General features: G+C 44.9%; 2 protein-coding genes across 5 annotated transcripts in view; both read right to left on the bottom strand.

Annotated features, from left to right (window-relative positions):
* Nucleotides 1–28565, bottom strand: part of Scube2 (signal peptide, CUB domain and EGF like domain containing 2) — a 71991-nt gene extending 43426 nt beyond the window's left edge. Inside the window, exons 1-8 of one of the 2 annotated variants that reach the window (XM_085692880.2) lie at nt 28353–28565; nt 27059–27181; nt 19178–19303; nt 13604–13738; nt 8082–8207; nt 6296–6412; nt 5399–5488; nt 541–657 (exon numbers count right to left, since the gene is read on the bottom strand). In XM_085692880.2, coding sequence (XP_085549006.2) covers nt 541–657; nt 5399–5488; nt 6296–6412; nt 8082–8207; nt 13604–13738; nt 19178–19303; nt 27059–27181; nt 28353–28479 — 961 coding nt within the window. In that variant the 5' untranslated portion in view covers nt 28480–28565. Of the gene's footprint in view, nt 1–540; nt 658–5398; nt 5489–6295; nt 6413–8081; nt 8208–13603; nt 13739–13829; nt 14012–19177; nt 19304–27058; nt 27182–28352 lie in introns of those variants that run through there. The other variant, XM_085692881.2, reaches the window with a different exon arrangement.
* Nucleotides 28566–57474: 28909 nt separating this feature from the next.
* Nucleotides 57475–133512, bottom strand: Dennd5a (DENN domain containing 5A). 3 transcript variants are annotated; one of them, XM_085692884.2, is made up of 23 exons: nt 133231–133512; nt 100772–100843; nt 99959–100068; nt 98869–99526; nt 93922–94109; nt 88110–88427; nt 86653–86868; nt 86074–86308; nt 84481–84631; nt 83781–83874; nt 79290–79421; nt 75538–75690; nt 73146–73230; nt 69229–69313; nt 68823–68951; nt 64949–65070; nt 63720–63865; nt 63056–63174; nt 62528–62709; nt 61937–62019; nt 61167–61290; nt 60486–60620; nt 57475–58531 (listed from the first exon to the last, which is right to left on the bottom strand). In XM_085692884.2, exons 1-23 carry the CDS (start codon nt 133334–133336, stop codon nt 58452–58454), a joined length of 3723 nt encoding a protein of 1240 aa, XP_085549010.2. In that variant the 5' UTR covers nt 133337–133512; the 3' UTR covers nt 57475–58451. The 3 variants fall into 3 exon arrangements, with proteins under 3 accessions (XP_085549010.2, XP_085549008.2, XP_085549009.2); XM_085692882.2 differs by having other exon boundaries at nt 60452–60620; nt 133231–133391; XM_085692883.2 differs by lacking the exon at nt 100772–100843 and having other exon boundaries at nt 60452–60620; nt 133231–133392.
* Nucleotides 133513–144179: the final 10667 nt, after the last annotated feature.

The raw sequence follows: 144179 nt of genomic DNA, 5'->3' as shown, positions 1-144179 counted from the left end.
TATCTTTCCCCAGTTTCAGCTCATAACCAGTTTATCTAACTTTTTATCATGCTAAAGAACTAAGAAACCCTTTGTACTCTTGCCCATGAAGGACCAGCAAGTCCTTAGGGTCTGTCTTCATTAGTAAAAGTTAATGGTACAGTTATTCGTTAAGTGCTCGGGATAATAATCTCAGCCGTTATTTACATAGTAATCTCGAGGCTATTATTTATGATAGGTTGATGTTATCTGCTGCCAATGAATGTTCTATGAACCGCCTTTTGCTAAGAAGGCCACTTGTCTGAAATGGATTATCTGATGCTTGCAGAGGCTGACCTTCTCAACAGTTAGTGTAATTAAGTCACTTCTAATTAAGCTTACTCAATTATAACCGTCCACTAGCCCAAGGAAGGAAAGCTCCCATCAATATGAATCATAAGCAAAGCTGGGGGCACAAATGGCGTGGAGGCCTCTCTATCCCACACATCAGCAGTGCAGGCTCCCTCGGCCCAGGCCCCGGGCCCACAACCCCCAGCTCCAGGACACGTGAAGGCTGGTTACCTTTACATGTCTTCCCATCCAACTGGAGGGTGAACCCAATGGGACAGCTGCAGTGAACCCCCGTCGATGTGTCCCTGCAGGTGCGATCACAGCCTCCGTTGTTGACGGCACATGTTTCTGACGAGAGGGGGAAGGGCGGTTAGCTTCCTAAAGGAGTGTGCTGATACAGATATTACTGTCTGGCACCCTGGAAAGCACTGAGGGGTGCTCACGGTCACACCCCAAGCCTCTGCCACCTACAGGTGTAATGGAGAGAGAGTTGCTACTGCATCTCCTGTCCCTTCAAGAAGGGCTGCTCCGAAAACTGGTGACCAGAGAGATAAAGATACCTTCCCACCTGGAGAAAGATTCTCCATCTACTACAGGTTCCTGATGACCCACAGACAACAGCCTGCTAAGTGTGACCACTAGACCTGGCAGGCTAGACCGAGTGCAGAACAGGGCAAAATAGGATGCCTTTCTTATTCCAGAGGCTTCTCTTTCATCTGCGTGATGGTGGGCTATCCCCGATCCCAATCATTCCCTTGCTACACGCTAATGGCTTTGTCTTTGCAAATACCAGCTTACTCAAAGTCTCTGTGATAACTAGTGAGAATGAGCTCCGGAAGGTCTTCGTTTCCCACGGTCATTCTCAGAGATAGGTAAGCACTAGCCAACATTCACTCAACGCTAGCACTCAGAAATCCAGGAACTTCCATAGCTACTTCATTTGAAAGCCTGAGGGGACAAGCTTAGTACTAATTAAACACAATAGCCATATATATATGTATATATGTGTGTGTGTGTGTGTGTATCTTTGCTTCCTCTCAAAATTTCACTACACTGAGATTAAATAAGTGTTTAAATGGATAGCACCTCAGGGACAAAGAAAATGAAAGAGAAGACAAAGAAGATGTCAGCTATTAGGAAGTGGGATGTCAATGGAGCAGAAAGTTAACCCCTCGCCTCTGCAGAGGGGCTGCAGGAAGGCCAGGAGTTAGTTCTTTTAGAAGCAGAAGTGAGGATGGAGTTAAAAAAAAAAAAAAAAAAAAAGAACGGGTTGCCTGGGAAACAGTACCCCTATGGCCGTTCCCATCCCCCACACCCCCCCCCCCCACACAACAATGCCTCACCACCACCACCACCAAGTTTTCATTTCCAGATAGCCAGGTGGCACCAGGTCCCAGCTCTGGTGCAGTTTCCACTCTGGGGAAGTCAGGGAGCACAGAGGAGGAAGGGGAAACAGTTGGTGAGATGAAAGCCTGTGCCTAGTCCACACCCCGACTCAGCCAGGGATGCTGGGAGCTAAGTTTCTATCCCCAAGCAAGAGGCTGAAGGATTCCTCAGAAACTTGATCAACTCGCCCAGATGAAAAGACTTCAGATGTGAAGTCACACAAATACAAAGCCTGCCAGTCAATATGAGATCCGACTGGCTTTTTAGTTTTTCACTGCTGATTATGAAAAATCAGTCAAGGATTACTGAATATTTAGGATATTTAGTATTTTAGATATACACCAAAAGGAACGACAAAAGAAAGAAACTTAAAGAAAACAAAGATAACAGAGGAAGGAACTGGAGAGACGGCTTAGTGTATAAAAGTGCATCAGACTCCTGCAGAGGACCTGAGTTCAATTCCCAGTACCCATGCTGAGTGGCTCACAACTGCCCATAACTCCAACCCAGGGCAATCTGAAGCCTCTGGCCTCCAGTCTCTGCAGGCATCTGTGCTCGCATGCGTACACACAATAACAACATCCATTTTTTTAAAAAAGAGTCTTGCAGGAAGATTAGAAGGTAGAAAAAGTGAAACAAAAGACACAGAAGAAAATGAGAGGATCCATGGACTTGCTACTGTCCGCAGGGAAAAGACACAGGGGACACGTGAAGCAGGTCAGAGGCCTAGTGAGCACGGAGCACATCAAACGGGACATTGCCTGAGATCTCAGACCACCAAGGACAACTCCCAGAGGGAAGCCTTTCGAGGTTTCCCACCCTGGATCAAGAATAAGAGCGAGAGGGTGGGCTGGGAATGTAGCTCAGCTGGGTGAGTGTTCCCTTAGCATGCATAGAGTCCTGGGCTCCATCCCAGCACCGCATAAACTGAACAGGGTGCCCCGTGAAATCCCAGCACCTGGGGGCGGACGCAGAAGATCAAGGTCATCCTTAGCACTAGTGAGTTCGAGGCTAGGAGGCTAGCCTGGGCTATATGAGATGAGAGAGGGAAGGAGGAAGGGATGAAGGGAGGATGGAGGCGCAAAGTGAGAACAATGAACACTGGTGTCAAAATTCTGATGGTAGAAAATTCCTTCCAACTCTGAATTCCATAGTGAGCCAAGTTCTCGATGAAGGCCAGAGGGAGAATGCATGCAAAGGCATTTCGAGGGACACGAGGTTTTTTTAGAATCCTTTATCTCATCCACGCTATAAAGTGCCAAAACAGGAGATCAGCGAAGGGGGTTCTTAGGTCCCTGGGAAAGGCACAGCTGACGGAGCTGCAGGCCAGGATTAGTCAGACCCTCCCACAGCAGTGGGACGCCTCAGAAGAGACCGACTGACTGACCGTCAGAGAAGAGAATAGAGCCGAAAAGTGCTGCTGCCTCTGAGCACGCTGAGAAGGGCTTTAGAAAACCCTGCCAAAGACTCCCAAAGGAAAAGGAACCGGTGGGTGGTTTTTAGAAAACAGCTCTCCTATTTGCAATCAAAGGAAGAATAAAAAGGCAGTTCGTCACAGAACGTGGGCGCATTTCATAGATGCTCACAGTAATGTAAACATTTAATATTGACTTAAATTTTGATAAGATATACTAAGGGCATGGGAGAAGTGTGTGTGTGTGTGTGTGTGTGTGTGTGTGTGTGTGTGTGTGTGCGTCTGAGTTTGAATCCCTAGCAGCCTTTATTTGGGAGACAAGAGGAGACAGGTGGCTCCAAGGAATCCAGTGGTCAGCCAGTTTAGTCAAATCTTGGCAAGCTCCTGGTTCGATGAGAGAATGCTGTCTTAAAATGTAAAGCAAACAGTGCCAGATGCAAACACACAAAATAGACTTCTGTCCTCCATGCTGTGTGCTTGGGTGAGCAGTGTGCACACACGCACACGCACGTACACACACAAAGGAAGAAAGAAAAGAAAATCAAGCAGCAAGAGATCAGAAAGGGCCCCTGCTTGGTAACCAACGGCTGGTCAATATCTTACCTGACTAGCAAACTCGGGAGCTATTAGATGAACAGTTTTATTTAAGTCAAACCAAATCTCCACAATAACATGCTGAAAGGTCTGTCTGGCCCCGTGCCCGCAGCTACTGCCTCTTCTCTCTCATCTCTAGCTTGACTGTCAGGGCTGTGGGCCAACGGTCCCATGCCCGACTGTCGGGGCTGTGGGCCAATGGTCCCACGCCCCCCAGCCAAGGACCACTCTTCTCCATTCAGCTCCTCCAGCACTAACATTGGCTGAGTCAGAGATGGAAGGCTGGTGGGCACAAAGACAGACAAACTGCCATGCGAAGCTGGAGGCTGCCCAGAACACTGCCACCACGGCTAATCAGAGGGAAGAGAGTTGGCGTTCCACGGCCACCCACCGCATCCCACAGCCTGGATGGACTCTGGGAACTTCTGCATATTATTATCTTTGTAAAAATCTATTATTCCTATTTATGTATATATGTAGGTAGGTAGGTGTGCATGTGCCAGAGCACATGTGTAGAGGTCAGAGGACAGTTTGTGGGAATGCTTCCTCTCCTTCCATGTAGGTCCCAGGATAGAGCTCAGGTCACCACGCTTGACAGCCGACATCCATACCTAGTGAGCCATCTTGAAGACCTCATATGATTATCTTAATTGAATTTCCTGATAACCCTAAAAGGTTTTACTACATTCTATTTATTTTTATTTATTTATTGTTCAGCTGGGGTCTCACTATGTATCCCTGACTAGCCTGGAACTCACTCTGTAGACCAGGGCGACCTCCATCTCACCAACATTTGCCTGCCTCTGCCTCCCAAGCGCCAGGGTGTGTGCTGAGGATGTGGGTTGTCCTTCTGTATATGTGTTGCTCCTATTGGTTAATAGATAAAGCTGCTTTGGCCTATGGCAGGGCAGAATATAGCCAGGCTGGAATAGATATATAAAGAGTAGGCAGAGTCAAAGAGACGCCAGGTAGACTCCAGCGGAGACAGACACTGGCTGAAACCTTACTGGTAAACCATGAGCCTTGCAGTAAAATATAAAATAAGAGAAATGGGTTATTTTAAGATGTAGGAGTTAGTTAATAAGAAGCCTAAGCTAATAGGTCAGGCAGTGTTGTAGTTAATACAGTTTCCATGTGATTATTTCGGGTCTGGGCGGCCAGGAAATGAATGGGCAGCCTTAGCTCTTCCTACCCACTCTTCCTACCTTACATTAATTTATTTTGAGACAAGGTTTCCTATATCCCATGCTGGCCCCTAATTTACTACATAAGCAAGGTGACCTTGAACTTCTTCTCCTCCTCCTCCTCCTCCACCTCCTGAGTGCTGTGGTTTTAGTCCTGTGACATCAAGCTCAGTTTATGTCGTGGTGGGGGTCGAGCCCAGGGGCTCTGTACATGCTAGGTAAAGACTCTGACCAGCTCCTACCCCTAGCGCTTCCATCTGCTTAAAGAGAGATCTACAGCCGGGGAGAGTCTCACTGAGGTTTGCCATGTCTCACAGCTGGTTGGGCAGCGCTAGGGCACTAACCTGATTATTTAATGACTTGGCACAGGGGGTTTGGAGTGTGATTAAAGGACAGTTTGGGGGAAGAGAACAAAGCCTAGCCTGGATTCAGAGAAGCTGCTCATCCCAATCCAGCTGGCCTTGAGAGGGACGGGGACAATGACAGGGCCAAGGAGGAGAGGATTCCGTACCCATGAGCAGCCGTCTCTTCACCCGTTTATCTCCGTCTGCCACTGATGTGGCGTTGCTCTCCGTCCCCTCCAGGGCGGTGCCCTCTTTCTCTACAGGAGAAACAAAGCCACACTCGTCAGGCTGAATGAGCAGATTACTCATTCTCCGAGCAACCATTCCTGCTGCAATCTCAGGCATGAAATGTGTGAGCAATGACACATGTGTGAGTGTTCACACCGTAAGAACAAGCCATTATATGGCTCTCTGGGAAACAGCATATCAAATGACCAAAGACCCTTACAAATCCTAAGTATAGAAAGGGGTTGAGAATATAATGCACTGGCCAAAAGAGACTCCAGGAAATACAAGCTTCAGAGTGACTGCAGAATTCTCGGTTCAGGATAAGAACTCCAAGCGAGCTGGGTTGTGGTGGCGCACACCTTTAATCCCAGCAACCAGGAGGCAGAGACAGACTTGTTTCTGTGAGTTCAAGGCCAGCCTGGTCTACAGAGTGAGTTGCAGGACAGGCTCCAAAGCTACAGAGAAACCTGTCTCAAAAGAAAAAAAAGAACTCCAAGAGAGCCAGCAAGGTTATGTCTGAAAGGCAGGGCAGATTTTGACTGTAAAGGTCACTGGGCATCACAGAAGACAGCTCTACCCTCTGTCACCCTTTTCCTTTGATCTCTAGAATACCAGCTTTCAGAACAGCCCAGCCCACGAGAGTAGGAAAAGCTTTGCAAAGAGAGAGGGACCCCCACCCAGAAGTAGGCCCCTCCTACTGTAGCATATGAAGGGGCTTTGGGTATAACGTGCATCTGTGGCTGAACACTGTTAAAGGTTAAGGTTAAGAAGAGGTTTGGGGTAGGGGTGGGCAGGCTGAAACAAACCTTCCGCTGGAGTGAGGGAACATCACTTACCAAGGCAGCTCCTCCCATCAGCATGCAACCTGTACCGTGGATGACAGCTACACACCGGGCCTTCAGCTGTATCTTCACAAAAGTGCTGACACCCACCGTTTCCATGGTTACAAGTCACTGAGATGGAAATGAATCAATACATAAAGCACTGAGGTTTCCACCACCAGGGCTAGGTTTGTTTCCAAAGAACTTTTCACTTTTAAAAACAGGGTCTCACTACGTAGCTGACTATGTAGCTCACTGTGTAGCCCAAGCTGCCCTTGAACTCACAAAGATCCACCTGCTTCTACTTCCCAAGAGTTGAGATTAAAGGTGTGTACCACCATGCTTCCCCCCCAAAATTGATTTTTGCTCTGCAAGTATCTGAGCACCTAGTGCCCATCTGACCTGACGTGAGAAAGATCTTCCACCAGACCCTGTCCATGCCTGTGTATACAATGTCACAGTGTCACAGAATAAACCACAGGAGTGCCAGAGACAAGACTTGAGCAAAGTATACGGAGTTGCAGATGGGAAGGCGGGGTGGGGAAGAGCTCACTAAGTGGGGGGAGTTAAACCAAAGACCCTGGCCTCTGCTTCCCTCTCTCTGCTGAGGTGTGCCTGCTATCCCTGTTATACTCAGGGCTTCTGAAAATTCTCAAGCACTTCGCGTCTGGAACAAACTGACAATATTTAATTGTCATGTCTAGACCAGGGCAGCTCGCATCAAAGTTCACCTGGTTTGGTTACAAGAGAAGGTAGCCAGAGGAGACGGAGACTCAGCACACAGTGATTGCAACATCAACCCAGAATTATGGAGACTGTGTCTGAAAGCACTGATGGTGGGCCAAAAAATAAAATTCAAAAAGTCAATTATAAAACTATGTGATTGCAACAGGGGAGGCAGCCCACCTTTAACCCCTCACTCAGGAAGCAGAGGCAGGTGGATTTCTCTGAGCTCCAGGCCAGCCACACAGTGAAAACTCTGGCAAAGGCAACAGGAGGGGGAGTGTGGGTTTTCACTACATGCCTCTGAGTGCTTTTTTACATGTGTAATATTTCTAATCTAAAAGAACTAATGATATATTTGTGCTATACTCACACCTATGTAAAATTTGGGCATGCATATGAATGATGACTAAACAGGAATATGGAAGAAAAGAACCATCTATGCTATGTGATTCTGGGTTATATTCCCCTCACTCTGCTTGGCATTTTGAGATAGGGTCTCATGTGGCCTAGGCTGCCATCTAACTCATTCTAAAGCAAGTATCCAAGGATGACCTTAAACTCCTGATCCTCCTGCCTCTACCTCCTTAGTGTTGGGATCACAGGAATGTGACTTTTTAAAAAGTTCTTCAAATGTTATAACAAACAGTACTTAAGCGTTGAAATCTTAAAAACATTTAATTTAAAGAAAAAAAAAGAGTTGAGTGGTAGTGGTGCACACCTTTGACCCTAGCACTTGGGAGGTAGAAGCTGGAGGAGCTCTGTGAGTTTGAGGCCAGCCTGGGCTACAGAGCTAGTTTCAGAACAACCCTGCCTCAAAAAGGAAAAAAACAAAACAAAGTAACAAAACCAAGTAAAAAAAAAAAAACAAAAAAAACAAAAAAACTCATTGGTCTGGTGAGAGCACAAAAGGCAAGGCAAGGGCACCTGTTATGAGTCTGATGGCCCGAGTTCAATCCCCAGGACTCCGGGTAGAAGGAAGAAGGACTCCGACAGGTTGCTCTTGTGTCCCTGACTTGTGGTTGCCTAATGGTTCTTTCTCTGACCCCACCTCAGCCGAGTGACAGTTTGTACTTACAGATGCAGTCCCTCTGGTTCTTAGCCAGCTCAAAACCAGGCCTGCATTCACAGGCACTGCTGCCCCTGGGGGCCTCCTTGCAGATGTGACTACAGCCATGATCCTTATTCATACAGCTCAGGCCCTCTGCAAGACAACAGCACGGATCAGGTGACACAGGAAAGAGAGCTGCAAGGGCGGACGCGGGGACGGCCACAGGCGTGCCCTCCTGGATCCCTCCCGGTCCCATATCTCATTCGTTTTTATTTTTGAGACAGGATCTTCCTTTGTAGCCCAGGCCAACCTTGAACTTTCATTCAGACGTAGCTACAACTCATTAAGCTCCTGCCTCTACCCCCCAAGTACTGGGCTAACAGGCATGTACCACCCAGATGACCCCAGTCACACTTTTTAAAGTCTGTCTGGCTGGTGAGATGGCTCAGTGGGTAAAGGACGCTTACCAACAAGCCTGACCAACTGAGTTTTATCCCTGAAACCTGCACGGTAGGAGAGAACCAATCCCCGCAAGCTGTCCTCTGACCTTCACACATATGCAATGGCCTGTGGGTATACACAGGAGTGCACACACACACAAACACACATGCACAATAAATAAATAAAAAGAATATATCAGGCTGGGACAATTAACAGAGACATGAAAGATTTCTTTTGTCACTTAAGAGATATAATGCCTCAAATTTTCCTAAAGAAGAGGAGCTGAGGCTAGAGAGATGGCTCAGCAGTTAAAAGCACTGGCTGACCTTCCGGAGGACCTGGGTTCAATTCCCAGCACCCACATGGTGACTCAGAGCCATCTATAACTCCAGTTCCAGAGGATGCAGCAGCATCTTCTGGCCTCTGTGGGCACCAGGCATACACGTGGTCACACACATACATGCAGGCAAAACTCTCATAGACGTAAAATAATCTCTTAAAAATAAAGAAAAGGAACCCTCCCAATAAACTGGTGACTTCATCCCAGAAAGCAGTACCCAAATTTATATATATATTTACATTCCTTCATCAGGAGCACACGGACACCTACCTAGCGGCCTCTCTTCAGAGACCCTCAGTCTTTCTCTCGCCCCCTCCCTCTGCATGCTTGGAGGCATTAACAGGGAGGGGAGACCTCATGCACGTGGGCTCCTTTAGCTGCTGTGTAATGATGCCAGCTGTTCTGTAAGATCTAACAGGCCCAATCTGTGCTAACAGTGGTGAGAAAGAGGATCTATCAGGGAACTGTGATCCTTGATGGTTAGCAAGCATCTAAATTAGCGGTTCTCAACCTTCCTAACGCTGAGACCCTTTAACAGTTCCTCATATTGTGGTGACCCCCAACTATAAAATTATTTTCATTGCTACTTCATAACTGTAATTTTGCTATTGTTAAGAATCATAACGTAAATATTTTCAGAGACAGAGGTTTCCCGAGGTGGTTGCAGACCACTGCTCAGAATGATGGTACAACAGCAGCAGAAGCGTCTGCGTGGGTTTTATCAGCAGCCTGTCTCATGAGGAGACCAGTTCACGGAGACCGTGCTGCCTAGGTCCCAGACCCAAGCATAAGCCTAAGATGTCCTCCCAGTCAGGACTGCATTAGTAAGGATGCGTGCACATGTTGTTCTTGACATTTGTATAATACAGCTCTGAAACAGCCCTGAAAGAGGGAGGGGCTTGATTCCAAATGGTTAGAAAGTCCACGAGACTTTCTAACTAGAATTAGGGCTGTCTTAAACTTGAGTTCTGGAAGGTCTTCAGCTTCACTAGGACTGAACACTATTCTGTATTCTATTCTAGTCCTCTCTGCCTGCGTGTCTGGGGGACAGTTGCTTCCAAAGACATTTCTGTCTCAAAAGACAAGGCCGCAGTGAAGGCATCCTCTACTCTCTTGGGTCTGCCCAAAGACCACCTTGTTTGACAGCTCTGAGCTGTGTGCCCCACACACAGTCTGCTTCACGCTGCTGGGATTCAAAGACCGCAGCCAAGGGCTGCTGTCAAGTAGCAGAGAAAGAGGTTTGCCCTCGGTTTGCACTCGGTTTCCGCAACGGTCTCTCCTCCGCTCTGGCTGGTCCTTTATGAAGATGTCATTCACGCCCCAGTACCGAAACGGCACAGGAGGTGAGAGCTGCCCACGGAGGGAGTGTCCTTCCCTCCCCCAAAAGACCCAGCAAGCCTTGCATTTGTCTTTGAGTCAGTGGAGCATTTGAAGTAACTGAGACAGGGTGATACTTGCAGGTAATTGTTAACAGTGCTTGAAATCCAGGGGTAGGAACCCACAGAAAGTCTCTCCCCAGAAAACTTCCCTTCCCCTTCTAGGTCTCTCACTCTGTTTATGGGCCTAAGGCATTTGCAGAGTGACCTTTGCTGTCCCAGAGCTGTTCATTTATACAAAAAATATTTCATACGAAAGACAAGAAGTCATCAGGATACACAAAGAGACTGCCCCTGATGTCCCCTTACAGCAAACTGGACCTGAAGTCACCAGGAGATGATGAGGATTGAGACAGCTCTAAAAGTGCAGGTGGCTTTTCAAGGTGACCCCCAAAGTCTTTCCCAGCACCCCAACTCAAAATATGGCTGTGGCTAGAGGAGGCAGATGGATCTGGTTCAAACCAGGAAGGCTAGCCAGGGCCCTAACTGCCCTAGGACCTGGTCTGGTAGGCATGTCTAAAGCTAAGGATTTACCAAAGGGGAAGATGCTCAGAAATTGTGGAGATGTCCCAAACTTTTGCTCCCTGGCCAGGCTTCCACTTTCGGATATTTCTGGGACACTTAAAACAGAATAAAGAGCCAGTCTGGTCTACAGAGTAAGCTCCAGGATAGCCAGGGCTATACAGAGAAACCATGCCTTGAAAAGCCAAATAATAATGATTATTATTATTATTATTATAAAAATAAGACTATTCCTTAAGAATGTGACAGAAAATATATAAAATGAGAAATATGCACTGCTGAATGCACAGTCTTCCCTGTGGCCCCGATGTCTCCCAGCAGCTTGGCCACAGCATCAGTACACTGTCCAAATACCCTCAGAGCAGACAAGACAAAGGAGAAATGCTCATTTTGAGAGCCTGAGCACCCCTGAATAGGAACAAAGGCGGGCTGAGGGGGATGCTTCTCCCCAGCCTACCCTCCATTACATGGGTGAAAACACACATTCTCTTTATCCCAGCTTTGGGCTTTCTAAAGATTTTTAACAAAAATTCTGTAGCTTGAGTTTCCATCAAAATCAGCTAGTAGTTCCCCTTATTGAAAAATACTTAGTAAATAATTATTTTTTTAAAAAAAAAGCAGTAGCAATAAAAAATGCTAGCCTGTGACATTAACTCCCTTTTACCCACTTTCCATTGTGGATTTTAAGCTCTATTTGAATACAGTCTCCAGAAGGATACTGTACACATGAAGAAGGAAGTCCTAAGGAACGATTGTTTAGAAGTCATTTGGTTGAAAGAATGAAATCCTAGGGTGAATGGGGTCCCCACTGCACACTGCTGTAACCTGCTGGCTCACACTGGCAGGAATCTGCTCAGCAGTCAGGTTGAAACACAACAGACAATCAGAGCACTTCCAGACCACAAAGGCAATTCTCAGATTTGGGTTTCAGTTCCAGACATCTATGTTCATGTTAAGTACTCATCAGGGGACCCAAGAATGTCTGAACTGTGGAAGAGCTAGAATTCTAATACAGCTCGCAGAAAGAACTGCACTGGATCTCAAATCAGTCTAGGGGTTTGTAGGAGGAGAGGAGACTGTGCCAAGGGTCTGGAACATAATGTAAGTAGGAGACCGGAAGTTCTGCAAGCTGCTGTGGGTGGGTAGAGTCTATCCTGGGGGTGTTGAGGCAATGGCTTTACCAGCAGGTCATTGCCTCCCTCCTCAGCCACCAGAAGAGAAAGTCAGAGCCAAGGAGAGGTGCTCTGAGATTGTCATTCTCTGCCTGCCTCCTTCAACGATTCCCATCTCCAGTTCTGACTTCCTGTGAGACTTCATTCAATGCCACCAGGATCCAGAGACCCCAGCAGGAAGAAAGAAGCCATCACTATCCTTCAAGGGTCACAGCTGACATGAGGAGAAATCAGAACCAGTGTGTCGGACTCCCCCACGTGAGTCAGTGTCAAACCCGCTGACCCACCCAGGCTTCTCTGACAAGCGCTCTAGTCGAGCGCAACCTAAGGCACACTCTTGGAAAATGGGGCAAAATCATCTCCATGAAGAAACCTGGAAAAGTCTACTAAAACCATGATAAACAATAAGTTTATAAGTTTGTAATTAAATAATGGAAGAACTTTTAAAGAGACTTCACTCTTAAGATGTGGGAATCCATAAACATCATATGCTAAAATGAATTGTCTAATATTTGGGCTCCCTAATCTAAAAACAGGCAGATGTAATACCAGAGAAATACAACCATTAAGATGTGCCTATGTGGCTTAAGAAGAAGCAGAGAATTAAACAGATGACATTCAGTTAAAAATAACTGATTAGAAGCCGGGCGGTGATGGCGCATGCCTTTAATCCCAGCATTTAGAATATAGAAACAAGCAGATCTCTGTGAGTTCAAGGCCAACCTGGTCTACAGAGCTAGCCTGGTCTACAGAGCGAGTTCCAGGACAGACTTCAAAGCTACACTGTCTCAAAAAACTAGAAGAAGCAAAAGAAGCAGAAGAAGAAAAGAAGGAAGAGAAGGAGGACGAGGAAAAGGAGGAGGAGGAGGAGGAGGAGGAGGAGGAGGAGGAGGAGGAGGAGGAGGAGGAGAAGAAGAAGAAGAAGAAGAAGAAGAAGAAGAAGAAGAAGAAGAAGAAGAAGAAGAAGAAGAAGAGAGGAGAGGAAAGGAAAGGAAAGGAAGGAAGGAAAAAGAATTGACTGATTAGTTACTTGCTCTTGCCTGTCCCTCTCAAGACTCTGTCAAAGTCATGGGGATTTAAAAATAATAATAATAAAAGACATAAACTCAAAGCAAAGAGTATGACAGAGAGACCATCAGAGAACGGTAATGGCTGAATGGGTGAGAGAGAAAGGGAACACAGAGAACCTTTAGTCCACAGAGGGGAATCTTACCCCCCCCCCCCCCCCGCCCAAACACACACAGAAACACAGAGCCCTAGAAGCATAGAGGCAAGAAATGCAAAACTCAGAGAAGGGCCTGCTGTGTCTTGAGGCTTCAAGAGGCTAGAGGAGGGTCCAGCTCCCACTCCCGGCCCCACCCCCAGCGCAGAGCAATGGGCAGGCTTCCAACGTCCTTTTGAAAAACTTGGCAAATAATACACCTAATTTCTCCAGAACCATGTTCTGGTGTCTGGAAAGTACTCTATTTCGAGATTAGGATCAGAGGGTGTGAAAGTTTGCGAGGACCTGAGATCCCACAGACTGTCACGTTGCTAGGTGATGAAGCCGAAGGTAACAGAGCTATGTCCTTCTACCAACACATCCTGGACTTGTCCCCAGCCTCCAAAACTAGCACTCTGCTTCCCTGATAAAGTCATTGTGTATGGGGGGGGGGGCTCTGATAACTCTGCCTCCCACCCTCAGCCAGGCCGAGGTACCTTCTGAGCGGTGAATGCAAGTGTGCTGGTTGTCACTCAGAAGGAAGCCTCCTTGGCAGCGGCACTCATAGCTCCCCATGACGTTGAGGCAGGTGTGTTGGCAGCCGCCGTTGTTCTCCGCGCACTCGTCCACGTCTGGAAGGAAAGATGGATCAAGATTCACTGCCGCAGCTGTTTCAAAGCCCCACCCAGCTAGGGCGCTCAGGGATTCCTGCTAAGAGACCACCTCGTGAGCCAAAGGTGGTTGGTTCGCCCCGTCCCCATGGGTCTGGGGCTCAGCTAGACAAGCCCCTGGGACAAACACAAAGTAATCGGTTCATAAAAGCCATGGAACACCTTCACTTTCTAAAGCACAGGGCTAGATGGGCAAGATAAGGCTTAGCTTCCTGAGAATGCCTTCAGGACAGAAAAAATGCTGTACAATGGGTCCTAAGATAAGAGGAAGGGTGGGGACAGGAGGGAGAAGGGAGGGGCACGTGATTGTGTGCTATCAACAAGGCCTTTGTGGGAAAAGCCGAAAAGGGCTGGGCCCTTAGGAGTCCTTCAGTTACAAACCTGAAGAAGAGAGGTTCCAGGCTGAAGGGCTGAGCCCTCCCCTTGCTTGGAGGCTGGGAAGTTTGGGCTTTGAGTGTATTGGATAGCAGTGAGTCATGCCATTTGGCTGGAGCCTGGGAGACGTGGAGGGAAGTCACAGGAGGTACATTCAGGAAGATAGATTAAGGTCACACAGCCAGGCCCCCTCTCTGGGAAATCTAAGGCAGCAGTAGAGATAGGAAAAAGAGGAAAGCCTAGGGTCTGGCACACGGTGCACCCAAGACAGTCCAAACCAGTGCCGTGGGAAGAAGCGGACAGAGCAGCTGCCCTTGGGGCAAGCTGGAGAGGCAGACGGAGAAAACTGCTGGGTAGACAAGATGCCCCAGGGATACTGTCACTTTTTCAGTGCTCCTTGGAGGACAGGAAGGAGGCTTTCTAGAAAGACACTGGTCTCAGAAACAGAAACGGAGATGTGGTTGTTCCCTTCCCCCAAGGCAGAGAGAGATCTCCTAACGTGGTGTAGTGCGAGGGCCCAGCACACATGAGGGAGCAGATGGATAGTATGGGCAGATAACACTGTGGGGTGGTGTGTGAACACTGTGGGGTGGTGTGAGCACCATGGGTGGTGTAAACACTGTGGGGTGGTGTGAGTACTGTGGGGTGGTGTGAGTACTGTGGGTGGTATGAACACTGTGGGGTGGTGTGAGCACTGTGGGGTGGTGTGAGCACTGTGGGGTGGTGTGAGCACTGTGTGGTGGTGTGAGTACTGTGGGTGGTGTGAGTACTGTGGGTGGTGTGAACACTGTGGGGTTGTGTGAGCACTGTGGGGTGGTATGAACACTGTGGGGTGGTGTGAGCACATCTTCGAACATCATTCACTTGCGGATGAGGAGAGGGCCAAAGTCAGAACTGTGGGAAAGCAGAATGGCACAAGCCAGGGAGAGAATTCTGGACAGCACCAGGGGCAGGGAAGATTCCTCAGAGGAGTCAACAGGAGTCCCCAGAACCTGGGAAGACACTGGCAGAAAGGAAGTACCGCTCATCCCTTGGGGAACCTTCCTTTCACTGTGGCCTGAGACCCTGGCCCAGCTGCACTCAGCCTTCTCGCTACTCTTTGTGGGTCCCCACTAAGTGTACACGCCTGGCAGATACATACAGGTTTTTGCTATATAATACAATATAAAATCGTATTAATTAGTAGAGCACTGGACAGGTTAGTGTTCATAACGTCAGTGCATGAGCCACCGACAACAGAGAGCCAAGGAGGAGACTTTCCTTAGTGCCTCAAATGGCACAAAGGCTCAAGGAAAAAGCTGATTTAAAAAAACAAAACAAAACAAAAAACCACTTCTCCAGCTTAATACGTCAAGTGCCTATCACTGAATCCTGGGTGTATCTGTAATCAGAAAACTCACATTTAAATGTCTATTATCTGGTTTCAAGCTTCAGATCTTACAGGCACAGGTCCTCCTACACTAGCAAGCGATGTTCTCCTAAACTGATGGGACTGCAGCCATCCCCTGAAGCCTAACAAACTTGCCCTGTCTATGCCAAAGGGTGAAGGAAGCCCATTCCAGAAGAGAAGCCCATGCTGAGACACCTGGCCTAGGCATTCTGCAGCGAGGGCGCGGTGAGCAGGAGAGATCCATCTCCCTGGTATGCCTGAGGGAAGCTCTCCCGGGTCACAACGGCCCCACTCTCTGTGTCACTTACTAAATCTCCTCTCCAAACAATCGACAACGTGTTATTATGTTGGTGACACACTGAGATGGAATAAATACAGTGTGTGCCCACATGACAAGCATGGGTCAGTAGCTAGTGGGTGTCTTCAGACTCCACCTTGTAGCAGTCCCCAGAGGCCTGGCTACATCCTCCAGAGACATCAGTGTAGCTGGACTGGGGTAAGGCCAGGCAGGCAGTGGTGCTGTTAAAGCTCTCAGAACTGAGGTCAGGTGGGTGGGCTGCAGGGGAGAGTTGTGTTGTGTCCCAGGATTTTGCTTCCCAGACTATTTGGCACTGGGGACCTTGGAGCTGAGAAGAGTCTGTACTCTACCGGGTATGTTTGTAGCTAATGTGTTTCGGGAGCTGGCCACAGGGAAGGAATGACCCCAGAAAACACAGGAACCTGCCACTCCAGAGGGATCTGGGCTTTGAGTTCTTTTTTGTCACAAGCATTTCATCACAAAGTGTGCAGGCCCAAAGAAGTCCCTCTGTGTGCTCCTCCTACTCCACCAAATGGACAGCTTTCCCTCGTGTCTTTCTTCTTCCCCCTTCCTCTCTTCTTGCTTCTCCTTCTCTTCTTTAAGACTGGGTCTCATGTAGCCCAGGCTGGCCTCAAACTTGCTATGTAGCTAAGGATAACCTTGAACTCCTGATCCTTCTGACTCTGCCTCCAGAATACTGAGATTACACATGTCCCCCTATGTCTGTTTTATGGGGTGCTGGGAATTGATTCTAGGGATTTGTGCAGGCTAATATAATTTTCTACCAATGGGCTAGAGAGATGGCTCAGAGGTTAAGAGCACTGGCTACTCTTCCAGAGGACCGTGGTTCAATTCCCAGCACCCAGATGGCAGCTCACAACTGTCTATAACTCCAGTTCTGACACCCTCACATAGACATACATGCAGACAAACACCAATGCACATAAAATTTTAGAAATTAAAAAAAAATATGTTCTCCCAACTGAGCTATACTTCCAGTCCTCTACTACCTTCCCTTAAGGATTCTTTAGCCCTTACATACATGCTCAGTGGACACCTAGGGTCTCCACAGAATTCATGTCCCATGTGGGTGACATTTGGCTGAGTCATCTGTTATTGCCTAAGGCAAGACTCTAGGCCTGGAAATCTGTGAGCATACTTATGTTCAGAAAGCCCCACTCCTGGAGAGATGGCTCAGAGGTTAAGAGCGCTGACTCCTCTTCCAGAGGTCCTGAGTTCAATTCCCAGCAACCACATGGTGTCTCACAACCATCAGTAATGAGATTTGTGCCCTCTTCTGGCATGAAGGCATATATGCAGGAAGAATCCTGTATACATAATTAATAAGTCTTTAAAAAAAAGAAAAGAAAGAAAAAAGAAAGCTCCACTCGACCTTGGTTGACATTGTTAGACCTTGGATTGTCCAGCCTGTTGCTGTCAGGGAGCTCACACCCCACAGCGATGGCCAGGTATCAGATATCAACCCTCAAAATGACACTTTCAGCAAACCAAAGAGTTTCCCTCTGAAGACGGAAAACCAACAATAACAACAAAGCCCTAGTGTGTATGCTGTCCCACAAACTGAAGCCTTGTCTGAATTTTCAACTCATTGCGGTTTATTTCTGCTCACAGGGTTCTCTCTCAATGTATCCTTTTGAGGAGCTGCCTGCTTAGGAGTTTTTACTCCCCCAGCCACCCATGATGTCTAACTGGCAGCTGCAGGCTGGGAAGCCCACAGGCCTGCGCACTCAAACCTGGCCTCTCTCATGGGCACAGACAAGGAAGGTTCACGCCAGGTAATACTGAAATGTCGTATCAAGGCTGAATCCCAAAGGGAAGTTCTCCTCCTCTGCCCCACTCCAGAGTCCAACCTTTCAAACACAAGTTCAGCCTGGACTTGGGGAGAGAGGAAGGGGTGTGTGTGTGTGTGTGTGTGTGTGGTCAGAGCTCAAGGTCAAGTGTCTTCCTCAGGTGCTCTCCAACTTTTATTTTCGAGTCAAGGTCCCCCCCTGGACACGGAGCTCATTAACTGGGCTAGGTCATCTGGGCAATGAACTTCAGGGATCTGACTGCCTCCGCCTCCCCAATGCTGGGGCTGCAAGTGCGTACCGCCATGCCCAACTTTTACATGGGTGCTGGGGATCTGAACCCAGGTCCTCAAACTCGCGCTGCAGGCACTTTACCAAGTGTGCCGCCTCTCTGGCACGGCTAGAGCTCGTCAGGCGGATCACGTGACCATTCCTACCACACCGTAAAGGAAGAGCTGTGTATCTGTCCCCCAGATACAGAGCCTGGCTCAGCCCCAGAAAGGGTCATCAGCATACCGCCCTCCTGCAGGGCTGAGAGTGTGAGCCGAGCAAAGCCGACCTCAGCACCAACCTCCCTGACTTCTAAGTTCTGACCTAGTGCTCTCATGAGGGACTGGCGGAGACACTCTGCAGTCTTCACTTCAGCGGGACGTGCCAGGGAAAATCCTGCCTTGTGGAAATCCTGGAGGATGCTCACAGAAAGCTTTCGTCTTTCATGGAAAAAGAAAAAGTCTGGGAATCTTCCTGACTGTGACCCAAAATACAACTGAGGCAAAAATAAAGACATAATACTTAAAGGATAGCTGGATTGTTTCATTTATATGGCAGTAAGTCAATGGCAGAAAAATCAATAAAGCCGGGCGGTGGTGGTACACGCCTTTAATCCCAGCATTCAGGAGACAGAGGCAGGCCGATATCTATGAGTTCGAGGCCAGTCTGGTCTACAAGAGCTTGTACCAGGACAGGCTCCAAAGCTACAAAGAAACCCTGTCTTGAAAAAAAAAAAAAGAAAGAAAGGAAGGGAGGAAGGAAGGAAGGAAGGAAGGAAGAAAGAAAGAAAGAAAGAAAGAAAGAAAGAAAGAAAGAAAGAAAGATCAATAAACAGTAATTAATGTCAATGGCTATCCGTCTCCCTGGATTAAAGCAATTTACCTACCTGGGTACAGTTTTCTGTCACATAGATTAACATCAAAGGGGCCAAAACCCACATTTCCCTGATCCTTTGATCTCTTTTTGTCTTTTTTAAAAATATGTATCCAGGGTCTCATGTAGCCCAGACTGGCCTCAAGTTTGTTATGTAGCTAAGGATGATCTTGAATTACTGATCATCCTGCCTCTGTCTCCTAAGTGCTGAGATTACAGACATACACCACCATGCCTGCTTTTGCAGCATTAGAGATGGAAGGCAGGGCTTGGTGCATGCTGGGCAAGTACCCTGATGACGGTAATGTACCAGGTAAGTTTTTAAAAAGAAAGAAGATGCTAGAGGGTGGGAAAGGAAAACAGCCGTGGTCAAATGTTTTTCTTACCGAGACAATTATGGCCGTCATGAGCCAACCTGAAGCCATCGAAACAGGTGCAGCGGTAGTTGCCTGGGATATTTAAACAGTTGTGGACACAGCCTCCATTTAGTTCATTGTCACACTCATCCACGTCTGGAAAGTAAGAGAGAGGTGATCCAGTAGCTACTGTTTCTTCAGGAGACGTATATAAGCTTTACCTGGTAGCCAGCCACCCCGCTTCTTAGAATCCACCCAAATAGAAAAATAAACAAGCGCTAATCATTCATTGTTGCATTATTTCAATTTACAAAATACTAGAAGCAACCTAACAGTTCACATTTAGGACAGCAGTTTAATGGCTGGGGTATGTGCTGACTGCCTTGTGCTAACTTGACACCCAAGCTAGAGTTATCTAGAAGGAGGGAATCTTAATTGAGAAAAATGCCTCTATAAGATCAGCTGCAAGGCATTTTCTTAATTAGTTATTGATAGGTGAGGGCCCAACCTATTGTAGGTAGTGCCAGTGCTGGGCAGTTGATCCTGGGTTCTATAAGAAAGCAGGCTGAGCAAGCCATGAAGAGCAAGCCAGGAAGCAGCACCTCTCCATGGCCTTGGTATCCACTCCAGACTCCAGGTTCCTGCCCTGCTTGAGTTCCTGTCCTGATTTCCTTCAGTGATGGACTATGATATGGAAGTATAAGCCAAATAAACTGTTTCCTCCCCAAATAGCTTTGGTCATGGTGTCCATCATAGCAACAGAAACCCTAAGTCGTGGTCCATCCACTTGATGTAGTACTATGTAGCTCTAAAAGAGAATGAAGATGGTCGCTATGAAATGATTTGAAATAATTAATAGAATATACTGTTAAATGAAAAAATCAAAATGCAAAAGAGTGCCTAGAATATGTTAAATTCAACACATCAAAAAAACACGCATGCATACAAAATTTCAACATACAAAATGTTTATGTGGGAATAAAGAGACTCAGAAGAGCCGACGCCATTCAGAAACATCCAGAGGAACTTACTGTAACGCTGTCCTTATTAGGACAGCAGCCTGAGGATAAGGAGACCATGGAACAGAACTAAGAGTGCAAAAATGAGACCAGAGACCCACAGGCAGACATGCAGAAAATGACAGACCTGAGAACATCCCTCCCCTCAGGGATTGGGGAACCCTGCAGAAGAGGAGGCAGAAAGAGATAGAGGGAACAGAGCCAGAGGGGCCAGAAGACACCAAGTAGACAAGACCCTCTAAATCAACAGGACCAACACACATACAATCTCACAGAGACTGAGATGGGTATGCACCGCATGGGGTCCTGGCGCTGAAAGGCGACGTGGACACATTTTCCATCCCTAATCCTGAATAATCTCCAATTGATAACCACTTGCAAATGAAATTTTCAGTTTGATCAAGGGAATCTCACGGGGGAAACAAACTCCTCTTAAGAGTAGGCTGCTGGCTTTGTTTGTCATAGCCAGAATGTGGAAACAACCTAAATGTCCCTCGATCGAAGACTGGATAAGAAAAATGTGGTACATTTACACTATGGAGTACTACACAGCAGAAAAAAATAACGACAGCTTGAATTTTGTAGGAAAATTGATGGAGCTAGAAAACATTATTTTGAGTGAGGTAACCCAGACACAGAAAGACAATTATCACATATACTCACTCATAAGTGGTTTTTAAACATAAAGCAAAGAAAGCCAGCCTACAAACCGCAACCCCAGAGAACTTAGACAACAATGCGGACACTAAGAGAGACTTACATAGCTCTAATCTACATGGGAAGTAGAAAGTAAAAAAACACAAGATCTCTTGAGTAAATGGGAGCATGAGGACCTTGGGGGAGGGCTGAAGGGGGGAGGAGAGAGGCAGGGAGGGGAGCAGAGAAAAATGTAGAGCTCAATAAAGATCAATTAAAAAAAAAGTAGGCAAGTGGCCTAGCAGTAGATGCCAACAGAAAAGGAACTCGATGGCATCTTTGGGGTTCCTTCTCTCTTATCTCCTCCCTCTCCTTGTCTCTCTCCCCTTTCACCCTAAAGGTTCTTTGAGTATATATTATGGCTTCCAGTTTTGTGTGTTTATGGGATTCCTGACTGTGTAAATGAGTGTGTCTCTGCATCTGTATCTGTTTCTTGTGCCTTCTCCTGGGCTCTTTTCCTTCTGATTGCTCTGTCCTATCCCAATGTGTTCATTTTTATTTTATTTTACTATTATCCTTTAAGAAGCCCGTTTGCTTTCTAATGAGAGACAGAAAGGGAGTGGATTCAGATGGGAGGAGAAGTGGGGAGGAACTGGGAGGGGTAGAGGGAGGGAAAACTGTAATCAGGATCTATTATGTGAGAAAAAATCCATTTTCAATAAAAGAGAGAGAAAAAGAGAGGAGGTCACAAGCCTGAAGCCGGTACAGGCTGCGTGATGAGTTTGGGGCAGCCTGGATCACATAGTAAGACTCTGTCTCAAGAACAAAGCCCATGGCAGCTCTGTAGCACAGACTACTTAATCACTGATAAAAATAACGGATACAGACTACAGCAAGAACTGCTTCAAAAGCAGCACTAAGAGCAATAATCCAAATACAAGGAGCTCATCTACACGAGGCATCCAGGAAGGGAACTAGAAATAGGTTGCTGGCTAGCTGCTGCTGAGACCAGGAAGGTATCAGAAGCAGATCACTAGTTAGCTGATGCTGGGGGAGGGCTGGGAATGAAGTGTGCATAGTAAATCTTACTGAGAAAGTACAATGTTTGAAAACTCTGGATGTATGGCTATACAACTCAGACAATTTATTACAAACCTTTGATTTGTATATAAAAAATCAGTGAAATGTATGGTATATACATGATGCATCTGAAAAACTGTTAATAAAAAGAAAATAGGCATCTGGGCAGCAGTGGTGCATGTCTTTAATCCTAGCTTTTGGGAAGCAGAGGCAGGTGTATCTCTGTGAGTTCGAGGCTAGCCTGGTCTACAGAGAAAGTTCCAAGACAGTCAAGGCTACACAGAAAACCCATCTCAGAAAAATAGAAAAGGAAGGAAGGAAGAAAAAAAGAAAGAAAGGAAGGAAGAAAGAAAGAAAGAAAGAAGGCATCTAATTGTTTATTCATATAAAAGACAAAGGAATAATAAACAGGATACCACAGATGTGAGGGAAGGGTAGAAAGAGGAACCACGGGGCAGGGTGAGGGGAACAAGAAGACACAGCACCTGTGTGAGGACAAATTTGTCACAGTCTTGACTCTTGGAAATGCAAGGACATTCCATTTATGTTCACAGTACAAACAAGTAACCAGGAGGTGTAGGGGTCAGGTGGGACGTAATGGATACGTGAGACACACAAGGAAACAAACTAAATATATTATGAATTAAAACAAAAGCAAGAATCGTCAGTAAAGTACTAATCCCTTCCCCTCCCCCATTCTCCATCCCCGCCCTCACCCCGTGCCTAGGATGAGCAAGGTGTCTGTCTGTCTCTCCATAGGGAATGGGCTCCACAAAGTCAGTTCATGCCTTAGAGTTAGATCCTGGTACCACTGCCAGTGGACCCATATACTGCCCAAGCCATACCATTGTCACCTGCATTCAGGGAAGGGCTGGTTTCTTACTGTTGGAAGAAAAAGCTGCTAGTGAAGAAGGCTGAAGTGACATGGTACTAATACAGAATTCAAAATGTCAGTGCAACCCACAGTTTTGAATATATATGCATAAGAACAAGAACAAAGAATAAATAAGTCAGGCAAGGTGATACACACCTGTAATCCCAGCACTCAGGAGGCAGACAAGTGGATCTCTGTAAATTTGAGGTCAGCCTGGTCTACACAGCAAGTTTCAGGACAACTGAGTTTATATACTAGAGAGACCCTGTCTCGGAAAAACGAACAGCAAAAATGAATAAACAGCATACATGCCTGGACATGCTAACTGTGTGCACAGAGGAACCCTCGGAGCAGTGGCAGCCCTGGGTTCTGTATACGCTGATCCTTTTCCACCAAAGGGACCAGAGCTCACTGTGGGAAGGGGCTGGTTCCAGGGCAAGCAGAAAACATGAAGAAGATGGGGAGGAGCTTATAAAAAACATTAGAAAATTCTCAAAAAAAAATATGTAAAAATGACATAGGCAACAGCAAGAAGGAGCTTCAACAGCTGGAGCTGGAACAATCTGAAAATAAATACTGTTATAAAACCAGTGAAGGAAGGGATAAGCGAGCAAGGGGCAGATCTTCCTTAAAGAACCCAGTAGAGGGGCTGGAGAGATGGCTCAGAGGTTAAGAGCACTGCCTGCTCTTCCAAAGGTCCTGAGTTCAATTCCCAGCAATCACATGGTGGCTCACAACCATCTATAATGAGGCCTGATGCCATCTTCTGGCCTGCAGGGATACATGCAGACAGAATATTGTATACACAATGAATAAATAAATATATTAAAAAAGAACCCAGTAGATTAGAGAAGCATAAGGGGGTCCAGTGCAAAGTCTCAAGGAGGTGCACACCACGGTGATACCTGCTACAGACAGTCAGAGGCTAACATCAGTGAACAAAGACTTGAGGGGCAAGAAGGATCCTGGCTCCCCCAAATATGCTTCCACTATATATGGGGGGAGGAAATAGTAACTTTACAGTAGAGAATCCAGTAGACACCATTTTGTTTGTTTGTTTGTTTGTTTCGTCTTGTTTTTGTTTTTCAAGACAGTGTTTCTCTGTGTTAGCCCTGGCTGTCCTGGAACTCACTCTATAGACGAGGCTGGCCTTGAACTCATGAGAGCCACCCACTTTTGCCTTCTGAGTGCTGTAATTAAAGGTATGCACCACCAGACACCATCTTAAACCAGGTGATGATTAGCATCATCTGAATGGCACATAGTGACCTCATATATCACTGAAGTGGTTTCCTGGAAAGATCACTGTGACAGCCTTCCTGCAATGCCACCAAATCATATCACGAGAAGTCATGGTACATTCTCTTCTGACTGGTTTTAAATTCAGTGTACAGCCAAGGCTGAACTCAACCATGGCAATCCTCCTGTCTCAGTCACCATGCCTAGCTCTGTTATTCTTTGCCTCTTCATACAAGGCAAATGAACAAAACAGTGTTCATCAGAAGTGTCAGTGTTGGCACTGGAGAGGCAGCTTAGCAGTTAGGTAGGGGCACTTGCAGCTCTTGCAGAGGACCCTGGTTCAGTTCTCAGCACCCACATCAGGCAGCTCACAGTCACCTATCACTCCAAGGGATCAGACACCCCTTTCAAGCCACCATGGGCACATGCATATGTATAGCATACGTACATATCCAATAAATCTTTTTAAAGTATTGATGTCATGGCTGGAGATGCTGGCCTAGCATGAATGAGACTCTGAGTTCAATCTTCAATATTACATAAGCCAGGGGTGGTGTCCGATGCCTGTAATCCCAGCCCTTGGGAGGTAGAGGCAGGATGATTGGGAATTTGAGGGCATCATCTCTTCAGCTACACAGAAAGTCTGAGGCCAGCCTGAGCTACATAAGACCCTATTGATGTGAGAGAATTCTGTCAATCATGTTTTAAATAAACGCTGATTGGCCTGGCAGGAAGTATTAGTGGGACAACCAGACAGGAAGTAAAGGTGAGACAATGAGAACAGGAGAATGCTGGGAAAGAGGAAGCCCATTCCTCCCCAGTCCTACCCAGAGCATAGAAGAAGCAGGATGTCACTCACCCCACTGAAAAAGGTACTGAGCCATGTGGCTAACATAGATAAGAATAATGGGTTAAAATAAGTTATAAGAGCTAATACAAAGCCTGAGCTAATAGACCAATAAGTTTATAACCTATGGAAACCTCTGTGTGATTTTCTTTGGAGCTAAATGGCTGTGGGAACTGGGCAGGACAGAAACCCCAACAAGCTGGCCTTCATGTTACACCCTATCTCAGAAAAAGTTTCTAAGTGAGACAAAGAAAGAGGAAACACGAGAGGAACAGACGCTGGCTCTGTGGGCTGGGACCTGGAACTGGATTCTGGAGCAGTGGCAGAGCATCAGGGAGAATCTGATGACGTTTGAATGATGTTTACAGTTGGTTTTTAAATGACATCGTGCCATTGCTAATTTCCTGGTTTGGGTGACTGCACTGTGCTCCTGTAAGCTGACAGCACTGGGTAAGATGAGTACAAAATATCCATGAGCTTTGCATGGTTTTATAAACTTTCTAGTCTAAAAGTATTTCTAAATGAAAAGTTCTCTCTCTCTCTCTCTCTCTCTCTCTTTTTTGAAAAGTTCTCTTAAAAAGAAAAAACCCCACAAGTTTTAGAAAAGTAAAAGAAAAATAGTCTAATCTCCAAGAACACCAGCCCTCACATGCACATACCTACATACCACATACGGACACAAGCAAACACATAATTAAAAATATACATAAATAGGGGGCTGGAGAGATGGCTCAGTGGTTAAGAGTACTGACTGTTCTCTCAGAGCTCCTGGGTTCAATTCCAGCACCCATATGGTGACTGAGGCCTGTCTAAAACTTTAATCCTATAGGACCCAATATCCTCTTCTGGTGTGCAGATATACATATAGACAAAACACACAATACATAAAATAAGTAAATCTTATATAAATAAATAGAAAGATACAGCTAGGTGTGAAGGTACACACCTACAATCCCAGCACTTAGAAGGCAGAAGCAAGAGGATCAGTCTTGGTTGTATGTCCAAGGCCACACTAGGCTACATGAGACCATGTCTCAAAAAACAAAACAAAAAAAAATAAAAATCCAAACAAGAGCAGCAAAACCCAAAAATGAGTGTATACCACGCACATCAGTTACATCTGGATGTTATATACTAATCCAACACCAAGAACTGGACTTCTCAGAGACAGGGTCATTTGAAACATGAAGACATGAATACTAAGTCAAGTCATCAAATCCCAGCCAAACAGACATGCATTAAGGTTTTCTCCTGCCTGAAGAAGTTAACGCTGTCTTTCAACAACTTAGACAGGACTTTCTCGCTCACTATGTAGATTTTGTTCCTGCAGGCGTTCAGATCAACTCACACCAGGAGTTGAGCCCAAATTGTAAAGATTTGAAACCTCTCATCAAGGTTGGGTCCAGAGGCAGGAGAAGCACCAGAGCTGAGCCCAAACACCTCTCATCATTTAATCAGGATGCCTTATCCAACCAGAGAGGCAGCTGCAGACTGGGACAGAAAGGGCATGAGGGTGTGACTTTTGCCCACAGGCTAATCATGTGTTTATGGTCCCAGGTCCTCAGTGTTTCCATCCATAAAAGGAGCAATGGAAATGACCCAGAGTTCCCTGAAGAGCCCTGCCATGGCTGATGCTCTGTTCCCTCTTGGGAGAGCACTTTCCATTCAGTGTGCGCTATGGTTCAGACACTGAACTAATCCCCAGTGGGCGGAGTCCAGACTTCAGGGCCTCAGGTCTAGAGCACCGAAGAGCTAAGTTCTCCCTCTGCACATATTTTCCCAGAGTGAATTTGTCACTCAAATAAGGCAGTGCCTGGGTATAATTCTAACGTCTAGTAGATCCCAATCAGCCCCAAACCACAGATAGGATGGATTCTCCAAAGACAACAGAAGGCAGGACTCCAGTCCCTGGTCTCCAGGGAAGCAGGATCCTCGCCGTTCTGAGATTCTGGCTCTCCCAGCGAGTAACCAAAAGATAGCCAAGCATCGCATATCCTTTTCCAGAAGCTGCACCAAAGAACCTTTTGGAGTCAGATAAAACTGTAATCAATTCTGGGGAGGAACGAATGCTCCAACCCTTTGAGGACCTGAAAATCATTTCCAAGAGCAGGTGGCAGTACTCTAGGTAGAGGTGCTCATTTAACCCGTGTGAGCTATGAGAGCTAAGGGGGGCAGCCTCCCTGCCGCCCACTCACCCAGGTACCTGAGACACTCACCATCACACTGCCTGCCCTCCCCTTTGTAGCCAGGCTTGCAAGAGCACTTGTAGGAGCTGGGTGTGTTCTGACACAGCGCATTAACATGGCAGTCATCTAGCCGTTGGGCGCACTCGTCCACATCTGCAAAGAAACACAGCAAGCACCTGGTATGGTTTCCAAGCTGTGAGCGATCTGGCTCTAGTGTCATCTCCCACCAGCCCGCCCACTCTACTCCTCCAAAGCCCATACTGCCAGATAAACCACACCAAGTCCAGGCCCATTTCCAAATGCCCTGTTCTAAGAGGAATCACCCAAGCATCCCTTACAGGTCTCCAAGATTCACTTCAGATCTGCCTCCTCTTGGAAGTGAGCCCTGATCCCCTAAAGCCGGGTAGACCTCCGCACCACGTGCTCCCATATATTTAGCTCATTCCTATCCTAGCAGAAAGTATGCAGGGTTGTCACTGTCCGCGCTCACCTGGCTCTCCACAGTGCCCTTACAACTGAGCCAGGTCCTTGATGCCAAGCCAGCACCGCGCATGCGCCTGGCACGTGAGTATATTGTAGACCGCCTGCCAGAGCAGGGGAGCAAAGAGCAGGACTGGCTAGGAAGTTCCAGAAGACTGCCAAGACAGCTGTCCCTCAGCCTTCTCCGAGTCTGGGATGTAGGTGGGGGTAAAGGTTGCCCTGGTCTCTGAGCCAACAGTATCTCTCAGGCTGTGCAATGTAGGAATGATGTTCCAGAGGCTCCAACCCCAACCCTGCCGGTCCTCTCAATCCATCATAACCAAAGCATTTCCGGGGTCGACACAGCTCCGGGATATGAAGATAAAAACGAAAGTTTTGAAAGTATTTTAAGTCCAGTTAGAGCAGACTATCCAACCGGTTTGGAGCGTGGCTGTTCCAAACCTGGAGGCTTAGGACAGTCGCGGTCTTGGGACAGCTATTTGGTGCTCACAGAACTCTCTGCAGCTTATCCTGGAGTTGGCAGAACTTAACAGCCCCAAAGGAGAAAAAAAAGCCAAATTGCCAGGAGCCCGACCTCAGTTTCCCTTCTTTACACAAGGGGGAACTGGACGCCAGACTTCAGTTCCCTCTACTGCACTCAGCCCCTGACAATCTGCAAGCAAGCACTCTCCGGGGACCCTGAAAGCGACAGGTACAAGAGCAGGAGAAGTCAACAACCTAGATCAGGAGCCTCCTCGACGGTGAGGACGGTGGGTGAGGACTCCCGGGGACGGAGGACCACGCAAGAGGACCCGGGGGACCCTGCCCTACGACCTGCCAGGTGCGCCCGCGCCTACTCACTCACCCTCCAGCGGCCGGTCGGCGCGGCCCCGGACGGCGGCGACCAGCGGCGGCGGCGGCAGCAGCAGCAGCAGCAGCAGCAGCAGCAGCGCTCGGGCCGCCCCAGGCCGACCGCGGCCCGCGACCCCCATAGCAGCTGCAGCGCGCGGAGCGGCGGCGAGCCGGCGGTCGAGGCACGGGGAGGCGTGTGCGGGCTCCCGGCCTCCGCGCCCGCCGACACCCCCCGGCCCCGCCCGCCCCCGAGCCCCGGCCTCAGTTTCACACGGTCCTCGGTGCCGCCCCGCCCGCCTGGCCCCTCCCCGGCTCGGGGCGGAGGGGGCGCGGCCGCCATGGCCCGAGCCGCTGTCAGCAGCGCCCCGCGCGCCCTGAGCCTTGGCTCCTCTCTGGGGAGCACCCTCCAACTTGACCGGGTCCTTCCAGCCTGAAATAGTCACGGACGCCCAGAAAGTGTCCCCGCTGAGTCCCAACACAATGGGACAATGGACCTCAGGCCCAGCACCCCTTCAACAACACCTTCTTGGGGTTCCACAGACCCTGCACGTAGAATTCAGGACAAGGCTATCTTAGTGGGGCGGTGAGTCCAGCTGCTTTGCCCAGTCCACCACACTCCGCTGCGCCTGGCTATAGCCAAGGCTCTCTGATACCCCAGCTGGTGGTGAGAACCTCGTTGTCTGTGTGTATGTCTGTCATCTTCTCTCTCTTTCTCTATATCTCTCTGTCTCTGTCTCTCTCTCTGTCTGTCTCTGAATGTTCTTCTAGTTAAGTGTATCTCAACAGCAAAGAGGTGAAAGAAAAAAGGATCCAGGGTGGGCCACCACAGGCAGCAGAACACCCAACTTTGTCCAGGGCGTAGGTGGCATCTATGACCACAGGAACCTTAAAACATCAGATTTGGGGAGCTGCAGACAGAAGCAATGCCTACCTACCACCTGTTCCTCCCAGCCAGGCCTTCCCATCTTTTTCCAGGCACAGGTCTTTTTCCAGTCAGCAACATTCCAGGAACAAATGTTTAATGAACTCCTAGATTAATGGTTCTCAACAGACCCCCTTGGGATTCAAATGACCCTTTCACAAGGATCGCCTAAGACCATCGGACGATGCAGTTATTTACATTATGATTCATAACAGCAGCAAAATTACAGTTATGAAATAGTAACGAAAATAATTTTATGGTTGGGGTCACCACAACATAAGGAGCCGTGTTAAAGGGCTGCAGCCTTAGGAAGGTTGAGAACCACTGCCCTAGATGAGACAGATGGCCATATACGGAGATATGAATGTTCTTGTCTGGGTTTCTCCTGTGAATATTTGTATACATCCTCATGCGTATGCGGACAAATGTCTAAATATACTTACTGCGTGTGTATATGTGTATATTTACACACACTAATTCCTTGACAGAAAAGAAACCTCATCAGAAGCCCCCACCTAGCTCAAACACAGGAGCACACAGGTCTTCTTGGGGCTCTGGCTATCAACAGCCTCCCCCTCTTAGCTCTAGGACTGCTACCCTGCCCTGGTGTCAGCTCAGGGCCCAGGCTCAGCCTGTCTCTCTGGGCGGGATTTTACATATTCTCCTGCTGCTGGATGGAGACTCTGAGAATTTCCCTTTAACCTTTCCTCTCCACTTCAGGCTGTCAGGTTCCAGCCCTTCCTCTGTCTCTGGCTCCTCCTCCCATTCCTTTTGTATTTGGCGCTGAGAGAGACACTGAGTATCCCTAGTTTGAAGGGTGGTGTTTTGTTTTGTTTTGTTTTAACACATTTGTAAATCTTCACTTAGTGAACCGTTCCCTTCAGCCTTTGTCTTTGTGTCTTTAACGGTAGCCATAAATTACTGCCTTCTTTTCTCCGGACGCATTAGGCTTCATTGCTTTTGAAACGATCAAAGTTATTTCTCCTGAAAATCCCACTCAGAGCTTCCCATTGTGTGGCACAGCACTCTGCAGCTCCAGTCAAAGCGCACCAACACATAAGGCTACCCATTAAACTCCGGAGCCTCTCCCGCCTCTGTGCCTGGCAAAGGACAGCGGCCATTGGTGCCCTGCTCAGTTACTCCACGTTTGCCAGCGGGAATGCAAATTCACAATGATCAGGCCTCCCTCGTGCTGTTGCCTCGGTGTCCTTTGTGCATGTTTGTTTGTTTGTTTGTTTGTTATGGTTCCTGCAAAAGCACACTACTGGCTCAGATGTCAAAAATGGCTCTGGATCTGGTTCTGTTTGCTCTGGCTTCCACACAAACCTGTTTTTAGTTGGTCAGCTCCCAGATTCCTGGGCAACCTTTCTGCACTTGAGATTAAAGTCAATATGGTTTATGGCTGTGGATTTCCAGAGTGGAAAGGGGGGAGGGCGGGCACGGGGGGGGGGGGTGTGAGGACGGGGACCGCTTTTAAATGTAAACTTGGTGGCTGTCTCCAGCGACCTGCACAGGCTGCTTTCTGCCACCTGTGGTTTAGCTGAGGTCCCCACAGGCTGTCACTGTGTCTGAACTGAGACTCTCCCTGGTCACCTCCCCTCCTGAAGCTACAGGCCATGAATCAGACCTGAAGGGATAGGTGGCCCAGCCAGTGTGTCGGATTCTGGCCTTTCTAGAAAGAGCATCAGTGTCCTATAACTAGGTCAAATGTGGCATCACTGGCAGCTTCAGCGCCCATTTTTTCCTGTTACAAAGTGCTTCTGAGGGGATGAGCCCTCCCAGGGCTTGCACCACCTGGACCCCTGACTTCCTCTCACCTAGTTGAGAAATCTTCCCTACTGTCTTCTTGGGATGCTCTTCCTACATCCTCTCTCTGGAACGTTCACTCATTCCCTCAATTCCATAACACCAATCTCCAGATTGAAGTATCCCTTAGCTGTCGGCCAAAATGGCGTCCTATCCCTGCCTCAGCTGCCTGTGATTCCCTCTGATCCAAAATCTTCAAAAGAGCTGGGCGGTGGTGGTGCACACCTTTAACCCCAGTACTGGGGGGGGGGGGCGCGGGGGCGGGCAGATACAGGCGGATCTCTGTGAGTTCAAGGCCAGCCTGGTCTACAAAGCTAATTCCAGGACAGGCTCCAAAGCTACAAAGAAACCCTGTCTCATAAAACAAAAAACAAGCAAACAAAAATCTTCAAAAGAGCTCATTGCTTTCTCAGTATGTTTTTCATGTTCAGTGACCTTTGTATTTCATCTCTTTAGAGCTATCTGTCCATTCATTGATCAACTTGTGTGATTTGTTTCACTTTTTTTTTTTTTAGTTCTTTTTAGTTTTTTTTGTTGTTGTTGTTAGAGGTTGAGCTTCTGATGAATAGCTAGCAAAGATTCTTCCCATTCTATAAGCTGGGTCCTCACTCGGTTAACTGTTTCCTTTGCTTTTACTCTCAGGGGTCCCAATGTGCTGTATGTTAATATGTAACACTTCTCATCCTTGTTTTCCAAGTGTGTGGATTTAGCTTGGCAGGGCTGTGGTAGCTGTAGACACCACCAGCTCTAAGCTTGGCCCTGAGTTTACTTTGTTCTGTAATGAGTTATTAGCAACATTTCTTGTCAAAGCGCCCACAGCATCCGTCTCAGGACTCAGAGAGAGCTAATATTAGTGCAGACATCGAGGGAAGGCTCCATGCCGCCCCCATTCAGGTTCCCTTTCTTCTGTGGCACTGCCTCTGTTTCCACAGCCTCTACCTCAGACAGCGTGGGCCCCACAGTTCTGTGCATTCATCCCAAGGCGTACGCAAGTGCCAGGCAATCGACAGAGCCCACAAGTGACGACCTCGTCCAAGTGTCTCAGACATCCATATCTGTGCACTCTTATTCCATCAGAGTTCACTTACAAAGCAGGAATCTGGCCAAGGGTCATGGTGTCCTCCTGTAATCCCAGTACTCAGGGAGATGAGGCGACAGGCTTGTGGTTTTGCAACCAGCCTGGGTTTCATAATGATACCCTATCTAAAACAAAACAAAACCCTCAGTTGTTGAAGATGAAATTATTAGCAATTCCAAGATGGCCAGAACAAGGCGTAACACCAAACGTGGGGCCTTTCTGTCTGACTCCCCAGGATGCACTCTTAGACCTATCCACATGAGTGCACACTCAGGTTCTATACTCTGACTTTAACAAGTGTATGTATGTGTATATATACATATATACATACACACAGAGATACATGGATATGTGTATATATAATATATTATATTAAATATATATATATATATATATATATATATATTAATCATTGGCTTTCGTGAAACAACACAAAAAGAAAAGGCCAAAATTTCTAAATAGCGAAAGAGTGACAAGCACAAAACTGTTCTCAGGGGAGAAGCGATGACGGCCCTGCTTGCAGGGAAGAAGCAGACCAGCTCCGAGAGTTCCTGTCCCCACCGGAAAAGCAACCACCCGGAGCTGCAGTGGAGAAGTTAACGAACCTTTATACAGCACATCAGAGCAGGAGTGGAATTCTTCCTATTTATACCAAAACTCAATGATACTATGCACAAAAAAGCAAGTCCTATCAATGTCACTGATGACCATTAATTAAAAATCCTTAATAAAAATTCACAACCAGGGGCAGGAGAGATGGCTCAGTGGTTATGAGCAGTTCCTGTTCTCGAAGAGAACCCAGATTCAGTTCCAAGTACACACATTAGGCAGCTCACAACTGTCTGTAACTTCAGTTCCAGAGAATCTGGCCACCTTCTTCTGGCTTCCTCTGGCACCTGAAAGCATACATTCATATGCTCAGGCACACACACACACACACACACACACACACACACACACACACATACACACATACACAAATAAAAATAATAAATCTTTTTTCAAAGCAACCATTCAGTCATGGTGGCACTTGCCTTTAATCCCAGGCAAGCAAGTCTCTGTAAATTGAAGGCCAACCTGGTCTACATAGAAAGTTCTAGGCTAGACCCTGTAAATAAGTAAGACCCTACAGGAAAAAAAAAAAAAAAAAGCACTCAGAATCCAGCGCCAAACCAGGTATATTGCTACACTCCTGTAATCACAGCCCCGGGGAGGAAGAGGTTGGAGGATCAGGAGAAGGACATCTCTGACTCTCAGGTCACACAATGAGCTTGAGACCAGGCTAGACCGCCTCAAAGACCAGAGGAAATCCAGCATCATGCTAAGTGGCATATTTCAGGGTGCAAGGGTGGTTCAGTATTATGAAATGTGCCTAATGTGCCTAGTTTTCAGTGGGAAAACTACAGAATCCTCTCCATAGATTTTAAAAAAAGAATAAAAGAATAAGAAATAATATTTAGTACCTGGAAATTAGCCAAGCAGATAATATTCAAGGCCTGTGTGAAGGAACTTTCTAAAGCAAAACCCCAATAGAACATGTTCTTAGATACAAAAGCTCGGCATCACGAAGATGCTGGTCCTCCATAACTTACCATTTGTTGTTAGTTCACCCCAGAGATTGCGCCCAGGGCCGTGTGTACGGGCGGTCCTCAGTCACAGGTAGCGGTGTCCGTTAACTTGGTACATAACGCCGGCAAATTGTCATGTGTGTCTCACTAACTAAGCTAGCTCTGGAAGAGAAGCCGTCCTCCCCCATTTCAGACACGCGTTTGTCTCAAAGTGTCCCCGAGGGTCCCTCATTTTGGATGAGGAGGGCAAGAGGCAAACATTCCAAGAGTAAAATCACTGTGCCCTTGGGAGCAGCTAGAAGGTGAACCGTCGTCAACAGAGGTTACAGTGGTTTATCCCGCGATCTGAAGGCTCCTGCTGTTGGGACGCTCAGCTGAATGCTCAGTCAAGGAATAAAAGAAAAGCTCAGTCAGGAATGCCAGCTGACTGCCTCAACTTCCCCAGATGGCAAGTCGAGCACCCAATTTGCTGGATATCTTGAGCATTTGATTTGATGGTATCCTTGCTTCCCAATTGATTTCTGCTGGATGTTTTGATTTCCCAATTTGATGGTATCTATGTATCTGTCTGTCTATCTATCTATTATCTATCTATCATCTATCTATCTATGGTTTGCTATTTATTCTTTTACTTTAGCTTGCTGTATGCCTATTAAATTCACTCATCCAAAGCTATCTATGGCTATCCTAGGTCATTTTCTGGACCACATATAACAAACATAAATGATAGGACACCCATAAAGCAGAGCATTGTGGCCTAAGGAGAAGGCTTAACTGCTGAGAGCACCTGCAGCCAAGTCTGGGGACCTGAGCTCCATCCTGAGATGCACAGCACAATGGAAAGAGATAGCCAGCTCTCACAGGCTGGCCTCTGACCTCCACACGTGCACCACGGCATGCACACTGCAGCACATGCGCCCTCCCGATCAATAATTAAATAGAAGAAACATGAAAAGTATAGAGCATTATACAGCTGTACAAATGGTAAGAGAAACGTTCTGTGTTCCAATATGGAGAGCTCTCTTGTCCATAAAAGGAAAAGATACAGAACGTTATATGCGTTTTGTTTCCTTCTGCAAACAGAAGGAGGTGGGAGAAGAGCCCGTGTTTGTACTTGTTTGCACATATCTGCATGAAGGCTCAAGGAAGATGGGTGAGCCGTAAAGAAGGCAATTAGCAGAGATGCAGGGGGCGGGGCTGGGGAAATGACCGGCAAGGATGGAAGGAACTGGGTGATTATCTTTCTCCACTTCTCAGTTGTTGGCTATATTAGCACAAAAGCAGAAGGAAATTTAACTGACACAGCCCCCCCCCCCCGGTCACTATCTGTGAGGGTGCAGGACTTTGTGGCAATGCAGCAGTTTTGGGGTCACCCATCTTTTTTTAAGCAATCTCTTATCCATGTTCCTGAAGTAACCCCGGTAAACTCATTGGTTCACAAAAAAGTAAAATAAAGATGAGGAGGAGGAGAAAGGGCAGGGAGGACAGAACTGGTAGTGTTTTTCAGTCCATAAGCCCCGAAGCAACTTGGGGTGAGTGGGGCCCTGCTCCCAGCCCAAGAGTCACAGTGCTTTTCCCAACAGACTTTTCTTTTTAAAAAGTATTTATTTTGTGTGGGGGTTGGTGCCAGCACACGGCAGTCAGAGGGCTACCTGCAGGAGTCCACTCTCCTTCCAACGTGTAAGTCCCAGGAACTGAACTCGGGTCAGACTTGGTGACAGGCATCTTACCAAATCAGCCATGATTCACTTACGGCCATAGAGTCCCATACTGACTTTCTCCTGTAGTCTTAGAATTATTGACGAAGCCGTGGTGAATTATCCTCCTGGACCAATTAAGGCTGAATGGAAAATATTGCCTGCAACTTGTGGGAAAATATTAAACATCAAAACTCACTCTCTCTCTTTCTCCTGGTCAGTGTGATTTTTATGAGATAAAAATCATCACATAAGATTACTGGTAACAGAAATGGTGCAATCTTTTTTTAATTACCTCCCAGAGCCAATTAATAAGATAACAAGGAAAGGCGTGAGCTGCCGTTCCTCACAATTATCCGTCGGTCTGTTTTGCAATTTCTTTACAGGTCGTTGGCAGTGCCTTTCATTTATTAATAGGTGAATGCGATGCCAGTTTGTCGATTATTTATCTCAGTGTTCAAGGAAAAGGATCCTGGACAGCGACCCCAGGACACGGACTCCACGCCTCTCTCTGATGGCAAAGCTGACCTCCCACCTCCCACACACCCTCAGCTTCCAGCGTTCCAGGCACCTCTGATGTACCAGCTCCTGGACGGTGGCACCCCAATCCGTCTGGGGAGTGTGGGGGCTGCAGTTCTCCTAATGGTAATCATGGAAGGGGCTCCTTTGGTACCTGGGTGGGAGGCCTTAGACATGAGCCCTCCACCAGCAGCTCCTCATGGCTTCCTCACCATCCCAGGAGATCCCAGCCTCCACAGTGGTGGTCAGTCTCTAGTGACGACCCGGATCCTCAAGAAAAGAGCCGAAACTGTGTTCTTCGCTCTAAAGACCCGCAGCCCAGACCATATATTTATTTGACTCACTATAGACAGTACAGTTTTGTAATGGGTGGTTCCTGTCTCCACTTCACGTGAGAGTAAAATAAGAAATGAGAAGCTTCTCTTCCACTTTGCAGTCCTGACAGCAAAGGCAGGTTATCAGCACTTCCCTAATGAATACGCATCGCCTCCATAACGAAAGTGAGAAGACTTTTTTAAATGTAAATGAGTTTAGGCTAAGGACGCAGACAGACCTGGATGTTAACTCTAATCCTGTGTTCATTATCTGGGACAGCTTGGGGAGGTTGCTTTAACCTCTCTGAGGCTTAGTTTCTCCAGACGTAGACTGAGGATAAGCGTCCTTGTCTGCTTGTTTGCAGTGAGCTGGAGCTGAGGTGGACGCGGGCTTTGGCGCTGAGAAGGCTACAGTCAAAGGAATCTCCACCTCAGTGGATCCACGACCCGCAGAAGCCAGCTCAGTCTGCACCACATCGCTGTCCTCCATCACACTGTGCCAGAGAGCAGACACTTGCCCTGACCTGTTGGGAAGAAATGATTATTAATCTCCCTATGGCACAGTGTAATTAGGAAACGTAGGGCTTGGGGAGCTAGCCAGCTCTGACCAGATCCCAGAAGGCATCTGCCCATGGGGTCTCTCAGCACAGGAGACCAAAAGGCTCTCAATGTTCAAAGCAGACCGGCATGGTGGAGAGAACTGAACGCTGATAGGCAGAGCTGAGGCGGGACCTCCTGGAAGAATTCCTAAAGATACAGACTCGAACCCGCCATGGAAGCCACCACTGCATAAGCAGCCGGTGGGCAGACTTCAAGGACTCACCAGAAGCCATGAGACCTAACACTAAGCTTGACCTCGCCAGCCGTGTAATCTCAGTCATATTAGGCCAGGCGTGGTGGTGCATGCCCTTCAATCCAAGCAGGGAGGCAGAAGCAGGAGGATCTCTAAGTTAGAGGCTAGCCTGGTCTATTCACAAAGTTCCATGCCAGCCAGGGCTGCATAGACCCTTTCTTAAAGCAAAATAAAAGTTGGGAGGGGAGGGGTGAAGCTCTGAAGACTTACGCCTTGTCCCAGCAACTGCTTCTCTACCCGCCACAGTGGCTCATCAACATCCCCACTAGGAAGCAGCACACGCCATACCCTACGCCGTACTGATGTACGTAGCGCATCAGTGATGTACGTTTCACCGTCGCGATGAAGTCACACCCAGAAACCGAGGTGCAAGGGAACCTGGAAATGCTGCGGTTTTGCCTCTCAAGCTCTGCAGTGCAGAAAGACATCCCTGTTCTTGAAGTCCAGGCTGAGTACCAAGCTCTCATGAAAGCCGCGGACAATCCTGTTTGTGCTGGGAAGGCTCCAACCCCAGTGGAAACCTTCAGCCAGCTATGTTTTGTGGAGAGGTAGTGAGTGTCTGGCTGCTCTGCAGAGACAACCACCCCTTCTCTCTTCCCAACAACACACAGGTTTCCATTTACCCTTGTCTTTCTCACAGTCAATTCTCCGGCAATGCTCTGGCTTTGGAAAACCATTCCAAGCATGATCACTGGACAAACCAGCGTGTTCTGTCTTTTCAGCCACAGAAGTGGTCCAAGAACAGACATGATAACAAGATCAGAAGACTCACAATGAACCTCAAGAATCTTGCTGGTCCTGCTGATGTTAAGCCCTCTCCCTCCTGCTGTGAAATCCCTGATTTCATCTTGCTATCGTGAGTGAAGCTAACCTGAGGACAAAGTCTCTGCGGCGAGGACAGCTCCAGTATCTGAGAATAGAACCAGCCTACATCGGACCATACTCAAACTCCTGCACATCACTAAAAATACAATAGATAGAAACCCACACAAGGACAGCCAGGCCTAGGAGCTCAAGCCTGTAATGGAAGTGCTCAAAAGGCTGAGGCTCTATGATTTCTGTGAGTTCGACGCCAGCCTGGGTTAGAGAGTGAGGCTGTATTAGTCAGTTTCTGCTGCTGTGATAAACCCCATGATCAAGGCCACAAACGGAAAGAGTTTATGTGGGCTTACAGATCCAGAGGGATGAGTCCGTCGTGGCAGGGAATTGTGACAGTGAGGGGAAGCCATGAAAGCCAAGAAAGATCACATCCTCAACCACAGACAGGAAGCAGAGACAGCAAACCCGAAGCACAAAACCACTCCCAGTGATGTGCTTCCTCCGGGAAGGCTGGCCCTCTTCCTCCCAATCAGCACCAGCCGCTGGGGTTCAGATTCAGGACCCTATGGAGATCAGGTCATTCCAACACCATAGAAGACTCTCAAAACAAAACAGCAACAAGTTGGGAGTGGTGATGCATACCTCAGCATTTGGGAGGCAGAGACAGGTAGATCTCTGTGAATTTGAGGCCAGCCTGTACATAGAAAAGTTCAGGCCAACTAAAGCTACACAGTGGGACCTTATCTCAAAACACAAACCAAAGCAAACACAACAAAAGACATCCATCCCAGGTCCAGGAGATAAAGCTCAGCAGGTAAACACACTTGCTGTGCAAACCTGATGACCTAAGTTCCATCTGACTCTCAGAAATTATCCCCTGACAGCCGCAGGTACATGCATACACACACACACACACACACACACACACACACTCACACACACACACACAAGCTAACAGAATTAGGAAGTAGGATAATTAAAAGATTCAAAGAACTGGAAGTAGACAGATCATCTTGGGCACAGCTGAGCTAAAGTTAGGACCTGCCCTAAGCTCTAAGCGACAGTAATAGGCCAGGAATATCTGGGGAAGGCACCTTCCTGGTGAGTCACTGCTCCGTGCACAGGCCGTGGTATCGAATTAAAGTTGCCAGTTCCTTTGGCCTAGAAATAGTGGGGAAACAGTTCTCTCCAGGGAGGGCAAGCGCCATCCTGTAAGGCCTGCGAGGACCCACACTTCTGCTCGCTTCCCACACAAGGGGCAGTAAAGCTGATTTCTTTCATTTTGATTTTTAACTATAATGTTTTTGCTGCGTGCCCCCCTGAAAATATGACCAGAGATCGTTATTTATTGAAGTGGAAGGCAATCATAATAGAATGTGAAGTGGAAAAGGCAACTGTGAATGTGCACATGAAATCTCACTTCAACAATCAACATGACGTCTCAGTTCAACAATCAGCCGCACAGGAAGCCGGAAAGCTGAGTCAGCAGCTGAAAGCACTCAGTGAGGGCAGGGATAGAGTTCCCAACACATATATCAGGCAGCTCACAACTGACTGTAACTCCAGCTCCGGGGATCTGACACCTTCTTCTTCCTCCAAGGACACTCCTACACGTGTGCACATAAACATAAACACATAAACTTTTTAAACATTTGCCAAGCCTGATAACCTGTGTTTATTCCCCAGAACTCATGGAAAGAGAGAACTGATTCCCAAAGTACTGTGACACCCATCCATGCTCCGGTCCTCACACCACACTCTCTCTCTCTCTCTCTCTCTCTCTCTCTCTCTCACACACACACACACACACACACACACACACACACACACACTTTTAAATTAGATGTGGAAGTATATGTATACATAGAAAAAAGTCTGGTGGGCCAGGGATGTGACTTGCCTAGCATGCACTGAGTCCTGGGTTTGATCCCAGCACTAAACTGGGCATGGTGATGCACACCTGTAATCCTAGCACTTGGGTGGTGGAGGCAGGAGGATCAGGAATACAAGTTATGGATCTTTCTTCCCCTGTAGTCCATTCGTCTGCTGTCCTTGCGTCCTCAAGTTCCCCAGACTTTGAGATCATCCTCTGTCTGGCAAGCATTCATTCCATATAGTGAGCACATTCCAAGGCCCTCCCCCGGCCCTGCGGTAAATTTCCTGGTTCACGCTCAAGTTTGCTTCTCCTTCCTCTTCCTGCCTCTCCCTGGCACCCCACTCGCGCAGCTGTTCGGTTTGTCCTCAGTTAACCCAAATATGGAATGCTGCCCCCTCTCCTGGATCCCCTCCCCAAAGAACATTTTACCCGGGGTGCTACTGAGAGGCCACAGCTCCACGCGGTGCTGTAGCCAACTCAAAATCAGCAGGAGCGCCCCTGTGCCCGTCCTGGCGGCGGCTGTTCCCGGAAGTGTCTCACAGGATGATCTTCTCTCAAAGCTGCCTCTCACTCCCGGAGACCAGTTCCCTCACTTCTGCCCCAAGGACCCACCCTGCATTCACCGGGTCCCTCTGTGTCACCCAACTATCAGTTTTAAACATCCTTTGTTTCCTTCTACACAAGTTGGCGGTCCCTGCGGGTCTTACTGAGGAGCTGAATCCCATCCCCAGCACAGGACGGAAGAACAACCAAAACTGAACAGGACAAAACCGAGCCCCAGGGAAAGGGAAAGTAGCCAACCACTTTATCCCTTTGGGATGGAAAGGGTCCACCCAACAGATGCTGGCTAGGGTATTTTCTAGGGCCCCGGGGCGGGTCCTCCCCTTTTTCTTACTGATCCTATTCAGGTGCTTGCCCCATGCCCGCCTAACAATCCTCCCCACAATATTTTCCATGATAAGAAGCTCCACTCTGAGAATGCGGACTTTCCACACTGACTTCTCACTAATTCTCCTTCAGTGCCTTGAGTCCCTGCAACCCTCTTCTCCCCGCAAGGCTAAGAGGAGAGTTACTGGGACCACTTCAGATACACAGTCCACCACAGGCCCAACATTCCAAGGGCTGCTGAGTCCAACTTGGGTAAGTCAACGCAGGGACTGCAAAGGGAGAGCTGACCAGTGAAATTAAGGGAGGACTATATCCCAGCTAACCAGGACACCTCCCTGTTGGTATTACCTGCCCAGGCCCAAAAGAAGGATAGTCCTTTCTTCTGTCTTGACCAGAAGTTCATTCAGTTTTTGTCTATGTTAAGAAACTCAAGAAACTGGTCATCAAAAGAACAAATAATCCAATAAAAGATGGGGTACAGACCTAAACAGAGAACTCTCAACAGAGGAATGGCTGAAAGACACTTAAGGAAATGCTCAACATCCTTAGTCATCAGAGAAATGCAAATCAAAACAACTCTGAGATTCTATCTTACACCTGTAAGAATGGCCAAGATCAAAAACACTGATGACAGCTTATGCTGGAGAGGATGTGGGATAAAGGAAACACTTCTACACTGCTCGTGGGAGTGCAAACTGGTACAGCTGCTTTGGATATCAGAATGGCAATTTCTCAGAAAACTAGGAAACAACATACCCCAAGATCCAGCAATACCACTTTTGGGTATATACCCAAAGATGCTCAAACATATCACAAGGACATTTGCTCAACTATGTTCATAACAGCATTGTTTGTCATAACTAGAACCTGGAAACAACTTAAATGCCCCTCGGCCAAAGAATGGTTAAGGAAAAAGTAGTACATTTACACAATGGAGCACTACACGGCAGAAAAAAATAACGACATCTTGAAATTTGCGGGCAAATGGATGGATCTAGAAAACATCATATTGAGTGAGGCAACCCAGACCCAGAAAGACAAATATAATATGTATTCATTCATAAGTGGCTTTTAGACATAAAGCAAAGAAAAACCAGCCTACAATTCACAATCCCAGAGAACCTAGACAACAAAGGGGTCTCTAAGAGAGACATACACAGATCTGATATACATGGGAAGTAGAAAAAGACAAGATCCCTTAAATAATTAAATAAATAAATAAGAAGAGAAAAGAAAAAAACAAAAGCTTGGTGATCCCCTGAATCCTGAATGACCGCATTACAGTGTCGTGGAACTCGATATTCATACAGTTCACTGGACGCCCCCCTCAAAGGCCCCTCCCTCACTGGCTCCGCCCTCACTGGCTCCGCCCTTTGTCAGCAGCCGGGAAGTATGTTCTCTTCCCACCTGGCCTGAGTTTTCCCATCTACAAAGCAGGGATAATAGTTGGAAGAAGCAAGTGAGTTCTTGGCACGTGCATGTTACCGCTCTAGCAAGGTCCTAGCTTGCTTCCTGTTTGCTAGGATAAATACCTAACCGAAAGCAACCTGGGTCGGAAAGGGTTTATTTCCAGTTACAGCTATAGTCCATCATAAAGGGAAGTCAGTGCAGGAACTCAAGGCAGGAACCTGGAAACAGGAACTAAAGCAGAGGCCATGGAGGAAGAACACTGCTTAGTGGATTACTCTCATAGCTTGCTCAGTTTGTTTGCTTGCTTGCTTTGCTTTTCTTTTTCTTTCTCCTTTGGTTTTGAGACAGGGTTTCTCTGCGTAGCCCTGGCTGTCCTGGAACTCATTCCAGGCTGGCCTCAAAATCCTCCTGCCTCTGCCTCCTGAGTGCTGGGATTAAAGATGTGGGCCACCACTGCCTAGCTTCAATTTACTTGCTTGTTTTCATTCTTTTTTGTTTGTTTGTTGTTTTTTGAGACAGATTTTCTCTGTGAAACAGTCCTAGCTGTCCTGGAACTAGATTTGTAAACCAGGTCAACCTTGAACTCTGAGGTCCCTCTGCCTCTGCTTCCCGAGTGCTGGGTTTTAAGACCCACACCACCATGCCCAACATGATTTGGTTTCTTATATAACCCAGGACCACCTGTCCAGGGACAGAACCACTCACAGTGGGCTGGCCCTCTCACATCAATCATTAATTAAGAAAACGTTCCATAGGTTTGCCTACAGGCCATTCTGAGGGAGGCATTTTCTCAGTGGAGATTCCTCTTCCTAAACGACCTGAGTGTGCGTCAAGCTGACAAAAACCACCAGCACAACCACGTCAGTCATCGCTGTCGGCACCGCTACGATGTCCACCCATCATGCCTTCATGCTTTGCCATTGTGTACAGGGCCCAGTGCTGTTTATTTCTGTTTCTACCCCGATCAGAAGCCAGCGAGGAGCTGGTGCTCAATGCCTGCCTGACTGGATGAAGGCTTTGGCGTGAAGCAATGGGCCCTCTACGAAACCACATGGCATATCTCTCCTGACACCCTAGCTAGCTCCTCAATTCCCTTCTTAGACTCATTGGTTTCCTTCCTTTATTAGTCTTTCTAAGACTTTCTAAGAAAATTACCAGCTATGCTTCATAGAAACGTAAGAGGAAAAAGCAGCCGGAGGAGAGACGCCAGGGCTGACTGCTCTCCATGAGAACAGGAACGGCTGTAAAAACGGGAGAGGGCTTCTTGGGTTGCATCCCCAGCATGGAAAAGAGCAAAACATTTTTTTTTGTTTTGTTGAGACAGGGTTTCTCTGTAGCTTTGGAGCCTGTCCTGGAACTCTCTCTGTAGACCAGGCTGAGATCCGCCTGCTTCTGCCTCCAAGTGCTGAGATTAAAGGCCTGTGCCACCACTGTCCGGAGGTCCTGGTGTCTTATCACAGCAATAGAAAAGTAACTAAGACACAGTATTAGATGAGGTCATGAAGCAAAGCCCTCATAAATGGGATGCGTATCCTTAAGACCCTAGAGAACTTGCTTCCTTTCTCAATTATGTGAGGACATGACCAAAAGATGCCTCATTTTTGAACAGAATTGTGCCCTCAGCAAACACCAAACTGGGAAATATCTTGCTCCTGGACTAAAGTATAAAAAAGCACCTAGACCTGTATGTCCCACCTGGGAAGATCACGCTCTTTCTGTGGCTGAAAGGCATTCCCATGGTTCCCCAGGAGAGCCCATAGTCCTCCAGCTACTCTGGCCTTGGCAATCCCCTCCCTGCGGCACCCTGAGTCGGAGCCAGAGGCCTGGAGAATAGCAGTTCTCAGGCCACAGCTCCTGGGTCAGGGCACCTTAGACCAGAGGACAGCCAGCTCTCCAGCGGCTCTGTGCGGCACGAGGCGTAGCGATGTAGACCCACTGTGAGCAATTCATCAGAACAGCTTGGGGATAAAAGTCAGGCCATGCATGATCACTCAGCTGCCTTTTGCATGGCGGTGGTCCTGCAGCCTGCACGTCAGAAGGGCTGGTACCTAGGAAGCTGAGCTGAAGTACACTAGAGGGAGAGTCATCAGAGGCTTGCCTATTGTGCTGGACCGTGATCACATGACCCTGCCTAGCTTGGAGGATGCGGGGGAATATCTGTGAGGAGGTACAAGGATCTACTCAGTGAGTTTAAGTCCTCCCTGCATGAGACATTAGTCGTTCCTGTTGTGTGGCAATGGAACTGTGGAGACAGTTGGAAGCCCGATGGAACATTCTCTCCGAGGTTTTGTTTCTGGTTTGTTCTGTGTTTTAATCACCAGGCTTGTTTTACTGCCTGGAGGGAAAGGAGAATGTTTCCACTACTCCGCATCCCTCCAAGAACAGGGCTGGGAACACGACAGTCTCTGCACCATCCTCGGGCCAGACAGATGCTGGGCCCCGTCCTAAAGGGATGTCCCCTAGAGGAAGGTGTCCAGCTCATCCCAATTTGTTCTGGAGTTTGTGGGCTTCAGTACAGATTGTCGGTATCTTGAAGGCCCGTCTTAGAATGATACCCTACTATAGCGGATGAACTGGACTCTAGGCTGTAAAACTGGATCTGGGGATTGATGGCATTTGTTTTGCTTTTTTGCAGTGCTGAGGATTAAAGCCAGGCTCCGCATATGGTAGACATGTGCTCTGCCACTGAGCTGTGACTCTAGCTCCTGACTTAAACAAAATAAATAAATAATAGCTTCACTGAGACAATTCACACACCATAGAACTCCCCACTCAGGCTGGAACTCGGCAGTCTGAGTACATTTGCAGAGTCGTACCAACTGTCAAGAGCGACTTTAGGACGCTTTCACTATCCCCCAAAGAACCCTGTGCCCGGTCGTTCTCAGCCTCACACAGCTCTCACTTTCTGACCCTGCAGATATGTCTACTTTGGACATCTATGACTAATGCAGTCACAATACACATATTCTCTCTACAGTTGAGTACCATTCACTGTGCAACATTTAACACAGCGGTGTGTGCTAACGAGTGGTTAAACAGCAGTCGAAGCATCCTCAGTTGACGGACATCTGGACTGTTTCCGCCTTTGGAACACTCTAAGCTTTCATATTCAGACTTGCTGTTCACATATCTTCATTTCCATTTACTAATGCTTAATGTTTAACCTTCTGATGACTGTACCGATGTACACCGAGGGCTCCTGTTTCTCTGTACTCTGGCCAGGAACACATTTAACCTTCTTTGCTGCTTCATTTTTCTTTTTCTTTCCTTTCTTTTTTTTTTTTTTTTGTGTGGGGGGTAGGTGGCTAGGATTCAAACCCGGGGCCATAAGAATGCTAAGTACATGCTCTTCCACTGAGCAACAATCCCTGTTAGCTGCCCTCAACTCTCAGGCTTAAGCAATCTTGCCTCTGCTTCCCCAGTAGCTGTGACTACAAGCCATCAGGTCCTCTGGAACTAGAGTTACAGATGGTTGTGAGACGCCATGAGGGTGCTGGGAACTGTACCCGGGTCTTCTGCACAAGCAGTGGCCGCTTTAACCACTGAGCCATCTCTCCAAGCCTTCTTTACTTTTTTTTTTCTATGAATGACACTTTATTCTTTACAACTGAACTCTGGGAGCTCAAAATTAACATCCTTGCCTGCAAGCTTCTTCATTGTTTTTGGTATTTTTTGTTTTGGGGTTTCTCTGTGGCTTTGAAGCTTGTTCTGAAACTAGCTCTTGTAGATCAGGCTGGCCTCAAACTCACAGAGATCTGCCTACCTCTGCCTCCCAAGTGCTGGGATTGAAGACGTGCACCACCACAGCCCAGCACTTCTTCATTTTTTAAATAATTCATTTTTATTTTATGTGCATTGGTGTTTTGCCTGTGTGTATGTCTGTGCAAGCATGTCAGATCTTGGAGTTACAAACAGTTGTGAGCTGCTATGTGTGTGCTGGGAATTAAACTTGAGTCTCCTCAAAGAGCAGTCAGTGCTCTTAACCACTGAGCCATTTCTTCAGCCCATACATAAATGAGAGATGTATTTTTTTGAAAAAAAATAAAGAAAGAAAGAACTTGTCTCACTATGTAGCCCAGGCTGACCTGGAACTCTCTGTGTAGATCAAGGTGGCCTCAAACTCACGGAGATGCAATGTTGAGATTAAAGACATGCAGCACCATACCTGGATCATGTTAATTTTGGTATAATCTAAACAACAGAGAAGGCTGGATTTTTTGTCTCTTTTTAGGTTTTGGCTTTACTTATATTAGACAGTCTACCACCGAGCTGTGTCCTCAGCAGCCTGTGAGCTTCTCATACACACCAGAAAAAGTTCCAACCTTGCATCTCACTTGCTCCAGTGAGCTTTGCCTAAATGAGGGTACAGGAGCCGGCTGCCATTCAGCTTCACACGATCCTCTTCCTCACAATCTCACTTGGGAAGACCAAGCCCTCAAGAATGGTATCATGCATTGCTGCCAGGGTGAGGCTTCTGGGCACTTTTGCTTATTTTTCCTACGGCTTTTCCAAGTTGGCTTGGGCAGAACCCCGCTCTGAGCTATAAGACTACGTGCTTCCCAATTCACAAACTAGCCAGACATGGGTTCTCTAGAAAGAGTTCAGCTGAGAAACTGGTACAAAAATTACGATAGCTTTCTGAACACCAACTTCAGTGTCCTTGATCATAGTGATGCTGAGTTCCGGCACCTGTGCCTTCAGATCTGCGAGAGGCCAGATTTTAATTCCTCCGGCTTCCCGCCATTGGGCTTCACAATCTTGGTGCTCAAACTGAACATGGCTTCATCCTTACAGAACACCAGCTTAGAAAGAGCTTCTTTACCCATTTTCAAACTGGATTGCTTCTTATTAAGTTGTATAAGATCTTTACATATTATGGATATTGATCCTATGTCAGATATATGATTTACAAATACGTTTATACTGTTCCTTTTACTTAACAATCCGTTGAAGGATGAAATTTTTGCTTGTGTTTTGGATATCATAATTAAAAGACTACTACCTAATCCTAGGTCACAAATACTAAATTTTCCCCAGGAATTTTATAGCACTAGCTATTACACGTAGATCTTCAATCCATCCTGAGTTGTTTTTTATAGGTGTTGTAAGCTAGGATCCAACTTCACTCTTTTGCATGCAGATAACCAACCAGCTGTCTAGGCCCCCATTGTGATAAACTCTATCTTCCCCCATTGTACTGTCTTGGCACCTTTGCAAAAAACTGACAGACCATTAACATGGCAATTTATTTCTAGACTCAGCTTTATTTCACAGATCTATGTCTGTCCTTATGCCAATACTACACTAACTTGATTACTGTAGGAAGTTTTAGAATGAGGAGATTCAAGTATTTCAACTTTAGTCTTTTATAAGTTTGATTTGGCTAGCCTACATCCCTTGATTTCCACATAGACTTTCAAGGGTGGCTTTTTCTTTTATTAAATTTATTTTTATTTCATGTGCATTGGTGTTTTGTTTGTATGTATATTTGTGTGAGGGTGTTAGAGGCACTGGAACTTGAGTTACTGACAGTTGTGAGCTGCCGTATGGGTGCTGGGAAGTAAACCCAGGTCCTTTAGAAGAGCAGATAATGCTTTTTTTTTTCTTTCCTTTTTCTTTTCTTTTCTTTTTTCTCTTTTTTTTTTTTTTTTTTTGTTGTTTTTCAAAACAGGGTTTCTCTGAGAAACAGTCCTGGCTATCCTGGAACTTATTTTGTAGACCAGGCTGGCCTCAGACTCACAGAGATCCACCTACCTCTGCCTCCTGAGTACTGGGATTAAAGGTGTGTGCCGCCACCACCCAGCGCAGCCAATGCCCTTAACTACTGAGCCATCTCTCCAGTGCCCAAGATTGGCTTATGATGCATACAAAAAAGTCAGACTGGGTTGTGTTTGGGAGCCTGCATGGACGCACTGGTGCCATGAAGTGCATGCTGAAGTCAGAGGACACCTCTCCTAGGAGAGGGTGCTCACTTTCCGTCTGTTGCTCTTGGGCTATATTTCGGCCTCACTGGGCCAGTCTCCTGGGTCTTCTTCCCCTCTCACCAAGGAGTGCTGGGGTTACAGATGCACAGCGCCACAGCCAGTCTTTAATGTGGGTTAAAGCTTAGCGGGCTTGCACAACCCAATGCTCTCCCCTCCTGAGCCCTCTGCTAGCCCCTGGTCAGGATTGTAAAAGAGACTGCCTTGACTCTATAGCTCAGTTAGGTAATATTTTACCAATCCCAAGTCTTCGGCTCCATGAACATGAGCTATTACCAAGGCCTTTTCCTATCTCTCCATGATCTTTTGTGGTTTTCAGAGTACACATTCTGCATTTGCTTTGGCTACATTCCCTACGCACTTTATTCTTTTGGATGCTATTGTAAATGGAACTTAATTTGCAGTATGTTTGTTGCTATTGTGTGAAAGTATAATTTATTTTTGTGTGCTAATCTTGGAACCTTACTTAGCTCTCTTATTTATCCTAATCATAGTCTTTAGTAGATCATCTGGAATTTTCTACAGATAAGATCACATCATAAAGCTGGCTGTGGTATTGCACACCAGTTTGGGGTTACTATGTGTGTGCCTCCATGTGTTTATGTACACTATGCATGTAATACCCACAGAAGCCAGAGAGGACGTCAGATTACTTGGAACTGGAGGTACGAGAGGCTGTGAGCTACCCAATGTGGGTGCTGAGAACCAAACCAAGGACCCCTGAAAATGCAGTTAAATGCTCTTAACCTTTGAGCCATTTCTCCATCTGTGATGGTGCACATCTGCAATCTCAGCTCATTTGAGGCCACAGCAGGTTCCAATGAATCCTTTCTGGGAAAACCAAAACTAAACCACCACAAATCACAGGACCTGAAAATAGATATTTTTAATTCTTTTATTATCTGGGTGTCTGTAGCGTGAATTCTAATTGGTATTAATAATAAAAACCCAGAGCCAGATACTAGGGGGTGAAAGCTGAGCGATCCGAGAAGCAGTGCAGCCACTAGAGACCTTTTACCTCCACTGAGTCCTCAGACTGAAGGGCCGACTGTCTCTACCAATCCTCTGCATGCTCAGACTGTAACTGAGCTCCTGTCTCCTCCTGCCTTATATTCCTCTCTCCACCCTGCCATATTCCTTCCTGTCTCCACCTCCCTAGTTCTGGGATTAAAGGTGTGTGACTCCCAAGTACTGGAATTAAAGGGGTGAACCACTAGCGCCTGGCTCTAACTCTCTTTTAGACTGGATTGATTTTGCGTAGCCCAGGGTGGCCTTGAACTCAGAGATCCACCTGTTTCTGTCTCCCAAATGCTGAGATTAAAGGTGTGTGCTACCACTGTCCAGCCTCTACGACTAACTAGTAGTTTAGCTCTGCACTCTGATCATCAGGCAAACTTTGTTAGATTACAAACAAAATATCATGACAGGTGTCTTTTTTCTTTAGTTTTTTTTTTAATTTTAGGTATATGGGTGTTTTACCTACATGTTTGTGTGTGAACCATGTGTATGCTTGGTGGCCACAGAGGCCAGCAAAGGTCAGATCTGGAGCTGGAGTTTCAGATGGTTGTGCATCACCACACGGGTGTTGAGAACTCGGCCTGGGTTTTCTGAAGGAATAGCAGAGCTCCTCACTGCTGGGCCAACTCTCAAGCCTGTATTCAATTTTCTTACCTAATTTGTTTTGCTTATTTTTGGAGACTGTGCTGGCTAGTTTTATGTCAACTTGACATAAGCAAAAGTCATCTGAGAAGAGTAAGCCTCAGTTGAGAAAATGCCTCCATAAGGCTGGGCTGTTGTTGGCAAGTCTGTAGGGCATTTTCTTAATAGTGATTGATGTGGGAGGGGCCACCTCACCCTTTAGCTGGTTGTCCAGGGTTCTATAAGCAAACAGGCTGAGCAAGCCAGTAAGCAGTACTACTCCATTGCCTCTGCATCAGCTCCTGCCTCCAGATTCCTACCCTGTTTGAGTTCCTGACCTCACTATTTTTGATATGGAACTGTAAGCTAAATAAATCCTTTCTTCCTCCAGTTGCTCTGTTTCTTCATAACAATCGATACCCTAGTGAAGACAGAGACAATTTACTGGCTAGTTCCTTTTCTCTTTGGGCTGAAGAGCTTCTTCCATACATAAAAGGCAACGGAGAAGAGTCAGGCCAGGCTGTGTGGGTTCTACAATAGGCTAGAACTAAAACTTGGACTCGGTGTCTCAGATTAATGCCCGTCCTTGGGGTTCATCAACATTGGTAAGTAAAAAGCACCCTCAAAGACCCACAGCTGCAAACCCAGCACGGTTTTCTGTGAGCACAACAGAGCAGCAGTGCTCACTGAGCCTCCTCACGGCTTTACGTTGTACAAACCCAGTCTCGGGCTGGCTTAAGCTTGAGCTTTGCAAGGGGCATGGCCAGCACCTCAACTGCAGCCCAGGCCACTCAATTTCCAGTCTCCCCAGAGGGACCCCCAAACTCCCAAATGCAAAAAAGAGGCACAGATACGAGGCCAGCAAAGAGTGGTTTTTTACAATCTTACAAGTAGTCTTTTTAAGCCGTGTTTGTTTGGTTGGTTTTTTTGAGACACTGTTTCTCTGTGTAGCTTTGGAACCTGTCCTGAAACTCACTCTGTAGACCAGGCTGGCCTTGAACTCACAGAGATCTGCCACCTGAGTGCTGGAATCAAAGACATGTGCCACCATGCCCGGCTGTACGTGTGCTCATGTGTGAGTGTAAGTGTATGTACAGGAGCCGGAGGACGAATCTGGCGTAGGTCCCTGTCTTCTGTTTGCTCTGTGTCTTAATTAGGGTTACTGTGCTGTGAAGGGACACCATGACCAAGGCAACTCATAAAAGAAAGCATTTTATTGAGTCTTACTCACAGGTTTTGAGGGTTAGTCCATGACCATTATGGTGGAAAGCATAGCAGCAGGCAGGCACACAGTAGCTGAGACTTACATCTGCAACTCCAAAGCCCACTCCCAGCGAAACACCTCCTCCAATAAGGATCATTCCCTAATAGTTCCACTAAGAATCAAACACATGAGCCTATGGGGGAGGTCAGTCAAACCACCAGTTTGTGAGGGTCTCTTGTTGATCACAGGCTCTGCCAGGCTAGCTGGCCCACAAGCTCCCATGCCACATCTGACTTTAGGGGCACTGCCCTGGAATTACAGACACACACCACCACCACCACATCCAGCCTAAGCGTGTCCTGGTGATCTGAGCTCAGGTCCTCATGCTTGGGCAGCAAGTACTTTACCCAAGGGCTCTCTCCCCAGTCTCTAACAAATTACTGGAAGGCCTGACCTACTGCATTCTTGGCTTAGATTCTCACTAAGGGTATGAAGAGCTGCTGGCCAAAGGGGACCAACAGGTGGCGAAGACAGAGTCACTTCCTGAGGATAGTGATCAGGGAGGAAAGTTTGAAGCAAGACAGTAAGTTTGGTCAAGGGACAGGTTGGGCCAGCTGTAGGGCTGGGAGCAGCAGCCAGGATCTGAGAACTTTGTGCCGGGTTCAGGGGAATTAATCCTGGAGTTTCAAGGCTGCTGCAACTGAGCAGCCTGTGGGGCTTGAGTTAAAGGTCAGACCCTATAATAAGCCTTCAGGAAGCTGAGATTGCTGGGACCCCAGGGGGAAGTTTTCTGGGCCTGCTTGCTCCACTCAGAAGGAAACTTAAGAAACTGCCAGCTTCACTTTCAGGATCAGTGAAAGGGAAGGACCTGCCCCGAGTTCCTGGGCTTCTCCAAAGTCAGCCAGTCAACCTGCCTTTTGAGAGTATGAGAATTGAAGTTTAACACATCTTGACGATACACCAGCAGGGTACTTGTCCACTAACCCCACATCCAATCCAACAAAGCCTCTGCCTCTAAGCGACTATGGAGTTCATTCTCCCCACCACCACCACTCTCCCAGGGGACACTCACCCTCTTTGAGCACTACCTGGAATGCTCGATCCTTCCTCAAAGTGCTAACCTGAATGTCCCTCTTCTCCAGGAACCCGCTGTGGCTTTTCAGGCTCTAAGGGGAAGATGTAGTTCTCTTGGGTGTCGCCTCTCAACTATGAAGCTTTGCAGAAGCAGCAGTACCTGAAACTTCACAGGGAGCACGTGTCTTGAAAACAGCTCTGAGAAATTGGGTACCACTTGCCTTTCCTGCCCAGTCACATGATGTAGTTAGTATGATGTATGTCTGGTGTTCTACAGGTCATCCAAATGGCTGCAACCTCTCTGGATAATGCCCGAAGCCAAGAGAGTTAACACAGCTCTACAGCCAAATCAAAAGACTATTGTCTTTTCCACATGAATGCCAGATGTGTCTAAACTTCCATTAGAGTAGATAAGACCACATATGGAAGTTCCAGGCATCCAGTGTTCACCCTCTGCCAGAACACCCTTCAAAGTAAGAGTCATAGTGAAAGGTGAAACTGGTAGAGATGCCCTGATCATGCCCTAGAGTCTAGATCCTTGATTCAAAAAATAAAAAGAAGCAAAAGATAAATTGAATTCTCTTGCATCTTTTAGAAAGGAAGCATGCCTCCTTGCATTCTGGAGGACACATCCCACTCCTAAGAATTCTGTGGTGTCATAGAAACCTGCCAGCTTGCAGTGAGGTCTCAAATGTAAAAGGCCTCTCCGGGAGGCACAGGTGGCTGGGTAAATGGCTTGGCACTGGGCTCTTAAGATGTAACAAGCCCTATGTGCCGGAAGTAGCAAATACGAGAGATACAACATGGATCTCTCTCTCTCTCTCTCTCTCTGAACACCCCAGCAAAAGCCACCAGCAAAGTCTCTGGGATCTAGACAGAAGCTGGGCCATCTGCAAAGAGATTTTTAAGAAACAGCTCTCGTCACATGACTAGGCCCTCCTTTTAACATCTTAACTATAAAAGTGTCAGGGCATCCAGAACTGCCTGTTATGAACTGTCAAGGTAGAAATGGTGCCCAGCTTGTTTGCTGGCGGGCCAAGTAGTGGGCCCAAAATGGACAGTGGCTACATGACAGACAGACAGTGGCCACATGACAGACAGACAGCAGCTACACGACAGTGCCTACACAACAGACAGGCAGCGGCTACACGACAGACAGACAGCGGCTACACCACAGACAGCGGCGACACGACAGACAGACAGCGGCTACACCACAGACAGCGGCGACACGACAGACAGGCAGCAGCAACACCACAGACAGACAGCGGTGACACCACAGACAGCGGCGACACCACAGACAGGCAGCAGCTATACCACAGACAGCGGCGACACAACAGACAGGCAGCAGCGACACCACAGACAGCGGCGACACAACAGACTGGCAGCAGCTACACCACAGACAGCGGCGACACGACAGACAGTGGCTACACAACAGACAGACAGCGGCTACACCACAGACAGCGGCGACACAACAGACAGGCAGCAGCTGCACCACAGACAGCGGCGACACGACAGACAGTGGCTACACAACAGACAGACAGCGGCTACACCACAGACAGCGGCAACACAACAGACAGACAGCGGCTACACCACAGACAGCGGCGACACCACAGACAGGCAGCAGCCACAGGACAGTGGTACATGACCGGCACCCTGAAGGGTCACCGTGAAAGACAAGAGAAGACACAGAGCCGCTGCTGCGCACACAGGAGACTTTGCACATTCCTGGGTCAGGGCTGGTGAGCTCCGTGATCCTGACTTTGAACATGGGTTATGGCTTTCAGATCCCAGAACAAGTCGGGAGGGAAAAGGTCTGGAAGATTTCCAACAAGATCTGGTAGAGGCACTTGGGTGCAGGGGGACAATACTTACTAGGGCACAGAACATGGAGATTTGTGTTTTATACATTAATACCCACCAGAAATCAGGGCCACAAAGGAAAATTAAAAGCTGAGCAGACCAGCCATCCTGGAGCAGGTGCACTGAGCACTGGGGGCAGTAGGAGGAGGGGCCAAAGCCCATCCACTCACAGCTGCCACCATCTGACTTCCACCTGCACAAGCGGCATATGTGCCTCACACATACACAAAGCTAATTTTTTTATGTAGTGATTATTTTGCTTGCCTGCATTACATATATGCACGAAGGGCAAGCCTGCTACTTGTGGAGGTCAGAAGAGGGTATAGAATCCCATGGAACTGGATGGTGGTAAGTCACCATGTGGGTGCTGGACACTGAACCTGAGTCCTCTGCCAGAGCAACAAGTGCTCTTAACTTCTAAGCCACCTCTCTAGCCCCTAATAATTAATTTAAAAATGCTAAAATTTTAAAAAAAAGTCTAGCAGTTGTAAAGAGGGAGAGCAGTGGGAGCAGGAGGAGAGGCGGGCGTGTAGTTGGGGCTGTGTGTAATTACAAGGTGCCTGTCTTTCAGTACTTCACTGAGCTCATCTGCTTGTTTACTTACCCAGAAATTCTGGCATGTGGGAAGCATGGGATGAGAGCAGGTGCAGAGGCAGGCAGGGCTATGTGCTAGGAGATGGGATCCATGCTTACCCAGGGCTGCTACAGGGCCTGACGGGCCCCATGAAGGACACAAATGACACAAGCATCCTTGAAATCCTGAGCTACTGGGTGTGGCTGCTCTGTTACCTCACTGCTCAGTCTAGGGATGATGAAAGCACAGAAAGACACTCACAGCAGAACCAGCTCTTAGAAGAAGCGGAAAAGTCCTAACTCAGGAAACATGTTCATACCCACCTTCTCAGCAACTGTTTGGGGCTGACCCAGGCCACTGACTCCCTCACTGAAACTCACAGCTGAGTTCTGGATGCTGTGCCTGCCATCCGTCCATCCATCACCCACCCAATCCTCTCTGCTCTTTACTGTGGATAACCAGCTGCTTCCAGCTCCTGTTGCTGTACCTCCATAACCAAGACCTGAACTAAATAAACCTTTCCCCCTAAGTTGCTTCTTTCCTGATAGGCAGTGTTCAACCAGACCCTTCAGTTATAAGCATGTCTGTGATCTGCAGACACACGCTCACCTTCACACGTTACCATTTCTAACTTCCGTGTGAGACGAGGGCCAAGCGGTGGAAACACGTGCTGAGAACGCCAGTCCTTGCGTTGTGTCTGGTCCGGAGCACGTGTAAATTCCACATCAGTCCCCAGATCTTGAGCATCCCTTTCATACCCATAGGCCCCTTCCTTGACCTGTGGACAGGGAGCCCACGAACTGGCACACCTCCCCTGCTCAGGTTGACCTCTGAACTGCTCCAAGCTTCCAATCCACTGGTGCTCCCTTACCTCTCGGCTCCTACTGCTCACACAGCACGTAAGGACCACTCCCTGGATACCTGCTGCCCAGAGCAGATGCCACAGTGAGTTCCGATCCTCCCCAGAGTCACATTCCCACCACCACTCACCTCTGAGTTTCAGTCATCTCTATACCAGGAAAAGACAGGATGTAACACAAGGAAACAGCAAGAGCAGACACTGGCACACACCTGACATTTCTTTTTATTCCATTTACTTGTGAGTGTGCATGCGCATACAGATGCATGCCACAGGGCATGTATGTGATTAGCAGAAGTCAGTTCTCTCCTTCTACCATATGGGCCCCAGGATTGAACTCAGGTCACCACCAAGTACCTTTACTGCTGAGTTGTGTCACTGGCCCATGCTTGACATATTCAACCTCTACAGCATCCTTAGGATGCAAACGTTATTACTGGCCTATTTCTGCTTTGAAGTTTGGGGAAGTAATGAAGCCTACCCTTGGTCTGAATCCTATGACCAATGAAGTCACTTATTCCAAACACTTACTGGGTTCCTACCATAAGCAGGCACAATTTAGTGAGCAAAGCAAATCAAGTCTCACCTTCATAAAGATGACACTCAGAAGCAAATAATTAGTGTAATGCTTGTAAGCAGAGGAAGGAAGAACAAAATGGCTGATGGGGCCAGTTAGGGCAGGTTTTCACTCGCTCAGACAAGAGAGTAGTTGCGGAGGGGGGAGAATGACCATGAACTAGGGTTAAAACTACTCTAACAACCTCAAACTACTTCTGAACTAAATGGCCTTGGGCAAGAAATTCAGTTTTTCCAGGCCTTGGTTTCCTCCCAAACCTGGAATAATTTACACTTGCTTTGCAGAGTGTGCCTGGTCACAGCATGCACACACATAGCTGAGCCTCATGCTACCCTTTTTAGGGGGCCAGAAATTCTCCTTCTGTACTCCAAAGACACAGCCTCTCCTCTCTTCCTTCCCTAAACTGCAAAAGAACTTAAGTCTCAATATGTAACCCACTCATGCCCCCTGCTGGCAAGACACCACAGCGTGGCTCTCCTAAGTCCTTATCTCAGCTGCCAGGCGGAAGGTGGAGAGGTGCTGGAGAACTCCAGGGTCTGCCAAGCTCTGAAACTGCAGGGCCACAGTCTGAAAATGACATCACAGCAGGTGCCTCCTAAAGTAAACACTGCACAATGTACAGGTAGGTGGTGGCAAAGTGTGGGAGCCCACAGAAGTGGATCCGTTCCACCTGGACCAAAGGTCAGAGTTTAAGCCTACTCTTACTCCTTCAAGGTTATTGACAGGAGATCTGACTTGTGGTGTGGCTACTAACAGGATATCTTGACCTAGGGTGTGGGTACTTGGTGTTTTAGGGTATTAAGATGGTAACTGTTTTGTCTGTTCATTGTATCATAAGTTCTTAGCTTTCTTCTCCTCCTGTGGATTGGGGTATTTAAAGGTTGTAAGAATTAACATGGCGCATTCACTATTCGCTGGACTGCCCCCCCCCCCCCGTACTGTCCTACGTCTCTGTATCTCTTTTGCATCTCTGTCTGTTCTGCCTGATATTTCTAACCCACACTCCCCTACCCTGGAACGCAGGAACCGACAGATGTCGCCCCAACGTGTGGCTACGACAGCAAAGGGAATGCAGAACACATGTGCATGAGAGCACTGAAGAGAACAGTGGCTGATGTGAGGGCTGTATGTGCTCAGGCCATGCTTCTGGAACATTCTGACAAAGAAGCCCTACTTAGAAAGAAAAATTTAGCTAGTTACTAGCGTCTTAAGGTTCTCCCACTGTCACACTTGACACAGCAAACCCTTCACTAGAGAAAGAGCTTCTGCACGTGTGCATGTGTGCGCGCGCACACACACACACCAGAGGGCAGACAAAGCCACCCGCGTTCTCTGTTCCCACTCAGTCTCTCATCATCAATCACGTGACAATTTTGTAAGGTTGGCCAAGTCTCCTCCTTTGTGCAGTGGGAAAACAATCCTCCCACATCCCCCTTCATCAGCTCACTGAATTAGCTATGAGAGCCTAAGGCACCTCAGAGGGAAGGAAGGTCCAAGGACACAGGTCCTCAGGGGGCTCTTAGGCAGTCCACAGACCCCAGCCAGCTGGGGAGAGAGAGATGCAGAGTTTGGTCTCAGGCAGGCCACACACTCCCACAAAAGTAAGTGACCAGTGAGGTTCGTCTCAGGTGTTTTATTAAGTGGGCCATACTGTAGCTGGTTTCTAAGTTGCAAAACAACATAAATTTAACAGTAATAACATAGTCAGTTAGACTGTGACAAGCTTTTCCTTTTCTTAAAGAGGAAAAAAAAGAAAAACAAATAATTAAAACACATAATGGCAGGTTAAATAAATAAGATAGATGAAGAAAAGACAGACTTGTTAAAACATGCTCATGTTTACTTCTGTGCAACTTTGTGCCAACAGGAAACATGATATTCTGCATGACAGCGGCACAATGACATGTCCTGGCATGTCTCCTTCCCAAATAATACTGACCAAAAAAAGGGGGAAGGCAGAGGAACAGATGTGGGGTTGACTCCGCAGTGCTTGGTCAGAAGCCCTGCTAAAAATCTCTTTGATTGGAGCACAGATTTTTCCTGCTCACACACCTGTGCATGGCCCAAGAAAGCCAGATATTCAGAATAATGTGAATATAGAAAACATTAGTTTAAAAACGATGTGGAATGGCCTCATCGACGTGACGGGGCAGCATGTGGAATAGCCCCCCCACACGTGTGTGCAGGCTCAGTCCAGGAGGCCACAGGCTCCCAGTGCGTGGCCGTGCAAGGGAGGGCACCTGCTTCAAAATAAGCAGCGCCAACCTCGCTCCCTCTTCCTGTCACTCTTTCTCATGAAAGTGTGTAAAAAGCAGATCAGCAAATAAACTCTAAAATAGATTATTTTTTTTTTCCAAAAATCCTCTAGTTTTCTTTTTACAGTAAGTATACATCTCTTCTTGTCCCTTACAAATGCTTAGGTTCCTTTGGGATGAAGAGGCAGAGCTGCAGGGAGACTTTCTGGGTCCTGCTGCTGGCTGGTGCTGGGAGGTCAGATGTCAATGCCCTTAACGAGGGACGTCTCCAGTGTGATGTTGAATTCTTGCAGGGTCTGCAGCACTCGGATCAAGGAGTTGACAAGTGTGTGGTCTTTGATCAGGGCCACATCCTCATACATGTGTGCAGTGATGGGGCAGTCGGCCAGCAACGCAATCCAGTGGTGCAGGAGGTGATCTCTGGAAGGGTGGTCCAGACAGGCCAAAGCAAGGGAAAAGAGGAACAGGACAAGGCCAAGGGGGATCCTTGAGCTAAGTCTGAAGATGAAGAAGCTAGCACTTCCCCATAGCCCCACTTCCCTCCTAAAGAAGGTTGCCTTCTCCTGGGAGCTGTTCAGTCTGAAAACAACCCAACTCAGCTATCCCTGTCACCTGACTCTCCCTAGACAGTCTTAGCACATACCAGTTACTAGGCTGAAGTGAGTGTTCCTTCCCTCCATCAAACACAAGTCCCAGAGCACCTCTGTCCCTCTAGCTAACACCATCAGAAAGAAATGCTAAGACACATTTCTCTTGTGCCAGGACAGTTACAAGAGGTTTAGGGCTTTTTTGCGCTTGTTTGTTTGTTTGGTGGGTGTTGTTTGGTGGTTTGTTGGTTGGTTTGTAGGTATTTTGAGACAGGATTTTTTTCTGTGTAGACCAGGCTGGTCTCGAACTCTAAGATCCATCTACCTTTGCCTCTTGACTGCTGGGATTAAGGGTGTTTGTCACCACCACCTGGTGAGGTTTAGTTTTTATGACAGCCCAGGAATTTTTTTTTTTTTTTGAGACAGGGTTTTTCTGTAGCTTTGGAGCCTGTCCTGGAACTAACTCTAGTAGACCAGGCTGGCCTTGATCTCACAGAGATCCTCTGGCCTCTGCTTCTTGAGTGCTGGGATTAAAGGCATGTGCCACTACCGCCAGGCTAGCCAAGAATATTATCATCTCCACCTCACAGATACAGTGAATAGCTTGTTCAAGGTCAGAGAAAAGTAAGATGTGCCCAAAGACTGGTAACTCTGGTTCTAGAATCTACTTTTTATTTTTACTTTCTTCTATGTGTGTATGGGTATTTTGCCTGCATGTACATCTATGCGCCACCTGCGTACAATGCCAGGAAGGAAAGGAAAGGGTCTTGGATCCTCTAGAACTTTTGTTAAGTGCCCATGTGGGTAGGGGAACCCAACTTGGGTCCTCTCCAAGAGCAAAAGGTGCTCTTAACCACTGAGCCATCTCTCCAGCATCTTATTTTACTTTTGTGTTGTAGAGATAGTGGTCTCAATTTGTTGCTCGTGATGACCTTGTATTTCTATGCTCAAGTAATCCTGTCTTAGCTTCCCAGTAGCTGAGGTTACAGCCATGTAGCACAGTGCTCAGCTTAGAGTCTGTATTTAACCATGACACCGACTCTCCTCAGGTGGCCTCAACGCCACTGCCTCCAGTCTCCCTGGCCACCGTGCTCTCTCAGTGATGTCCACTCCAATGCACACTACCCATGACATCAGAGCCACACGATTTCAGCCTTCTCATTACACACTGCGGTCCTGATACAGGAGGGATGTTCTCCATCTCAGGCCTTGAAGGCCCCTAACTTTCTTTGAAATGTGCTTCCTAATCTTCCCTCATCCTACTTGTCATTTCCTTCCACGGGAGCCTCATCTCAATACCACCTCCTCCCTGACCTCTCCTCTCTAGTAGGGTTTCACTCAAATGGTTTCCTGCTCCCCCCCACACACACTTTTTTGAGACATGGTTTCTCTGTAGACCAGGCTGGCCTGGAACTCACAGAGATCCTTCTGCCTCTTCTGAAATTAAAGGCAAGTGCCACCTACCTTTAGCTTTCTAACATGACAAGTAAATTTCCAGTTTCACTTTCTTCCTACCACTTCCATACGGCCTGGGACACTCAAATGTTTATTGAAAAAAATAACTACATGTACTTACTTCCAATTTCCCCAAGGGAGTGGTTTTAAATCTTCCATCAAAATAAGCCCTCCACTGTCCCTAACTATCTACATTCTCCTAGCGGAGCCCTCCCAGGTGCTCAGTGCCCGCCCTGCACAGCAGACCTGCTGCTGTGATCTCAGGACTGGCTGCGGAATACTCAGGTCCCTGCAGTACCTGGCTCCCAGGCACACCAGCATCTGAAACTTGCCATCCTTGCCGATGTTTCGGGGAGTGTTGTTGATTGCAGTGACAAAGCGGCAGAAGTTGCGGGCCCTTGTGTGCCAGTTTTCCTCAGGAACTACGTCATTTTGCTCCAACGTCTCATAATAGGTTTGTGCTTTCTCTGTGAAGAACAGAAAAGTTGTGACAACGGCTCCCCAAAACCCGTTCTACAGGTCACGTGCTGTGGGACTCTCCAAGTCAACACAGGCAGCTTCAAGAGAGTACAACAAGTATTCTGATGTCAATGTGCATATTTAAAAATAATGTTTCCAGTTTTTAAAATTTATTTATGTAGCTCTTGCCATAAACATGGTATTTTTCCCTGGTCTGAAGCGACAAGAAAGCTCTAAGGACTGTGTCCTGGATAAAGAATTCTCCAGTGGAGACCACACACAACTTGGGATTCTCTACTGTTCTTTTGGACCTACAGGGACAGAGGGTGAAGACTTGGGGAAAAGCCAGTTTTAGATGAAGGGTGCTTAGAATCTCTTCTGTCTAGAGCTCATAAAGGATGAGCATGGAGTTGGGTGTTCCCAGCAATCCCTCCAAGAAAACCAGGGCTAACAAAGAGCAGACCTGATTTGGCTTCTACAGCTAGACTCCATGCTACAGCTCAGACCTCCACATCTACATGTTTTTCCCATTCTTGGATACTAGGCCAGCTCACCCAGGAAATCCCAAATGAAGACATTTTTGAAGAGCCGGGGTGATTTAAATCCATGCTGGAAAGCTTGTTCCAGGGCTGAAACAAGACCACACTCTCCGCAAAGCAACAGCGTCAGACTGCCACGCTAAGAGAGAAAACAGGGTGAGTGACAGGCAAATTTTAACTGAGCTGTCCTCCCTCCACTGCATCCTAAACCACAGCCAGGCCAGGATGAAGCAAAAGACCACAAGACCCTTGTCTGCTGTCCAGCACTAACCACAGTGGCCACGTATTCTTGGTGAGGACCCCTGAAGGGTGTGTGATGGAGTGGGGTCACGCACAGGACGCAGCCCAACAGTACACAAAGCCAATGTAGTCGTCTTTTTGGATAGACACAAGCAAATCCAGAAAAAGAAAGAGGCTGTGCTTACTGGGGAGCCCTACAGACTCCTCTCAGTCATCAACATGGAGGGAAAAACAGAACAACTGAGGCAAAGGCTCCTGAGGAAGGAAGGTGTCTGCCCCATCCCTAAGAAGGTAAAACAAATGTATTGGAGCGGATGGTAATGCATGCCTATAATCCCAGCAACTCAGGAAGTGGGGGCAGGAGGATGGTCCCAACTTTGAGGTCAGGATGGGCTACATAATGAGCTCCAGGATCGCAGCAGACCCTGCTGATGACTCTGAACTAGACACAGCACAACGACCTTGAAGAGCCTAACAAGGTAACTGCAATATCAGGATGACTCCGTTACTCAGAAGGCTCTGGGCTGGAGGACAGAAAGGCTCACCTCTTTCTCGGGTTTATGGAAGTGCTTCACAATGCCATTAACTGCCTCCCCAATGGACTCCTGGATCTGCCCAGTGTTCAGCTCTGAGAAAATCAAGCAGACATCCTTAAGTAGTCTCAGATGTTACCAAGAAGGAGACTGAGGACACAGGGGATAGGCCCATGGGATGGATAAGCAGGACAGTGGGAACTTAGAAAGGAGAGACTCTTGCCCACCTACTTCTGCAGAGAGAGCTCTTCCCAAAATCTTAGGGGCAAAGTCATAACTAAGAGAACTCTATCTCTATGCGATGCTGGCCAGGTTTACTTTCCATTTTGCTTTGGAACTCTTGGCTTCCTTAAGAGAGCCATGACTTGGCTGTGAACCATCACCAGGAAAGGGGAGGCCAGAAATGACACCCGCTCCCCAACAGGCATATGGAAAAAAGGAGAACATCAGATTCTTCTTCCAGGTCTCCAAAGCAAGAGCCACATACACATGATGATCAAGAGAGGAGGTAGTGTTATCAGTAGTGGTAGCTCCTGGGGCTGCTGCACAGCTGGGACTGGGACTCGTGGACATCTGCCCTTTCCCAGACTCTCCTCAACTTACTGGGCTTGTTGTTAGGCGAGATGGTTACAAGTCTCCGGATGACACTGGGAGACTGCTGCAGGGGCGGAGTCCGACAAGGCCTCTCATCCACCTCAGGGAGGGAAGTGAGGAGCTCCCCAACCAGCACTCGCTCCAGGCTTCCATCATCCATGCCCTTCCCCAGCCATCGGCCACAGGGGAACCTGGAAGTAAAACAATGGCCCATGAGAGCTGCTCATTTCTCCAGGATCCTCCTAGATGCTCAGCAGGGCCACCAACAACGCCAATCCATAGAGGCATTTACAAAATCAGACTAGGACTAGGGGCTGGCTCCCCAGACTCTCTGTCCCACAGTGTGTTATCACTAGAACTACCTGAGTCACTTGGGTGACTTGGGACACATGTCCAGAGATGTTACACATGTTTATTCAGTTGGAAACTGTCTTGTACCTTTCAAGCACACAAGGCAGAGTCAACCCTCAAGAGGCTCTTTGAGAAGCTCCTCCTCGCTCACACAAGACAGCCATGGGTGCACTCAGAGTCACTCACTTGTAGGTGTGTCCTGTGATCTCATTCCTGACCATCACATACTCCACAAGCCATTTGGCATACAGCCCAGAATTATCGTGGCCAATCTGGACAGTGGTGAGCTTCCCTAGGTTCTGGCACTGAGGGAATAAAGAAAAGAAGCTGGATCAGAAAAGCGGGAGGGGAGAGTGGCAATCCTTGGCTGCACAAATCTGACTGGCTGCCTGCTACCCAGCAGGGGCAGAGCTCACAGCTCCACCTACTGCCAGGTTTGTCTCCTAGGCAGCTCATGGCTGAGAAAGAAGATGCTAGCCTTAGAGGAAGACCAGGGTCTGGGGTCAAGCCACTCAAGAGGGTGGTCCTGAGGCTTAACAAATACCTGTGTGGAACAGCTGAAAGAACTCTGGGGAATTTCACAACACCTCACTCCACCCCAGTATATGCCCCAGGACAAGGAAGTACGTGAGTTCCCACAAACTCCTTCTAGCCAGTGACTACTACAAGATTCAGACTCTTCCCTCAGGTCAACCCTGGTCCTGGCCTCAGACTGTCACAGAACAGGTCCTGTGCTGACACACAGGCTGTGAAACAAGGCCTCCACAAAGTCCTGCAGAAATCTCCCACCTCAGGTGTTACAAACTTGGGTCCCCACAGTCTTGGGCTGAGACCCCTAGATAACACATACCTCAAAAGTCATCTCAAGCACATTCCTGGGGATCTGCAGAATCTGTGTTTCCCCCAGTTCTCCTGATATACAGATCCATGGGTTGGCGGTGAACATGGAGCCCCCCAGCTTCTTGCTTGGTACGATCAAAATGTGGTACGGAATCACTGTTCAGAGAAGTCACAGAGGGACTGGTGATGGGAGGGACCTGGCCCGCTCCAGCTGTACTGGCCTGAGTACAGTACCTGCTGTGCACTGCACAGCCCCTGGCTGCTTCAAATGTCAGCCTTGCTCTCGCTCTTCCCAGGGTTATCATTCAATAAGAAAGCAAGCCTATCTCAGTTTTAAATGTGTCCAACTTCTAACTGAATTCCATCTCAGAGTACTTTGCAGTCTCCTGCCTCATGAACCCTAATAACACACCAATAATGATCTTAGCAGTTTACATAGCTTCCACTTCTCTTTTGCAGGCCACAGAGAGGGAAGCGGTCTTCTGACTCCAGTTCAGTGCTAATCCTATCAAGCCCAGAGCCCCAGTGTCTGTGAGGGAAGACTGGCAAAGGCAGAAACAAGAGCATGAGTTACGGCAGCCGAGCTGGGAAGCAAACCTAAAGGTTACCAAGAACAGAAAGAATTTTGGCATCAGACAAGGATGAAGGTCAAAGACCTTAGAATATTCTGAACTCTCCTCCTCTGGAAGAATGGAGAGTGAGGCCCCAGAAGGGACATATAATGCTCACAGGAATACAATGAGTTAGAGGCAGGGCTAGCAAAGTCACCTATTGCCACTGGAGTTCTTCCTGCTACTTAAGGAAGAAATCTTTCTTTTTGAGGCTACCACAAATCTGTGATGCTGAGACACCACTCTTTAGAAGTGTGTAGGGCAGGAGGTAAATGTAGCTCCCTGGCACACTTTTATTCCTTCAGCTCCAAGAGCAGAGTCTGGAACAACACTGATGTGAGAAGAGAAAGTTCAGAGAAAACAGTCCTCCAGAAGGAGCTACCCCCTTACTTCTCCCACAGACACACAAGGCAAACAGAAAATACAAGGAAAGCCAGGTGCGAAGGTGCATATCAGTATTCGGGAGGCAGAGGCAGGAGGATTGCCATGGATTTGGTTTTGATGCCAGTCTTGGCTACACAGTGAAACTCTTTTTCCAAAAAAAAAAAAAAAAAAAAAAGGAAATAAAGTACAAAGACAGCAAACCTGGCTAGCGCAGGCCAGTGGGGAGTGGAGCAGAGCTACTCACAGACAGTTGTGAAGACGTTGGTGAAGCAGAAGTAGTCCACCGCATTGAAGGAGAGCAGGTGATAGAGGAACTGCTCCTTCTCATCATCACAGCGCAGGAAGGCATAACGCTTGTACAGCTTCCTGTTAGAGGCAAGACATCCACACATCATTCCCAGCCAGGGAGAGGAGAGAAGCTAAGCGTGCTCATTTCCACAAGCAGATGGGTGAGGAAGCAGGAGATGTCAAGTCTCAAGCTTCTCGGGATCACTGTGTAAAGGCTGAAACCAGCCGGTTCACATGGCTGGGGTAGAAGAAAAGAGCTTAAGCTGCAGCAGGTCCAACGAAATCACATGCTGCTGTTACTGTGCTGTCACATGGAGCAGGTCTCCTTTTCTAAACCAAGGACTGGTCTGCAGTCCATCAGAGGTAACACAACGCTATTGGCACAAGGTCTGTGGTGTCCATTCATTACCAGGCTACATCTCAAGCCTTCCACAGACCTGAAAGTAAGAGTCAAAATACTGCCTTCCTCCTGCTCCTACCTCAGATCCAGCTTACCGGTAAGAGACAGCACACCAAAGGCCAATTCCTTTGCCTAATTCTAGGCCCTTTGGGGTTTAACAACAATGGCACCTTCCATAAAAAAGGAGAGAAGCTGAGAGCATAGTGTTCAGGCCCTTGTCAAAGAGAAATACAGAGAAAAGGGGAGACAACTATTCTAGTTGCCCACACTACAATCACCACCAGCTACAGAAGTTTATGAAATACCTCACCCACAGGTCCTAAGATGGGAAGTGCTTGCCCTCTATTGGGTAAATGTCAATACATATAATAAGTTACTAGATGAAAGGATCTTTCTAGGAATTTAAAAAACAATGAGTTTAGTCCCGCAATGTTTTCAGATCAAGAGGGGTCTTAGAGAACAGTGCCAGACAGATGTTCTAAGTCACAGGGAAAGGAAGTGTAGAAATCAGAGTGGTTAGAGTTGAGAGCCCAGAAATGATCAAGTAGCAATGAGGCTGGAAAGTTAGGCTAGAACAAAACAAAGGAAGACCCTACATCCTCAGGCTAATGACTTGCAATTTGCTTTGTTAAGTAATGGGTTTCTACATTGTGCCTTAGAAGTAAAGGGGAAGTACGGCCAATTTTAGGAACTTTAGTTGGTGTGGTGGGAGGCTGAAAAGAGGATGAGGACTGAAATAAAACAGAGCGGCAAAAAAAGCAAGCAGCCAGGGAAGGTGGGAGCCAAGGACTCAGCCTCTGTAAAGGGGGCAGAACAGTGGCATCAAAACTGACTCTACTCTGGACTGTGGATGTTGGGAGAGAGTGGGAAAGATGTCAAGATGTTCATAGAGAACAATAATGACATTGCAAACCTGTAAGGAACTTAACCATGTGATGTGAAGCCTGCTTTATTCTCTCCAAGTTATTCCTATGGTCTAATGGAAATAAATACAGGACTGGAGCTCGGGAGAATGGGCAGGGCTACAAGCTGCAGAGATGGAAGTCACCTACTCAGAGGTGACTAAAGGCATGAGTGGGTGAGATCAAGTGAGGGAAAGCAAGTAAGACAGAGACAAAGAAATGGCACACATGCAGAGGATGGAAGACTGCTGAAGCCAACGTTCTTCAAAGAGCAGGGGGAGAGAGAAAACAGGAGGCAGGGTGGTGAGATGGCTCAGTGAGTGAAAGGGCCTGTTGCCAAGGCTGAAATCTGAGTTCCACCCTGACACCTACATGGTGAAAGGACAGAACTAGCACCAAGAAGATGTCCTCTGACCTACACACACACACATGCATGCACACACACACACTGGCACAATAAATGAATACTGTAATTTTTTTAAGGAGGAAAAATAAAAGAGCAGAAGAACAATTGCAGCTATACAACACCACACAGCAGTTTCAAGGTAAAGGAAGCATGACACAGCAGCAGGAAGCCACCACAGAGAGGTCAAGGTAAGGGGCGCGCACACTACACACCAGTAGGAAGTCACCACGGAGAGGTCAAGGTAAGGGGCGGGGGGGGGCACTACACACCAGCAGGACATCACCATGGAGAGGTCAAGGAGATCTGGACTCAGAACAGGGATGCTACTTGTTCCTCTAGAGTTTATGGCTCAATGAATTTCATGAATATGAAGCCCCCTCCACCTTCTTCGGTCTCCAAGCTACCAACAGTCTTAGTAGCTAGCTGAAAATGCCAAGACTAACTCTGCCTGGGCAGGCAGTCAGGCACACAGTTCACAGACACTGCTTGATGTCTTCTAGATACTCACAACATGCTGCGTTCACCTTCACAGTTCACCTTCTCAATGGAAGCAGACTTTAATAATCAGCAAACAAATAGGTAACGTAGTATATAAGTGGTAAAGGAGGGACCAACAAATGCTATCGCAAATGCCTCATGAGGACAAACAGCCCAGGCATCGGGAAAACTCTGGTAAAGAAAACTTCTGACTAGGTCCTAAAGGAATTGGTAGACGGAGAGAGGATGAGCCTAGAGTCACACAGGGGAACAAGAACAACTGGAGACATCTGCAAAGGAGGAACGCATGTCATGTTGCAGCCCTGAGTAACTGGAGAGAAAGATACAGGATGGGTGCTGCGGGATGGGCATGGTTTGACTGAACTCCCTAAAAGGCCTATGTGCTGAAGTTTGGGCCCAAGTGTGGTGATACTGAGGTACAATACTAAAATGTCGGACCTAAAAGAAAGCACCTGGGCCAGAGGAGCAGCACTCTCAGCAGGGGCTAACGGTGGTCTTCTTGTGGAGTGAGTGCTCACGAGAGCAGAAGGTTAACATAAACCAAGACCACTCCAGGCACTTTATCCCTTCTGCATGTGGGGATTACCATTTCTGTGCTGCGATGTAGCCAGGGAAGCCCTACCATAGGTCGAATAGATGTGGCTGCCTGATCTTGAACTTCCAGCATCCCATTTATTGTAAAATAAGTAAATCTTTTTTCTTTATAAAATATCCAACATTGGGTATTGTGTTATAGCAATGCCATATGGGCTAACACCAGGGGACTCTGCTGATGTAGTACTCTTTCTCTCCTATACTCCCAAGTGCAATCTGTGAAAGCAAATCTCATTTTCTAGTCACTGGAATAGTTTAAGGGTCAGAACATCAGTAAGAAAGTACTGTGCACTGAGTGAATTTTAAGCTAATGTCCTCTTTAATAGGGCTAGGGCTTAAAAAAAATAAGATTGGGGCTGAAGACTTACTGTCCAAGTAGTACATTTACCTCACTTGTGTAAGGTCCTTAATCTCCACCACCATCACCACTAACAACAACAAACTACAAAAAGCCAGATGTATCTGAAAGGACACGGGGGAGTCATCTGAGAGGCAGAGAAAGAAGGAACTCTTATTCCTGGGTTTGGAACAGTCTGGGGGGAGGGTCACAGATGCATGGACTACGGGTTGGTGGCTCTGGGAAATGTGAGCACCTTGGACTCCCTCCCTATCCTAGTGGGAGGTGTGGAGGGAGAGGTTCTGGAGACGATCTGAAAGTTCTGGGAAGGCTCAGTCAAGGAAGAAACAAATGTAACTGCTGTTCTGGGTTGACCACAGACTCAGAGAAGAGATAAGGGGGTGAAACTTGGAAGTTTCTTTTAAATTCTCCAACCCTTTGCTTCTTGAGACAGGAAGAAACAGAAGAAAAAAATGCCTCATGACCAAAAGGTACCAGGAAGAAGAGGAGGACCCACTGGTTTTAGGCATGCAGACTGAGAGGAGGGGATCAGAAAGAAGTACACCTCTGCTGATGTAGGGACTTTGTCCACAGCCTGAGTCTGACTGCACACTGCTGCAGTGACATGCACTCCCCCTTTTCATCCCCTGCCAACCCTGGAACCCTGTTCTCCTCCAAGTGGAGTGGTCTTACTTGGTGAGCTCGTGGTCTGAAAGAAGCTGCTTCAGGTGTCTGGAGAGTAACTTCTTCTCCATGGACAGTCGAACCCATGCTCTGGCCTTTCCCACATCAGTTTTGATTTCCCCAATATTCTGGATGTGCCTAAGGGGAAAAGTGTAGAGTGGGATGGGAAATGAACTCACTGTCACAGCCTCACTGTAAACTAAAGGCGGTAGGTAAGACAGCCTGTTATAGTTCACCAAAATACCAGGGAAACCACCTTTTCATAAACTACACGAAGACCAATACTGAAGACTTCCTAATTATCTGGGTTAGTTGAAATGCTTTACAGCCCCAAGATCTTGTGGGTTGAGCGTCACACCCAAGCAACAGCTGAGACAAGACTTCAGTGGCTGATTCACGATGAGCACAGACAGACCTCATATCCTGAATTAGGGAGATCCTCAGTGGAGACATGACGGCACTGGCATCAGACTTTCTCCGTTCTGAATCAAGAAGTATTCCTGGAACAACAAAGAGACCTGAGCATCCAAAAAGCCAACTTGCTCATATTTCAAATCACAAATTCTATAGCAAACAGTGGGATATATCACTAATACCTTAATCAGTCATTCACAAACATTCTTAAATTTCTAATAGAGATTAGATTTTTTGCATATTATTTAATTCTTGAATAATTTTCAAGAAAGTCAAAAAAAGGGTGCAGTCTTCCCACTTAACACAGTGAGGCACAGCAAAGTTGATTTTGTGGCAGAAGGGACTTGAGCACAGATCTGGCTCTCAATTCATCATGTGCAATTACAACATGACCCAGGAAAGCAGGACTTCCACCTGGAGCTACCACTCACTAAAAATTCTGCCTTCAAAAGTGCCAAGAGAATTTTCCAGAATGAACCTGTTCCAGAACACTTAGGTCTTCCAGAAGGGAAGCCACACTTCTGACCTGGTGCCAGGCCCTATGTTTAAAGCTTAGCATTTCCATCACCAAGCTGTTGAGAATATTTTGCTGCAATTTATTGCTTAGCAGTAACTGAGAAGACTCAGACTCGCGCACCCACAAAGTACACCAAACTACCTCAGAGGCTACTTTAAGAATGTCTGTCCTTGATCTTCAGCCAATTATCTACCTACATCCAGAGCTACCTGAATGGTTCAAGGGCATGAAGTTCTTGTCCATTTTTTAAAATTCCACTTAATTTACCTTTACCATTAAGAATAGCTGACTGGACATGGTATGCATGCCTTTAGTCCCCACACTGGGGAGGCAAAAGCAGATGGATCTCAGTGAGTTTGAGGCCATCTGGTCTACATAGCAAATTCCAGGTCAGCCAGGGGAACACAATGAAATCTTGTCGTTTAAAAATAAATAAATAAAAGCCAGGCAGTGGTGATGCATGCCTTTAATCTCAGAGGCAGGTAGATCTCTTGAGTTCAAGGCCAGTCTGGTCTACTCTACAGAGCAAGTTCCAGAAGAGCCAGGGCTACACAGAGAAACCCTGTCTCAAAGAGCCAAAATTAGAAGAAAAAAAGAGAAAGAAAAAAAAAAAAGCTCCAAACTCCCTCTGACAAGGAGGAGGAAAGGAGGGCATAAAGAGAGTTATAAAGGAACCAGTATACATATGGGAAGAAATGCTTCAGAATGGCATGAAGGACCATAGATGAGCAGACAGAAGTCTGCTCCCAACCTAGACTTTTGTATAAACATCCTGTTCCTTTTGGGACTTCAGGTTTTTTTCCTCATAAAGTAAAACAGCTGGACTAGATGGTCCCTGTAGTCCCTTACAAACTACAGGTTGTATTTGTTTTTGTTTTGTTTTGCAGGGTGGAGATGGATCTAGAGAGAAAGCTAAGCAGTTAAGAAAGAGCACTGGTGCCGGTTGTGGTGGCTCACGCCGGTAGGATTTGCTGAAGGAGGCAGAGGCAGGAGGATCACGAGTTCGAGGCCAGCCTGGGCTACACATTAAAAAAAAAAAATAAGTAAGAAAGAAAGAGCACTGGCTGATCTTCTAGAGAATCTGTTGTTTTTAACAAAATCGCAACCGTTTGAATTTACCAATACTCAGAAGCCAGATGCTGGGGTAAACACCTGCTAGCTCAAGAGTAGCAAAGAGGGCACCTGCTGACCATCTCTGCTAAATCCCAGAAGCCACCGGCTTCTCCCACACCATCTCCAACACCTCTCCTCAAGGTAGTACTCCTCTCTTCTCTGTGTCTCCCCGTCCTCCTAACACCCCCTTACTCTGTGACTGTTTCTTAGCAATCCTACCTTCACTTCCTATCAATTGCTTGCTTGCTCTGACTTTTGACCTATGGTTGACTTTATTTAATCCTATTTAGAATATTCAAGAAGAAACTCTTAAATCAAAGGTGTGTGCTAGGGCTGAGCCACCACAACTAGAAATAGGTTTTCCCAGTAAATAACACAATCTCAGGGCTCACTGGTGTGATCAAATAATTCTGCAACAAGGACCAAAGGTTTACCCAGCACCCACATGGTGGCTCACAACTGGCTGTAACTCCAGTTCCAGGGAACACAATGCCTGTTCTGACCTCCATAGTTACTAGGCATGTACGTGGTGCACACACACATATGCAGGCAAAATACTCATATATGTGATAAGAGAAATAAATTAATTAAAAGCTTTTAAAAATGAACTCCAGCTAGGCAGTGGTGGCACACGCCTTTAATCCCACCACTCGGGAGGCAGAGGTAGGTGGATCTCTGTGAGTTCGAGGGGAGCCTGGTCTACAAAATGAGTGAGTCCCAGGAACAGGCTCCAAAGCTACAGAGAAACCCTGTCTCAAAAAAACAACAACAACAAAAAAATCAACTCCAATATTTTTCTCACTGCTGGTGACTGAGCCCAGGGTAAGGCTCTATCACGGAGCAGCACTCCCAGTCTGACATTTTTATTAAATTAGAAACAGACAGGAAATATAGAGGTTTGTTCATACTGGGCTCCTGACTTGAGTTCCAAGGAAGGACAGAGTCTTAACTAATAGAATAATTTCCATGCTCATTCAGAGAAATAAAAGATGTTAAAACATATATGTTCTTGCAAACACCAGGACCATAGTAAAACCCAATTTCATTTTTTTTAAATGTATGGCCCATTTCAAAGCCAAAATAGTATGCTTTTACTGATCAAAAGGGTCTACTGGCTGGAGAGATGGCTCAGAGGTTAAGAGCACTGGCTGCTCTTCCAGAGATCCTGAGTTCAATTCCCAGCAACCACATGATGGTTTACAACCAGCTACAGTGAGATCTGGTGCCTTTGTAAGCCTTGCAAGCAAACATACAGACAGAACACTGTATATATAATAAATTTTTTCTTTTTCTTTTTTTTTTTTTTCGCTGTTTTTGTTTTTCGAGACAGGGTTTCTCTGTAGCTTTGGAGCATGTCCTGGAACTAGCTCTTGTAGACCAGGCTGGCCTCAAACTCAAAGAGATCCACCTGCCTCTACCTGCCGAGTGCTGAGATTAAAGGTGTGCGTCACCACTGCCTGACTATATAAATAAATCTTAAGAAAAAAAAAGCAGGACAATGATGGCAAACCTTTAATCCCAGCACTTGGGAGGCAGGCAGATCTCTGAGTTTGAGGCCAGCCTGGTGTACAAAGTGAGTTTCAGGACAGGCTCCAAAGTTATAGAGAAACCCCATCTCAGAAAAAAACAGAAAATAAAATAATGGGATCTACTAATAGGTAATGAAAGCAAACCTGTTTTGCAGTGGTACAGTCGATGCTCTGTTTTGGTAAGCCTGGGAGCTCCATTTTTTAAAAAAGATTTATTTTATTTTTATTTGTGTGTATGTGTGTATGGGGGGGTACACTGTGTTTGAGTATCCATGGAGACCAGAAGAGGATGTCTGAGCTGGAAATCTAGTTACAGATTGTGATCTACCCAACATGGGTGCTGGGAACTGAACTCTAGTTCTCTGCAACAACAATGAGCACTTTTTTATAAAAAGATTTTATTTTTCTTTTATGTATACAATTGTCTTGCCTACATGTCTGCACATATGCACACTGCATTCAGGTCCGGAAAAAGGGGTGTAGGTCCCCCAGAACCATTGCCGCAAATGCTGTGAGCAACAACGTGGGTGCTGGGAACCCAACCCAGGTCCTCTGGAAGAGTGGCACATGCTCCGAACTGTTGAGCCGCCTCCCTCCAACACCACAGCAAACACTCTTTAACTACCAAGCCGAGACCTCTCCAGCCAGGTGACTTTATCTTTAAAACAGAAAACATTCAAAGCCAAAGCGTCACTGGCCTGGACAGGGGCAGGAGAGTGAGCTGAGATACTCTCTGCACAGGTGAGCAGAAGGCCTTACCTGAGGTACTGAGGCTTCCCGATGTGAGTTTTCTCTGCCGGTTTTCCTGATAATGTAACAGGTGAGACCACAAAGCTGATTTCCCCTGGAACCAATGGGAGGGATGAACAGCTGTTATGATGTCCAGCATGCAAACACCAGCTTTTGCTACAAGTATTAGTGCTGCGTCTGGTTTCAATTCCCTCAAACACACACAATGTACACAAATCATCTTCTACTAAAATCCAGGAGAAACAGAACAGAAAAGAACAACAAGCTGAAATGGCTCCCAACTAAAATACAAAAGGCATGGAAAGGACCCATAATTAAGAAAGTAAAAGACAATCTCTAAATGCTCTGGTGGAGATAGGTCAGTTCTTGCCCACAGAACATACGCCTAGCCTATGAGAGTCTATAAACAGCTTCTAAACTTCCTATTATATTTAAAGGCATTCTTGCCCTTCGTTGCAGGTTGGGATGAGTAAGTCAGGCTGGCCTCAAACTCAGAGAGATTCTCGCCTCTGCCTCCTGAGCGCTGGAATTAAATTATGTGCCACCACACCTAATTCCATCTTGGGAGTTCTTTTGTTTTGTTTTGGTTTTGGTTTTTCAAGACAAGGTATCTCTGTGAAACAGTCCTGGCCATCCTGGAACTTACTCTGTAAACCAGGCTGGCCTCAAACTCACAGATACCTGCTTGCCTCTGCCTCCCAAGTGCATGCGCCACCACCACCCAGCCCCATCTTGTTTTTTAAGCCTTGTTCTCTCACTGACCCGAAGTTCATCAAGTACTGGCTGTCCAGTGAGCCTGCCTCTCCTCCTCCCCATAGGCACTCACCACTATTAGCTTTTTTTACATGAGTTCTAGAGACTGGACTCAGGTCATCAGGCTTGTACAGCAAAGCATTTTACCAACTGAGCCATCTCCCCAGCCTTCATAACTATCACAGATGACAAATATTTCAGATTCATGGTCATGTTCCTATGTGGTTAATAGAAAATATAGTATGTATTACGTTAGTAACAGAATTTATAATACTTTTACAAAGTCTTTCAGTTTTGTATTTAATAAAAGTAATAATGATGGATGCTATCATATCTCAGTACTTACTACTAGGACAGCACTGTCTCAGTGCTGTGGATGTGGCTCAGTTGGTAGAGTGCTTGCCCAGCAGACACCAAGACAACACCACATAAATCCCCATTGTAGCAATCCATGCCTATAATTTCTACACTCCAGAGGTGGAGGCATAAGGATCAGATATCCAAGGACAGCAAGGACTACACAGAGAGACATTGTCTCAAGAAGAAAATAAAAAAGGCCAGGCAGTGGTGGCACACACCTTTAATCCCAGCACTTGGGACGCAGAGGCAGGCAGATCTCTGAGTTTGAGGCCAGCCTGGTGTACAGAGTGTGTTTGAGGATAGCTAAGGCTACAAAGAGAAACACTTTCTCAAGAAACAACAACACCCCCCCCAAAAAAAATTAAGTGCACAAAGGGCTGGGGATACAGGTCAAATGGTGGAGTGCTTGCTTAGCATACATGAAACTCTGAGTTTGATTCCTAGCACTACACAAGCCAGGGGTGGTACATGTCTGTAATAGCACTTGGAAGGTAAAGGCAGGAGGATCAGGAGTTCAAGGTTATTCTAATGCATACAAGAATTCAAAGCCAGCCTGGACTACATGAGACCCTGTTTCTAAACAAATACATTAAACAAAGATGCTACTTTGACTCCCACTTAAAAGTACATCACTGAAATAAGGAAATTCTCTGAGTATTATGTGGCCAAAAAAAAAAACAAAAACAAAAAAACAAAAAACAAAAACAACCCACTAGTGCAGCTCCTCATCAGGGAACGCGCCTCTTGGATCTTAGATGTTCACCCTTCAGTGAGAGCCTGGTGCTTCCTGATCTCTGGCGCACCCATTCTACCTCAGACAGAGCCAACAGCTAGAGAATCCATCAAACTAACCTGCAGCTTACTCCCAAGAGAGATGGCATTTTTAAAGTTTTAAAAAACACAGAAGTATAAATTTCATTCTTAAGGAAAAAAAGCTGAATTCACATTTTATTAGCTGTCTCATGGCTCATTCTGGAAGCACTTTGTTCCGTTTTAAAGCCAGCCAAGCCAGACAGATAGTAAGGGGCAACAGTTCTCAACCTGTGGGTGGAGACCCCTTGATGGGGGGAATCAAACGACCCTTCCATAGGGGTCAAATATAGATTCTGCATATCAGATATTTATATTATGACTCATAAAAGTAGCAAAATCACAGTTATGAAGTAGCAAAAAACTTTACGGCTGAGGGTCACCACACATGGTGCACTAAAGGGCTACAGAGTGTCAATAAGCTTGAGAAGCACTGGGAAGGGAGACTAGTAAGTGAAACCAGAAGCCAGACCATTACCTGTTTCACTTGCAGCCCATGGCTCCAGATCCTTTCCAGAAGGTCACAGAGGCTGGCAATTAAGGTGTTCTCTTCCACACCAGTGATGTTCACCTCTCCGTGCCCTAGCTCCACAGCCTCTCGGCCCATCTTCTCCACCAGCATCCTCTTGGTCTAGGGATGGGAAAGCAGGAGAGAGCCCTACAGTGAGTAGACCACACACAGGAAAGCAGGATAGAGCCCTACAGTGAGTAGACCACACACAGGAAAGCAGGATAGAGCCCTACAGTGAGTAGACCACACACAGTTGCAGAGGGCTGTGGCAGCCTGCAAGGCACAAGTGCTGGGCTGGGAAGGACAAGATGAAGAAGCCCCAGGAACAGTGTACTTACTGACATATAGGTCAGGTATGGGGAGTGCAAGCTTTCAAAGTCCAGGAAAGAGGAGGTAAAAAACACAGCTACCAGCATGTAAGCCTAGCAAGGGAGTTCATCACTCTGGAGTCAAGCCTTTGCCTTTATGAGATGAAAAGAGCTGAATAAAATCCTTTATTCAGCCCACACCTGATATTCTCCCATTCTCACTGCTTGAATAAATGTGCTGAACAAACCTTCAAGCACACGTACAACCTAGAAATAAATCCGAAATGACCCTCAAGGAGACAAGAAGTTATTGAGTATAATTTCGGGTAAAACTCTGTAAATGCTTATTGTAAATATGTAACAACATCATCAATGTCAAAGATGATTGAGAAACATGAACCCTTTCAAGAACTGTATCAACAATGTTCTCGAAGGCAGGAAAGGAAACATATGGGAGAATCACAAGCAACTCAGAACCAACTGTCAGTTTAAAACAATTTTTTTAACCCATTTTCTGGAATTTGACATATTCCCCACTCTATGCCCTAATCTCTACCCTGATAAGATGCTCTACCAAATAATTTTGAAATGTTCTGCCAAATTCCTATGTAACCAAAACCCTTGATGTTTTGGGGCTAATATAAACACCACCTTCTCCTATGTTCAATGCTATTTTCTTGAACCCTGCTTTAGTGAGCTAGCCCTGTGTGACAGAAAATAAAGCTTGCTTAATTTGGTCCAAATATCTGGGTAATATTCACTCTTATTCAGTGGAATTAAAAACCCACTGAGCTATCTCTCCAGCCCAACTTTCTTATAGTAAGAATTTCTTCTAATTTCACGAATAACTATCAGGATGCAGCAGAGAATAAACATCTGAGTTGTTCTAAATATTATGATACTATGACTGTATAAGGATTTTTTTATTATAAATTACATTTATAGACCAGGCACTGGTGGCACATGACTTTAATTTTAGCACTCAGGAGGCAGACGCAGCAAATCTCTGATTTTGAGGCCATCCTGGTCTACAGAGTGAGTTCCAGGACAGTCAGGGATACACAGAGAAACCCTATCTTAAAATTTTTTAAATACAAAAAAAGAGAGAAAGAAATTACATTATATCAATATAATTTTGTTATGTGTATACTTCTGCTCTTAATTAAGGTATTGTGTTTGTACAATTCATTTAAAAATGTAATATAAAATTAAGAAATATAGGTTAATAGATAGTCATCTATAATAGTCAAGCTTGTAGTCACGCTAGTTAGGTTTTCTAGATATACAGAGATATATTTCAGTTAGATAATCTTCAAACCTTTCAAAGACTACAAAATACGGCATTTAAAATGTTTTAAGAATTTAGGAAGCCGGGCAGTGATGGCGCATGCCTTTAATCCCAGCACTCAGGAGGCAGAGGCAGGCAGATCTCTGTGAATTCGAGGCCAGCCTGACAAGTTCCAGGACAGGCCCCAAAGCTACAGAGAAACTCTGTCTCAAAAAGCAAAAAACAAACAAACAGGAAAAAAAAAATAATTTAGGACTTTTCAGCCAGGCGGTGGTGGCGCATACCTTTAATCCCAGCACTCAGGAGGCAAAGGCAGGCGGATCTCTGTGAGTTTGAGATCAGCCTGCTTTACAAGAGCTAGTTCCAGGACAGGCTCCAAAACTACAGCGAAACCTTGTCTCAAAAAAACCAAACCAAACCAAACCAAACCAAACAAAACAACAAAAAAACAAACAAACAAACAAACAAAAAAAGAACTTAGGACTTTTCATGACAATGAGACACATCTGCTCCTGGCAGCACCAATCTACTTCAAGAGGATGATGGGTATCGAAGAGGCTCCTCATAGAGTTTATTAGCCATCTGGGCAAGAAATGCTCTTTCCTGAACTGTTTGACTAGACTTGCAGGACCCACAGAAAAATGACTGCTGAAGCTGTCTAATGAAGGTAAGACAGTCCTTCGGGGTCCCTGCTTCATGAAAGAGTCTGACAGACATCCTGTAGAAAGTGACTGTCAAACTGTCAACAGAGGTGGAATTGTCTTAAAATTTCCTGCTTCATGGAAAAGTCTGCTGGATACTATGGGCTTGTAGGCTGAAGATGGGTGCCCCAATGGTACAGAGCAATTCTGGGTGACTATTCAGGCAGTAATATGTCTCTGTCAATTTTAGAGTTTTAGAAGTTGCGTACAACGCACTTCCTGTTTACTTAGGTAATACTATATATTTCTGGAGTCTTTCATGGAGTTGAAGAATAGATATAGCTTTCCTTAGTTATGATAAAAAAGTAGATATAAATATTGTAACTATAATTCTTGTTTGATACCTGTTTTGTTATATGCAATCTTGCTATGTTAAAGTTAAAACCTTCCTTTTTAATTTAGACAGAAAAAGGGAGGTGATGTGGGACATGATGTATGCTGTGAATATATTTTATTGCCATTGGTTAATAAAGAAGCTGCTTTCAGCCAATGGCTTAACAAAGTAAAGCCAGGCTGAAAGAGATATATATAGAGAGAGAGTAGGTGGAGTAAGTCAGAGAAGCTGGAGACAGATGTCTCCGCTGGAGCCCACTGAAACTTTCCCAGTAGGTCACGACCTCATGGTGATGCACAGATTAATGGAGATGGGTTAGTTTAGGATGTAAGAGCTAGCTAGCAATATGCTTAATCTATTGGCCAAACAGTATTGCAAATAATAAAGTTTCTGAGTGATTACTTTGGGTCTAAGTGGCTGGGAATGAACAAGCATCTTCCCCCAATTATATTACATTTTGACTTAAATATTAAAAATTAATCTTTCTTTTGGTATTGAGAAAAGCATCCAAACCACTAAGCTTAAACTGAATAACAACAAACGCTGAGTTAACATGGAGTAAGAATCCCACAAACTATTATTTCCAGACATGAAAAGTGATTGCTGTCAGATCACAACGGAGACACAAAAACATTTCCACATATGCAAAGCAAACTGTAATTAATAAGGCCACAAGATTTTAAGGTTAGTATTATCCCATTATATAAGGAGTGGAGCCAGTCAGATGGCTTGCCAGGCAAACCTGACCATAGGAGTTCAAGCATCAGAAACCTCATGAAGAGGGAAGGAGAGAAGTGACTTACAAAGCTGTCCTGACTTTAGTTGGGTGGTGGTGGCACACACCTTTAATCCTAGCCCTCAGGAGGCAGAGGCAGGCAGTTTTCTGTGAGTTTGAGGTCAGGCTGAACTACAGAGAGAGTTTCAGGGATACACAGAGAAAACCTGTCTCAAAAAAAAAACAAAAGTTGTCCTGTCTGTCACACACACACACACACACACACACACACATTTTTTAACTAAAAAAGGAGTGCTTAGAGCCAAGCAATGATCTCCTTTTTGCTGCCAAGGGAGCAGTAGCCTCAGCTCACCTTGTTGCGGCATTCCTTCAGCAGGCCTTCTACAAACTTCCAGTTGGTCTGGGCGATGACTGATGGAGAGAGGTTGGACAGTTTGGGCTGACGGATGGTGCTGCCCATATTCCTGGCTTCCTGGATGTACTTCTACATCAAACAGAAAAAGCAAAGACCTTTTATGTCCATGTACAGAAACCATTCTTGCACTAAAGGAAAAAACCAAAATAATATGATTTCTGGTTTTGCTGACCAGGTATAATAAATTACCTTTGATTTAAAGTCACAATGCACGCACAAATACTAGCAGGCATATTCAACTTTTTGACATTATGACATGATATTTTCCTCTACAAAGTTTATACCTAAGAATCCTGCAGTGAAGTTACAAACTGATCCCACAATGTTTTACATTAGGCTGCATCCCAGGGCGCATGTAATCAGGAGTCCACAGGTTGGACATGCCTGCTTCTGCATACACAGCTCACTGAACAAATCCAATCAAACCGCAATGTGACTGTGATAATCGTTTCACCCACCATGATGAAAGGAACTGAACTAGTCTCACCATATAAAAAGGATTTATTTGTCTTAATCTTGCTAAATCAGGAACTAAGGAAACAACCATACTTTCTACTCTTCTACAGCAAGTTGCTGTTTCTTTGTATGCTGTTTAATACAGAGTCCACATCAATTTCATAAACTATAAGGGCATTCTTGACATCTCAGGTTTATGGCCAGCATTTTATCCTAATATTGCCCCCCTCCATATTATCTCTAGTACCACAACCCTGTCCATTTTATGTTCTGACCCATTAATCTACCCCTACTGCCAACTGCTATCTGCCTCCTAACTGGCTATCTATCCCGCTCTCTGTTTCTCTCCTCCAAAAGTCTTCCACAGCCTGCTTTATATAACACACAGCTTTAGATCCTGTCCTCTACTTGGAAGTGCTGTTCTTTCTCTGTAACAAAACTATTGAGCCCTAAGGCCTCAGACACAGGTTCCTCCTCCAAATAGTTGTTTGTTGATTATCCCAGTAAAAATGATCTTCACATTCTCTCACCAATGATTGTGAGAGGATCTGCCCTTCGCATGGCTCCTTCAAAAGATTGATTTACTTGTGTACCTGTCTCAACTCCCTAATACAAATACTCTGAGGAAACGGCTGCCTCCTTGTCATCTTAGTATTTCAGATGCTCACCCCAGTCAGTGATCCTGACCAACAGTATAACAAACGCAGCTAAAAACAGGAGAACTCAAGTGTGGCAGAAGATTTAGAACATCAGTATCAATTAACCTATCCCAACAGCACAAAAGTCTAAGCATAATTTATAGACCAGAAGTAAAAATTTCATAACTATACCTTAAATTTAAAAAAAAATTATTTTGTGGTGCTGGGGTGAAACTCTAGTGGCCTACCCTTATAAGACAAGAGTTCTTAGCACTGAGCTACAACCAGCCTTTCATGTTTTCATTTACTTCTTTAAAAAACAGCCAAGAGTGAGTCAGCCTCAGAGCTTTGAGCATGGGAGAGTCGTGCCCATTACTCATCTGTCACCCAGCAGCACAGCCACCAACATCTGAGGTAGGTTGGAGAGCTGTCCCTGCTCCCCATCAGGAGAGCAGGCCCCATACCTTGTCTGGGCAGCACAATAGAGCCAGTCCTGCTGATGGAGGTGTGGATGAGCCAGCCCAGAAGTTGTGAGCTTGGGAGAGCTGTCCCCATTACTAATCTGTCAGGTGGCAGCATGGGTAGGGGAGATATTCTCCTCCCCACAGTTCATCAATGGCTGAGGCATGTAGGAGAGCTGCACTGAGGTCAGAAGAGCAGGAGAGTTGTCCCTCCCCTCATCAGCTGCAGCACTTGGAAAAGTGGCCCCTACGCATGCCTAGTAGAGCTGGCTCTGAAGGTGTAGATGTGGAAGAACTGACCCCGAGGACATGGAAGCAGGGGAACTAGTGCTGCCCCTTGCTCATCACTGCAAGGAGTGAACTAGCCAGGGCAATGCAGGAGAGCTCACCCTAGTGGTGAGGACAAGGGAGGCTGACAAACCCTGCAACTACTCAGGCTCAGAACCAGTGTGTTACAAGTTGGCCCACCCCAACATCCAGTCTGTGATCTGAAGGAGCATGTGAAAGGACCAATTCTGCAGACCCTAAGCTACAGACTCCAAGATCTCCACAAACAGGGCAAGAACAGGATATCCAAAAAGAATCTCAGAGAGGGCCCACCATTGATAGTGTAGCAGAAACCAGAGGCCTCGAACCAGACCAATGACTCTGCAATGAACACTTGCAAAGAGTAAAAATAAGTTAAAAAGAAAAAAAAAAGTAAAAATGTATGGATAAAAGGGTTTACTGCATGACTCACTATGTCATACTATAGCTTCCATAATAAGATTGTTTTTTCTTTTTTTTCCCCTCCCTTAAATTTTAGTTCATTTTATTTTGGGGGAAAGGCTGCAAAGGCAGAGGGCAGATATGAAGGGACAGGAAAATTAATGGAACGGAGATGTATGATGTGAAAGACACAAAGAATAAATAAAAAAGAAAGTTTAAAAAAGTCAAGAAAACAAGCTATTTTCCAACTTACTGAGGTGCTAGACACACATGAAAATAGTCTTCCTGACTGAATTTTATGGGTTTAAGATGAAAAATCACAATGTTTTTTAAGTTCCTGAAAGGCTTCGCAACAAATCTAAAGCAGTCTTCAGCTAGTTTAAAACTAGAGACTATGCTAAGAAGCAGTAACTCAGCTTGCAGCAGAGAGGATTCAGGAAATAAATCTACAATACCACTGTGATGGTTTGAATGAGGATGACCCCATGGGCTCCAATGTTTGAATGTTTGGTTTCTAATCATTGGAATTGTTTGAGAGGGGTCAGGACAGGGGTTCTCAACCTTCCTAATGCTGTGGCTCTTTAATATAGCTCCTCATGTTGTAGTGACCCCCAACCATAAGATTATTTTTGTTGCTACTTCATAATTGTAATTTTGCTACTGTTATGAATCATAATGAAAATATCTGATGTACAACCCCCAACCCAAAGAGGTCACGACCCACAGTTTAAGAACCATGGGTTAGGTAGTAGGGCCCTGTTGGAGGAAGAATGTCACTGGGGGTTGGCTTGAGGTTTCAAAAGCCCAATCTGGGCTCTCTCCCTGCCCCCTTTTTCTTTCTCTGAAGATCGGGATGTAAACTCTCAGCTATCACTCCAGCACCTTACCTGCCTACCTACCACCATGGCCTTCACCTTGATGGATCAACCCTCTGAAACTGTACACAAGTCCACAATGAAAAGCTTTCTTTTATAAGAGCTGCCTTAGTCATGACATCTCTTCAAAGCAGAACAATAACTAAGTAAGACACTATCCCTCCCTCTCCTTGAAGCATGATTAATAAAAGCTCAGAGAGAGAAATTGGGGTTCAACCTAAAGATCTAAAAAGCAAAGCAACCAGCCACTGGCTCTTACTCAACCTTAGTCTGAAAGTGGCAATCCTGCCTCCTGGAATCTCAAAATGAGACTGTGCATTGAGAGCTGTTTCCTCCTGTTTTATAATCCTCTCTAGTGTGGGGATTAAAGGCACGCACCGCCCGGTTTCTACTGCAACTAGTGTGGGTACTGGAATTAAAGGTGCATGCCATTGTGGCTACTGGGACTAAAGGTGTGTGTTACCATTACCTGGTCTGTAAGACTGACCAGTGGGGCTGTTTTACTCTCACATCTTCAGGTAGTCTTTAATTATTAAAATATAATTGAAATGTCACTACATCTCCTTATCCACATAGGGGGATAAATAAAGTCAGGTCCACAATCTCCATTCTTCTCAATTGCTGCAATAAAATATCCTGACAAGAGCAACTTAGGTACAAAGTGTTGATTTGGGCTCACAGATGTGCATCACAGCTTATCATGCAGGAGGTCCCAGCAGCAGGACCTGAGGGAACTGATCTCATCATATCCACAACCAGCAGAGAGCAAGGATGCATGCAGGCTGGTCCTTGGTTTGCTCTCTCTACTCTTATACGATTCCCTACCCAGAGAATGGTGTCACCCATAGCAAAAGGATCTTCCCACATCAATTAAGGTAATCAAGATAATCCCCCACAGACATGCTCACAGGCCAACCTAATCTAGACACTGACCCTCCCCCCCAATTCTGGACTGTGTCAAGTCGGCAAGAGAACTAACTATCACAGTCACCTAAGACACAGGGAAAAGTCCTCCACAGAACTCACCCCAGTTCACTTTCCTCCATTGTATCTTAATAAAATTAGTTCCTTTCCTAACATACAAAAAGTCCTAATTTTAAAGGCATTTCTCCGAAGCTTCAGACTGCCATCTTCTGAGGTTTCTATTACACTCAGTAGGGAATTAGTAGAGAACATACAAGGTCCACACTTAAGCTCTCTGTGGAGAAAGGGCCACTGCTGGTAGAGCACACAAAAGGCAAGTGGGGCGTGAGAGCAGGAGGAGCCCTTGCCATTCACAAGGTGTCATACCTCTCTCTGGTCATTGTCCAAGCGCAGGTGTTCTGTGTGCTGCTTTTGGCGGTCTTTCCGCCTCCACTGGGCAGGGGCGTTCCTTTTTGTCCACCTGACAATATCAAAGAGGCCATTAAGAATATCTACTACTCTATGAGTTCTAAGCCAACCTGGTCTACACAGTGAGAGAGACCCTGTCTCAAAATAGAAAAAAAAAAGCCACTAAAAAGTAAAGCCAACTGACAAAAGAGAATGAGAATGTCTGAGCAGTTGATGGTGAGCACAGAAAGCCACTGGAGGCAATATAAAGTCCTTAGGGTGAGCAGCTACAAAGAGAGAGCACACCCCAAAGATTAATTTGTCTTGAAATATCTACCAAACTTCACATGCAGATACAAAGCTGTCTGGGCTAGATATACTCATCTCCAAAAGAAAAGAACCATCCAGCCACATTATCCACTTTCTCCAATACCCATTTTATATGGGGGTTCAAGTATGAGGCTGTTTTAACCCACCTGCAGCCTGGCTGCCTCTGAGTCCTGGGAAAACAGTGGAGACAAACACTGACAAACACTCTTGACACCTGCATAGTTTGGGTCTTGTCCGTATTTGTTTTTAAAATTTCTGAGGTCTCGAGTAACCACTCTAGCTTAGACTCTAGATGCCACTGGTTACTCCGCGTGGTAGAGAGGTTGGAGCATCTCTAGGGTTTACTCACTTGTTGCTGGCTGGCCCAGTGCAAAGGACATCAGACTGCAACTTAGGGAAAAAGCCAGGCTCATATTTCCCTTGTCCAATTTTCATATCAAGAAGATGTGGGTGAACTGCAGTGTGGTCTATTTTTGCCAGACGTAGTTCAATTGCTTTTTCTGAATGAGATTAAAAAAAAAAAAATTAAGTCAAACTTTTTTTTAAAGTGACTACTCTTCAATTCTAGCCAAGATAAGAGTGAAAAAAATTGATTTTACCTTCTTTCCCGAAATATACACAAGCAGGAAAACAGACATAAAATATGATTTCAAAACAATTGCCATCAGGCAATGAGGGGCAAGAGTCCCTATAATTTAGAAATAAATGAGGTAATTCTTACTAATGCCTCAGCTAACTGCCCTCAGAACTTTCTGTTGGGACACACAGAGGGGGAACCTTAGAGTCTGGTCCAGTCCCAAAGGCTGGCGATATGGACAGTGGCAAAGAGTTTGTTCTAGTGTATCTGTAGGGACCTCTGGGGCTCTGCAAACTGCCTCAAGTGACACTATGATATCTCTTTTTCTAGAAAAAAAAAAAAATCTTAAAAATGAGGGCTAGTTAGCTCTTCATCCCATAGCTTACACACTGTATTCTAATAGACTCATATACTACATATTCAGACAAGAGTGACTCAGAACACTGCGGATTCCACACCTGGACTACAGACAAATTGAGAGCTGACAGCAGACAAGCAGAGCCTCAAGTGAGCAAAGCTCTGGCTTTTACAGCCCTTGGCTGCTTGAATACTGCCATTTTCAAGTATAATACAAGATGAAAAGGACTGGGAACCTGATTTTGTTTTGTTTTGTTTTTTTTTTGCTTTGCTTTTGCTTTTGGCTTTTGGTTTGTTGAGACAGGGTTTCTCCGTGCATCTCTGGCTGACCTGGAACTCCCTCTGTAGACCAGGTTGACCTTGAACACTGGCCAGGAATCCTAACATTAAAAATGATTTTGAAGCCAGGCTGCGATGGCGCACGCCTTTAATCCCAGCAGGGAGGCAGAGGCAGGAAGAGTGTAAGGCCATCCTGCTCTACAGAGTGAGTTCCAGGGCAGTCAGAGGTACACAGAGAAACCCTGTCTCAAAACAAAACAACAACAAAAACAAACAAACAAAAAAAACCAGAAACAAAAATGATTTTGAGAGGCAGATGGATCTCTAGGGATTCAAGGCCAGCTGGGTTTACAGAGCAGTTCTAGGCTAGTCAAGGCTCAGTCTCAAAAACAAACAAACAAACAAAAAAGATTTCCAGACCAAAAGAAAACAAACAAAACAAAAGGAAGAAAGCAAAGAGTGGAGACACACACCGGTAGTCTCTGCACTGAGAGACAGAGGCAGGCGGAGCTCTGTGAGTTGAGGCCAGCCTGGTCTATATAGTGAATTCTAGGAAAGCCAGAACTACAGAAATCTTGTCTCAAAAGAACAAAAATAAAATAAAATAATAAGGAAGAGCATCACAGGTCATGTGCTAACATACTCAAAAGCAAAAACAGAGGAAGCAGCAGACTTGTTTAGGAAAACGGATACATTAGCAAAGGAGTCCTGAAGGCCAAGAGGTCTCACCTGCTTCATCCACAGTGGTACACTTCTGGTACATGGATGTCCGGAGAGTAGGTGTCCGAACATTCAACAGTCTGATCTTGTCAACCCTCGAGTCAAAGACCCGGAGAACGGGGTCTTTATCATCATCATCATGACACATGATCTTGTTGTCAATAAAAGATGCAAACATCTGGGTCTCGAGGAATCTTGAGAGGAAGGGCAGGTAGGGCTCAGGCTGATCTGACAGGAAGGATGCCTAGTGTGACCAAAAGGAAGCAATCAGTAGGGAGGAAAACTTGACGGCCCTGACCAAAAACAGCAATAAGCCCAAGGGCTGAAGTGGGACAATTCTTCTATGAAGCCTCCTAGGTCTTTACAAAAACTACAACTACAACCCTTCTCCCCTTTGTTAACTCTCTACACATACACCTTTGCCTAGAGAAAGAGTCCTTCCCAGCACTGTAAAGCAGAAAACAGAAACAAAGGAGGGCACTGGCTAGAAGTAAATCACTGTAATGATCTGCTTTGCCTGCTTCTCCACTTGACTTCTCTTCTTCACACTGTAATTAGCTCTGAATCGGACCCCAGGGTCTCACTCACTTTATCAAAGTTCTGCATCTGCTCCCTGTTGGTGAACCAGGACTCCTTATCCTGGCTAGGCTGGATGACAAACACTTCATAATCAGCAAACATCTGAGTAAAGCGATTAGCAAAAACTTCCCGGATCTGAATGTTTAGCTGGTAAATCCTGAGTTCTTCTTCATCACACTGAACTTTGAAATCTTTATTGCTACTGGGGTCTTCACGAACTTCCAGCTAAAAAGAGAGAGAGAGAAAGAGAGAGAGGATGAAAATATGAATGATTATACTTTCATGCCAAAGAAATGCAACTCATCTGATTGTTTTCATTTTGGACTCAGCAGCAAATGCTGAGAAGGTCTGAACAAAAGGAAGAAAAACAAGAAGAAATATAAAAGGAAGGAATTCTAAAAGTTAGAGATTTACCTTGGTGGTAGAATCTTGCCTAGCAAGCAGGGAGGGAGTAAAGATAGGGGAGGGGAGGAGATTCTGTGGAGAAAAGACAGCTCACTAAGACAGCCACTCACTAAGATGAGGTGCAGTCACTGAGCTGCGTGCAGTCCAGCAAGGAAGGAAAGGGCAGAATCACTCCTGGGCAAAGGGCATGAGAGTGAGCTGAAGTCAGAGCAGTGGATCAAACTCTGGCTCTGATCTCCTCCTGGTATCACCTTTTTTTCTTTTTCTTTTTCTTTTTTTTTGGGGGGGGGTGTAGTGGTGGGAATGGGTTGTCACTTTTCTTACCTTTCAAAGACCATCCTTTTTTTTAAAAGGAGATATATATTTTATCTTTCTAAGTATTTCTCTGATCAACTGGTATAGCTTTTTTTAATCTGCTGTACTTTACAAAATAAAATTGAGAAAAGAAATTGCTTACTACTGAAAGTGAGAAGTCCAACAAAATCATTAACTGGCCTAACACTGACATGTAACTAACCAAAGCTGTTCAACAATGGAAATGGAAAGGTAAGAAGATAGGCAAATGAGCACTAATTTCATCAAAACCAGAAACTGGAAAGCCAAGTGCATCCCTGGAGAAGCCAGCATTACAGAATCTGTTCTAAGCTGCAGCTGAACTCCAGGCAAGGCTCTGAATCTAGGGCAGAAACGCTGAAAAGTCTCTAAGCCTCGGCGTCAAGATGGATCTCTATCAGGCTGCTGTGACATCACAGGGCAATGGATATGAAAGGTCTAAACTTAGGGCTTACCATCACCATCCTTCCCGACCACTCGGCGAAGTGTCACACAGAATGGCAACAGGCTCTCCCTGAGCTGTACAAGAAGCCACCCAGGCTCAACCAAGTAACATGTGCTAGACTAACTGCTAACACTAGCTCAATTTCCCATATGGAACATTTCCTTCAAGGCTCACAAGTATGCACTGTCCTGACCTGGGTACCGTCTCATCTTAAATCCATCTTCCCAAGGACAGCACTCTAACAAAGATCCAGTCTGTCACAAACTTATTTCCAGCTTCTTACTTTTTCTAAACTCACTCCTGTCCTCTTGACCAAAGCTTGCAACCGGGCAATAGTTTCATTCTCCTTGAGGAGCTCATAGGAATGCAAAGGGGAGCCCGCAATATTTCCATTCCTCTTGTCAGACACAAGCTCAGAGACTCGGATCCTCTTCAGCTTTGAGGCGCTTTCGCTGCAATGGAGATTTCCTTCAGGGGGAATCCCAAAGGCCATGAGGATCTCAGAGACCTCCTGGACAAACTCCAGTTTGTTGGGAAATTGAGGCAAGTCCTCTGGCAACTCAATGAAGTGGTTATCAACATCCACAAAGCAGAGGTTAGCCTGGAAATCAAAACAGGAAGGGGCATGAGAGAAGTTTTAGAAAGGACAATGGATACATCTAAATGATATACACTAGACGTGGCGCAAAGAAGACGGAGCAAGGCAATGAGATAGCCCTATGCTCAGAGCCTCCCCACCTTTCTGATTAAAGCCTTAGCAACGTGACATGACCTCTGACACTTTCCTCAGAAGTAAAATGCTAGGGAAATAGCTAAAAGTAGCATAGAAACCATGATGGTATCGCTGTTAAGCACACAAGAGCTTTAGAGTGAATACTGGTCAAATATCTGACAAATTAATGAGTCCCACAGTCAGTGAGAACGAAGTCCAGGCCCCAGTACTGACCTCTTCAGTGTGACCCTGACTGCACTGAGTGTATCCAGTAGCATCCCCTTCTCAGCGTCACTCCTAATTGGTGAGATCTGATTGCCACAGTCCTTCTCTAGGCTTCCCTCTGACTTTACAACTGCCTCAGAGAGGAAGTGGAGCCAGCACTTACACAAAGCTAACCGGTCAGCAACACAGGTTAACAAAGGACTTGTTAACATCTAGCTAGTCTCAGTTTATAGGTGAAATTGACAAAAAGCCATTGCAGGGTGGAGGAGTTTATAATCCCAGCACTTGGGGAAGCTGAGGCAGGAGGAGTACTAAAAGTTCCAGATCAACATGGGGCTACATAGGTCCAGGCCACCCTGGACTAACCTAAAAAGATAAACTTAAAATAAAGGGGGGAGGGGGACAACACAGGAGCTGGAGAGATGGCTCAGCAGTCAAAAACACTGGTTGTTCTGCCAGAGGACCCGAGTTCAATCTCCAGCACCCACATGGCAGCTCACGACCGTCTGTTAACTCCAGATCCAGCAGACCCATTGTCCTCTTCTGGTCTCCATGGTCACCAGACCAAAGACATATGATACATGCAGGCAAAACACCCATACTCACTAAATTAATTAACTTAAAAAACCTGACACAGGCTTTTTACAACTTTAAGACTAAGTAACATACCTAAAATCACTACTTGATAGAGCCGGGATTTGAACTCAGTCATATACTTAAACTTAAACTGCTCACTATCACCACTATTGATCCTCACAGGTCTTAGACAATTCTTCTTCAACTGAATACTTTAAAAGCTCTTGTTCCTACTCATTTTCTTACACTATTAATTAAAAGAGCTGTTCACGTGCTTATTAACCTGTCCTCACAAGACAAGTAACATTGCCTTCACTCTAACAGATTACTAAGAGGCTCAGGGTATGTGTGTCTCATTTACACAAAAGAAATACATGTTACAAAGTTGTTTTGAAAATTATAATGTCAAAGTTTTTTTATAGAACATTTACATGTGTGTGAGTGAGTGTGTATGCACAAGCAAAGTTAGAAAACAATATTCGGGAGTAGGTTCTTTCCTTCTACCATGTGGGGTTCTGGTGCAGGAGAATTGTCTGTATTCTGTCAATCATGTATTTTAATAAAACGCTGATTGGTCAGGCAGGAAGTATAGGTGGGTCAACCAGACAGGAAGTAGAGGCGGGGCAATGAGAATAGGAGAAGGCCAGGGAGGAGGAAGCTCTCTCCGCCATTCACATGTGAGCTGACAACTGAAAAAGGTACCAAGCCACATGGCTAAAATAGATCAGAAAATGGGTTAATATAAGTCATAATAGCTAATAAGAAGCCTGAGCTAACGGGCCAATCAGTTTATAATCTTATGGAGTCCTGTGTGTGATTTTCTTTGGGGCTTGCCGGCTGTGGGGTACCGAGCAGAACAGATATACCATCAAGCAGGTCCCTACATGTTACAGGGTTCTGGGGATTTAACTCGGGTTGTCAGACTTACAGGCAAATGGCTTTACCCACTGAGTCACTTCAATACTCCCTCCATTTAACTTTTTAATCTACCTGAAATAGGTTACCTTATGGCAAAAGGGAAAGGTCCTTCTTTAGCAAGGCACTGATACTATATGCCCAAATGCTGACCCAGTGGTCAACAAATTTATCCTTAGTTCAATAACCTTTATGTTCTGGAAGAAGCAGCCAGGTCATGATCAGCTGGCTAACACAGCCATCTCATACACTTAAATCTATTACAACTACGTTTAGAACACTCCCTGTATCATTTATGCTGAGTTCATAAGTTGCCCTATTAACCTGTATCTATAAAAAGGAAGCTACCCAGGCTGGAGAAGTGGCTCAGCGGTTAGGAACACTGCCTGCTCTTCCAGAGGTCCTGAGTTCAATTCCCAGCACCCACATGGTGGCTCACAACCATCTGTAATAAGATCTGGTGCCCTCTGGCCTATAGGCATACACGAAGGCAGAACACTGTATACATATTAAAGAAATCTTTAAAAAAGAGAGAGAAGAAGAAGAAGAAGAAGAAGAAGAAGAAGAAGAAGAAGAAGAAGAAGAAGAAGAAGAAGAAGAAGAAGAAGAAGAAGAAGAAGAAGAAGAAGAGGGGAAGGAAGGAAGGAAGGAAGGAAGGAAGGAAGGAAGGAAGGAAGGAAGGAAGGAAGGTTGGTTCCCCATCTCAAATCCTCAAAGACAGAAGAGTCACTTTAAACTATACCTCTCAGTTTCTCTCCTAGATAACAACGTTGGTGCCTGCCTGCTTAAAAGGCCAATAACTGTTTATAACCTAAAAATAGACTACTTTTTACTTATCCTTTTAAGATTTTAACATTACAAATGCTATTACACAGCTGGGCGGTAGTGACACACACTTTTAAACATAGCACTGGGGAGGCAAAGTCAGGCGGATCTCCGAGTTTACAGCCAACCTGGTCTACAGAGTGAATTCCAGGACAGCCAGGGCTACACAGAAAAACCCTGTCTTGAAAAACCAAAAATAGAAAAAAAAATAAATGCTATTAGGCTAATAAGTCTTCAAAAAAGAAAATAAAAAGAAAACAAATTCAACTGTCAAGAGCCCCTGCACACAGCTGACAGAATGAGAGGCACACATTTTCACCTCTTACTCCTTTAAAAGAAGAGGGGGAAAGCACTATCTTCACAGGCAACGAAAATAACTAGGTTTACCAATAAGGTTGGTGGCTTCTCTCCCAATGCTGTGAGTCAAATAGAGAGGGTCTCTAAGTATTTTGTTTTTTAATTTACTTACTTGTATGGGTGCTTTGCCTGTGTTAGGTCTCAGGCAATATATAAACCCAGAAATGAGAGTCTTGTCCCAATTCAAGCTACTATAAAAGGATATCTGGTGGTTAAATAAAAGTCAACATTCCTCAGGAACTTTTGAAACAGGTTCTCATCAGTCAAAATGAGTCATTTCCCTTTCCTCTGACAGAGGGACACACAGCTTTCCACTGACACACACCTGTGGCTACCAGCACATCACAGTTCATGCTAGCCTCCAGGCTCCTTCAGTTCCCATTCACAAGTACCCATTACACATTTCAAAGTCTCCACACTAGCCCCCTGGACCTCCTCACCCCCACCCTAGACTCTCAGGCCTGCTCCAGCTGACAGGCTTCCCTCCCACCACTCCTCATCTTCCTCATAAAGCACTATTCTCCCAACCCCACTTCCCCAGCCCTGGCCTTGTCCAGTCTGCTGTTTTTTCTCTCTGCTCTGGACTCTTCAGGATGAAAAGGCTCATAAAACAGTCTTATGCTGTCTCCTCTCAGCACACAGTGGGGCTGCCAACCAAAACAATTCATAAACATATGACCAACTACTCTAGCATCCCTTTCTTGAGCTGAGAAGAGGGCTGCCACCTGTGTGACAGCTTTGTGAAGATAAAAAGCCTGTCAGAAACACTGAAGGCTCAGCCAGGTAGTGGTGGCAGAGGTAGATGGATCTCTGTGAGTTCAAGGCCAGCCTGGTCTACAAGAGCTAGTTCCAGGGCATGCACCAAAGCCACAGAGAAACCCTGTCTTAAAAAAAGAAGAAAAGAAAAGAAAAATAGAAAAAGAAAAAAAAAAAAACACTGAAGGCTCAACAACCCATTCTCCTTCTCCACTTACCTCTGCCTTGTTGAAAGGGATCATGGGAACACTTATCTACTGTCTAAGGAAGTAAATTCACAAGCCCTCCACATCCCAAACACTCTCCAAACTCTTCCTTGGGATGGTCACAAAGCCTTTGCTAACCTGAGCTCTCAGGCCCAATCCCAGTCAGCTGCCCCTCAGTGCACCTTTGAGCTCATCCATCACTGAAGGGGACCTCAGCACACAGGATCCTGGGGGGGAAAGACAGAAGGAGAGGAAAGAAAGGGGACAAGCAAAGAGTAACAGGCCCTTCTTCGCTCTAATGCTCTCAAGCTTACTTTTCTGGCATGGCTGTGGCTTCAGACAATGAAACCCCAAAGAGAAGCCAGAACAAAAGACGCCTCACAAGAGCAGCTTGGGCTCTCGTTTGCTCAAGGCCAGCTGAGATCATGTGTTGGTGCAAAAAAGAACAAAGGGCTTTTTACAGATTTCTGACAGCCAAAGATACGGCTGCAACTGATGAATTCTAATTTGAGGGTCTAAGAAATGAACACTCTCTGTCCTTCTACAGAAAGTCCCTTTTATAAACCAAGCCTACCCCACCTCAATGTCCTGATGCCACCTCGCACAGACCCACATCAATGTCCCCCATCTGCCTCAATGCTTCCTTCTAACAGCAGAGTTTAAAGGTATCTTATAGTATAAAGATGCCAACTAAAAACCTAAATTACATTATCTCTGGGTAATAAAACGTGAGCTAATTCTTAGTTTTTGAGAAAAAAAAACCACAAAACTATGGACACACGTTATGGGAAAACAAGAAAAACTGTGTTTCAAGGACACCATTACTCTTACCTCATCATGTGTAATGGGTTACTCTTCTCAAAAGAGCGACTCACAGCTCTTCACCTCCACAGAGGTTATCTGCTATAAATCGGGGTTGAAAACTCCCAACTAGGTAACTGCCTTCAAAAATAAAAGCCCTTCAGAGGGCAAGCCTGGGTGAATGAGGCTGAGAGCACAGACAGACTGCTTAGGAAGGACACATTGGCTCTTCAATCCCACTGTCTCAGCAGACCACAGGGAGAGGCTGGGCACAGGAGCAAAGGCTGTTCTAGCGATAGAGAAGCCAGAACACAGAATGCTGGAGTCTCTTACACAAACTGCAATTCCTCAAATAGTCCCACAAAGAAAACTGCCGGCTTCCCAGGAACTTCTTCCCACACTCACATACTGGAAGCCAACAGGGAATGACGATAAAGAGTCCTAAACAGAACAGAACTTGTCCCATCTATACAAGCCAAAGACGGCAATAAAACTGGGAACACAATGTTTGAAAAAATGATATTAAATAAGACAATAAAATTAGTAAGATATACAAACACAATGAACATGTCAGATAACGAAGAACCTCTAAATATGATACAAAAGGTTCATTGTACTTTTTCCTGAAAAGTTATTCATGTTCCCTGTCTTCACCCCCCAGAATTCGTGTCCCTCCAGTGCTGAAGAGGGTCAGTGACCTACAATTCAGCGTCTCTTCTCACCTCCTGAGGCAGCTCCAGCTTTGACCGGTCATCGAGGCCATTGGAATGCAAGCCCATCAGGTATGGAACAGGAGCATCTAAGAAATGCAGGAGAGAAGCTGGGAGGATGGGGACATAGACATGCTGCCACTGGAAAGGGAACATGAGAGCTGTAATCGTCTCCGCCACGGTCATCAGTCTCTGGTAATCTAGGTCAGGAAAAAAGAAGCACACTCAGCAAAGCAGTCAAATGAACACTTGTTTCTTACAGAGAAAGCTCAAACTTCCAATAAAATCCATCTGACCCAGGGGCCACTGTGACTCTGACCTTGGAAGACTGCAGTTGAAACAACCCCCTCACACACACAGGTTCAGCTAGTAATAAAATTTAATAATAGAAACAATAAACAGCATCTTTCTCCAGCCACTAATCCAGAATATGTTAAGCATACTCTCTGAAGTTGGGGTAGGGAAGGCTAGAACAAAAAGAACAGTGGTCAGGATATTCTGTCAGCAAAACAAGATCACTGACCGCTCAGACACTTCTGCACACTAACACAACTTTGTGAGTTTAGCTAGGCATGGTGGGCTCGTGCTGGCACTGAGGCTGAAGCAAAAGACTGCCATGAGCTTTGAGCTAGCCTGTGAGACTCACTAATAGCAAATTAATTACAGGTCCCACTTATCTTCAGTTTGATACATTTGCCTCATCCCCAGTTCCTGGCACACAGGTCCTAAGGATCCTGGATGTTTTTGGACCGAGATGACAGGTGACTGAGGGTGGGCCCTGGACAGTGTTCATGGTGAGCACTCATCAGCAGAAAGGCATGAGGAGAGGCTGTGTTCCCAGGGCAGAGGGGAGAGATGCTAGAAACTTAGTTAATCACCAATGTGCAAGAGTTCATCACTCAGGCTTGTGTAGCAATTTTTAAAAAAATTAAAATCAAAAAGTAGATTCAAAGACCTTCTGGGCTAGTACACACACAGAGACACTGGAGTTAGGCACACCCAAAGAAGGGCCACTGGTACACCGTGCAGTTCTAGTACACGGGTCTCAACTGTATCTTTTCTAATAAATAATAAGCATAGTATTCTCCTCTATTCTGTAATCCACTCTAGAATTTTATCAATATGAAGAGGGAGTTGTGAGAATCTTAAAAGTTACACAAAATACAGAGAGTCCAGGCTGGCTGTCAGTATCTAAAGAGTGACTGGGCCTCATCTGTCAATCTGAGCTAACTCCAGATTATTCATTCCTTCCTCTGGTACATTATTTTTTAAGGATCCTATTATGTAACTCTGGCTGACCTGAAACTTGTTATGTGACCAGGTTGTCCTCAAACTCACAGAGATCCACTTGCTTTTGTCTTCTGAGTGCTCGAATTTAAGGCAAGTACCATGAAGTCCAGTCCTCTATTACCAGTAAGTGTTACTAATAAAAAGTCTAATAATTCTCCAAATGATGGTCATTCTTATAAGAATTAAATATTTAATTTAAAATATTAAAATTCAATATTTTAATATTTATTACTTACTTTCACAACATCTACAAATAAAAGCTATAGTCTTAACGATTCTCAGACATCTGAAAAAACGTATTCTAAAATCCAAATGATAAAGGGCTGGGAAGTGACTCATTAGACAAAAGCACTGGTTGCTCTTGCAGAGGACCCAGGTTTGGTTACCAGCACCCACATGGTAGCTCACAGCCATCCCTAACTCCAGTTCCAGGGCAACAAACACCTCTTCTGTATTCTGAGAGCACCAGAAATTCACATGGAGCATACATATATGGAGGCAAAACACGCATACGCAATTTTTTAAGTTTTTAAAAAATCCAAAAGACGAATCAAAAGAATATTAAAACACAGGAGAAAACCTTTAGATGATTATTTAAATTCAGTCCTACTATTGCCAATACTGGCATTGAAACATATATTCTGAATAAATATTCTACACACCATTTCAAGATTGGGTATATGGTATATGGGATGAAGCAAAGGAGGGAGGGAGGGAAAAAAGGAGAGAAGGGAGCAAGCAAGGGCCTTTCCTCTTTTTTTTTTTTTCCCAAGACAGGGTTTATCAGTAGCTGGAACTAGCTCTGTAGAGCAAGCTGGCCTCAAACTCACAGAGATCTGCTTGCCTCTGCCTCCCGAGTGCTAGGATTAATGATGTGCACCACCACCGCTCAGCGGGCCTTTCCTTTTTTTAACCACAAGAAAATCAAAGAGCTTTGGTTGGAAATATTCAATCACACTGTGAACCCTGAGTTAGTATTTGTGCTAAATAAAATTAGCCATGGGTCAGGAGGCTGAGTTAGCAACTAGTTGACAGAAAGTAACGTCAGAGCATCAGAGAGTATCTGGAAGAGCTAGAGGGAGTCTGAGTGGCGGAGGGGAAGAACGTGCTTTCAGGAGACACTAACAAAGAGAGAAGGTTAGTTAGTTGCTAGTCAATCACTCTGAGCTGGCAGTTTTTCACCCAAGCCTTTGAATCTCAAGTCTTATTTAGAAATAGAAGGACAGAGATTTAGTGGCAGCAACAGAGTCAGGCCAGTGACAGAGCTGTCCCTGTGGGAACTGCAGTATGACTGGCCTGGCTGCTACTGGAGAAGTTGTAGTTTCTGGCTGAAGCAGCAGTAGATTAAGGTGAAACCACGGTGTTGACGACAAAACAACAAGCTTCCCCTCCCTTGCCCTAACCAGAGTGAGTGAAGCATACATAAGCTACTCCAGGAGTCATGAACACAAACCCTCTTCTGTACACTAGCACCAACAATAAGATCAGCACCTCCTTTGCCATAGCATCCCATACGCCTCAACTATTAATGCTTGAGCTCCAGGCAACTGTAATGAGCAGTTACTTCTAATAAAGGAGATAACTCAAAGCCCACTGGAACCAGAGACACTAAGAAAAAAATGAACACATCTTTGTAACTTGTTCTAAGAAATGCAACCCAAGGACACGCCACACCGTATATATGCACAAACCAGGAAAGCTGTGACGGCGACAATTTTGTGGGACCACCACTGGACCACATGAGCAGTCTGCCACTGACCAGAAAGCTGTTTTTTTGGTTTTCAAGACAGGGTTTCTCTGTGTAGTCCTGGCTGTTCTGGAACCTGTTCTGTAGACCAGGCTGGCCACGAACTCAAAAATTCACCTGCCTCTGCCTCCCAAGTGCTAGAACTAAAGGTGTGTGCCACTACCGCACAGCAGGACTGTACTTTTCATCAGAAATTACAGAAGGAAGACTCAGGAACCATTCATCAACAGGTGCTTTTGTTAGGCCTATACTGTTTTTTAACAGCATTGTTGCCATCATTTAATATTTAGAGATTTCATCTAAGAAAGCCTGGGTTCATATGAAAAACTGGAAGATTTACTAACATCAGGCCAGCAGCACCTCAAGAAATTAACTGAAACTAGTGGCTGTTTATTTTAGATGGGTATGTGCTTTTCAATTCAAAATAGTCTACAACCTGTGACGGATCGTGCCTGTAATCCCAGCACTAGGGAAGCAGAGACAGGAAAACTAAGTTGCACATAAGTTCTGGGTCAGTCTGGCTACATCCTAAGTTCTAGAACAGACAGGGAAACAGTGAGATCTTGATCGGTCAAACAAACAAACAAGAGGCTGGGAACAGCTCAGTGCTTGTCCAGGGCACCCAAGCTTGATTTCCAGCACCCACATCAGACTCACACTGCCTGTTACCACAGCTCCAGAAAACTTGAAGTTTCTGGCCTCCATGGGTATCTATATATATACACACCCACACAAACATACACATAAATAAAAACAAAGTAAATCTTTGTGGGTGAAAAAAAGACTCTATTTGTAATCCAAAATGAAAATAAAACTTGTTGTAAAAAATCATTCTATTGCCAGGCAGTGGGGTGCACGCCTTTAATCCCAGCACTTGGGGATGCAGAAGCAGGTAGATTTCTGCGTGTCCAAGGCCAGCCTGGTCTACAGAGTGAGTTCCAAGACAGTCAGAGCTGTTACACAGAGAAACTATGTGGGGAGAGAGGGGGCGACTGGAACTTGGGCTGGAATGACGGCTTAGTGGTTAAAAATACTTGCTGCTCTTCCAGAGGCCCAAATTCTGCTCCCAGACAGATCAGGTGCCTCACAGTTGTCTATAACTCCAGCTCTAGGGGAATCTGATGCCTCTAGCTGCTGCAAGCACCTGCCCTCACATGCACATACCCACACACACACACACATCTACACAAATTTAAAATAATAAAATAAAAATTTTAAAGCAACCAGAACTTTTCTTCCCCAAATATCATCCTTCTAGTTTATCGTTTTCCAAAGTCTTGAACTCCCTTACATTCTACATTATTTATTAACTCTTCTTATCTAATTATAAATTCTACTACAGAAAGAATATTTTTCTATTTCTTTTTCTATCACTTTTATCTAGCACCCTTGAAACAATGCCTGGAACACTGGGCACTCTCAATAAGTATGTACTGAAATTTATGATACCAGTTTGACTCACACAGTAAGCAACTGTTCTTTCTCATCTACCTTAGTATTCTTTCTAAATCTGCTGTTCACATTTAACTCTCATTTAGAGAAACAATTCAGATAACAAACAATAGAAAGAAACAACAATTCATCTTCTCAATATAAGAGAATCATCCTTTAGGAAATCCTTGATCTTACTGTCAGGCTGAGGAGGAGACAGAATGACAGAACATATCACTACTAGTGGCCATTACCTCCTAACCCATTTTAGTGTCAAGCAGCAGGATGTGTGGAGACAATGTTCCCCTCCCAAATTAGATCTATTCCTACCAAAAGATCATGATGATAGCCAATCAAAAGGTAGCTTTTAGGGGGCCCAACCATCCTCCTCCCACCTGTAAAAGCCTCCACCTGCCCTTGACCTTCACAGTCAGCCCTGCTGTATGTGCACAGAGAAAGCAGGGACCCCCGTGGGTGGAGCACTGACTTACGCTGTGAGTAAAGCAGGATCTGAAACTCCAGAAGGGCACAAGTGAAGAGCTGAAACACATTCTCCACCCCAAGCAGTTCAAAAACCTCTTTGACAGGGAAGTCAAACAGAGGAAGTTCATTGGTACTTGGTCTCTGGCAGATTATTGGCCCATAGACCCCAGAAAACTTTAGCGAGCGGCCAGGAGGTGGAAGTGGCACCTCATAGAGTACGTTGTATATGTAGCTCTCAAGGGGCAGAGGAGGGGGCTGAGGTGACGTGACTGCCTGGTGGAGCTGCTGCAGCACACTCCGACATGCCTTCATGAAGGACATAGGTGTGATGAGGCAGATGCATTTAGAGACATAGAGCGTGTCCCGGCTAATGTCATAGGAGTTGAAGCGCTGCAGCTTGGTTCCAGGAATGCCTTCACCATCTTCCATGCCACTTTGGTCTCCACCATCAGCAAGTGGAGCATGAAAGACATCATACTCAGCATTGTGCATGTGGTAGAGGGTCTGCATTGCACTGCAGATCTGCTTGCTGGTCACTTCTTCATAAAAGGTGAGGGCAAACCCAAATGTCCGAGAGCCATCCTCCCTTGTGATAATAAAGGCATGGAACTGTGGCTCCCTGGGATCAGCCTGGGTCTTGAATGACAGCCCTTTGGGCATGCACAGCTGCAAGACAACAGGAAAACAAGTAGTGAGAGCATGCCTTGTCCTCTTCAGAACACGTATCAGTTAGCAAGAATCTACTGTGTTGGACACCATCTACCAAAAGCTCTCCCACACTAATACAATACACACACTGACTCACTATTATATATTTGTCTGACACAATAGAAACACAATTTTTCACCAATTTAATACATTGATCAAATACAGAATCACGAGAAATGTGTTCTATAATCCTTTCTTCAAGAACTACTAGTGCTGGGTATACCTCAATGATGTGCTTGTCTGACATAAATAAAGACCATGAGTCTACTAAGTCACAACACCCCCAAAAAATAAAATAAGTACTCGATGAAGAAGCACTGCTACGACACCCAGGATTTATAACGCTACCATAAACTACTGTGCATAATTACACGGCTAATAAATACTAACCATTCCCACTGCATCCTGGTCAAAGGGGTTCCAGTCTACATTCTCAGGGTATCGGGCAAGGACCTTAGACTTGAATGTTCGTCTCAATGGCGTCTGCTCAAAGTTTTCTCCTGTAAGAAGAAGAATGAAGCAAATCATTTCCATAAAGTCCCTTAAATCACAGGGTTAGGAACACAAAGTGTGGCAGTCCAGCAAGGAACAGAAATAAAGGCAAGGGGTTAGTATGCCAGCCACCTAAATAAGAAAGGCATCGAAAGTTACTATGTCAATAAGAAGCTGAAAAAGTATAGCGTAGTTAATAGTGGACACCACTACCCTCAAAATGAAATCACTGCTATAAGCCCAGTGGTTAATTTTCTTGTAAAAGAGGGAGAAAACACAAGGAATCAAAGTGGATTGTCCATCCCCCACTCCCCCAAAGTCACATTTAATTTGCCTAAAATCAACTGGAAACATTGCAGAAGCATACCATTTTAAGAGTAAGTTATATACTTCTGTGATAATAAAAATACAAAGACATTAAGAAGACTTCAGGAATGCTATTAATGGGTTATTTTATCAGTTCAGAATCATCCAAAATTGCTAGCATTCTTAGTTTCTGCCTCCTTGTAAAAACACTAGCATCTGCTGAAGTAATAACATTAAAGTGAGGAGTGAAAAGAGCCAAAATACCTGCCACCTAGAGAGACACAAATCTGAGAAATCTACTGCTCAAAAAGGCACAAGATGGTTAAAAGGCCAAAGAGTCTAACGCCACTAGAAAGACTGAGAACCAGAAAGCTCTGAGTGTGCTCAATTTTGTTTTGTTTTTACCTTCAGTCGTACTTGAAATGAAAGGGCTGGCACCATCCCTGGCTTTAGAAGCCTGAATGTACTGGCATAATGCTATATAATAAATGAAATAACAGAGTATTACAATAAAGCAGTATTATTCAAACTTTTGACCACGACTCCAGAACAAGACACATTTTATGTCACAAAGCAATAAACGCATACACATGTGTATAAATGTGGGAGTATACACACACACACACACACACACACATATTTGCTTAAAACAAAAAAATCCACAAAATAATACTTACCTTTACTTTATATGATATTCTATTCTAAAACAGACTGGCTGAGTGTTATACGTCACACCTGCAATCTCAGAGCTCGGGAGACTAAGTGGCATGGGAGCCTGTGTGTGCATACTAGCTAGTCTGCACGTGTCACACACACACACACTGTCACTCTCATAGCCCTGGCTGTCCTTGAGCTCACCATGTAGACCAGGCTGGCCTCAAACTCACAGAGATCCACCTGGCTTTGCCTCCCAAGAGCTGGGATTAAAGGTGTGCGCCATCACACCCATGGGGGTTAGAAATTATTGAGGGAGATGCACTGCTCCTCATTACTGGATGACACAGACCTAAGGACAGAAAGCTCCTCACCAAAAATCATCCCACAGGCATCTCACAGGTTTCTTTCTTAGAGCTGGAGATGTAGCTCAGTCGGTAGTGTTTGCTTAGCATGTACAAAGCACCACATAAAACCAGCTATGATAGTACACATATTTTATCCCAGTACACTGGAGGTGAAGGCAAGAAGATCAAAGTTCAAGGTCAGGACTCAACAGTGTGCTCACAGCACCTCTAACTCCAGTTCCGGGGGATCTGATGTACTTTTCTGGCACTGCATGCATATGGTACACATACAAATAAACACACACACACACATACATACATATATACATACATACAAATAAATTTTAAAACTTTAAGTATAAGGTCATCTTGCCGACAGAGTTTGAGGCCAGTCCAAGCTACAAGAAACCCTGGCGGGGTGGGGGTGGGGGAGATTCTAAGGCACCTATTTAGAAAGCTAAAAACTCTACTTAGACATATTGTTTTCTAATTCAAATCTTTTTCATCCACTCTGAGTTTTGTCCAAGTCCGTAATTTTCAACTTCTGTCAAGATACAACTTTCCTTCTGTTAGTAAAGCAAATACCAACCACACTTTCAATTTCTCTCATCTTCCAATTCCTTCTTTCCAATAGATCCCTCTGAAACTTTCTTTTTTCGTGCACTTCACCTCTCAAAATATACTTACTCTTCCCTCAGGAAGACTGGCACAATCAGCAGGCAGCTGGCGACAGCTACAAGAAAGGACTGTAGCTTGTGCAGAGCTGGTCCATGCTCTCGGCAACACCTGCTGAGATCCACCCATGGCAGGTCTGAACTCAGGGCATTAAGTAATCAAGCAGCAAGTAGCTGATATAATGATCCTGACTACAGTCAAAATCTCAGAAGGTATTTTTAAATCACCTCAGTTCCGAGAGGAGATAACTATTTCTTCTTTCTAAGCTTCCAAAACTTGCTATGTTAGTTTTTTTTTTTTCTTTCTTCCTAGCTTACCTAAAAAATCCAGAGTGAAATCTACAAAATACCTAAACATTCATAGAGGTCAGGGCGGCTACCATTGTTCTAACTAAAAACTTCTGGAGAAAGTTATCCTAAGATGGCTATGAAGCTTCCCTAAGACAAGATGAGAACTCAGATGACAGAATGTTAAAGGGCAGAATATGGAAAAATAGCAGCCTAGGTGGTAAAGAGTGGAACCAGGGGCTGGAGAGAGGGCTGAGTCTAAAAGACTGACTGATCTCGCAATGAGCATGGGTTTGGTTCTTACACTTACACAGCAGCTCATAACCATCTATAACTCCAGTTCTAGGGGCCTCCTCAGGCACCAGGTACCCACAAGGTACACATACACACATGCAGACAAAACACTTAAACATAATTTTTTAGTATTTCATATAGTTTTATAATTTATATAAACAAATCTCTTTATATATTTTATGTAAATAAATCTCCTTTTTAGTGTAAAATAAGAGAAAAAAGGAGTTCACAAACTTGAGGTCTTTTTGTTGATATGATTCAATCCTTTATTGTTTATAGAGGGCTGCATTTTTAAAAGCGGCAGTAAGAAAATAGTAACTGACTGAAACCCTACAGAGATCACTGTCTGAAGCCAGTGTGTACAGGCACCTTAGTCCCTCTACGATATACACCATAAATTCCTGCTGTTCTAGAAATGGCACATAGTTCTTTGCCCAACATATATGGCAAACATAAACAGGAGGCTGAAGAGATGATGGCTCAGCAGTTAAGGTATAGTGGAGCACACCTTTAATCCCAGCACTCGAGAGGTAGAGGCAGGCAGATCTCTGTGATTTTGACACCAGACTGGTATACACATTCTATTGGAGAACAGCCAGAGCCACATCTGAGACCCTGTTTCAAAGGGTTTCAACAAAACCAAAACGCAAACAAACAAAAAGCCCGTAATAGTGACAGATTTAAGAACTAAATTCCATCTCTAACAACAATTTAAATGTTAGGTGTGGTGCTCCTTTATCTCTGTGAAGCTGCCTCTACAGAGATACATTTCAGGTGTAACATGGAGGGGCCTGCTTGTTTGTTGGGGTTTTTTTTTTGTCCTCCCACCAGGTCCCCACAATTGTTTAGTCCCAGAGAAAATCATCCACATAGAGGACTCCGTAAGTTATAATGCTGATTGGTCCATTAGGTCAGGCTTCTTACTGGCTAACTCTCACATCTTGATTAACCCATTTTTCTGATCTATGTTAGCTATGTGCCTCAGTACAAGTCCTGTTTCGGGTATCAGCTGCACAGATGATTCCAGCTTCGTTAGCTGAAATGGTGCACATCTTGTACAACATTCTGGCCAGATCTCCACAAAATACTCAGAGACTGTTTGCAATTTTAAAAGACATTGATCTTGAAATTTAACCATCATTTTACTTTCACAGGATCCTCCAGAAAGAACCTCACTCCCATGACAGCTGGAAGTAATTCTAGAAGACGATGTCCCCTCTCTCAGCAAAGTTTATCCTCGGGTTAAGGAACAATATTTAGGGATTGATTATAATTACTATATGGTTGAGAGTTGGGAAAGAAATTTTATAAGCCAGGGATCTTTTTGAGAAAAAAAAAGAGGGAAAATTGGATAGATAATAATGATATTTGTGAGTTATTGTTTATAGATAATTACATTGGCATAGATTTTTGTATATGGATACAAAGTTAAATTATATTGAATATTGTATGTATGCATGCTTCTACCTGTTTAAAACATTTTTATGTATTGATATATGCATACCATATTGCAATGTACATTTCTACCTCTGATTAAGATACTTATATATTGTTTATGTATTGATATTCATTGTTTACATTTGGAGGTCATTGTCCTCATTTATTGCACAGTTGTTTATTCTCTTAGTCTTTAAGTTAGATAGGTGTTAAGAATTGTAGATCAATAGTCCTCTATGTCTGTCATATTTATGGTTAGACTAATCAGGTTCTTTAGATACATAGAGATTATATTCTGTATAAATAGTCTTCAAACCTCTTCGAAGAGCTGTAGAAAATGGCATTTAATTTAATCTTAGAGTTCTGTGTAGTGAGACACAGTCACTCCTGGCAACACCGACCTATTCCCAAGAGATTGTTGAGCACCAAAGACACTCCACTTGGAGCTTGTCTTCTTGACAAAACCGGCCTCTGGGCAAGGAACTACCCATACCTCAACTACTGACAAAATACACAACATCCGGAAATGGATAAGCAGAACTGTCAAATTTTACCAAGACAGGGTAAGATGGTTTTAAAAAATCTCTTGCCTGTTAAAAATAATCTGTCAGTTATTCTAGGCCTTAGTCAAAGTTGGTTGCTTCAACGCTGCAAATGTGACTTTGATGATTGCCCAGGTAGCCAGTTGTCTCTGTGATTTGTTGCATATTTTGGAAGTTCTTTGTACTTCCTAATGTTACTCAGGTAACATTATTTCCCTTCTCGAATCTTCTATGAGGTTAAAGACTAGATAAATGTAGCTACTTTCCTCTCATGACTTGGCCAAGTTATTTATTATACAAGACTTAAGCTAGTTAGAATAGGATATTTGTACTTATTGTATATAATTTTATAGGTTTGTACTTACTGTATGTAATTTCATAGTAGGCTTAAAACTCTTACTTAAACAAAAGGGGGAGATGCTGCGGGAGTACCTTCCACTCCTTCAGCCAATAGTCGCTGAAATACCAGCCCACTGGGGTGTGGTGTATTTCTCTTTAAAAAAGAGCAGCAAGCCTTGGCTCGCTCTCTTGGTTCCAGTGCTTGAGCTCTCTTGGTTCCAGTGCTTGGTTCCAGCTCCTGCTCCAGTGACTAGGCTCCTTTCCTGACGGTTAGTGTTATGTAAGTTTTACCCCCAAAAGAAATACCCCTTTAAAACCTAACTGGTGTGGGATTGTTTTGCGCATTATCAGGAAACCTTAATTTTTTAAAATCTTACAGGCCTTAGGACATCTACTGAGTTGTACACTTTTTCTGCTTTGGCCAAGCCAAATCACAAAATAATATTTGTATTGCTATTGATCTGTTGGTATTAACTTGATCAAATCACCCTAAATTGGGAAAGGGAGGCTTATGCTGAAAGTGTCAAAGAACCCCTGAGTTCTCTACAATGGTTTTATGAAGACATGAGAAGGGAACCACAATTTCTATCAGGTTCTAAGTTTCAAAACTCAAAAAAGCCATGAATCACGGCTACAAATATTTCTCTTAATTTGGGAAGGAAATATCCCACCATAAACAGCCTAAGCGGGCATGCTAAACATATGCACCACTACATAACTAACTGCTTTCCAGGCTGGTGCTGACCCAAATTAGAGCAATATTATTTTCTTTCCTTTTTTAAAATTATTTTTAAGAATTCCTTTTAATTTTTTTTTTATGTGCATTGGTGTTTTGTCTGCATATAGGTGTCAGATCCCCTGGAACTGGAGTTACAGACAGCTGTGAGCTGCCAAGTGGGTGCAGTGCTGGAAACTGAACCACAGTCCTCTGGAAGAGCAGTCAGTGCTATTAATCTCTGAGCCCTTCTTCTTTTCTTTCATTAGATGCCTACATTGAAGCCAAGTATAGGAGTTAGTAGCATATGCTTGTAACCCAGTACTTGGGAAGTAGGGTGGGGGGCGTCACAAGTTCAAGGTCATCAGCTACACTATAAGCTAAATCTAGATTGGAGTACATGGAACCCTGTCCAAAAAAAAGAGAGAGAAAAAAAGAAAGACAAAAGAAAGAAAGGGAGAGAGAAAGGGGAGAGGGGAGCAGAGAAGGAGAGGATGGGAAGGGAGAAAGGGAGAAAGAGTGGGAAGAGACGGTGTTAGAGGAGACTTCTGAGTGCTTGTGAGAAAACTCCAAGAAACCAAAACAAGAATCTTGTGACCTCGGTTTCTTCAAAAGCACAGAACCGTTATTGGATTATTCCTTTGTGCTTCCTTCTCCCCAGTTGAGCAGACAGGAGTGCGATTACAACTGCCCACTGTTATTTGTTTATGTGTCTCTATGGAAAAAACACGTTTGCCATGTGCTGGATGTGCAGTGACTGTGCTTCACTCAGGTGACTCCTCTTAACCCTCACAGTATAAACTGGCTGGCGCTCTGGATACAGTTGGCGTGAGACTTGTGGTCGGCCTCCTTTGTCAGCACCGTTCCTCCAGGCCCCAGCCCCTCTAGAGAGGTTTTGCTTAAAACATGATAGAGTAGCTCATACCACCGCAATTTTTCTGTAAACAACCATGACATTGACAAAATTTAATTTAAAAAAAAAAAACAGGAACCATTTAAAAACACTGAAGAATGAAAAGCAGGCAGGACTGACAGGGAAAGAACTAACATTTCAAAAAAAGAGAATTAGTCTGGTAAATTTCGCTTTGTCTATGGCTTCCAACCAGCATGTCCCATTGTGCCACAAGAGGCATCCATATTTCTAACAAAACCCACACCAGTCTTACAATCTTCACCGGAGGGCAAACCCGAAGGCTGTGATAGCAGCTAGAAAGCCAAGACAGGAAATTCTAAGGAAAACTAGAGAAGGGAATCTAAAACCTATGCATAAATTCTGCCCACATTCCTGGCCAATCCCTGAACTGTATATACATGGACTATACACCACACAGTCAAACTAAAGAAATGAAGATTCAGGGAAAGTTAACAAACACTAAAGCAATGCCCTTTGAAGGAAGGTAACAGAATACAGAGTCTGTCAATACATTAAACTCAAAAGTCCACATATTTCTGCGATCTCAGCATTCTGAGAGGCAGAGACAAGAAAACCCCTGCAAGTTCAAGAACAGCCTGGTCTACACAGAAAATTCTAGGCCAGGTAGGCTATACAGTGAGACCCTATCTCAAAAACAAAAAAATGCTCAGGATATAAACAAAGAGGAAAATATAACCCATTCTCAAAAGAAGAATCAACCAACAGATAACCTTGAGTTGACCTAAGTATTAGAAATAGGAAAGATTTTAAAACAGTTATAGTCACAATGAATGAAACACAGGTCTCAACTGAGGAACAGAAAAAATCATTATGTGGCCATGCTTGACAGCAGAATGACAAAGTAGCAAACTTGAAAACAATAAAGCAATTATCCAACCTGGAGAACAGAGAGAAGACTGGATTCAAGGATAACGTGGAAAATAATGAAGCATTGCATATTTGGGGGGTCAGCATAAGGGCCCAGGAGGTAAAATCACTTGTTGCTAAGGCTGATGATCGCCCAGAATCCACATGGTTGCAATAAAAAAAAAGGTTCTCCAAATTGTCCTCTAACCTTCACATGTATGCACACACACACACACACACACACACACACACACACACACACACACGTACACACATACAAACTAAATAAATGTAATAACAAAGTAGAAGTTCATTGAGATGTACAGAGTCTGGGTCTGGTTAATTCACACATTAAAGAACCAGCTTGTTTTGTTTTCAACATGTCTGTTCCCTGTATTTCAATTGTACCTGTCTTTCAAATAATTTGGGAACCCCAAAACAAACCAAATAGCATGTCTTATCATCTGTGTGTAATGGGACACAGTGTAGACTAGAAAGAAATGGAAATTACTAGTTAATTGAAAATTAACCTAGAGATTACTATTAGATATTTTTTAAAGTAATGACACCTTAAAAACATATATCCAAGCCAAGCATGGTGGTTCCCAACTGTATCTCCATCATTTTAGAGCAGAAGCAGGATTACTCACAAGTGTGAAGATAGCTTGTGCTGTATAAAGCATGAATGGGTCCCAAGAAAACAAAAACCAACAAAAGCCACACACAATAAGGGTTATGAGTTTTGAAAACTTTCCCTCTCCCTTATCTCCTCTTCACATGAAACTGAAGCATATCTGTAATAACATAAAGATGTTTCTTGTAGAGAGAGCCTGTACCTCAGTCTACATCACCAGCTGTGTGCTCAGGGGTCATTCAAGAATACCCAGAAGCAGGCAGTAAACCACCCCCTACCCCAAAAAATCCACAGAGACCCCTTCCCAGGCACTAACCCAAGAAGGTCACTCTCACCAAGCCTTTCCAAGGAAAATCAAGAGGCCTGTGTTTTAAATGTGTTTTCCTGTGTTTTCCCCTGAAGGCAGATTTGTTCACTTCCTCTCTCAGTATGTTCTCTTTGTCACGTAACTTCTTACTTGTGTTGAGGCTTTGCCTTGTGTTATAGGCTATAGGCACCAGATTGAAGCCAATTCATAGACCTCTAATCTAACAGGTTTTAACAAAGTGACTGGGATTTGAGAATTTACCCCAGATTACTAGATTACAAACTCTGTTTTGTTTTTGTGGGATTTGTTTTTATTTTTGTTTTGAAACGTGGTCTCAAAATAGCCCAGGCAGGCCTCAAATTTCCTATGCAGCTGAAGATAACCACAGATCTAACTCACCTCTTCTATCAGTGGTTCTCAGCCTTTCCTAACACTGCAAACAAATCTTTGTTTAACACAGCTCCTCATGTTGTCGTGACCCCCAACCATAAAACTATTTTCATTGCTACTTCGTAACTGCAATATTGCTACTGTTATGAATCATAATGTAAATGTTTGCGTTTTCCAATGGTGACCCCTGTGAAAGAGTTGTTCAACACCTCCCAGGGGTCGAGATCCACTGTCCTAAATGCTGAGATTATAGGTGTGCCCCTGTACGCATAGTTAGGACAAAGCTTGAATAGCAAAACTACCCTGCTTCCTTTTATCAAAACTAGATATCCTAGAGTGAACACACATCCACTAAGGACGCATCTCAGGTTCGGAGAATTTTCTATGTTTAATAAGTAATATGATAAGCTGTCAAAGTTATGGTCTCTAAAGCAGGATATTCCAAGATTTTGGTGCAGCAAGCCTGGCAAGCCATAACAAACAACCCAAGACTGATAGGGCTAGCACAAAGATTCGAGGTTCGTCAGGCATGGTGGCAAATGGCTTTAATCCCAGCACAGGGGATGCAGAGGTAAACAGATCTCTGTGAGTTCAAATACAGCCTGATCTACAGAGTTCCAGGACAGCTAGGGCTACACAGACCAAAAAAGAAAACGTTTAACTTATTTTTATTGTATGTGTGTATCTGTGCACATGTGAGTGTAGGTACCCACAGAGTCCAGAAGGCAATGTAAGGTCCCCTGGAGCTGGAATTATTGGCAGTTGTAAGCCACCTGACATAAGTTACTAGGCACTGAACTCGGAAAAGCAGTATATACTCTTTACAGTTGAGCCATCTCTGTAGTCTGCAAGCATAACACATACATTTAAACAAATTTCCTGTGACATGGAGCCTTACGAAATGTCTGCTTTTAAGATTAGGCCACAAAGAAATGGAACTGGGTGAAAGGGTGTCGTCAGATGAGAGACCCATCTGTTAGGACTGTTCTAAGGCTTCCCATGCAGCGCTCCTTTCTTCCAGGCCAGGGAGAAAGGAGAAGGGCAAGAGCTGACCTTCAAGGTTTTCAAGAGTTCATGGGAGTAGGGGGAGGGGGCATGGAACCCTTGGTTTTGTGATTCACCTTGAGGAACTCTGGAGTCTACAACTCACTTCAGAAGAGAATGAGAGGGGACAAACAAGAGGACAAAAGATGAGAAGATTTCGATGCTGACAGCTGACAGCTTCAAAGAATCACAATTCAGTGAATGTCTTTTGGGCCCCTATGCTTTCCTAAAAAGTGCTGAGTGGCATTTTCCTGCAACATGTCAATTTTTACATAATTTGACATGGGCTGGAGAGGCGGCTTAGCCTTTAGGAGTGCCTACTGTTCTTAACCAATTAGCCCCGACAAACTTTTCTTGGTTTGAGGGTAAAACTGGCCTTGTACACATCAGCAAGTATTCTGCCATTGTGCTATGTCCATAGTCCTGAAACGCCAACTGTTAAACACTGATACTTGACGAGATCAGAAATTGCCACAAAACAAGTCTCTGGGCATACCTGTGAAGCATCATCTAGGGAAACTGATGCAAAAAGACTCACCATAAACGAAGTGAGGTGGTTTGGACAGGAATGGCCCCCACAGGCTCATATATTTGTATGTTGATCATTAAGGAGACAGGGATTAGGAGGTGTGGCCTTGCTGGAGGAAGTGTGTCAATTGGGGTGTGCTTTAGGGTTTCAAATGCTCAAGTCAGGGGCCCAGCATAGCTCTCTTCCTGCTGCCTGTGAATCAGGAAGTAGACCTCTCAGCTACCGTGTCTGCCTGTGTGCCACTATGCTCCCCTCCATGATGATAATGGACTAAGTCTCTGAACTGTAAGCCATCCCCAGTTAAATGTTTTCTTTAAAAGAGTTGCTGTGGTCATGGTGTCTCTTCACAGCAATAGAAGCCCTAACTAAAGCAGGGTGACACCATTCAAAGTGCTTGGACTGAATCTAAGAAAGCAAAAAAGTCTAACACTAGCCTCCACAGCTCTGCTTTCTGAGTGTGTGTCACTGTGACCAGCTGCCTCAAGCTCCTCCTGCCATGACCTCCCTCCCTGTCTTGATGGACAGCACCATAAAACTGTGAGCCAGATGCACTCTCCCTCAGCTGCTCCCATCACAGCTCACTCTGTCACAGTGTAACAGAAATAATAAAATACAGTCTATTACCTTTGAAAGGCAAGGGTATTTTTCTTTATACTTTTCTCTACTTACTACTAACACTAAATTCACAAGTTTTGTGCATAATCTCTGTGGCAAAGAATATAATAAGAATTCATTTAGGTTTTTTTTTTCCTATGAGACAGGGTCTTGCTTATGTAGTACAGGCTAGCCTCAAACTGGTGGCCCTCTTGCCCCAGTTTCATGAGCAATAAATGCAGACACATGCTACCATGCCTAGCTCAATTTGACTAAATTAATTACTTTGAACCTAGTGTAATGATATTTCATCTAAGATTTAGAATATTAAACTAATTCCTCATTTCTATACTATAAAAACTTAGTTGATTTAGTACTATAAAAGCATGTGGGGACCAGGTGGGGGTGGCGTGTGCCTTTAATCCAAGGACTTGGGAGAAAAAGGCAGGTAGAGATCTGTGAGTTCAAAGCCTGCCAGGGCTACATAACAAACAAATAAATAAGATAAAGTCTACCAGAACTGGCTTATGTTTCCAACTGAGCCAGTACTGGTCTCCCTTCCAAGATCACCACAAATGAGGAAAACAGGGTCCTTTAATAAGTAATATTTGCCAGGCAGTGGTGGCGCATGACTCGGGAGACAGCCTGGTCTACAAGAGCTAGTTCCAAGACAGACTCCAAAGCTACAGAAAAACCCTGTCTTGAAAAAAACAAAACAAAAAACAAAACAACAACAACAAAAAAAGTAAAACTTAAGTTGTTTTTTGTTTTTTTTTTTAATTAGTGTGTGGGGGCTCGAGAAACGGTTAAATGGCTAAGAGCATTAGCTACTGTGAGACTGGGCTCTCAGCACCCACCGGGCAGATCACAGCATACATATATTCATACAGGCTCAGACACAGACACACAAATATAACAATAATAAATAAATATTTAAAATGTGTGTATGCATGCATGTACTTATGCTGGCATGTACATACCACGACATGTAGAAATCAGAGATGAGCTTTGTGGATTCTGCTTTCTATTTCCACTTTTACATGAGATCAAACTCAGGTCAGTTTTCACCCACTGCACCCTGCACATAACAATTCCTTCCTTCCCAGATTTCCTCACCTACTGTGCATTTTCTGTGTTTTGCTAAGATTTCCAAACGTCACGCGTAGAGCCTTTCCTCTGTCTACTCTCCGTGTCAGATATGTAAAGCACTCTTCCTCCTGTCAGCATGGCACTGTCACACCACATTTTCCCTAATTACCCACACACATCTCTACACAAACCCTCCTCCCACCAGACATGGTGGCTCATGCCTGCAGCCCCTGCACTTGGGAGGCTGTCTGAAGCCAGCCTGGGCACACTTCCTGCAGCTCCCTCCACAGATGCACTTGGGAACAGCAGAATATGCTTGCACTGCCACCCTCTGAACAGAACAGCGTGATGGTTCTTCTGACCACTCTGCATTGCAGGAGCAATTTTTCAGGCCCCAAGTAAGACAGGAAGAGAGAGCAGGGTTCCATTCTAAATGTTAAGTAGAAATACTTCAAGCTTACTTTGTTCTTGTTCTTAAAATTATGTCTTTTTTTTCCTGGTTACTCTGGTTCATTAGAGGTTTCTAACAGTGAGTGAATTTTTTTATCCCCAAATACTTTGGAATTCTAAAGAGCAATGTCTGGGTCAGAAACTGCAATTCATTCATAGCAAAATTTAATATTTCTGGTGTTTAGAGATCTCAGTATTAGTCTTTTCTTAGCAATTCATTCTTTCCAAAATATAAATAACTTATTCTGACAATGGGCAAAAAAATAAAATAAAATAAATGCAGTTTTAGATTTGATTTCTTTTTTTTTCAAATATGCTTTTTGGTGTTGTTTTTGAGGCAGGGCTCATGTATCCTGCCCAGACTGGCCTCAAATCTGCTATATAGTCAAAGATGACCTTAAATTTCTGATTTCCTGCTTTTACCTCCCAAAGACTGCAACTGCAGGCATTTGCCACCACCCTGATTTCAAACGTGATTGAGATTTCACATTTAGTGCCATCTAGCATAAATATACTTCTTAAAGAAATACTGAACAGAATAAGTTTTTTTCCTCTTCCTTTTAGGTTCATGAAAACAAATCTAAAAAACGGCACAGATTCTAACAGTGCAAATTTTCTTAAGGCAGCAGAAGCCACATTGGCCAATTTATCCTAAAATGAGCTACAGCTCCAGAGTCATGATTCAACATGACAACAACACAAGGCTCTGAAAACAGACAATCCTCTGCCACCACAGGACACAGAAGAGGGCTAGAGACAGCCCTGGAGAAAGACCGGGGGCTCCATGCCCTCCCTGTGCCCTGCCCTCTGCAGCTCTCCTTGGCTGTTTCTCGATTATAACTCTAGAGTAAATGAGTAAGAGTAAGCAAAGCACCCAGAGATATGTATGTCCCTGCCACAGCGGCAGGCCTGAAAACAAAGAGCAGGGATGCTCTTCGAGTTCCCAAATACTTTCCAAGAAAGAAACCTCCACCGTATGAACGTGGCAACACACATCCACTTCACAGAACATACAGCAAAGCAGAACCCGAAGTAGCCAACATCTTATTTATGTGTTGGTGCACACCTCTGATCCCAGCACTTGAGAGGCAGAGGCAGGCAGATCTCTGAGTTCCAGAACAGCCAGGGCTACACAGAGAAACCTGTCTCAAAACAACAAAATCAGAAGAACATGAGGGCCTGGTGCTAATGTGTCCTTCTTTACCCTTACCATCTTTTATAATAATTCGTAAAAAATTTTTTTAAAGCAGAGTTTTCTAACCACTAAATTTTATGAATTGGTATGATCAAACAAAAACCAGCCTTGTTTTACAAAATGTTCCTTTAAAGCACTGCACTGGTCAGACCACAGCTTTGTGTAGAACAGCAAACAACAGCCAACAGCCGGGCAGTGGTGGCACACTCCTTTAATCCCAGCACTCAGGAGGCAGAGACAGGGGAATTCTGGGAGTTCGAAGCCAGCCTGGTCTACAAGAGCTAGTTCCAAGACAGGCTGCAGAGCTACAGAGAAACTCTGTCTTGAAAAACCAAAAAAATAAAAAATAAAAAAAATAAAAACACAAGGACTGGAGTGTAGAGCAAGCACTTGCCTGGCATGCTGGGAGTCCTAGGTTCAATCCCTGGTACTGCCAGAAAAAGGGAAAAGGTCCATGACAATTTAGAAATAAAGCAAGGACCTCAAAGAAAAAAGAATCCAAAACACAGAGCTGGATGTGGTGGTACATGCCCTCTAACCCCAGCACCCAGGGGGATAGGCAAGATAATATCAAGGTTGAGGTCCATAGGGCTACAAACACAAAACAAGTTCAAGGCCAAATGGAGCTATAGAAAGAAACTTCAAACACAAAAGAGTGCACAGTTTAAGATTCTAAGGTTAGCAACTTGGCTATACTCAGGTTGCAAAAATAATACCAGAATGTACATTTAATGTGTATCCATTTCAATGACCTTTTAATTTAAGTAAGAGTCAACTCCGATTTCTCTACTGTCTGAAACCCCATTCTTCCCCATGATAGTTGGGCAAACTTAGGCAGGTGACTTTACAATGCCATCTTAATCTATAGAGAAGTGATTCCTGCAAGCACCTTCTGACTGCCATACAAACACCATGACATGCATGCACACATGTACATATGTACATAGTGCAATTTTAAAAAATGGCTTAAAGTTAAGGAATGGAAAATAAAAATGTTATCAGCTGTGATCATTTAATAGATACTATGTGCCAGGTACTGTTTCAAACCATTTAGTGTATTGATTCCTTTTAATCCTCAAAACTCTATGAGAAACAGAGAAACAAATTAAGCAACTGGAAACACATACACACACACACACACACACACACACACACACACGCACGCACGCACGCACGCACTCACACAAGGAAACTGCCCAAGGTCACCCAAATAGTAACAGGAGGAACTGGGTTTCCAACTCACAAACTCAGATGGCAGATCTAAGTTCCAGACTATAAAGTCTCCTTCAGATCCCAGGAGGGACTTCAGCTTTGAAGGAATAAGGATATGTTTACTGCAATTCTCTAACAGTTTAAAACAGATTTACACATTATATCATGGCAGGGAGGTCATTTAAGAGTTACAGGACCCCAAGAGGACTAGAGAGGTAAGGGACCCCAGGGGAACTGGAGATTGCTCAGAGGGTAAAATAAGGCAGAGGAAGGGATTGGAGGGTTGTGGTCAGAAGTCAAGGAACCTAGAAGCAGTAGGAGTCTTTCTCTCCAAGAGCCTCTGCGGATGGTGGCCCACTGACACCTTCATCATGAACCTGCAGCCTCCAGTGGGGGAGGGAGGAACAAACCCAATGACTGTATTGTTTTAAACCATGCCATTTGTGGTCACTTGATGTGGCAGCCCACGGGAAACTAGTATGACTTCCATATCACATTCCTTTACCCTCCCCACTTCCATAACAAATTCACAAGCCTTCCTAACTAAGGGAGATCTTTAATTACCCTTCAATTGCATACCAACTCAGTCTTCCTCATGAGCAATAGGAGGAATTATAATAAGCATATATAGACAATTCACAATAAAAATGCAGAGTATCTCACTGTTACCCAAATGTGGCTCAAATTCACAAGCTTCCTGCCTCAGTCTCCCAAATTGCTAAGACTACAAGAAAGTATCACCAGGCTCAGCTCTGTATGTGTTTGTGTGCTGAGGTGGGGGTGGGCGGTGGGGGAGGAGGTGGACTTGAAGAAGTTGGTTTTCTCTTCCCATTACATAGATCCTGAGGCTCAAACTCAGGTGAAAACCAGTGCCTAAAGTGCCTTTACCCTAAGGTCATTGAAGAGTTCAAGAATAAGAATACAGAAATGTAGATTCCAGAAATAAGAATGTAGAAATAAAGAAATATAAAGTTGTAAGCCTAGGAGAATGGGAGCAGGCTGTCAGCAGCTTTCTCAGCAGTTTAAGGATTAACTGTTAACAGTGAGTTACTCTGCTTTACCACCACCACCAACAGCTCCATCTACAAACTGAGGGTCAGCTTTTAGATACCCGCCACTCATGACCAGCAACTGATGTGAGCTGAGCTAACTTTTAAATGAAGGGATGTATGTGCCGCTTTGATTTTGCATTGTCCCATACCCTTCTCTGCTATGCAAAAGTGGCAGAATCAGGGGACTGTAGAGCTTTGTTCAGTAAACACCATCAGAAAGTGCCAGAACAATGACTTAGAAAAAAAAAAAAAAAAGAAGCAATTTGTATATGTATCTGAATTTTACCTTGAGGTTGTTGTAAAAATTCTTTTGTTCATGCCTGATGTTTGCTTCTTGCTATAAAAAGGGGGTTTCGGAGCTGGGCTGTGGTGGCACATGCCTTTAATCCCAGCACTCGGGAGGCAAGAGGCAGGCGGATCTCTGTGAGTTCGAGGCCAGCCTGGTCTACAAGAGCTAGTTCCAGAACAGGCTCCAAAGCCACAGAAAAACCCTGTCTTGAAAAACCAAAAAAATAAAAGAGGGGGTTCAGAAACAGCCATTGCCACAGCCTTACAAGTCCATCTCTGGCTTATGGTCTCTGATAGATGATAAGCTTTTTGTGCCCCCTGGAGTTTTTTTTTGTTTTTTTTTTTAGTTTTTAATTTTTTTCCTCGAATAAAATTTGCTTCTGGTTTAATAGACTTGGGGGGTCTGTCCCCCATCTTTACATGACTTCTGTGGACTCAATAGCCATCATTCTTAACATGTAGAAATATATTTGAAACATAGGAAAAAAATATTCCTAGCAAAGAGTTTATATAAATCAATCAGAAAAAGATCAAAACCACAATAGAAATATGAACAAAATACCTGGACAGGTAATTAACAAAGAAATGTAAAAATTGTAATGGAATTCAAGCAAAAATGCTCAACTTCACTAATGACCAAATTCAGACAATTTTATTCCCCGAGCTTGGAAATAATCTTCAAAAGCATAACATATTAAGGTGTTGTCCTGGTTAGGGTTACTATTCCTGTGATGAAACAAATGATCAAAAGCAACTTGGGGAGGGAAGTGTTTATTGGGCTTCCACTTCCACTTCACTGCTCAGCACTGAAGTTGGCAGGAACTGACCTAAAGGGAGGGCTGCTGATTGTCAGCTTGCTCCCCCAGGGCTTGACAACCTGCTTTCTTCCAGAACCCAGGACCCCCAGCTGAAGGGTAGCCCCACCTATAATAGGCTGGGCCCTCCCAGATCAATCACTAATTAAGAAAATGCCCTAAAGGCTTACCTACAGCCAGGTGCTATGGAGGCATTTTCTCAGTTGAGATCCTTCCTCTCCATTGACTCTAATTTGTGTAAAGCTGACAAAAAACAGAACAAGCATAGAGAAAACAGCAATAGTGAGTTCGAGGCCAGCCTGGTCTACAAGAGCTAGTTCCAGGACAGGCTACAAGGCTACAGAGAAACGCTGTCTCGAAAAACCAAAAAACAAACAAATAAACAAAAAACCCTGAAAATATATAAATATATATTTCTTGAACTCAACAAATACCAACTTTAGCAATTTATGCTAAAGAAAGACTCCTACAACTGTGCAAAAATAAAAGTATAGAAATATTTTAAGGGCTGAAGAGATGCTCAGAGGTCAAGAGCACTTGGCCTTCCAGATGTCCTGAGTTCAATTCTCAGAAACCACACTGTGGCTCACAACCATCTGTAATATGTTCCAGTGTCTTCTTCTGGTCTGCAGTGCAGGCATACATCAGGCAGAACACTGTATATGTAATAAATAAATAAATATCTTTTTTAAAAAAAATCACTGGTCAAACCTTTAAAAGAATATTTTAAAAAGTAAATACTCCAAAAGTTAGGAAAGATTTTTATTGATAATGGGATAGCCTTTTAAGATGTTATACATAAGATAGGCCTAATAGTAAATGCCTGAAATCTCAGCATGAAACTGCTACAAATTGAAGGCCAGTCTGGGCTACACAGTAAGATTCTGCTTTAAAAAAAAAAAAAAAAATCCATCAAAAAGTTGTTACCCTCCTGGTGGTAGTGGTATACACCTTTAATCACAGCACTCTGAAGGCGGAGGTAGAGGCAGATGGATCTCTGAGTTCAGCCTGGTCTACAGAGCGAATTTCAGGACAGCCAGGGCTACACAGAGAAACCATGTCTCCAAAAACCAAAAACAAAACATCCACCACGAGAGAGAGAGAGAGAGAGAGAGAGAGAGAGAGAGAGAGAGAGAGAGAGAGAGAGAGAGAGAGAGAGGAGTTATTTCATGCAATGATGACTCCCCTTCCCCCCCAACCCCAAAGAAGAGTCTCACTATGTAGCTCTGGCTGTCCTGGAATTCACTATGCATAGCAGGCTGGCCTTTAACTCAGAGATCCTCCTGTCTGGCTCTTTTCTGCTTTGTTTTACAGTACACCTTCCATTCTCTTTCCTGCTCTCAACACAGAACCTGATGAGCTAAGATTCACAGAAGAGGCTGATGGAGGAAGGCAGGAAGTAGGATGGGTGCTGAATGATTCATTAATTTCAAACAATAGAAGAAAAAAATTAAGGCTGGAATAGAGCTCACTCTGCACAGCCTCCCTTGTCCCAATTCTGTGTGTATGTGTGTGTGCATCTGCTTATATTTTCTCCCTCATGCAATCCTCCAAGGCCCCCATAACTGCAAGTTGAAATCAGAGTGACCACTCAAAAGTCCAGCTCTGCGGTTACCTGGTGCTGCCTTCACTCAGTCCAGGGCTTGCTGAAGAACGTACTGTTTAGTAAATGTGGAGCTTCAATCCCGACTGTTGCCCAAACTGTGGCAGAGTGCTTACTTAGCATGCACAATGTACTGGGTTCAACTCCTAACACTGGAGGGGGGCACTCTCAAAATTTAGTATAGTATTCATCAGGGATCAGCTGGTTTGATAAAATACAAGTTTCTAGGCCCAACTCCCAGAATTTCTGATCCTAAAGGCAAAAATTATGACCTGGCCAGGTAAGTGACATACCTCTGTAATCCCGGAACTCAGGAGGGTAACACAGTGATTGTCTCCAGTTCAAAGACAGTAGCCAGAGAAACATGTGGCCTCATCTCTCTCCCACACCCCCCAAAAAAAGTTGGGGAAGGGTAGTAGACAGACACATAATCTGACAAGTCACGGACTAATGTTTATTTTAGTAAATTCTAGGAGATACTGTAACCACTGATCCAAAGATTGCAACCAATGATCCAAAACACTGAAGAACATTGGTCTCCACACTCAGCAACCCCCATCACATTATTAATCTCATTTACTAGCTCTAACCTCATTAACCTGATGAACAGTTCTGTTGAAGAATGTAACATTAAGCCTGGTGTGGTAGCGCACAACTTCATTCCAGCACTCAGGAGGGCAGAGGCAGGTGAATCTTTCTGAGTTCAAGGTCAGGTTGGTCTACAGAGTGAGATTCAAAACAGCTAGGGCTACAAGGAGAAATCCTGTCTTGGAGGAGAGGAGTGTTAAGTTAACATCTGCCTGCACTCTGGGGGATGTGATATGAAATGGTCAAGAGTCTGTACTAACCTAGATTGCATGACCCCCTTTTCAAAATAAAACAAGTGTGGTCAGGCAGTAGTGTGGTCATCCAGGACTCAGGAGGCAGAGGCAGATGGATCTCTGAGTTCAAAACCAGCCTGGTCTGCAGAGTAAATTCCAGGACAACCAAGGCTACAGAGAAAAACCCAGTCTCGAAAAACCAAAACAAAGTGTAGAATACCCATACCACCTTGCCTAAGGTCCCTGGTGCTGTTATCCCCTCCCCCACTTACACACACTCTAATTAATTAGAATTTTGTTTTTCAAATCAAACTCTTAGTCTGAGGCCAGACTAGAACTTACTATGAAACCTGGGCTAACCTAAAATTTATGTTATTTTTCATTCTATTTATTATTTATTTGGTTTTCTGACACAGGGTTTCTCTATGTAGCCGTGGTTGTCCTGGAACTCTCTGTAGGCCAGGCTAGCCTGGATCTTCCTGCCTTTGCTGGATTAAGGACATATACCCCACTATGTTTAATTTTTAATGTCTGTCTGTCTCCAATTAAAAGAGCTCCACAGGGGGCTGGAGAGATGGCTCAGAGGTTAAAAGCATTGACTGCTCTTCCAGAGGTCATGAGTTCAACTCCCAGCAACCACATGGTGCCTCACAACCATCTGTAATGAGATCTGGTGCCCTTTTCTGGCGTTCAGGTAAACATGTAGACAGAACATTGTGTATATATATGTAACATTAAGTCTGGTGTGGTAGCGCACAACTTCATTCCAGCACTCAGGAGGGCAGAGGCAGGTGAATCTTTCTGAGTTCAAGGTCAGGTTGGTCTACAGAGTGAGATTCAAAACAGCTAGGGCTACAAGGAGAAATCCTGTCTTGGAGGAGAGGAGTGTTAAGTTAACATCTGCCTGCACTCTGGGGGATATTATTATATATATATAATAAATTTAAAAAAGAGTCCCACAGAGAGAATTTCACTCGCTGTCGAGCCATGTATGCCTACAAGTAGAGACTACAAGTGTCAGTTAAACGAGGGAATGAAAATCAAATTATAACTAACTTTGAGGTTCTGTCATTCCCAGACATGTGCTGGAGATTAACCTAGGGCTTTATGCATGCTAAGCAAATACTTTACTAGTGAGCAACATATCCATAGCCCAACTTTGAGATCTTCTAGACAATCACTGCCTACAAGATACTCTAAATCAGAAATACATCTGTGGTTGTTTGAATGAGATGCCCCCCATAAGTCCCAGGCATTTGACCACTGGGTCCCCAGGCAGTGACTGGTTGGAAAGGGGTAGGCATTACAGCCTTGTTGGAGGAAGTCTGTCACTTCGGACGGCCTTTGAGGTTTCAAAAGACTCACACCATGTCTAGCTAGCTCTCCGCTTGTCTGTAGTTCAAGATATGAGCTCTCAGCTGCTACCTCAGATCTGCAGTCATGGACTCTAACCTTCCAGAACTGTAAGCACCAAATAAACTCCTTTTCCTGTGAGTTGACTTGGTCATGGATGTTTTAGCACAACAACAGAAAAGCAACTAAGACAACATCTTCATTACTATCACTGCATGCAATTATTGGTTAATATGTCTAACTCCTCAGAATACTATAAACTCCTACCCACACCCCACAAAACTCCACTCCCCCCCAAAAAAAAACAAGAGCATGGCTGTGTCACACACAGCTTTGCAAACAAGTGCTCCATCACTAAGCTGGCATTTCAATAACACAAATGTGTATGACAGAAGATTTTAGAGACCAGTACGTTTCTAATTCTGTGTGAACTCAGCTTGCTTGAATTTGCTGTACTGTCTTTCCTGGCCTCAACATGGGGATGGATGGCATCTGATCAATAAGAATCACTGTCAATGACTTATGATAACAAGGTGGTTAGCCTTATTGTTCTTTTTAAAAAATAATAAGATGGGATGGCCCCGGGTGGCTTGCGGAGCAGCTTCTAGTTTCCAGGGTGGCAGCGCCATGCGGCCGGGGGGGGGGGGGGGGGGGGGGGGGGGGGGGTCAGGCAGGCGGTTATGGCGGATAAAAGACTCACAAGACATAGTAAATAAACATAAGGGTAAACATTTATTACTTAAAAAGAAATAAAAAAAAACAGAGAGACAGAGATAGACAAATATAAAGATATAAAGACACAGAGACAGAGAGAAATGTGTGCACACGACAGGAGACAACCACACAAGAGAGAGAGAAAGATGGCGAAGGGGGAGGTCAAAAGTGGCTGGGTGGGCGTGGTTAATTCTTAAAGTGTCCCAAAGGAATAACAAGCCTCACTTTCTCACTACCCTAGGATCTACAGTGCACTCATGAGCAGAATGGTCAACTGAGGCTTGAACAAAAATTGTCATTATGGAAACTAATGCAACGGCCTTGCCCTTATTAAATGCACCACACACTCATAACTAAGGAACATAGCCAAGAGCTACATCACCAACCAACAGTCCTCCACAAAACACAAACATGCTTCCATATAGAGTCACAAGTGCACTGCTTTTCAAAAGACAGAAATCGCAAGGGAAAGAGCATGCTTCACAAACATCAGGAGAAATGGGGGAGAAGCAGACAGTTACCAGACTAAGTATTAAGAAAAAAAGGCATTAAATACTATTTAGACGTACAGAACTTTAGGGCTTAGCAAATTACTGTCAGTTCACAGATGGTATCTCTAGAAATGGTATCATGTCTGCTATGGTTTATTGTGAGATATTTGATTATACTGTGTAAAGATATGTCACTGTGATTGGTTTAATAAAAAGCTAAATGGCCAACAGCTAGGCAGGTGGTATAGCTGGGACATCTGGACAGAGAGCTCAGGGAAGAAGAAAGATACTGACGAAGCAGGATGGGCTGGGCGATACAAAGAAAAGGTAACTGAGCCATGTAAAAGAACACAGATTAAAAGATATGGGTTAATTTAAGTTATAAGAGCTAATGAGACAAGCCTAAGCTAAGGCCAAGCTTTCATAATTAATAAGTTTCTGTGTCATTTTTTGTGAGCTGGTGGCCCAAAAAGTCTGCCTACAAATCTTTTAGTTCTAGCTTGGGCAGGGAGAGGTGTCAGATCTCTGAATGTGAGGCCAGCCTGATCTACAGAACAAGTTCCAAGACAACTAGGGCTGTTACACAGAGAAATCCTGTCTCAAAAAACAAACAAACGAACTAGGACCATTAACAGGTGACTAGGAATCCCCACTCTTGGAAGAAACAGACAGGAAGATCGGAAGTTTAAGGTCATCACAATGCACCTGACCTACATGAGATTATCTCTTAAATTTTTTTTTCAATTTAAAAACAGTCGGGCAGCGGTGGTACATGCCTGTAATCCCAACACTCAGGAAGCAGAGGCAGGAATGTCTCTGTGAGTTCAAGGCCAGCCTGGTTCACAAAGTGAATTCCAGGACAGCCAGGGCTGTTACACAGAGAAATCCTGTCTCAAGAAACAAAAAATTTAAAAAAGAGAAAAAAAATTGTTATGACCAGGCAGTGGTGATACACACCTTTAATCCCAGCAGTCGTGAGGCAGAGGCAGGCGAATCTCTTGAATTCAAGGCCAGCCTGGTATATAAAGCGAGTTCCAGGACAGTCAGGGCTACACAGAAAAACCTTATTTTGAAAAGGAAAAGATAGATAGATGGATAGATAGATAGATAGGCAGGCAGGCAGGCAGGCAGGCAGGCAGGCAGGCAGACAGACAGACAGATAAGTGGATAGTAATTGGGCCAGGAGGGCCATTCTCTTTAATATGATTAATGCCAAAAAAAAAAAAAAAAACCAAACAAAAAATAAACCAAAACAAGAGAAGCTTTAGTTCGCATTAGCTCATTTGTCCTTCTTCCACAAGAGGATGCAACAAGAAAGCCATGCCTGAAGCCGGGCGGTGGTGGTGCACACCTTTAAACCCAGCACTCAGGAGGCAGAGGAAGGTGGATCTCTGTGAGTTTGAGGCCAGCCTGATCTACAAAAGTTAGTTCTAGGACAGGTACCAAAGCTACAGAGAAAGCTTGTCTCGGAGGGAGGGAGGGCGGGCACCTTGAGTTGAGCTGGGTCTAGTAAACGCATCTGTGCACTTCCTATGCCTCCCTCTGTAGTATTCTCTTAAAGCAGTACCAATGAGTAAGACAGATGCCAAGAAACAGAATGGGGCTAGGGATGTGGTACAGAGACAGGGGAGTGGAGAGACGTGACTGAGTCAATTTAACTGGCTAAATAGAATCATAAAAAATAAAGCCAGGCCTTATGGAGCATGCCTGTAATCACAGCACTCTGGTGTCCAAGGCAGGAAAATAGAAGAGTTAAGAGTAAACCCTGGGCTATGTAGCAAGATAAATACATATTCATCTCCTTAATGTATAAATTATTAAATAATCAGACTCCAAAACAAAATGTCCCTCCCATCAACATCTCAGTTTCAAGTTTGACCCTGGCCTTCTAGACGTTCAGGAACTTCAATCACAGTCTTGCTACTCTCTCAGACCTTTCTTACATTCACTTCAGCACTTAGGAAAGTTTAAAGTTCGGCTGATTAAGTTCCAAGATGGTAAGTATTATACCTTACATCAGAAAAACGGTTAAGATCAGAAAAGAACCTGATGTCTTTTCATAATAACACAACAAACTGTCATTAAGCACTTACTATATAAACCACCACCTCCAGCAAAGTAAGATCTCTGCCTACCTGACTCTGGGTCAACAGAAATTTATAACATAGTTCTCTAATGTTTAAAGTTATATAATTATCAGGATTTTACAATCAAGAGAAAATTAAACTTCTTTTAATAGTTTATTGCACTTATTTATTATGGGGGGTCATAAAACAAACAACTTTTAGGAATTGATTCTTTTCCTCCACAATGTGGGTCTCTTGGTGTTTTATTTTCTAAGCCATCTCACTGGCCCAGCAAAAAACTAAAAACTTTCTAATGGTCATGTTAAATGAAAAGTAGAAAAAGTATGGGGGAAAGACACTTTCCAAAAAATTAAATCTCTGTCTTTTTAAAAAATATAACAGTATATAACAAAATAAATCTCTACCTACATAACTAGGCTAAAGCAACATTATAGTTATAATTTGCAAATCACAAAAACAGAGTCTTGCCCAGCAGTTGTGGTGCTTGACTTTAATCCCTGCACTTTGAGAGGCAGAGGCAGGTGGGGTCTCTGAGTTAGAAGCAGCCTGAACTGTTGTTACACAGAGAAACCCTATCTCAAAAAAAAAAAAAAATCAGAGATGATACTCTGACCTCAAGAAAAGAATAAACTCAAGGCTTTACAGAAGGCTCAGTGGTTAAGGGCACTTTCAAAGGATCTGGGTTCCCATCAGGCAGCTCAAAAGCACCTATCACTAGAGCTCTGGGGAATCTAATGCCCCCTTCTGGCCTCAGGGGGTATGGCATACACATGGTGTACATAACAAGCAGGTACACAAACATAAAAGCAGACACATACACAGTAATAAAACTAAATCTCTTTTTTTCTATTTTTTTGGGTAGTTTCACTGATTTCTTTGTTCAGTATATTTGTCATTCATATAAGGAAGCTATTGGTTCCTTTAATTTTGTGTGATGTATGTTGTATAGTGTGCTCAAAGGCCAAAAGGCATCACAAGCCCTGGAACTGGAGTTACAACTGGTTGTGAACTGATATGTGAGTGCTGGGGATAGAACACGGTCCTCCGAAAGAGCAGCCAGTGCTTTTAACCACTGAGCCATTTGTTCCACCCCATCAGAACTAATTCTCTAGACTTTCCTGTACTATAATTAAAATGTGTGGAATTTACCATGTGAACTTAGCAAATTCATCTACCTTATGAACCTTGGCCTGTGATTATTATTTCTAAGTCATTTTCTTCTGTTTCCGTGACTTAAAATATTCTCAAAGTTTCTTGGTTATTTTCTATATCATTTCATTATAAGACCACAAAAATCACAAGAAATCCCTGACTAACGCCACAGAAGATGAAAACTGCACACTACACTAAGGGACTTCTGAGGTTAAAAGATGCAAATCTTGTCCTTTCTTCTTCAAAGAAAACAGACCGCATGCAAAAAGCCTGAAACATCCTGAAAACACAGAGAGACTCCGGGGAGGAGGGAGCATCAGCCTTCTTAGAAGCAAAGTTCTACTCACTTTTCAATCTAAGATTTCCAACACTGATATGAGAGGGCGAGAAGACAAACCCACAGGCCGTCTCTCTAACTGCCTGACCCGACACTACAGCTCCACTCAGATGACTTAGAGACTGAACCACCAAACCCACATGTCATGTCACCTCTCCAGCTCCTCTTTTTTTCTTTTTTGTTTGTTTAGCTTTTTGAAATAGGGTTTCTCTGTTCGGAAATTCACTTTGTAGACTAGGCTGGTCCAGAACTCACAGATATATCCACCTGCCTCTGCTTCCCAAGTGCTGAGATTAAAGGTGTGCGCCACCACTGCCAAGCTAAGCACTTTTTTCCTTTTCCGGTTTTTGAGGCAAGGTTTCTCTGTGTAGCTTTGGAGTCTGTCCTCGAACTTGATCTGTAGACCAGGCTGCCCTCAAAGTCACAGAGATCCACCTGCCTCTGCCTCTCAAGTGCTGGGATTAAAGGCATGCACCACCACCACACAACAAGAAGACTTTTTTTTTCAAGTGAAACTGAAAATATTAAAAACTGTTTAAAAGTACACTGGAAAACTATAAGATCATTTAGAAATATTAATCATTGCCATCTATCAAAAGTGGTGAGTGGAGTTTCTGACTTCTAGTTCTTGACTTTTTTTTTACTTCTGTGGCCAATATACAAGAATGTATGATCATGCTTTGCACGCTGAGAAACTTAGAATACAAAGTATGCAAAATGACAGCATCCTCCACTGGCCTTCTCACTACTTATGCCACTCAGCAGTTCACAGAAGTATTTCAGACTAAAGTAGCTAGTTCCATCTACACAGTAGACTACAGATGAGCTAGCAATATGTGTGTGTTTGTGTGTGTATGGGGGGGAGGGGAGAGAGGGAGAGAGAAGGGGAGGAGAGAGGAAGGGAGAGAGAATGTGTGTGTATTGGCCTTTCAGGTCAGGGTCTCTGTGTAGCCCTTGGCTGTTCTGGAAATTGCTCTATAGACGAGGCTGGCCTCCAACTCACAGATATCCACCTGCCTCTGCCTCCCGAGTGCTGGGACTAAAGATGTTCGCTGCCACACCTGGCTGCTAGCAATCTTTTCTGTTTCTTTGTTTTTAGGCCATCGTATCATAATGTGGCCCTGACTGGTCACTATGTAGACCAGGTTATCTTGAAATCATAGATCAGTCTTCCTCTGCTTCAAGCAGGTAACACCACGCCTGTCCTGGCCTAGCAATGTTCTGACCTGACTATAGTATTTATCTTCATTAACTGGATTTAGAATCACCTAGGACACAAAGATGAGTATGTCTTCAAGAATGTTTCCAGTGAGGTTTAACTGAGGTGGGGAGACCTACCCTAAATGCTTCCTGGCTACAGATGAGGTGGCCAGCTGCCTCATGCTTCCACCATAACCATCTCCCTGTCATGATGGACGGCACCGCCCCAGACTGAGCCAAGACAAACTCTTTCCTTCAGCTGCTTTTCAAGCAAGTATCTTAAGCATACTTAGATTCCCCCAAGAACATTCTGAAAACAGTTTGGAGGCCGGGTGATGGTACACGCCTTTAATCCCAGCACTCGGGAGGCAGGGGCAGGTTGATCTCTGTAAGTTCTAGGTCATCCTGGTCTACAAGAGCTAGTTCCAGGACAGGTTCCAAAGCTACAGAGAAATCCTGTCTCGGAAAAAAAAAAAACCACAGTTTGAGGTTTGAGATCTGGCATATACTCTTACTGTCCACCATGCCAGGGTCCTAGGGCTCCCAGACTCAAATACTCCAAACTAAAATCAACAACTGGCCAAGTACAGTGGTGCTTGCTTTTCTCGAGAGCCAGAGGCAGGTGGATCTCTGTAAATTAGAGACTAGCCTGTTGTACATACTGAGCTCTAGCCCAGCCAAGGGTACATAGTAAGACCCATTTCTAAATAAATAAACAAATAAATAAAAGTTAAATTAAAAACTGGATCAGCAAGATGGATCAGCATGTGAAGATGCTTGCTGCCAATTCTGATGATCTGAATTTGATCCCTAGAAATTTACATGGTAGAAGAATCGACTCCCAAAAATTGTCGTCTGATGTCCACATATATGCGTATACCACTACATACAAAAATAAATGCAATAAACACTTTTAAATCAATAATCACAAAATACCTGGAATATGGACATTCTTCTAATATCTACCTCACTTACTAACTTTGAAAATGCAAACCTGAAAGTTCAGTAACGACTAACGAAATTTTATCACTGAATTCCACAAGAAGTAAGCAGCTTCTGAAAGACAAGCCTTTCACACAACTGTTCCACAGCCTCAGGAAATAAAGGCACAGGGTTCCTTCTAAGTCCTCAGAGGGCTCTACACTCATCTGATGATAATTACAGGAGCAGCATCAGTCAAGGAGCCAAACAAAGCCCCACCACACCTTCTACCAGACTTCACCAAAAAGTGAAATAGAAATTTCTAAAAGGAAATGGGCCTGGAAAAGGATGTTACCAAAGGAGGCCTTAGGCAAAGAAACTATTTTTAACCTAGGAAGAAGGGAGGGCTGAACAGAAGAAAGGAGAATTTGATTTACACACCAAACACTGACTTAAGATGTGTTTGACTCACGAGAGGAGCAGAGCTCCAACGTCATTAAAGTGAAATCCACTCATTTTCCATATGATCCTCACCACCTGAGGAAGTCAAGTAAGGGCTCTCTTGTGTTGTACCAATTCAGTCTCCAAACAAATCTGGTATGTGTTTGAAACTGCCTTGGGCTGCTGCTTCTTCATTATTTCCTGTGTGCTAGCCTTCTCCAGACTTATTCCTTGTTCTACCTTACAAAAGAAGTACATGACCTTACTTGGGAGAACTCCCCCTATTACAGCAGCCTTGACTTTGGGCAATCAGAAGCCTGAGATGAACCATCAAGATTGGAGTTTCCTGTAGCTAATCAGCTAGGCTTCAGGGCAGAAACACTAAGAATTAATATAAGAGAATTGATCTGGAACCCACAGACTAGTAGAGGAAGATCAAAATACTTTTCATTCATATTGATTCCCAATTTGAAGAAACTCACTTACCAAACATTTTCTGTTGTGGTGGTGGAGTTTCTGGGGATTGAACCCAGGATTCCACGTATGCTAAACAAGCATTCTACCACTGCTCCACTGCCCCAGTCAGTTCATCAATTTGGGGAAGGGAAGCGAGGTGGGGGGAGGGCAGGGATGAGATGGAGCGTGGGAATAGAGGCAGAGTTAGTCTCTCATATAGAGAGCCATTTATAGGCTCAGGCTGGGCTGGAACTTGGGATGTAGTGCCTCTGCCTCCAGTGCTGAGATTATAAGCATGCACCCCCACACTCAGGTCTCAAGCTTCATCTCTATAAAATGAGAAACTGTCTATTTCTTTTAAATAAGATATCCTTCTTCAGCAGTCAGAAATAGAAAATCAAAACCCACATTGCACACCCAGGGTGGATGATGTATAACCAAAAAAATATTTAGGCAGGCCTGGTGGTCACACCTATAATCCTAACAACACTCAGGAGGCTGAGGCAGGAAGATAACAAAAACAAAAAAACAAAAAACACCAGCAGAGCCAGCAGAGCCAGGTGTGGTGGTGCACATTTAATTCAAGCAGATGGAGGCAAGGGGTAGAGGCAGAAGAATCAAAATTCAAGGCCAATCTTGGCTACAGGAGCTAATAGAAATCAGAGCTTGCATAAAAGGCCGTAATGTCTGTTGCTATCCCATCATACAAATATCTTACTTCTCTCACCCTCATTAGACTACAGCAAAGCACACAGACAACCACTCAAGTAGCAGAGGAGACGAATGGAATGTGGCTTGGAAAATAAATACTCTCTTCCTTTTTCTGGACCTTGGGTTTCTCATCTGTAAAAATCAGGTTATATTGAAAAAAAATTGCCGGGCGGTGGCACACGCCTTTGATCCCGGCACTTGGGAGGCAGTGGCAGAAGGATCTCTGTGAGTTTGAGGCCAACTTGGTCTATTACAGCTAGTTTCAGGACAGGTTCCAAAGCTACAGAGAAACACTGTCTTAAAAAAAAAATCAGGTTATACGGTCTCTGAATATGCTTCCCTGTATGACATTCTGTGGTCTTAAAGTTCCAATTTTATCCAGGTGCAGTGGCACACACATAAATCCTAAATCAAGAATGGCCTGAGCTTCCTACATAGGAAGTCAGTGGCAAAGACCTCATTTTCAAAAACAAAAACAATTCTAATCTCACTGCTTGGTACATATAAGAATTATCTATCACCTGACAAGTCCAGACTTATCCCTGTCTTCAAAAGGTGGCATTTGAGGGTGCTGGAGAGAAAGCTCAGTGGTTAAGAGCATGGCTACTCTTCCAGAGGTCCTGAGTTCAATTTCCAGCACCCACATGGCAGCTCACAACTGTCTGTAACTCCAGTTCCAGGGGATCTAGCATCCTCACACATACATACATACATAGCAAAACACCAATGCACATAAAATAAATTACTTTTTAAAAAGATGACATTCAGAGATTATTTCAGTGTGTTCTTTCAATGTGGTGCCTTTTCGTTTTTTGTATGTTTTTTGAGTTTGTTTTTTTTTCCAAGACAGAGTTTCTCTGTGTAACAGCCCTGACTGTCTTGGAACTTGCTCTCTAGACCAGGCTGGCCTCGAACTCACAGAGATTCATCTGCCTCTGTTTCCTGAGTGCTAGGATTAAAAGTGTGCACCACCACCGCCTTTTTTTAACACGACTAACCTTTCTCAGCCCACATTGACCTTTCCTGTCAGAGCAACTCCTCACTGCATCTCCGGACGTCTATTCCTTGACTGATCTGCGTAGAAAGGAGTGTGAAATGACTTTTTGTCCCTAATTTTCATTTTTACTTTCTGCTTTTAAAACAGGTTTTCACTATGCAGTCAGGCTGGTCTAGAATTCACACCCACCTGTCTCTACCTTCCAGGTGACAGAATTACTTGGAAGCATTTTTAATTTTAGTTTCCTTTTTTTTTTTTTTTTTGAGACAGAAGTTCCAAGTAGCCCAGGATTAACTCAAACTGGCTAAGTAGAGAAGGATGACCTTAAATTTCTAGCTCTCCTGCATCTCCTGCATCTTGAACCTCCCCCATGCTAGGATTACAAATATGGACCACCACACCTGGCCTGTCTAAGCATCTTTGATTTGCTTTTTCTGGAAACAGCTTCTTTTGTTTTGTTTGAGTATTTGAGAACTACCAGAGAAATAATACAACTTAATTGGGTTGGAAAAAAAGAACACAGGTTCCTCTCAGTGCCTAACCAGAGAATCTGAGCGCAATTCCAAATTTCATATAGTTTCACGGACTATGACATCACCAATTTGGGAGCAATCAAGCAAGCTAAGGAGAGAAAATGCACCCTAGGGAGTCTCAGCATGGACTGCAGAGTTATTTGTATTCTGTTTTGCTGTGCTCCAAGAGTCCCTGTGGGTCATCCAGATTCCCCAATCAATCCACCAGAAATGAAAAGAGTGAAAAAAAAAAAATCCCTTAATCAGTGTCTGTTCTAACAAAGGCAAGCTACTGAATAAATGGTCTTGGCATTACACCACTGTAACCAGTTTAAAAATACACAAAATTCCCTTCTTACACATTTTCTCAACTCAGGCCTCTTTCTTTATTCTCCCAATAAGCTTGCACAGGGATATAATTTTAGCTTGCTGAGAAGCCAGATAATTAGCAGGTATTCATAAAGAGAGAATATTTCTTCTTTAGTGAAAGACAATGGTTTTTTGAACTTCAGTTTAAGTTTTCAGTAAAAACTTTTTAGTTACAGTGCTAGTTATTTAATTTGCTCCAAGCACAAATATTTTCCTTTTCTAGTTTCTTTTTTATTTACTTATTTATTGGACCTGAGAATGACATGGAACTTCAGATCCCATTTCCACCTCCCAAGAGCAGTAATCTCACAGGTTTACACCACCCCTTAAGGCTGTGTTTATTTTCTAAAACCAAGTATCTCCACAATTTAACAGACATCCAATAGCACAACATAGAAATAACAATAGTTATTCTGCCTTTGAGCTTCATCCAGAAAACTGTTATTCTTCTCAGACACCCAGAAAAAACTGTTCTTTTTACTCTTCTCAACATGTTAGTTTGCTTTTCTTTTTGGCCAGGGTCTCACTACTCAGCCCTGCATGGCCCTAAACTTGTGGCACTCCTGCTTCTGCTTCCCAAATGCTGGGGTTACAGAAGCACACTACCAATGGTGATCACAGTACTGTTTTCTAAAGACCTCCAGAGGGGCTACTGTATACAACATAATGTCACCAAAGAAGCACTGGACCAAGCACCAAGAAATATAAGCCCTGCTCTCCTTCTGGGCCTCATTTTCCTCTCAGATCCTCCAGCACCAAGACCTAGAACCGAATTCCAACAACTACATCATCCCAAGGTCTAAAGTTAATACATATGAAACAGATGACAACATTCATCCGTAGTAAGAATTAGACGACAGAAAAAGGTGAGCTTGGAATACTAAAGTTGCCCCAACAGGAGGTTCAGCTAGCATCAATCCATTACTACTTCACAATTTTTAATAGAGCATCAGTTTCTCGTATTTTAAAAAGACAAGCCATTTTTGTCATCTGAAGTGTGCACTTAGTCTTTTGTGGGTTTTCTTTTTCCCAGAAGCAATACCGGAATTTTTATGGTGACAAAAAAAATTGCAAAACTGTCCTAGCATCTCTTAAGCAGAGTGAAATTAGTCAACAGGATGGTCACTTTCAAAAGAGAAACTGTACGGTGCTGTGACCACATCGTGACAGCCGGAGAAAGGAGCTTCCCTCATCAAATCGGCATGACATAACTTTAAAGTCTAACACAACAAGCCTCCACCCACTGAGGCTTACTGGCCACTCCAGACAAAAACTTTTCAAAACTGTTGCACCTTCAAGGTTTCGGTGCGGGCGCGAAGGAATTCACTGGGGGTTTTATAATTCTTGCACCTTCAAGCAAAGGGTGCCAAATCTCGTCACGGCCTCACAGCCACTCCCCCACCACTTCCCCTTTGAAAGATAAGACGAGAGGCATCACAACACAGCACAACCTGTCCAACTGAGACGTCGCCCTTTATTCACGAATGACCCTCGCCTGGTAAAGGACATAACTTTCATAAAAAGGCATGACCCGCAGATACAAGTTCTTTTCTAGCGCCAAAGGAGAAATTATTCTTGGTGTAACTCAAGTTCAATGTGTCCCTTCGTGTCTCATCCAGAGGGGCAGAGCTGTGAAGGGAAAGCCCGGGGCCTGGCCTGCTCAGGAGTTATAACGGTTTTGAGGAACTGGTATCACAGGCTTCTTGGGAAGAGGCCAGAGAAGCTCACCAAGTTTTTGTTTTGCTCTTCTGAAAAGTCTGGGTGGGACTAACTCCCACTAGGACGTGAGCTAACTTCTACCCTCGCGAAAGGGGGCTGGAAGGCACGCTCTCCTTCACTCTGCACTAAACCGCTCGACCCCCTGGGCGCACACAGTGTTCGCGTCTCCGAGGGTCGCCGACGCCGTGCCCACCGCGCGTGGGGCAGCAGGCCCGCGAGCCCCGCGTCCCGTCCCCTAGCCCGACCCTCGCAGGGCTCCCGGGACAAAGCGGGGCCCCGTGGGCACCGGCCCGGGCTCGGCGCGCACTCACCCGACAGCTCGTCCGGCTCCAGCCCGGTCTCGGTATCCAGCCCGCAGATGACAAAGTAGTCGGCGAAGCGACTGGGCGCCGAGCCCCCTCCGCCACCGCCGCTCATGGCGCCGGGCCGAGCCGGGCGAGCCGCGCGGAGCCGAGCCCCCGCCCCCGGCCGCCCGCCAGCCCTCGGCCGCCGCTCCCGCCGCCGCCGCCGCTACCGAGGCTCGGGCCGCCGTCCCCGGGCCTGGCCGGGTTCCAGCGGCCGCCGCTGCCGTGCCGGGGCAGGGGGGCTCTGAGCCACCCCGCGCCGCATCCTGGACGCTGCCCTCCGCGCCGCGGCCCGAGCAAGCCTGAGGAAGGGCGGAGAACGGCTCCCCGCCCCACCGCGGCCCCCCACCCGCCGTCGCCCCGTGCGCAGGCGCGGTCGGGGAGGGGCGGGCGCTGAGCGCAAAGGATGACGTGATGCTCTTTGGGCCCCGGGGGCCCGGGCTTCCAGAGAGGTGTCCGCAGTGAGGCAGCGGCAGGCTGCGGGAATCCCGCGACTGCTGCCGCCCTCACGGGATTGCGACGCCCGTTGGAAGACTGGGAGTGTGCGGAAAGAGTGGGCCATAGGGGTAGAGTGAGACCCTGGCCCCTGCTGGCGGTGTCACCGAGATAGAGCTTCACGACTGAGCTGTGAAGCCCACCGGATCCTGCTCCTAGAATGTCACCATACAGCAGCTTCTCCTTGTCCCCGCTCCTCAGTGTCAGTGACTGGGCTTTCCCCAGTAGATCTGAGGAAACACTGTTCTTTGAAGAGGGTGGATCAGTTTATCTTATAAATTTACTCTTAATTTGCAGATAGAGAAACTGGGGTTCAAACAAAAGCAAGAGACAAAACCTACTTTAGAAAAAAAAAAAAAAAACGAAAACCTACTTTAGAATCCCGTGTTCGCAGACAGCTCACCGCCCCGCACCCCACAAGCCTGGCTTTGTCCATGCACCAAACTGTTTCTACACCTTCAAAGAGGCCCCTGCCACTTAGAAGTACTTTCTTTTCACAGTGTCAGAATTCTCCCTTCCTTCCTTCCTTCCTTCCTTCCTTCCTTCCTTCCTTCCTTCCTTCCTTCCTTCCTTCCTTCCTTCCTTCTTTCCTTTCTCCTTCCTTCCTTTCTTCCTTCCAGCGGGCCTTCCAGTGTCGGAGGAAAACGGTGGATGCGAGGACCTCCTGGTCCTTGTCTCTCACCTCAACAACAGACCCTTTGGTTTTATTTTCCCCAGAAGCTAGAAAGATGTGTCATTTCTTTTGTTTTTTGAATGGAGTCTCACTGTGTAACCCTGACTAACTCAGAACTCGCCATGTGCTTGTACAAACGTGTAGTGATTCTCTTACTTCTGCCTCCTCAGTGCTGGCTTACGGACCTGCACCAAAACACCAGGCTCTGGAGGGTCTTTACTGGAACATCAGAGGCCAAGAAAGCAATACACTGTAGTGGTTGCTAGAGTGGGCTCTAGAAACAATTCTCCGGTTTGAATCCCTACTTTTATAATTTACAGTGTGATGTTGGCAAGCTATTTATGTAATCTGAAGGTGCCTGCAGGCATGGTTTTTGTGAAACCTAAAACAAATGCATGTATAGGTAAAGTGGTGAGGATTATATCCAGAACATAGAAGACACTCCAGAAATATCACACATCATCCTTGTTGTTGCAGAACGATATGCTCAAGGTTGGCTCTGGCAGGCAGCCAAGTAAGGACTATAGAAGGCAGTTGGCTTTCCCAAGGGCTGAACCTGGGCTCTCTCCTGGGTTCTGTCTCTGGTATTTCTCTCAAGGACTGGATCCCTTCGGGAGCATGACCGAGAGGTCACAACCAACATCACTGGAAACTATAGCATCTGCTCCCTGGATCTAACCTACCTGAACAGCTGGAAGAAAACTTGAGAGGAGAGGGCAACTTTATAAAGTCCATCTGAGGTGATGCCACTTTATCCCGCATGCTGGCCTGGGACCCAGACTGCAGGGAGCTCAGAGAGCTGAACAGAGCAAGGAAAAGGAAGTCTGTTGATGTTGGGTCATGGTCAGGGAAGGCTTCCGGATTTCCAGATCAACAGGAAATTCTTAGTACATAACATGTGCCACAACAAAGAGTGGGAAAACCGTCCACTTAGGCGGCATCCAGGAATGCACTAATAGGGACGGTGGGAAAGCCAGGTATGATGGAGTAGGTCTGTAATCCCAGCATTCTGGAGGCCAGGCAAAAAGACAGGCTTCAAGTGCCAGGTATAAAACTGGCCCTAGGAGTACAGAGCAGGTAAATTTAAGGATCACTTAGGGGCAATATAGGGGAGGATGGGGGAGTCCATTAAAACTAAAGAAGAGATTTGGAAAAAGAATAAATGACCTCAGTTTAAAAGTCCAGAAATGTTTTATCCAGACTAGCCAGCTCCTAGAAGACCTCTCTTGGTGTAGGGAGGTCCTTCTGTTTATGTATTGCTTTCATTGGTTAATCAATAAAGAAACTGCTTGGCCTGAAAGGGCAAAACTTAGGTAAGCAGAGTAGACAGAACTGAATGCTGGGTAGAAGGGCAGAAGGGCAGAGAGAGAGCCGCCACGGAGCTGCCAGGTCAGACATGCTAAATCTTTCCCGGTAAGACACTGCCACATGGTGATACAGATTAATAGAAATGGGTTAAATCAATATATAAGAATTAGCTAATAAGAAGTTAGAGCTAATGGGCCAAGCAGTAATTTAATTGATACAATTTCTGTGTGGTTATTTCAGGTGTATGCTAGCCAGGCGGCCAGGACCAAAAGCAGGCCATCTCTCCATCAACACTCTCTAGCACTAATTCAACCCAGAAGACTCAAGTCAAATTCATGACTGTATTCATTTACCTTGAGAAATGGTAGCTGCTCAGAGGCCCAGAACACTCAATAGTAAAGTAATCGCCTTCCCAGTAGGAAATATGCTTGGCAGAATAATTGTTTCTTTTTTCTTTTAAGATTTATTTATTTATTATGGACACATCATTCCTTCCATGTATGTATGCTTACACACCAGAAGAGGGCACCAGATCTCATTACAGATGGTTGTGAGTCACCATGTGGTTGCTGGGAATTGAACTCGGGACCTCTGGAAGAGCAGTCAGTGCTCTTAACCTCTGAGCCATCTCTCCAGCCCCAGAGTAATTGTTTCTTAGAGAGTCAGAAGTCACTGGTTAGTGATTAAATCTCTGCTCCCACTCCTCTTACTAGCTAGGTAAAGGAGGTCCATCAGTTAACCTCTCCTGGGCAAGAACTGCCATTCTTTTTTTAAAAGTTACCTTTTTTTAAAAAATTTTCTGTCCATTAGTGTTTTGCCTGAATGGATGTCTGTGTGAGGGTGTAGAACCCCTGGAGCTGGAGTTCCAGGCAGGTGTGCGCTGCCATGTGGGTGCTCTTACCCACGGAGCCATCTCTCTGACCCTAGGAACAGTCATCCAGTCATTCTTACCACTCAACAGATTACAGTGCAGATTCAGAAATTAACTGATGAACAATGAAACTTTAAATACTGAGAGCATTATATACTTGTATTGTTTTGTTTGAGACAGGCTCTCTCTATATAACCCAGCTGACCTGGAATTGCCTATAAAGCCCAGGCTGGCCTTGAATTTGAGATTCTCCTACCTTAGCCTCCCAAGTGCTGGGATTATGGACATGGACCTCCATGCCTGATTATAATATACTCTTTTTATATATAAAATATCTTTATTACATTTATTTATATCTGAAAGAGAGAGAGTGTGTGTGTACATGCAGTGACAAGCATGTGGAAGTCAGGACCACTTAGGGGAATCCATTCTCGTCTTCAATGATATGGGTTCACAGGATGGAACTCTAATTGTCAGACTTGGTGGCAAGCATCTCTACCCACTGAGTCATTTCACCAGCCCCCCCAAAAATGTGATTTTTATGAACACAATCTGGGGTGCCCGATCCAGCATGAAGGTGCCCAATTCACAAGCAAGTGGCTATCTAAGGGGACATAATTACAGAAACGGGTGTGAAGCAGTGTGTCTGGAGTGTTCATAGAGCAATAGGGAGGCGAGGGTGGCTGGAGAGGACTGAGTCTGGGAGAAGATAGTAAATGATGCTTGCACTTCACTATAAAAAGCACATTTCCCCTCCCATTGTGTGTACAAATGCTCGCACAGGATCCACACGGCTACTTCGAGTAGTGTTTGTAGTGTTTGCCTATAGCTCCCAGACCAGAACAGTTAAGAAAGAACTTTCCTTAGTGATAAGGCTCACCTTTGCTCCTAGCTCTGAAGAGAGGGAGAGTCAGGTGGGTCTTTGTAAGTTCAAGGTCAGCCAGGGATACTGAGATCTATCTTTAATAAATAAATAAGCTCTTTTTAAATTATGTATGTATTTATTAAACTGGTGTTTTGTTTGCATGTATGGATGTGTGAGGACGTCGGATGCCCTGGAACTGGAATTACAGACAACTGAACCCAAGTCCTCTGGAAGAGTAACTCGTGTTCTTAACAACTGAAACATCTTTCCAGCCCCACGATTATTTTTTTTAATTCCAGTATTGGAGATGTAGCTCAGTGATGACCCTGACTTTCTATATTTGATAAATACTTTCGCAATATCAGATCAAAGGTGCATGATATTGCTTCTCTTATTCCTCTCTCCGGTCTCACATTGCCTCTGGGATATAAAAGAACAGCAAGGCTACACTTTGCAAGAGCACCTCTAAAAGAGAGGGGAGGAAGAAGGCGGTCACAATAGTTCAGCTTGAGAGCAGAGGGAAAATGAACTAACAGGAAAGCTCTACAGGTCCACTTGGAGCTAAACAGTGCTTTTGTGAGCCAAAATGAAGTTACTGACATATTTTGCATCAAAACTAGCTGTATAGTTGCATATTGCATTGTAGAAAAGATTCTAACAGCAAAACTGGAAATAACCCAAATTACTCAGCTGCACTAGACAGGTTAAAGAAACTAGTTGATGCAAACATGGGAATATTTTACGGACAGGAAACAAAGCAAGAAGAGAAAGAAAAATAAAAGAGGAAAAGAGATTCCAATATGTACTAATGTGAAACATATCAGTACAAAAATATTAGTTAATGAAAACAAGCTAGGCAAATTAGGTTACATAGAATCCCAAATCAAATAAATAAATTACAGCAAAAACAAAACAACAGGGGCTGGAAAGATGGCTCAGCGGTTAAGAACATTGCCTGCTCTTCCAAAGGTCCTGAGTTCAATTTCCAGCAACCACATGGTGGCTCACAACCATCCGTAATGAGGACTGGTGCCCTCTTCTGGCCTTCAGGCATACACACAGAAAGAATATTTTATACAGAATAAATAAATAATATTATTTATTATTTATTATTATTTTTGTTTTTTAAAAAACAAAACAAAACAACAACAAAACAGGGGCCAGAGATATTACTCAGTGGTTAACAGTACCCACAGCTCTTCCAGAGAAGCTGGGTTCAGGCTGAGCAGCTGAATCAGGTGGCTCACAGCCACCTGTGTCTTAGTTAGTTTCCTATTGCTGTCACAAAACATTGTGACCAAGAGTCAATACATTTAATTGGGTTTATGGTTTCAGAGGGTCAGAATCCGAGATGGCAGAGCAAAGGCATGGTGGTGGGAACAGTTAAGAGCTCACATCTTGATCTGCAAATAAAAGGCAGAGCGAGGCACTCTGGGAAGGTACTCTGAAGTACTCTGGGAAGGGCACCAGTCTTTTGAAACCTCAAGACTGCTCCAGTGAGGCACCTGCTCGCCTCCTAACCCTTCCCAAAGGCTTCTACCTACTGGGGACATTTGAGCCTGCCTATGAGGGACATTTCATTCAAACCACAGCCCGTAACTCAGTTACAGGGCATCTAATGACCTCTGGCTTCCAGGGATACCTGCATGCAAATGGCAAATACAAACTCACCCAGACACACACATATACACATACATTTTAAAACTAAAAACAAACAAACCAGGGACTGAAGAGATGACTCGGCAGTTAAGTTTACTTGCTACTCTTGTAGAGGACCAGAGTTCAGTTCCCAACAGCCACATGGAAGCTCATAACTGTTTGTAACTCCAGTTCCAGGAGATCAGCACATATGTGGTACACATATGGACATGTAGAAAACACTTGTACATGTAAAATAAAAACAAATACTTTAAAACAAAACAAATTCATTTAGGGAAAAAAGATAAGGGATTAAGTGGTGTGGGATGCCCCTTCTGTATGCTATGAATATGCATTGCTTTTATTAGTTGATGAATAAATCTGCTTTGACCTATGGCAGGGCAGAGTATAGCTAGGTAGGAAAACCAAACTGAATACAGAGAGGAAGAAGGTGGAGTCAGGGGAGACACCAACCAGTAGCTCCCAGGGAAGCAAGATGTGAGGTAACAAGCCACAAACCTTGTGGTAAAATATAGACTAATAAAAATAAGTTGGGCTGGAGAGATGGTTCAGGGGTTAAGAGCACTGGCTGTTCTTCCAGAGGACCCAGGTTAATTTCCAGAACCCCATGGCAGCTCAAAATGTCTGTAATTCCAGTTCCAGGGCATCCAATACCCATGGCAAAACACCAATATGCATAAAAATAAATAAATAGATAGATAGACAGACAGACAGACAGATAGATAAAAATAGGTTAATTTAATTGCAAGAACTAGTTAATAATAAGCCTGAGATAATAGGCCAAACAGTTTGTAATTAATATTAAACCTCAAAGTAGTTATTCTAAAAGCGGCTGCCGGACCAGACAGAACAAAAACCTCCAGTTACAGTAACAATGTAGTTTAGACAGAAGAGAGTTCCAAATTCAATCCCAGAATCACAGAAGCTAAGTGTTGTGGATTAGATCTGTAATTCTAGCACTCAGGAGGTAAAGCTAGGAAGCTCAGCTTAGGAGTTTAATTCTATCCTTAGCTATATAGGGAGTTTCAGGTCAGCCTGAATTATACAAGATCTACACACACACACACACACGAACACATAGACAAGGTACATTGAGTATGGTGGTACATACCTACAATCTGGGAGAGAGGTGCATAATTCCAGTTCAAAGTCAGCTTGAGCTACATAGCAAGGCTCTGCCTCAAAGCATACCAAGGGCTGAGGTACAGTTCAGCAACAGAGCATTTGACGAGCACACGCAAATCCCTGAGTTCAATCTTTAGCACTAAAAGAAGTGTAAAAAAAAAGTTACACAGTAGCTGAAACACAGAAGCAATCCATGTGTCCACCGGCAGATTAATGGACAGTGGCTAAACAAAATGTAATAAATCCTACAGTAGAATATCACTAAACCCTTAAAAGAAGGAAATCAGACTGGGCTGTAGCTTAGTTGGTAAACTGCTTGCTTAGCATGAACAAAACTCTATCCTCAACATGGCAGGAATGAGACAGCTGTGCAGATGATGATTGTTTATTTTCTTTTTATTTATTTGTTTATTTTTTTTTTAGACAAGGTTTCTCTGTAGCTTTGGGGCCTGTCCTGGAACCAGCTCTTGTAGACCAGACTGGCCTTGAACTCACAGAGATCCACCTGCTTCTGCCTCCTGGGTGCTGGGAATAAAGGTGTGTGCCACCACTGCCTAGCTAAACTTTGTTTTTGGGGTTTTTGTTGTTGGTTTTTTTTTGGGGGGGGTTGAGACAGGGTTTGTCTGTAGCTTTGGAACCTGTCTTGGAACTCGCTCTGAAGACCAGGCTGGCCTCGAACTCACAGAGATCCACCTGTCTCTGCCTCCCGAGTATTGGAATTAAGGGCGTGTGCCACCAATGCTCAGCAGACATGATTGTAATTCTAGCACTTGGGATGTAGATGCAGGAGGATCAGAAGTTGGAAATCAATTTTAGCTACATAGGGAGTTCATGGTCAGGCTAGGCTATGTGAGACTCTATTAAAAAAAAAAAAAAGATAGTATTTAGGGACTGGAGAGATGGGCCAGTAGTTAAGAGTACTTGATCTTTCAGAGGGCCAGGGTTCAGTTCCCAGCATCCACACAGTGACTCACAATCAGCTGTAACTCCAGTTCCAGAAGATCTAACCCCTTCTTCTGGCCTCCGTGGGCACTGTATACATAATGGACACAGACATATATGCAGACAAAACACCCTGTCTTAGTAAGGGTCTCTAATGCTGCGATGGAATACCCTGATGAAAAGCAACTTGGGGAGGAAAGGGTTTATTTGGTTTATGCTTCCATAGCACTGCCCATCACTGAAGGAAGTCAGGACAGGAACTCAAACAGGGCAGGAACCTGGAGGCAGGAGCTGATGCAGAGGCCATGGAGGAGTGCTGCTTGCTGGCTTACTTCACATGGCTTGCTCAACCTGCTTTCTTATAGAACCAGGACCATCAGTGCAGTGATGGCACCACCCACAATGGGCTGGGCCCTCCTCCACCAAACACTAATTAAGCAAATGCCCTAAAGGCTTACCTACAGCCTGATCTTGGGGAGGCATTTTCGTAATTGAGGTTCCCTCCTCTCAGATAATTTTAGCTTGTGTCAAGTTGACATAAAACTAGACAGTACACACCCATACACAAAAAATCTAAAAAAAAGTATTTTTTGGTTTTTCAAGACAGGGTTCTTTGTGTAGCTCTAGCTGTCCTGAAATTCACTCTGTAGACCAGGTTGTCCTTAAACTGAGAGGTCAGCCTGTCTCTGCCTCCCCAGTGCTGGGATTGAATGTGTGCACCACCACTACCCTGACAGTGTAGTACAAATGTTCATAGTCCCTACGAGTCTACTCATAAGTTTGAAAACTCACACTCCAGTGGAGCGGTATTGAATGGCACTAGCAGAAAGCTCATTATATCAGGTAATAGTGTTAGAGGAAGTACTTTGCCTTATTTTCTTTCAAGCCTAATTTTAAAGTACTTTGCTACTAAATTAGTGCTTTCAGTGAAACAGGTGGTGAACTAGAACGTTACTATTATGTAGCTTGCAAAACAAGAAGACAAACAAACACTAACTTGAGTAAGGAAGTCATTTGCTTAAAACATACATTTCTATTGAGTTGACATTTTGAGATGTGAGCTCAGTGTTCAGATTTGATTTACTTATATTTATATGTCTATTTTTGATTTTTCAAGACAGGGTTTCTCAGTGTAGTTCTTGATGTCCTGGAACTAACTCTGTAGATGAGGCTGGCTTTGAACTTAGAGATCAGCCTGCCTCTACCTCCCGAGTACTGCGGTTAAAAGGATGTGCTACTACCTCCCGGTTTAAAATCAAAATTTTTTCAAATTTATAAAAATAAAAAATAAATATTTGCTGGCCAGGTGTGATGATGCACACCTTTAATCCCAGCACTTGGGAGGCAGAGGCAGGCAGATCTCAGTTAGTTCAAGGTCAGCCTGGTGTACAAAGTGAGTTCCAGGACAGCCAGGGCTGTTACATAAAGAAACTCTTTTTTAAAAAAAAAAAAAAAAAAAAAAAGGTATTTGTTTTGCTCAATGAAAAGTTCTACTGTATAAACAAAGAAATCTGCTGACCCTTCACCAACACAGTGTGGTGTTTTGTTTCTTTCGCTTGTTGAGACAGAGTCTCACTATGTAGCCCAGGCTGGCAGGCTACAGTCTCTAAAGTGTTAGGGTTATAAGCATGTGTCATCATGGTCAATAATCCTAGCCATCTCCGACTGATTTTTACCTAAGAAGCCATGCCTGTTTGACTTTCTCACACCGTTCTGTCCCACCTTGCTTATAAACAGCCCTCCTGCCTCTCAACAACACACTTTCTCAAAGAGTTGAAATCAGGCCACACTCCCAAAACTCTCAGAACAAAGTTAAGCAGCTACACTATGTTATGATTTTATGAGTCTCTAACTGATGGCTTTAGCCAGGGCCTGGATCCTCCATGTTCTTTTGTCAGATACATAATCCCAGACTAAATCCACGCTGGAAAACTTCCTGTGAGTCCCAGATGCACATAGCCAGATATCTTCATTTGTCCACTGATTCCTAGGAAGCCTTTTAGGGGAGCCTTTCTCTGTCATCCTCATTATGACAGCTCTGTTTGTGTCGCTTTTATTTTTACTTTGAACTAAGCCGCTTAGTAAATCTCCTCTCGAGTGTTTCTAAAAGACTTATTTTATGAGTGTTTTGTCTGCATATAGGTGTGCTATATGTGTTCCTGATACCTGTAGAGGTCAGAAGAGGGTGTTGGAGTCTTTGGAACTGGAATTACAGTTGTAGCTCTGACTTGCCTGGAACTAGTTATGTAAACCAGACTGGCGTTACACTCTGAGATCCACCTGCTTCTGCCTCCTGAGAGCTGGGATTAAAGGGGTGCACCACCATGCTTGGCCACCTTTTAAAGGACAGTTTCAAAAGAAACCTTGAAGTCTCTGTAAAGCTATTTCTTGTAGTAATATTTCATTTGTATTTTAATAAACAAAACTTGCCTGAATATCAGAACACAAAACAGCCACACTAGTCAACCGTACAGACCGGGCACTGGTGGCACACACCTTTAACCCCAGCAGTAGAGAGGAATATAAGGCAGGATAAGACAGGAACTTGGTCTCCTTCAACATGAAGATTTCAGAGGAAAAGCTCCTAGTGGTTGGCTGCTTTGCTTTTCTGCTCTTCAGGTTGAACCCCAATATCTGTCTCTGGGTTTTTATTATTCATGCTACAATTCTGATATGGTGTGTGTGTGTGTGTGTGTGTATTAGTCTGGAGCTGGAGTTCCTGAGCCACCTTAGAGCTCCTGACTAGAAGCCCAACTCCTGGAAGAGCAGAAAGCACTCCTAAATGAGTCGTCTCTTTAGCTCCATTGTTTTTTTCTAATGGTTCCCACCGCACAGCCTGGTCACAGTCTAAGTGGAGATGCTTTCCCTTAACAAAGCTGATTCCTGGAGGGCAATTATGTGTCAGCTGCTTTTTGGAACCAGCAACCACCTCTGCTCCAGTTATATTTAACAGACATCAGCTTTAGTCACGTAACCGA

The sequence above is a fragment of the Myodes glareolus genome, chromosome 7 (assembly GCF_982192425.1).
Source record: "Myodes glareolus chromosome 7, mMyoGla1.1, whole genome shotgun sequence".
Lineage (NCBI taxonomy): Eukaryota > Metazoa > Chordata > Mammalia > Rodentia > Cricetidae > Myodes > Myodes glareolus.
Note: the sequence above shows the minus strand (reverse complement) of the source record. Positions and strands in the feature narration are given on the sequence as shown.

Bases quoted from the DNA above. Each gene is read 5' to 3' on its own strand.
- Dennd5a (XM_085692882.2), bottom strand. From the start codon at position 133,336: ATGAGCGGCGGTGGCGGAGGGGGCTCGGCGCCCAGTCGCTTCGCCGAC. The intron at 100,069-100,771 runs GTAAAAACAAAA...TTCTTCTTACAG, and splicing joins CATTTCAAGTACGACTGAAG to GAGAAAACTTTGAGCAGACG. The intron at 86,309-86,652 runs GTGAGTGAGACC...TGGTCACACTAG, and splicing joins AGATGCAGAACTTTGATAAA to GCATCCTTCCTGTCAGATCA.